The 112088-nt window shown below is 32.5% G+C and overlaps 1 protein-coding gene across 2 annotated transcripts; it reads left to right on the top strand.

Moving 5' to 3' along the window:
* Positions 1–51729: 51729 nt before the first annotated feature.
* Positions 51730–104047, top strand: LOC145283378 (uncharacterized). Of its 2 annotated transcripts, XM_080132277.1 has the most exons (5): positions 51730–52027; positions 66555–66601; positions 69636–69701; positions 81398–81792; positions 103814–104047. In XM_080132277.1, exons 2-4 carry the CDS (start codon positions 66562–66564, stop codon positions 81766–81768), a joined length of 477 nt encoding a protein of 158 aa, XP_079988403.1. In that variant the 5' UTR covers positions 51730–52027; positions 66555–66561; the 3' UTR covers positions 81769–81792; positions 103814–104047. The 2 variants fall into 2 exon arrangements, with proteins under 2 accessions (XP_079988403.1, XP_079988402.1); XM_080132276.1 differs by lacking the exon at positions 103814–104047 and having other exon boundaries at positions 81398–82451.
* The last annotated feature ends 8041 nt before the right edge of the window (positions 104048–112088 follow it).

The raw sequence follows: 112088 nt of genomic DNA, 5'->3' as shown, positions 1-112088 counted from the left end.
TTCACAATAAAATTCAGAAAACATCCCAAGTTAATACATTCCATAATTAGCCTTCTCTTAAAATTCAGAGTACATTTCAAAGTATTTGGTTTATTTTTAAAATTAATTTTCTTCGCGAAGGATCATAAAAATATCTCCAGTTCTTTTCCGTTTATGATTAAACCATTTAAAATTCAAGATATATTTTAAGTGATTTTATTTATAAAGATAATTTCCATCTTAAAGATCATTACAAAGGTCATTTCGAATTTACAAACCTTTCAAGTCAATTAACCCTTTTTTCAAAGCAATTAGCTTATTATTATTATTATTATTATTATTATTATTATTATTATTATTATTATTATTATTATTATTATTATTATTATTATTAAAAGGAACATCCCTCTTAAAAACCATTACAAGGATCATTTCAAATTGAATCAACTCTCACGACACCTGTAAATTTAGTCATTGATTAATGCTGTATAATTTGATTGCTTAAGAAAATTGAAGTTTCGACTATGTAGAACCTCTATTAAATTCAACTAGATCAATGTGTAAAATCTGTCTCTGTTCAATGAAGGAGAAATCCTACTAGGCTGAGGAAAGAGAATCAATATAATTTTTCGAAAATACTCTTCAATCAAGACTTCAGGAACATTAATAAATCAGTTTAATTTCAATTAATTAAACCTTCAATTAATGCACACAAAAAAATCTGCTTCCTTAAAAATTATTTTTTTAAATTTAGAAAAGTTTCAAGAGTGAGTACAAATAATTTTGTCTTCATAAATTATGAAAAGTTCGCGTATCATCGAGAGCATAATATATAATGAAATATTATATTTTTCCGTTAAAAACTCACAAACATTAAAAGCACTTTGATCGAATAAGTTCTCCCTTCAAGAAATCATTACAAATTCAGGTCACACTTCACGCATAATGTTCACAATCGATTATCTTCAAAATCATAAAAATTCACGAAGCATTCAAAGTAAAATCCCATAATCTTTCCCTAAACATTATTAAAAATTCAGAGAACATTTTATGTTTAGTTGCATTTCTTCTTTAAAAATTATTAAAAATTCATGTATCATTAAACGTTTAATCCCATAATATTTCGTTAAAAATTATTCAGAATTCAAAGAAAATTTTAAGGACCATGTTAAAATAATTTTTCCATCTAAACAGTATAAAAAGATCAGAAGCATTTTCGTTCGAATCAAAAATTCACGAATTCGAATAATGTTTCTTTAACAAAATTATTTAAAGAATTCAGGAAAACACTATGTTTGAATACTTAAACATCACTCTATAAGTAATTTTGTTCTTGGAAACTTTGTAAAAATTAAAAAACCCAAGTTTAACTCTATTTGTAACTCACCATGTTGCCACCATGGGGGTCAACCAACACGAACAGGAGAACACGAGAAAGAGAGAGAGAGAGAGAGAGAGGAGATGTGTAAGCGAGGTATTTACTATAACATTCCACCATAACTTCATAAAACATTACGCCATAATAATAAAAAATATCTTCGATAATTTTAAAAATCTCTCTTACCCTTAAAAACTTTCAAAGAGTAGAAGGAAGGTGGATAGTGAGAGAGAGAGACAGACAGAGACAGAGACAGAGAAGCAGGGTTCCATCACACCCCATCCACTACTCATAACCACAATTAAACAAAACTGTCGAACAAGAGTCCTATATTTTTTTTTCAAAATCTGAATTGAAGGGATAAAGTAACATATTAATTACAGAGTTTCCTAATGAATTCAAGATCTAAAAAGTCAAATGTTTTACAAAAAGAGTCCTACATTTTCTTCAGCCTGAAAAAAAGAGCAAATTAAAATGTTAAGAGGTTTTTTTTTTTTTTTTAGTTTATTTTTCGAGCAGGTGATGTGAGGGAATTTGGACCTTTTTTCTCTTTTCATGTAACATTACCCCGCTTATATATATATATATATATATATATATATATATATATATATATATATATAAAGGTATTTTCAGAAGGCTAGAACAATGCAGGGATGTACAGTCGTTGTGAGAAGATAAATAAATATATGAATAATAAATAATTCAATATTTTTTCTTTTATATATATATATATATATATATATATATATATATATATATATTACATAGGCGCCACCACTTATCAAGACCGATAGGCCATTAAGGATAAGGGTTAAAGAGTGTAGAGTAGTCAAAAGGACAATATAGTAATCGATAGTAATGGAAGTTCGGTAAATTTGTTAACTTAAGTGGAACGGCTCATCAGAAACTTGTTCACGTTGGACTTGAAGACAACCATATTATAGACAGCTGAAAAGCAGGAAAACGGAAGACAATTCCACAGGCGTGCAGTTCTAAGAAAGAAGCTTTGATCATGGAATATATGTTTAGGTTTAGGCACAGATAAAGAGTGTGGCAAATTATTGATGATGTTTTCAGGTAGTTTAGTGTTTCTTGTGAAAGTTTATATATATATATATATATATATATATATATATATATATATATATATATATATATATATATATATATATATATATATATTCATTTATCTACCTGAATTTTAACTGTGGGTGGTATTTACTTCCAATGGTCCTTTCGGGTAATTTTTCATTCTGAGAGTTGGATTATTTTCTTTGTTTTTGCAAACTCTGTCTCGCTCAGACTATATATATATATATATATATATATATATATATATATATATATATATATATATATATATATATATATATATATATATATATATATATGCATTTACTTAGAGATACTTTTTTGTTCATCTCCTTTTATTTCGGAGAGGGGCACATTTTTAATTTGTTTTTCAAACGAAGGTTTTTCTTTTCAATACACTATTTTTGTTATTAAGAAGTATTCTTTGTGGAATTTGATTCAGAAAGGGTACACATTTTCTTATGCATCGGTCTTTTGTTTGTATATCACATTTAGTTTAGCATAATTAAATCAGGTCTCCCTTCAACTCTCTTGAAGATTAAAGAAACGAATTTTGGCGATTAATCGAGCTCCTGCTGAATCATACCTAAATAAGTCGCAGTATCTCAAAAAAAAAGGTATTGACGATGAGGCCCCCAGATCTGTATAAGAACATTCCGTTTGGGTGGAGAAATCAATGGTATCTTTAACTATCTTGTCAATGATATCATTGGCATCTAGTGTTCTTTTACACCAAGAGTGCATGGTGTTATTTGCAATGATTCAACTTAAGTGATTAATCAAGAATAAAGGTTTCCCGGATAGGGGCCATTTCCAAAAAAATATTTATTTGCGCAATTTTCCAGGCTAGTCGCACAGTTTTTAAATCTAGACAAAAAATTATAGATAATCATTCGATCGTTTTCGATTTCTCTGCAATTGAACGTGGGTCTCTATTTATGGAAGATCGTACGTATAGGGAAGTAAATAACTACTGGCCTCCGGCGAATGAAAATGGATAACAAGATTTTCTAATTCTTTCCAGTAGATAACTTAACTAATCAGACTTGTTTTGTTCTCTTTCTATCATCCAAGACACAATATATCTGTAGTTTGCACATGGAATTCTCGATTTTGCTTATGTAGTCCAAAATCTGAAAATGTGTCAGAAATAATTTTCACATCATTGGACAATCGAGGCCTTGCCGTGATATTCGTCTGAAGAATGGAAATCCTAGTCAGGCTGGCACATTTGATGTATAAAAGGATTCCATGCATTATAAGGAAAATTGTACAAATTCCAATCACTTCTTTGTTGTTGAATATGCTGCTTGGCGTTACCTTAGGTATTTCTGTTCAACGTTAAGTGTATTTGTTGAAAATTATTTTAAGTAAATAAAAAAGCAGTTAACACCGTGCGTAGCTGCTCCGAAGCGAGGTTTCAAACAAATACTTCCTTCCTGACTCTCTTCACAGGTTTCTTAACCAAAAGTAATAATGAAGATAATAAATTGGTATTAGAAACGATGAAGGTTACAGAAAGAGGTTAGCAGAAAATGAGTTCCAAAAATTCGAATTTCTTAGAAAAAGGAATTAACCCTTTGTAAAATATAATACCGTAGTTTTGCTTCCCAGATGACTACAAAGTATTCATTTTTAAGTTCAATGTAAATGAATTCATGTTGAGCCGTCAGATTCTACTCTATTACAATTATTGTTATCAACGATTACCGTTTGATCTCACCGTCCACCTGACAAGCACAATAAGTATCGTCGAGTGTAATTTAGCCTTTGGTAAACTGCGACTCATTTGTAAAAGAATCAAACCAACTAAAACAATAGAAAAAGAGAATGAATCAAACAATTCTGTGCATTATCTGCCATACTAGTACTACGAATACTTTATTCTCAAGAAGATCTCTCTTTAAAATAATATATTCTTTCTATTGTTTATGTATAAACACAGCCATTCAAAACCTCTAAAAGCATACGTTATCAATATTTCCCTGTCTCAAATTACGTATAATTCGTACAATAGTAAGAGGTTAGGCCCACGTAAACATCTAGGTCATACTTACATTGTTAGGTAGAAGTATATATTCTGAATTATATTCCCCTGTGTAGTTATATAGGAATAATGTTTTCAACACACATTTTGCAGTTTTCAATTTTCGAATAAAATCAGATTTTTGTCGATTGGTATGTGTCCGTCATACAAACCAACAAAAGTAGAGAAATTACATTCAAAATATAAAGATTTTTCGATTATTGCATGGCTTATTTAAAATTGTTGAGTAGAATAAAAATCTTACAATAATTAATGAACAAATTAGGGTAATATATTGCATAAATCATCCGTATAGATAATTACAATTTTCTAAATAATTTCAATATTTTATTCTTATAATCTGTAAGTATCTGATTTTTTTTTAATGTTTGGAAACCAAGATTAAATGCCAAAGTGTACAAACATTTTCTCGCAGTATTTCAATATTTAATTGTTATTGTTAAAATATGTTTCTATTTTAATTTCAATAAGATCTTGGGTTTTATTGAAACTATATTTTTCCTCAATCTTCAAATATATTCTTACAGAAAATTGAGAGAAAAGCGAAAGGAAAATGAAAGTAAAAGATTCATGGAAATGACTGATAACAGAGGTATAGACATATGAAGTCAATCTTGATGATTATGCAAATTTTACGAATAATATTTGTTTTAATTACAGAACTACATTTGCTAAGTGAATACAAAATATATCCGTCATTTACTTACGTGTTAGAATACTTAATTTTCATGTAATTTTAAGACGCAAATATAATATGTTCGGCACTATCAGCCTAACTCTAATCTTTGTCTCATCGCCACAATGTCTGTTTTAAATATACGTTAATGAAATATGCTCTGATTAACTCACAACGTACATACTTCCGATTAACCTGAAAAGGAGCAAAATTCAACACATTCATTGTTGGGTTCCCTATATACCACACAGACATATAGTCTTATAGTTTCTTTCTCGGATTGCTAGACTTTTAAATACTCTCAATGATTTCTCCATAGACCCGAGTCAGACATAATCCCAAATTGTAGCTCCTTACATCCAAATCGTAACATGCTATATTTGAGGCAGAAAAAAAGTAAAAAGATCTTAAAATTAGTAATGTTATAAGACTTGAAAGCTGATCCTTCTTTTCTTTTTTTTTGTAATAATTTATGAAAATTTAATAAAGATATTTCCTTAAATTAGTTTTCAAGATATGAGGAACACGGTGCATTTCAAAAATACACACTACACATATGGATACACGCGCCCACACACACACACACACACACAGACACACACACACACACACAGATATATATATCTATATAAAGCCTGTGTTAAAGTCAACGAAAGAGAAATTATAATAATATATGTATACGTAGACAGGGATAAACTTTTTAATGCATCTTTGATTTGGATTCGACTCGTACTGGCATTATTACAAAGACAAAAAATCATCGCAAATTCACTCGTTCGTTTATTTGTCGTCCCAAAATCAGTTGGCGTGAATATGTGTAAGTAGCACTACTATTTGGGGGAAAATTTAAATAGAACAGAAGATGTTTATGTAGCTTAGGATTTCAAACATATTGATTTCCTACGCGGTTGTATGACTGCAAAAATTGTCGAATCAACTGAACAATAAACGTAAACCGAACTCTTATTGTCCACACGATTCAACACGAACAATTCCGTCGATGCGATCCGAAACGGTTCCGAACAATTCCGTCGACATGACTCGGCACGGTTGCAAATACTTCCCTTGAAACAACCCGGCACACTACAATTAGACACGATTCCAAACAACTACGCCGATGCGACCCGACACTATGCTTCGACAAGATGCAAAAATTTCCGTTGATACAACCTGACACACTACCAGAGCAATCTCGGAAGTTATTCCTTAAACGACTTTGGTGTCGTCTTTTTATAACCCGTGGATGGACTCATTTTCACCGTATATTGGCCAGACTAATGAGATAATAGCCGTGTAGAAGCATTTAAATGTCTATTATACGTTAATATATATATATATATATATATATATATATATATATATATATATATATATATATATCGTGGATTTAGATATAAAAATTGAGGATGGAATTTTTCTTTATAAAATATTTGATAAAAGAAACGCTTTCCCCTTTAAAATAGTACGTATGCCCCATAAGGATAGCACCTGCCCCGTTTTTGTGTTTTATGGAACCATTATGTCAGAGTTTTTGAGAATAGCTCGCGTTACTCTAAAATTAACAGATTTTATACCACCAGTTTCTAGTTAGTAATAAGGATGATAAAACAAGGTGGAGATAAAAATAAAATATTTAAACAGTTAAATAAAGCATTTGTTCGTTATCCTGATGCTTTTGAATCGTTTAAGATAAACCAGATTATATCGATAAAGGAAATCCAAAACTATATTAGCAATGTATAAATGTATTTATAATTACATATAATAAATTTATATAGATAAAAAAAAAAAAAAATGTATATATGTAAAAATAAAATATTTTTAACCTTTATATATCTAATTTTAAATAAATAAGAATGTAAATATACAAACTACTAACTATAGTGGGGATGATAAGTAGTTAAATGGATTAATCCAAATCTTATAAATACAAGACTGATAAATTAAAAAATTAAAAAATGTATCCATTTTAAATGTGGAAATTGATGAATCGCACAGGTAAGAAATTCATTTTTATACTATGAAAAGGTTAGTAATTACAATTAAGAATAGGAAATTGGGGGAAAAAAATTTTTGTAACTTGTCTTCTTCCTAAGATTAAGGGTGGTGGTGTTTGATCAACACTGCTGGGGAGCCATGATGTAATACACTGTTTTGTTTTTAAATCCCCGAAACAGTGTTTCATGGTAAACAACTGATGATCCCTTAAAAAATATAAAAATTGGTATTATAGTAAATTTGAGAGTTGATGCAGTGATTGCAGGTGATTAAATGACTTACTGACTAGATGTTTTTTTAATGAATGATAAAAAATAATTTTTTGTGTGGTTTCAAATGTTAAAAACTTCAAAGACTATATATATATATATATATATATATATATATATATATATATATATATATATATTGCAATATTTTTTACTTATAATGGAGCATGGTCCCTAAGAATTCAGATATTCTATTTTAAACGCTGCTGCTACGGTCTGACGAATTAAATTAATTCACGTTCCGCTATCAACCAATCAGAAACCAGAATTTTTCCATAAAAATTAAATCTATTTAGCAACCTTGCATATGTTTGTTTGTTTGTTTTTTTGTTTGTTTTTCGTGTCAACATGAGAAAAATATTTTGCTCTTTAGCTGCAAAATAATAAAGTCCGGAACCTGGACAGAACAACTGTCTACTGAGAATTCGTCATCTCCAGGACTTGAATATTTTTCTACGTTTTCACTGATCACAAACCTTACGACAATCAAAATTTTATTGCAAATCGCTAGCGCAATATAACCTTAACATCCATCAAATGGACGTAAAAAATTATGTGAAATAATAAAAATTGCGTGTGGGGGCTTAACAAATCAGCGCTCCGTGTTGGAAGACAGTATTTCATGATTATATGATTGAACAACAATTTAAACAATTCCCAGCTGATCCCTGTTTATATACCAAAAATAAAGACAATAAAATAATGATTTTATTTTATGGATCGATGACATTTTAATCGCATTAAATTGTGACGTAATGCTGACCGATGTTAACAGATTAAATAAAAAGAATTCAAAATATCATAGATTTGGGGTATAGAATTTACTCGTGAAATAGAGATTATTAAAATGAATCAATTGAGGTACATTGATAAAATCCTATTGAAATTTGAAATGTGAGAATGCAAGAAACGCTTTACACAGGTCGAAAATGATATTAATAAAAATATACACACAGAATCTGAAATAATCGACGATTATTTATGCCGTGAAATATAGGAAGCGTTATCCATTTAGTGACTGCTACAAGACCCGACATATGCTACACAGTAAAAAGAAAATCACAAAAGTTATCATAACCAACAATGAAGGATTTAAACAGAGCTAAACAAGTCCTTCGTAATTTAAAAGGAACTAAGGAACAGAATTTAGTATTTAGAAAATCAACAAGTCCCATAAAATTAGAAGGATTTTCAGATTTGGGGAAACGATGAAGATCGAAAAAGTATACCTGAATATTGTTTCAGACTATCAGAAAATGGACTTATTATTTCATGGAAATATAAAAAGCAACAGATTGTATCTTTTTGTACGTGTGAGGCAGAATTTATTGCGCTCACACATACAGCGAAAGAAGAACTTTATCTCGAAAATGTCCTAAAGATTGTTTTAACATATATATGCGTTTTTGGAACGGGATTGCATAATCAAAATAATAAAGAAATGGTTTTCTTTTTTAACATGTCATCCCTTTTTAAAATAAAAATAAATCTTTCTTCCATTTTTCTACAGACATATATGTTTTTACATTTAAATAAAATTAATAAATAGCTTCTTTTTACATTCTATAATTTTAAGATCCAAATGACTTCGGTCTTTTTATGTACAATAAGATATAAAAATATGTATTTATTTTTAAACAGAATTAAAAAAAATGAACCAAAATGGCTTCCCCATTATATAAAAAATGGAGGTGTTGCAATATTTTGACTAATAATTGTTTATGGTCCCTCACAGTGGTGAGATTGTATTTATAAACGCTGCAGCTACGGTCTGACGAATCAATTTTATTAACGTTCTGCTAGCTACCAATCAGAAACCAGAATTGCTCCACAAAAATTAAACCTATTTTGCAATCTTGGATATATATTTTTGTTTTTTGTCAACACGAGGAGCTTTTTCTCTTTAGCTGCAAAATCATAAAGTCCGGAACCTGTACAGAACAGCTATCCTCTGTGAATTCGTCATCCTCAGGACTTGTATAGAATAACTATCCACCGGAAACTCTTCTGAAACTAAACATGGCTTACAACTCAAGATAATTGTCTATCTATCTAGCGATGATTGGATACAGATATTTGAATGCTAACATGTTTTGATATGTGTCAAACATTATGACCGGTCAGTTTACACCGGAAATTATGCGAATAGGGACCGGACATGACGTTTCACGTGTTCCGGTAAGCGCAAGCATAGTTTGAGTTGGGTTCGAGTTGCCGAGAAAAATAGATAGACTAATCGGGTCTCCCCTCAGAACTGAAACATAGAAAACCTCACAAGCAAAGAGTTCATCTGTGACGAATACGTGGGAGTGAAAAAATATACAATCTTACAACGTCTTAGTCTACGTCCTATGAAGCATCCTTTTTTAAAACAGATCCGGCTCCCCAAGATGGTTGTAAGATCCCCCAGATGCGACCACCAGCGGAACAGTTATGTCGTCATATTACGTGTATTATATGTTCTGACACGCACGCACCAGCACTACTGGATTAGTAACAGGCAGTTAAGATAGGCGTTTAGGATGAGGACAACTGTCCGTTATACCACAACACAACGTACATCCATATGTCTCGTTAATTAATCAAGAAAATATAAGTATTATTTAGAGAAAAACAACACACCTATTCAACCCTAAGACACTGACACATTATTATTGAGCGATGGTAAGTGGACGAACCGAAATCGTATGCGCGCAACCTACACCATACAATCATAGTAAATCTTTCTCCGCAAATCGCCGAGCCATTGCAATTAAGCACCTCATTTACAATTTTAACAGAGCACAATTTCAACTGCTTGATGATGCTAGTATTGTCTTGTCGGTGCAAATGCTTCCAGATGGCAAAACAGCTAATCTTAGATATCAGTAGGGTTATTAGTTTGTAACGATTTATTCATCCGTCTATCTATCTATCTATCTATCTATCTATCTATCTATTTATCTATCCAGTGATATTGTTAAAATAGTTTATATTGGAAGTCATTTATTGTTTAGAGAATAAATGTGTATGGAATGTGTTATAAGAGACATAACTACGTATCGAACCGGATATATAAAAGAGCTACCATTTTAAGGTAGGGTGTCTTGTCTTGTTTGCAGCCTTGTGTCCTACCAGTCTCGCGTCTTACACTCTACAAGTGTACTTCGGTTAACCAAGCTTCCCAGGGACAAGTGTTTAGCTCTCACACGCTAAGTTATTTTTTTCTTTTTTACATTTATCTAACTTCAAAAGCAAGTAACCATTTTGTATTTGTATTATTGCGAAGTACTAATAAATCTTTTTGTTACGCATTCCACTCGGCGTATTTTGTCATATTATTATATACCGTTGAAAAGGATATAACAGAATGTAAAAATGGGTTCTAGCTGAAGATGTTTAATGAAATTAGCTAAGTTAAATATAAACAAAATAACCTTTAACAGTTGCGTATATGACAGAGGTCACTCGTTACGAGATGTGTGCTTTTGATAATGATGTAATGGAACTGAAAGGTTAAGAGGTCAAGAAGATTAGATGGAAGAGTTTGAGTTTGGTCCTCACAGGGTACAAACGAGCTCTTTACAGTCAAGGAAGTGGAGCAAGCAATGTCGACACGTACGCAGACTCCTGGTGAACGCATAGGCAGCCCAAAATAAATTTATATTTTAAAAAAATATAAAATCATTGTCTTGTGGTGCACAACAGAAAAAAAAATCAGGTGTCTATAATCGTTTATAGTGTTGGCTGTTGCATGTTTTATCACAGAACACAGCAGTGAAGACAGAAGCACTCCGAAGAAAGAAAAGGTATGAAGCATATTCTTCTAATATATCCTCCTTTTATAAAGCATAAACATTTGTGATACTCTATGTAAAATATAACACTTGTGATACCTCGCTATACAAGATTTACGTCTATTTGATGCCGTTTTGAGAACAATATATCATCCTTTCTTATGTAACATGATTCAATTTGGTTGCCTGTAGACCAAGTAGCATCGGAAAAAACAGGGTCCTAAGTGAAAGAAAGATTTGGTGTCGAGAAACAAAAAACACTGAAAAAAAGCGGTTATATTGTATGGTTGTTGAGTGTACGTGTTACTATTGTCTTCAGGTGCTCTTCACAATCTGAACCCTATTTTGTGTCCTATTTGAGTTCGTTCCGTGACTGTCTAAATGTTTTATGCGTGTGTGTGTGTGTGTGTCATACAATTATTAGATATACCTTATAAACTGCGTCGTTGGTCTTGTGCTCTTGGAGGAAAGCTGAAAACCTAGTTGAACGAATGTATGTTATTCCAAGACGATGGTTGATTTTATATATAGTTTTTATTCACGTTCTTTGTGTCAACCGCAGGACAATGGAAACTGAATATCAATTTGGAGACACAATATCAATTTGGAGACACATCATCTCCATCCCAAGGAGGGAAGACAACTGTTTACCCGTTCGCTTTTGTGTATGTCCAACTTCCGACTCGATTGTATATCTAGCCAACCTGAATACGTGATAACAACACGTCTTTCTAGTCCACTATTTTATAGCTTCCGGTGAACCGTTTACATTTTATACTTTTGACAAGTTTATCAAAACATAGCTTCATAGCTCCTCTCTTGTTTATCTCGGCAGTTAGATAGATAGATAGATAGATTGATAGATAGATAGATAGATAAATAGAGATAGTTAAATCGATAGATACACATAGATATATAGATACATCGACAGACCGATGAATAATAAGGTTAATGAGAATACAGTAGTCAATGGCATAATATCGTAGTAATCTTTAGTGGTGGAAATTTGATAATTGGATTACTTAAGGGGCGATTCATCAAGAATTTGTTTACGCTGGAGTTGAATACGACCAAATTGTAGTCAGCTGGAAAGCAGGTAAACGGAAGAAAGTTCCACATGCATTCAATTCTAAGAAAGAAGCTTTGTTCATCGGCATCTAGGTTAGGTTTAGGCACAGATAAAAAGTGGGGGAAATTATTGATAGTTGTTTCACCAGACGAGTGCTTTTCGTGAAAGTTAGGCAATTGAAGCTCAGACAAGCATTTGCCATGAAAATAACGATAAAACTCTCTTCTGTGGAAAAATATTGCAGGGAATAGAAAAGGGTATCTCATACTAAGCTAAGAAGTCTATTTTGAACTCTGTCATGGCATTGTAATGTCTTTCCAGCAGCTTTAGCCTAGATGTGACAATAGTACTTTATCCTTGGACGTACTTAGTTTTTTTTTATATAGGTAGAGAATTGCATCAGTAGTAAGATATCTGCTGGAGCGGAAGAAGACATCCACCATTTTTCCAACGACCTTGGCAACGGATTTGATGTACATGCTCCAAATCAGATTAAGAGTAAAGGTCAAGCGCAAAAGCTTGAAGCCTCTCTAAAACTAGGGACATTCATTTCACTAAGATGTCAGATGGGGTCAAAGCGTTGATGATGTAAAGGTAGATGCTTGATTTTAGATGCATTCAAATTAACCAGCCACCTCTTTCCCCATTCTGTCACGTGCTCAAGATCAGAGAAGAGAGATCCTTGCTTTATATTGATGGTTTTGGACTTATGCTGTCTTTATTGGGGATTCCGTTTTTCTGTTTAAGTTTCTTTTTCGTAGCCAGGTCCAAGTATTTTGGTCAGTCTTATATTTTGTCATACTTATGAATCATGTGTGTAGTTGTTTCCCTTCCCATTTTCCTTTTCTTGTCGTATCGCTCATTTCTTCTCTTTCTGTTTTGTTTTTTTTGTTTTTTGTGTGTCATTTGCTGCAGTAATGATTTTTTCGGTGTTCTGCAATCTGTATTTTTATTTATTTATGTATGTTTATTTATGTTTCTTGTGTCATTTACAAAGTCTTCTATACAGACCAGTCCTCTTTCGCTGTCTTTCCTTTTTACATAGAGTCGGTCAGTATCATACTTTGGGTGTAGTGCATTGTGCATTGTCAGGAGTTTCCTTGTCTTCTGGTCGAGATTCCTCAGTTCTTTATTGGTCCAACCTATCATTGACCCAGAGTATCTTACTTGTGACACATCCTATGTGTTTATACCTTTAATTAGGTTTCTACTATATGTTTTTGTTTCGAGGAGTTTTTTTGTTCTTCTGAAGTATTCCTTTTCAAGTCGGTCTTTCATTTATGTTACTTTGATGGTGTTTGCGTACAGAACGCCCAAATATTTGTAGCTATAATGCTACTTCCCTCATCTCTCTGTGGTTAGGTATTATTATACCTTCCATTGCTTTGCGTTTTTCTCTTCTCATGATCAGCAGTGCGCATTTTTCCATACCGAATCCATTCGGATAACCTGACTGAAGATAATGGTTGTGTTTATTAGCGTCTATAATTCCTCCTTGGTTTTTGCTAACAGCTTCAGATCATCCATGTACATTAGGTGGTTCATTCTTTCATCTGTATTAATGAACTTGTATCAAAGTTGGCATTTTCTTAGTATATTGTTAAAGAGCATCATGGCTATGATGATAGGGAATAATATTAGAAGATACTCTTTCGTATTTTAATCTCAGTTATGTATTGTCCATCAGCTGTCCGTTCAATTCTCCATGTTCTCCTAGTATTTTCTATTAAGTATATTATCTTACTTATTATTATTATTATTATTATTATTATTATTATTATTATTATTATTATCGTAATAGTAGTAATAATTATTTACAAGGAGTTTTGACAATAATTGATTACTCAAAGACATTACTAGTCGTATTCTCTGGAATCAGATTAATAAAAGCCTCCCTAAAATATTGTAAATCACTTTGCGTTATCGCCATATAGCTAACATTGCTGTCTCGATGAAAACCATCGCAAATATCCTTTCTGTCTAAATACTGTTGCGATTACTGGTCTCATCATCTTCCTTTTCTGTGTTTTGTGTGTTTTATAAACTTTTTAATAAGTAATAATATAAGAGAAAGCTAATACTTACATTCCGTGCATTATTATACAAAATAAAACAGCAAAATAAAATAAAACATAACACATTCATTTTTCGGATACAATGGTTGCTTGTATAATGAAATTACTTCTAATGGTTTAAATTTTTGACATTATTTACATAATAAAATGAAGCCGTGTTCTTCCTTATAGGTTTCAAATCAAAAACTTAATATTCTAATCTTTTTCGCTAACAGCTACATCACATTTTAATGCACGTTTTACTAAAGTATTATTTTCTTTTGTTTCCTTACACATATTATTAAATTTATTTTGTGTTATCTGCTTCTCTCAAGTATCTCCATCATATATAAAATAGCAAACACTCTTAAGTATTTTAATACAATTTAACTTTCCTGAAACACCGAAAGCGTTTCATTTCAACACTTAACTAACTTCTACGTAAAATAAAATCTGCCAAATCAGAATAATAATTGTCTCTTAATGAAGAATATATATGAATATAGTAATTCAAACGATCGGCTATTTCTTACAGCTTCTGCAACCGTTTAGCTTTATTCACCAAACACGTTATCGCTTTCAAATGCCATGGTCTACATGATTCGTTTATATATAAGCGATTTTCTTGCGTTCTAACAATTATTAATTTTTGATGAATAAATATTTTTATTACAAAATTGATTTTAAATACAAAAACATGTTTCGAGAAAACAATATAACCCTATCTTTTACTAACTGTATTTTACTGAATTTATTTTGAAATGAACAACTCAGTAACATTTTTTATGAAATATTTGAAGTTAATATATCTAATCTAACTGAAAGCAACGTAAACATATAACTTGAAAACACATTTAACAAACTACAATCATATATTTGATGTAAATCGATGTCAATTTTCATAGTCGGTAATCTAAGTAAACTATCGTATGAGGTAAAGTAAAATACATCTTGCTACTAGTAACTAGAGACCTTTTCAGGCGATACAACTTATACGAAAGCAAAAATTGCGATTAAAATATCAGACCATCTTCGTCACATAAAGTGAATATCAGAAGGCCCGTCAGATTTTGTAAAAAAACAACATCACAAAATCTGACGGAACCTCCCTGTGACGAAAAAGATTTGTTATACCCTGCTTTACTTCCGTATTAGCCAATCTTGTGTTAACCTTGTTACAATTCATTGGCTACTTAACCTCTGGAAAACAATAACCCCAATATATATATATATATATATATATATATATATATATATATATAATCAATCAATCGTCAGTATAGAAAGTAATAATTGCTGTTAGTCGGAGGATTCTAACCTGCACTTAGCTTAGTAGACTAGTACTTGTTTTCAAGGGTGCTGACTACTAAAACAGGAATAGAAGAAAATTGTGTAAATATAAATGCTATTTTAGCGGGGTTTCATCGTCAACAGTAAAAGTATTCAACAGCAGAAAGTCGAAAAGATGCATTTCCGTTGCCTCTTATCCCAAAGATTCCTTAAATATGACTCAACTTTAATTTAAATGGTTACAATATATACGAGTACACACACACACACACATACACACACATACATATATATACAAATACACAGACACAGACACACACACACACACACAGACACACACACACACACACACACACACACACACATATATATATATATATATATATATATATATATATATATGATGTTAGTTTTCTTTTTATTTATGGAGACGTAAGAAATCGAGTTCTAAATTATTACAACTGATTTTTTTTTCTGATATTATTAGGAATACAAAAAAGTAGTCCAGACAGAAAGGATTGGATATTGGATGCATTTGTATGTTTTTATGCGGTTATATATAAGGTCAATTAACAATGTCATTACGTGAGAATACTATAATACACTTGGGCGTTAATCGGTAATAAATCTCGTCTGAATCTATTTACTGCTTGCGCTAATTTGTGAGAAGTAATTACACAACGAATAATATATAAAGTCGGATTACGAGAATAATTAATTCATATCAATGTGAATCAGGTTAGGTGTCTGCGCGAAAGACGTGTGCTTTTCCCGTGAGAAGGGGCGGGTAAGTCAACTATCTTGTAATAGTTCAGTATTTACATGAGCGTTGATCTCTTTCTAGACAAACAGGTTTCAATCTAGATTTAACAGTTTGAAATTCTCTCAAAACTTCTTTTAAGTAGGCGTTTTATCTATAATGTATATATATATATATATATATATATATACTAGCATGGGTGCCCGGCGTTACCCGGGTGTTTGGAGGTGTGTGTTGAGCAAAAAAATATGGTAGTGGCAAGGCAGGCTCGAACCCGTACAGCGAAGGAGGAAAAGAACGGGAAAAACGTGACGTCTTTGCTGTTACGACCACCCCCAAACCGGAAGTGACGTAGTTTTAAATTAAGGCTAGACAATCGAAAAAAGGGGATGACTTTCGAAAATATCGGCGAAACAAGCGAGCCCTCCCTGTTGAAAAGTGCCCAGTTGAGGGTGAAGAAATTAATGCTTTTAACCAATTTTTTGGTATTTGTCGTCTGAAGGGTCGAATTTTAAAACTATACTGACCTTGTGAAAATCTGTCGCCTCTGTCGAAAGTTTTACGCAGACATGCAAACAGACATACATACGTATATATATATATATATATATTGGTAGCTCAAATTTTCGATCCAAACCGATTAAAAACTGAAAATTGACAGAGTCAATGCGGAAGGAAATGTACACAGACAGACACACAGACACACAGACACTTTCACTTATATATATATATATATATATATATATATATATATATATATATATATATATATATACTAGCATGGGTGCACGGCGTTGCCTGGGTGTTTGGAGGTGTATCCTTAGCAAAAAAATAAAAAAAACATCAATTTTTTTTAATTTGACCCCTATTATGACTCCTTAACGTTTATTGTTTTCGGCTTAAATCAAGTTATTAAGTTAAATCCATGTCCAACGAACCTATATTTAATAATTTCAAGTGCGTAGACCCAAAATTGTCGGAGGAGTTTAGTAGAGCTCTCAAAGGTCAAATCGTTTAACTTTGACCCCTTAATCGCCAAATTTCTGGCCAAAAACCGATCACATCGATTTTTCCAAATCTCAGTAACCTGTATATCAAATTTCGAGCCTGTAGACTAAAAATTGACAGAGTTATTGCGTAGGGAAATGTACACAGACACACAGACACACAGATACACTGATACACATGCAGACACTTTCACTTTTATATATATATATATATATATATATATATATATAGATAGATAGATAGATAGATAGATAGACTAGCATGTCAATTATTTTAACTTTGACCCCTTTTATAACCCCTTAACATTTATTGGGGGGGGGGCTCAAATCAAGTTATTAAGTTAGATCCATATCCAACGAACCTTTATCTAATATTTCAAGTGTTTAGTCCCAAAATTGTCGAAGGAATTTGGTAGAGTTCTCAGAGGTCAAATCGGTGAACTTTTACCTCTTAACAGTCAAATTTCTGGCTGAAAACGGATCACAAAGATTTTCCCAATTCTCAGTACTCTGTATATGAAATTTCGAGTCTGTAGACTAAAAATTGACAAAGTTATTGCGTAGGGAAATGTACACAGACACACAGATACACAGACATGTTCACTTATATATATATCAACATTGATTAGATCGTTTGTCGATAGTTGCGGTTTCATGAACCGTTGCAAATTCACTATGTTGAGCTAATATACTAAATGTCAGCGTTCTTTAGTCGATTCGATGTCGAACTAAATCATTTTCATAAATAAGTCTTCGCCGAAAAATACGGAATCAATCAGTGATTAGAAAGTATAACATGTAATAATGTAATGGTGTTAAATATACACCGCCCACGCACGTATGTATGTATTATGCATGTATGCATGTATGTATGTAAGTATGTATGTCAGGTCATGTCATATGCTACTGGTACCATGTAACCCAGTACTACCTGCCTCATGGTCGGGTCACCGGCGACTAAACTGGTTCCCCCACCAGACTTGTTTGGTGAGGAGGGCGGCTAGTCTCCCTGAAGGATTAAAAACAAGACCTCCCAAAGGGCGAATGAACTCTTTTTCTGGGTCAACGGCCAACTAGCACCGTGTATATTTGTGTGTGTGTATATGTGTATTGGGGTAGAGAGGGCTCCCGTAAGCCGTGGTGAAGGCAACCTTTCTAGGAGAAGCAAATCTCTGATTTAAAAAAACATAAAGCGGAAGACCAGTACTCGCATTAAGCTGGTCTGCAGTTTAATTTGTTGCTGGCTATCTTGCTCTTGCTTGTTGCTGGATCTCAACATTTTGAACCGAGAGAGAGAGAGAGACTAAGCTGTCGTACAAAGCTAAGCCTCTGTAACATCATATTTGTATAGATACTCCCTCAGACATTTGGGCTCATGGATTTTAAATGTCTGAGGGAGTGGCACTCGTCTGACAAGACGTTGCAATCATCATGTATGTATGTATGTATGAATGAATGAATGAATGAATACTAACAGTAGGCCCCGACGTTGCAATGGATTTGATAAGGATCAACAAATGTTTCGCTCTCCCTTAATTTTATTGTCATCGAAATGGATGAAATCGCCTATTTTTCAATCAAATCGATTGCTTGCTATCTCTAACTAGGGACGCGTTGGGGTGCATTAGGAGCTAGTTTCTTATTCTTAATGTAGTCTATAATACATTGCAGTGTAGAGAACCGACTGTTGATTTTATAAAATTATTTTTATCTATAATGGTAAAAATCCAAGTTTAAAATGCAAGTCAACCATCATGCTTCAGTTGTGCTCTAAACAGAAGCATTCATTCCGAACGCTCTCCTGTCACATAAAAAGACCTACTGTTAATTTTATACGCTGGATACCTTTGTTTGTGCGGCGATAAAAAATGTACGCATGATATTAGACTGTGCAAAACTTTGGTTAAAATTTGACTGTTCCGTCTTTAATGTTTTCTTTATTTATCGATTATCTAATTCTCTAAGAACACTCACGAACAAATATGGAAAATTGTGTGCAATTTCAGAAAATGGGCCCGGGTGTTTTTGGAGTTCAAAGGGAACAGATTCACAGAGACCCAGACAAAGCTCGTTTTATATAATAGTAGAGATATATATTAGAGAGCATCAATTACTCAGACATATATTCATAAAGATTGATACATTGAAATTTAAATCAGTTAAGTACGCACACACACACACACACACACACACACACACACACACATATATATATATATATATATATATATATATATAAAGATGAATGTCTGTGTGTGTGTGTGTGTCTGGTCACGGATAGGCTCCTATATGGTTGACTATTTTAAAAAAAAACTAATTACATATAATGATAGAAGATCTATCGAGGATTAGGGATGTTTGGCCTGGCAGAACGGTGTTTCATAAAAATTGTGGGGTCTGCGTTCGCGCCTGGCCCCCAAAGTATGGAAATAAAAAATGAAAAAAAAAACGTTTACAAGTGTTTTTGATATAGATGTACATAAGAATAATTTGATAAGTATGTTTCAACTTAAATAGGGATGATATAATAAAATTGTGCGCTCTGCGTTCAAGTCTGTACTCCATGGAAATATAGCACAAACTTTAACAAAGAATTTTCATATCTATTTGCGTAAGTATACTTTGATAATTATGTTTCAGTTTGAAGAATGTAAATATGTCACAAAGTTTAACAATGTTTTTTAAAAGGGGTGAGAGTGCACAATAATACCTTAACTTTAATCTTTATTAACGTTAGCTTTTATTTATTTATTTTTAGTTGAACTATATTGTGTCGAATAAATTCACCACATCAATTCGCGTTATTAAAGTGAAAGCCAAAAAAAAAAAAAAATATCGGAACTTTAGACAATTCTCGACACAAATTTTGCATAATTCTGTTTTTTTTTTCCTTCTCCGTTTGCACGTGGCACTCTTTCGAAAATAGATAATAGATAAATAATAAAAAAATAAGAACGTTACTTGTTATCGTGTCAAAAGAAGGAAAAAAATCCTGCTCATGTGATTACTTGTCTTTAAAAACATTTACATAACCTTTTTATTTTTATTTATATATCTGTTTAAGCTTTTTTGTCAGTGTACTAGAAGGAATTCAGTTGATTACAACCCTTTATGCGTGTTCTTTACATTACAATAGTTCAACCCTGAATTCGACGGCTCAATACTACACCATTCAATACTGTAAAACTGAAACGAAGCTGCTCTGCTTGAAAAGGGCGCCATTTTCTTCTTATTCATATTTATATCGATTATTTGCTTTAAAAAACTAAAATAATTACGGGTTTACTTTTTTAATATTCCATTTTGCTGTTTAGGATTATTTTACTAAAGTAACTAAAGCTTCATTATTTTTCAAAATTATTTTTGTTTCTTTGTTTTTCGATATTTCGTCGATATTATTTAGTAAGAGTGTTTAGCAGAAAAGCCAATAAACGACTACCCGAAAAATAAATATACTAGAAATAAATGTTACCATAGTCAATAAAAGTTCAGTTCATGTTTTTTTTTTACAAACTACTTAAAAATACAAACCAATGAACTTTTCTACCATAAAAGTAACTTTTATTGACTATGGTAACATTTATTTCTTGTGTATTTATATCATTATATATATAACATTTTCTCTTTGTAAGGAAACATCATTTTGTTGGTCACTCTTGGCTACGAATGGAAACAAAGTTGATATAAAAAAATTTATTTTCCGAAAATTATCTTTACTTTCATCATATTTTGCTTAGGGTAAAATTTTTGAGTATCAAAACCTATTAATTTATTTTTATTTCGGACGATTATTCTCATCTTTATTAGTTGTTGTTTTCATCTTTATTGGTTGTTGTTTTTCACGACGTTTCGGCCAACTATTCCTCTGGTCTTCGTCAGGTGGCAAGTCCGAAATAAAAATACATTAATATGTATAATGCTTATCTCAAAACCTATCTCTTTACAACCCCCTCCTTTTCATAACCTATCATACTTTCATGAATCCCAATCCCTTTTCTGTAGGCGGTTTTTGAACCCAGTCAACGACGGGTACTTCTGCTAGTATATTTATATGTATATCTGTACTTAACTAACTGATATGTATATATTGTTTTTAAAATATAATTATCACCTTACACCTGTTTCGTCCTCTACCACTCATCAGAGTGGCTGAATCTAGCGAGTTTCTAAATCTGGAACCCATAGTAAAACCTAATCTCCTATCGCTGGACCATCTTGCAAGACTGTTTGGATATATCGAGATTTGCGTAGATGTTATATATTTGTTTTTGTTTTTGCGCTACGTTTTCAATGAATTCAATTATTTACACGAAATGGGGTCCCGATTTCGAATCTCGCTAGATTCAGCAACTCTGATGACTCGTAGACGACGAAACACGCGTTAGTGGATAATTATATTTTTAAAATAATATATATGCCTTTCCCTATGTGGGGGGTACCAAATTGGTAAAAGGGACAATTATTCCCAACTCTCATTTAGGTAGAAATGCACTTTTTTATATATTAGTTTATATTTGGTAACACATATACGCATATACATATAAAATTACACTCGATTTGAAACACTTAATTAACATCCGCCTTGGAATGAAATGTAGAACAATTTCCTCTACAGGGAAAAACTATACAATTGTAACAGCTTGTTTTTAAATTGTTTATTGAAAAAAAGCAGTTCAGATAACTCAGATATGGGCCCAGAACTGAGAGCATGCCTTTGCCACAAGCGCCGGCAGAAGATAGGCGAATACTTGGCGGATAACGGCGATCAGGCTGGCTTTGGTGTTGTGGAAGGTCATTTTCGTAATGTTTTCGACGTGTGACCAATCGAAGTAGTCTAGCGTGTTCAGGTCGGGGGAGCAGGGGCAATGAGAGAAGGGCACAAAGTCATAGCACTCCATCTGAAACCATGCCTAGGTCTCTTCCACACCGAGGCTCTATCACCGGCCACCTTATTGCACAAAGGGATCACGACACTCTTCAGCACATCCAGGTATACTTTTGTGTAGACTCTTAAGCCGACTACAAAGATGTGACGTGGCATGATGTGGCCTTCACCTGAAACAACACTAAAACCCATACTCGTGGCCGGAAACGTTGTTTTCATCACCCAAGGTACGTCTTAAAGCATTGAACTATCCGGACTTGCATTTTGAGGATGCTGCTAATGGCTCTGTTTTCATAACTTGGATTGGTAGAGCGCATGAGTTTACAGTGGGGCATCTCCGCAGTTGTTCGTTAAACATTGTGCTACTTTCAGACATAATAGAAAGCTTATATTGCTCTTGGGATTTGTACAGAACTTGTCAACTACTAGATAGTTTACACCAAAAACCGATTTCATTTTACGGAAATAGAATCATGGCATCTTTTCTATGGCGACAATTTTATAGTTCCACCTTGAATTTTATGCTGTGTAGTTTATTTCCCATATCGATAATACACCTCCTAGTGTTCCTCATAATGTATAGGATATATTTCTCCCTTATTTTCTTTGGCTGTAACACTAGTCACATAAACTGAACTGTTCGGCAATGCTTTATCGTATCGTGCAACTAATAAAATAGCTGTATGTATGTGTAATCTAAAAATAAAAAAATGAGAGCACTGCAATGACATTCCTGTTATAAGCACAACTTCTTAACTTTGGCGTGGTCTTTTCACTGCCAAACACCTGGCCTGTTCTCTTTCACAATTATTGTAATTCCTCTTCGCATATGCAAATTACACTTTGAAACCACGCCCCACATGATCTTTAACCATCATATCACATCATATAGACCTTACATCTTTAATGTTTCATACAAGGTCAGACAAAATTAGCCATCGATACACAACTGGACTACACTAACCTTCGATACAGGGTCAATCTGCAGTAACCCTCGATGAAAAGACAAACTAAAAAGCTTTCGATACACGGCTAGAATAATCTTGGCTCTCCATGCACGGTCATACTAAACTAATTCAGCCCGACAAAACTATCATTCACTACACGGCCAAAATAAAAATGTAACGATCGGTAAACGGCCAGACAAAACACACGTTCGATCTACGGCTAGGAACATTTATCCCTACGTACCTGGGTAGACACGTCTAGACATAACTAATAGTCAATATAAGGTTACGTATAGTTAACCGCGATATACTTGTTGACTTGCAAACACGCAAAAATTTAAAAGATCCGACTTTAATCATAAATATCACTTCTCCATAACATTACGACGCCATTTCTTAAACGTTTAACTCGAATACTTGTTCTAAATTCTCTTTAGCACAACGACGACAATTTTGAAAAGTCCAATTCGAATCGTAATTTAAAACATGACGATTCTTCCTCTTAGATAGTTAGACGCTCGATATGATCGCATCACATTGCATTCAATGTCAGATAAGCTTGTAAATGAAAAAAGAAAAATTGTAACTGAGAGCATTTTCACCAAATTTGCGTTTAAAGCACAATTTTCTTTTTTACTTCGAAGGTTTTTGTACACTGCCATAACTCAACCCGTTCTCCTCCACAATATATCTTCTTTTCTCTCGCATGGAATTGTATTTCGAAACCACAATATAATATAATCACACTAACTATTCTTAATGCAGACACATGTACGCATGTGGCTATTAAAATATTTATATCAAAAGACAATATATATTATTCAAACACGGTAGTATGGTTTTATATGGTTGAGTGTTAGTTTTACTTATTCAACACTGCTTTAAAAACTTCACCGCTCACTAATTTTTTGACCAAATTTCAAACAATTTTTACAGTTATTAGGTGACCTTTGCAGCTATATTTAAAAAAATTAAATTTTCGGCCAGTAAAACAAAAGTTGTAATAAAATTACTGGTGTTCAAAAGTTCTCAGAATATGTAAGGAATGGAGAGATAGTTTTCTGATTGGCTGCCAAAACTGGTACGCTACCACAAATTGGCTGGTAACGGCGGAGGTGATGATGTAACAAGATATAAAAAAGAAAGTTTCCGCAGGTTTGTTGCAACGTGCTTACGTAGGGAAAATTGGTATACCCAATTCTTGAAGACAACAAATATATATATATATATATATATATATATATATATATATATATATATATATATATATATATATATATATATATATATATATATATATATGTATGTATGTATATATATAATTAGTTTTTTTTTCTTTTTTTTCTTTTGGAAAAAGAATTCCAGCAGAGTGCTCAATTAAAAGGAAAATCCAAATTTTAAGAGCGTACTTATATTTTGTGTACAGAAAGTTGTTAGTTGAGACAGATCATTGGTACCGTCGGTTTCAATCCCGATAATAAGGCCCGTTTAAGGTATCCTTATCAAGCTCTCTTCAGCCAATATTCGTCTCTTTTTCTGTCTCAACTAACAACTTTCTGTACACAAAATATAAGTACGCTATTAAAATTTGGATTTTCCTTTTAATTGAGCACTCTGCTGCAATTCTTTTTCCAAAAAAAAAAGAAAGAAAAAAAAACTAATCATATTCGCCCCCACCAGGAATTTACGGTAAATACCAATAGTCTAGTGGTTGAGCACTATCGGGAAAGAACACCACAAAACAGGAAGTAAAGACCACCCTCTTTAAAAACAAGAGACGAATATTGGCTGAAGAGAGCTTGATAAGGATACCTTAAACGGGCCTTATTATCGGGCTTGAAACCGACGGTACCAATGATCTGCCTCAACTAACAACTTTCTGTACACAATATATATATATATATATATATATATATATATATATATATATATATATATATATATATATACTAGCATAGGTGATTAGCGTTGTCCGGGTATCTGGAGGTATGTTGAGCAAAAAAAAGTGGTCATTTTTTTAACTTTGACCCCTATTATGACTCCTTAACATTTATTGTTTTGGGCTCAAATTAAGTTATTAAGTAAGATCTATGTCCAACGAACCTATATCTAAAATTCCAAGTGTTTAGACCGAAAATAATCGAAGGAGTTTGGTAGAGTTATCAAAGATAAAATCATTGAACTTTGACCCTTTAATCGCCAAATTTCTGGCTGAAAACCGATCACATCGATTTTTCCAAATCTCAGTACCCTGTATATCAAATTTCGAGTGTTTAGACTTAAAATTAACGGAGTTATTGCGTAGGGAAATGTACACACAGTCACACAGACACAGATAAACACACAGACAGAGACAGACACTTTCACTTTTATATATATACTAGCGAGGGGTACCCGGCGTTGTCCGGGTGTGTGTGAAAAAACCCGAAAATGTAAAAAAAAAACAGGTGCTCGTGAAAAAAACGAAGCCTTGACGACACGCAGTTGGAAAATAGTAAAGTGTGAAAAAAAACAGGTGCGCGTTTTTGATTGACGTGACGGCGATAGCTATTCAGCAGTTACGATTTTCTGCGGGACAGTTTTTAAATAAATAAATCGGTTTGTTTGTTTTTAACTAAGTTCGGGGAAAACCAGCTCCCTGTTTATTAGGGGGAGTGTCTCGTCTCGAAATGAAAGCTACCGTCTGATATGACGAAGTCGACATTGAACAAACGTTACTTAGCTCTCTAGAGACCACTGGCTCTGGGCCGGTGATGAGAGTCGAGTTTCGCTTTTTGTTTATACCGAAAACCGAATGTAACGCGTGCCGATGCGGGAAATGTGGAATAATTAACGTTTGAAAGTCAATAAAATTAAATAAACATGCGAGCTCCGTGGTTAAGTGTGAGATATTACAATTTATAGATGATATAAAAAGTTTTAAGAAGTTGTGACGCTAGCGCTTCTCTGAAAGAAGCCTTTTGTGGACATCGAAAAAAGCGTACATACATACATACATACATATATACATTTTCGCTTATATATATATATATATATATATATATATATATATATATATATATATATATATATATATATATACTAGCCGTACCCGGCCACCCGTTTCTGTGGCTCAGTTTGTTAAAATGGAACACATTCCTCATAAAAAATTGCATTTTGTATTGTTTATTTATTTTATCATTTTTGCAATTTTTTTTTATCAATAAAAGTAGTTTTTTCCCAAGAAAAGGTGAATTTTTTACCATAAATTGTTAGTTGAAAGTTTTTTTGTTTGTTTTTTTTTCAGGATTTTTTTAAAAGAAAGTTGGCAGTAAACATTTATTTTTGAAAACAAAATTTTTATTATAAAAAGAAAAGTTGAATGTTTTATATGAACACTGTAAATAGTTAGGTGAAAGTAGAGAAAAGTTAGATTTTTTTTTCAAGAGAATATACAATTTTTTTTTTTGTCAATAGATGTTAAGAAAATAAACGGAAAAACTACTCCCATCATTAATTAATTCTGCAAAAAAATAAACAAAATGTTGGTTTAGTGTTTCAACATTTGAACAACGCTCGGCTGAATCCGGTGATTGCCGGTTGAAACCTAAACTAATTGGAATCCGGTGCGGGGAGGGGGGGGGTTAATTCTGCATGAGTACCATTCTTTTTAATTTTGTCTTTTGTTCAATTTTTTTGTGTGGGCTTTTAGCGCTAGCAAACTAACAAATTTAACCAAAATGCAGAATATTCAACAATTAAATAATTTTAATAAGTGCCCAGCTCCTAATACAAATCCTAGTAAATCAATCCCCCTTATTGGAAACACTGAAAGGAAGGACGAAACCAAATTATTGCCAGTATGTTTGGGAGAGCTTCTATAGGTGTATCAGAAAGTGGCCATTAGAAATAATGATCCGAACCTTAATAATTCAACTTACTATTTTTTACTTGAAAATATAATTCAAACCCTAATTTTTTTTTCAATTAAAGAAGCAAATACCAAATTTTTAAAAAATAACAAGTTTAATAGCAAGTTTCTTTAAAGCGGTTTTCTTTTTAAAAAAATATAAAGAAAATCAATATATTTTGACTTGTTTATAAATATATGTATATATATGCCAAAAAAATCACTTACCTAAAAAAATATTATTAAATGAGTAGTTCCATTCTTCATTGTTAAGAATTATCCTTATTTATATTTTAAATTCCATGTATTTTTTAAATAAAAGGATTTTTTAAAGCGAGGGTCCTAGAAAATCGCATTTTTGTAATATGTTTTGCACGAAGCGTTAAATAGCTGCTGTTGCTAAAATGAAATTTATGAAGTATGGTATCGTCCAAGGGCATAAATAATGTCTCTTTCTTATTGCGTGTGTTAACCAAAATTGGTATTTTTCATCCCCCGTAGTTAAAAAAGAAACGCACATTCACTCATAAGTTTTTCCCCTAGAACAAAAAGTCCGCTTCATCGATTTAAAAAAAAAAATTTTTATGAAATACACAAGTTTTTGATTGATATATTTTAATCCTTCTTCATCAACTAATTTTCCTTTTTTTAATATCTAAAAAAAGAAAACATTCAATGAGGTAGAAAAATTTGCCGTCAGCATCTGGTATTTACTTGACGATAACATGAGCTTTCATTTAAAAAAATCAACGTGTTTTTAAGAAAAAAAAGGTTTTACACTTTGGATTTTACAGGTAAATTTCTAAAAAAAACTATTCTTTTTTTGTTTTGAATTGGAATATTTTCTTTATTGATCTTTTATCTTCAATTTGTGATATATAAACTTTGACACATAAATTAATTATTAAAATTTTAATAAACATTTCAAAATGGGGGTGTGAATTTGAAAAAAAAAAACGTTTGTCTAAAATATTATATTTGGTTTATTGGAAAGAGCATAAAATTTCACATTGACCCTGAAAATATCGTAAAAATTGAATCAATAAAAAAATTGATAGATTTTTAAAGTTTAAAAATTGAAAAATATTTAACTCGTAAAATTCTATTGATTTTATTACGTAAAAAATGGCTGCAAGAAGGCACGCCGGCATTTTGTAAACATTTTGTAAACACTGTTTTTTTAAAATAAAAAATATTTCTATTATTTTTAAACAACTTTAATAGTTTATTTTGAAAGTATATTCCATATAGAAAATAAACAACTCACTTTAAAAAGAGAAATTACGAGTTTTTTTATATTTTATTCGCAATTTTCTGTTAGAGGTGTCAAAAATTCCTCCAAATTTCTGATACATCTAGAGTTTCTATTCGTTTTCTTTCTTTCTTCTTTTCAATATTTTAAGCAGATTTGTCACTCAGCTAGCAGATTTGGTGTTTGTATACTTATTGCCGAAATTGGAGACGCCATTTTTTTCACGCACTTGCTATCCAAATCTAGGGAAGACATCATTATAAGGCCGAACGATTGCTTTCGGAAAGGGAAAGAATAAATTTACCAAAATTTACATTTATTACTTCCGGAAACGATAAATTAAACTAAATAAATTTACCAAAATTAACATTTATTACTCCCTTAAACTAAAATTATCATTTATTACTTCCAGAAACTTGGTAAAGAGATATTACTGGAGAAAATGAATCTTGACAATTCAAAAAATATTTAAAATTATTTATTTGTTCGAAAAGAAAACCCAAAAAACAAAACGCACAAACGAAAAAATAAAAAATAAATAAAAATAAAAAACTAATAAATGTTTTGGTTTTGTTTTGGTTTTCAAATGGCGCTCGCCCAGGTTAAACTATTATGAATATACCATTTCAATGTTCTGTTTTTAATAAAAAAAAATTGTTCCATGAAAAACTTTCCCGTTCTCATTTCCAATTAAACAATTACGGATATATGTTCTCTTTCACTTTCTTTATTTACTTTTAAAGCAACATTGGATTTTTATAAAATAGTTTTTTTTGTTTTGTTTTGTTTTGTTTTGTTTTTTGTTGTTTTTGGTCGTAGTAACTAAACGATTATTTGCTACATTTATTTTGTAAAAAAGTTTTACTCGTTATGAATATTAAAAGAAAAATTACTAAACATTTATTGATAATGCCTCACTTTTACAGACATTTGTTTTTAAATTTCTTTTTAAATGACGACTTTTATCGACTTTTTTTAAATAGCATTTACGGATGGGTATGCTGACATTTGCTTTTTTAATTTTTTTTTAAATGACTTTTATTTTAATAGCATTTTCGGATGGGTAAAAAAACGAAAAAAATAACTAAGCCATTTACTGACAATTTCTCGGTATCTTGACTTTGATAAAATTTATTTGTTAAAAATATTTGTAAAAGTGAGAATTATCAGTAAATGGTTTAGTTTTTTTTGTTTTGTTTTTCCCCCCATCCGCAAATGCTATTTAAAAAAAAGTCGATAAAAAGTCATTTAAAAAGAAATTAAAACAAATATCAGCATACCCATCCGCAAATGCTATTAAGAAAAAGTCGATAAAAGTCGTCATTTAAGAAATTTAAAAACAAATGTCTGTAAAAATGAGGCATTATTAATAAATGTTTAGTAATTTTTCTTTTAATATTCATAAAGAGTAAAAATTGAATGTAAATTTAAATTTCGCTCCGTTTTAATCTATTTTTTTAATTATGCTTCTCCCAAACAAATATAATCAAGAAAATAACATTTAGCAATTGTACTTTTTATATATAAAACACGAAATATTAAAATATATATATATTAACGAAAGAGAAATAATTCCATTTTGAAACGAAAAAAGTCAATTTGGTATATAAAAGTTCCGTTTAGTGATGTCACGTGATGACACGCGGTGTGAAATAATTGTCCCCAAATAAAAAATGGCCCATCCGTACAAAGAAAACAAAATATTTATTATAGAAAAATTACGCATAATGTTATAATTACAGAGAGATATATAGAAACACGTATGAGTAGCATAAACATATTATACCAAAATGTGGAAGCCATCCGCCCAGTAGTTATTTAGACTATTAATTACGAACGAACTAATTACGAATTAATTACGAACGAGCCAAGAGTTACATTTATATATATATATATATATATATATATATATATATGCCGCGTTGTTCCCCGCTACTGTCGCTAATAATTCACCGCTGTCCCGATCTGTCGCTCAGTTGTACTGTCGTTGATAATTCACCGTCATTGTAATCAATCGCTCACTATGGCTCGCCGGCCAAAACTGACTACTGACTGAACGCCACAATCCAAAGAGAGAGAGAGAGAGAGAGAGAGAATCAACCAAAAATGTATTGCTAAAAAAATTTAACAATGAATACTTGAAAAAATATATTATCTCATAATATTTTGAAAAATAAATTCTTTCATACAAAAATAATTTATTATTTATTATGCCTACCAATCAAATGAATATAAAAAAATGACTTTGAATCATCACCCCCCCCCCCAAAAAAAAGATCAAGGTTTTCGAAGTTCAGTGTCTAGAAATCGAACAAAGAAAAAAAAATGAAAATAATGATGTTGCACTGCAAGAAAATTCAAGAGAAAGAAAAGAGTAAAAAGATCAAGCAAAAAGATTAATAAAAACGTTGTGAGTATAAAAGAAAGTATAGACAAAATAGTAAATTTACAAAGTAATCAACATAAGAAGAAATTTAAAGAAAGAAATAAGAAATTTTTACTATAAAAAATTAAAGAATACTAAATACAATTTAGAGATAAAATAAAAACCCATTTAAAAATAATGAAAAAGAAGGAAAACTTTTTTTAAATATTATTGGATGGAATAAATGAAATAAAATTTAAAACTTTTTTAAAACATGCACGTTTTATTCATAGATTGACTAAATTTTATGTATTTTATGAAAACAAATAAAATAATGAAAAAGAAGGAAAATTTTTTTAAAAAATATTGATATGAAAATAAAATTAACTATGATACAATAAATTACAGAAAAAATATTAAATTTTTAACAAAATTACTGCAATGTACACTTCTGCTTTGTGCATTAGAAATTTTATGCTAAAACAATTGTTTAAATTGTGCAAAAACTGTTTATAATTTTGCTAACAAAGTTGATCACAAAATGCTTTTAAATACCTACGGGGTAGAAAATTTTCATCGCTCTCTTACTAAAAAATATTAAATATGTGCCATTAGAAGTTTTGAAAAAATAATTTTAATATCTTGAATCTGATGATAGTGAGTGTACAAAAACTACAAAAAAAACTTTGATCATATTATTGTGACAGAATATGAAAATAAAATGACCGAAAAAGAATATTTATCAGAATTAGCAAGACCTTGTGATGTTAATCGGGTATGTTCAAATAAAAGACAACTTCTTGAAACAAGACGAATAGAAATTATTTTAAAAATTACTCCAGATTTGACTGTTTTGGAAATTCACAAAATCATGGAAAAAATGGAAGAATAGAATGGTATTCAGAGTGACAATTCATCTTGCATGGGTCAATCTGATTGCACAAATATATTTGCACTTATTGGAAGAATGCGACCACACAGTCCAAACAGAACGTTTGTTACATACACAAAGATTCAAAGGTCCAACTTCAGATATGGTATAAAAGGAATTGCAACCCATTTGCCTATTCCAATAGAAAATACGATCAGTCATGCCATGAATCTTTTACCATCAAAAGCAAAGAATCCATTACAGATTATAATTAATTCATTACAGCACAAAAAGCATTTGGAAATCATTGGTATGCAAAATGTATTTCATGCTCTTAATTTATTTAAAACAAACAATCCATTTTATGAAAATATTTAACTTGACGGAACATGGAATTGTGATAATGTTGTTTTATGTATTGAAAAAATAGCTCAAATTAATATGATGATTTTATCTTGAACTATTTATCAAAAAAGATGATATTACATATTATGAACATCATTCAGTTCAAACAATGTATCTTACATAACCAAATAAAAATACATTGAAACTTACGAAAAGAAAAAATTAAAGATGATGTTATGAAAGATGAACATCCGAATTTATATTATTTGTGTTTTCCTATAATCTTTTGCAATGGAAGATTCTGTATGATTTATATCAGGCCATACGGAAAAGTCTCATCTTTAATGTATACTAGAAACAGATTACGACACTCTGATTCAAGCTTTAGAAAATACAGTCAACATTTATGTTATCTTCTTGACAAAGCTGATAAAAGATTTTTGGATTTTGGAATTTTTCCTATAATTTAATCTATCAAATCTAACAAAATAGCATTAGCTGAATTTAATCAACGACTTCAAAATAATAATACAAGACTGGAAGAAAATCTTTAAATGGTGATGACTACTGTTAGCGGATCAAAACAATTTTGGAGAAGAAAAACATCTGATCTGCATACAATGGATGTAAAATTTGGTTCAGCTTCTTTCTTTATAACTTAATCATGTGCTGAATATTTTTGTCCAGAATTAAGAGAATTTTTAGAACAATGAAATAAAAACTTTAATTTATGAAGACGAAATCTTGTGTGGGAATGATTTTGTTGCTGTCTGAATACTTTTATCACATTTGCAAACTAAAATAGGATAAAGTCATTTTGACTAAATATAATTCAGTTTTCGGAAAAGTGACACATTAATTTTGGAGAATTGATTATGAACAAAGCGGCGCTTCACATGTTCACATGAAAATATGGATAGAAGCAGCACTCATATATGACAAGGATTCTCTAGAAAAAATTGAACAATTAATAAAACTAACATGACTTGCCGACTGCATTGTTCAGTAGCAAGTTCTACACTTAAAAAATTGGTAAATCGATTTCAAATTCATTTATGCGGTAAAACACCTTGGAGAATATATGAAAAAGGAAAAAAATATTTCTAAAACGTGTCGATTTGGATTTCCTAAATCTGAAGGAAACTTAATTTTTTTTGCTGTAGCTAAAAGTGTGAAATCTAGAAGTGGCAAAAGAATAAAGAAGTTGTATCAATTAGAACGAAATGCTGCTGAAAAACATATAACCTATTATTGCTTCTGATTTGGCAAACAAATATATATGTCCAGTATAATGGACAAAATAGCATGATACTGAGAAGATATGTGATAGGTTATAGAATTAAAGCAGAAATAAATGAAAGCGAAGGTATTTAGAGAATCTGGATGAAAATAGATCCAAATATGGCAGATACAAATCAGCAGGACTTCGACTAATAGGAAAAAACGTTATTGGAGCATAGTAATGTGCTGATGAATTAGTGGGTCATAATTTAATTGGTGCACCTGATCAAGTCATTTAGGCTTGAGCTGGCATTCCTAGCAAAAAGGGACACAGATTAATATCAAAAGAAAATTTGGAAATGCTTTCTAACACATCTACAAATATATCTCTTGATAATATGATTGAAAATTACTATCCGAATAGATCAATAGTCTTAGAAAAATTCTCTTTATATTAAGTTGCTAGTAAATATGAAAAAGTGTCTAATAAACCTTTTAATCATGATAAAGCCAATATAATGAAAATGATTAACGACAAAGGTAATTTTAGGCGATAGAAGGAAAGAGTTATAAAATCTCCAAATGTCCCTTTTAATAAAGAAAATAAATGAGAAATGAAGGAATTACATTTATTAAATGGTTTTCATACATATGAAGAATGCTAATATTAGCTGTTCATCGTATTTACATGAAATGATTAAGTATAAAATTATCAAGAAAAGAATTATTCAAACTATAGAAATGACAAAGCAATTGGAACTTGAAGATGGAAAGAAGGTGCTGAAAAACTAGAAAAAATATCTAATGATGAAATACAAAAAAATTATAATACTTTCATTATAAATGATTTTGCTGACAAAAAAGTTACTCAAGAATTAGTCTCTGAAAAAAGAATTGAATTTAATTCTGAAAAAAATATGATAATGTTATTGATATCATAAAAAGAAGAAATTCATTGGAATAAAGAAACACCTTTTCCCAGATACAGTTGTTAAGACTGCCGACAACTGCTCAAGTTCATTTCTGGTATTGGAGAAACAGAAAAAAAGTTTCTTGATTTACACCACATCCGACAAAATTACTCTTATGACTAATGACACAATACTAATACAATAATAAGTTTTGGGTGAACTGGCATGTGTGCTTTTCAAATTAAACGCAAAACCTTGCATATTACTCTCATGATCAGTGTTCAACATGGTCAATTTCCTGTTAATAAAGAATTAAATAAAGATAGTGTCAAATTGTTGAGAAAAACTTTGGAAAATACAAGATTGATACTCATTAATGAAATTAGTATTGAAAGTTATTTAATGTTGGCTTTTTTACCATGGATAGATTCGACCTGAAGCTGATACCAGAGTTTGACGGGTCCCCGGTTGGTCCTTCGGTAGTTGAATGGCTGGAGAAGGACGAGCGCGTTTGCCGGTTGTACAAAATTAAGGATCCAGCTATGGTCATTCCATTGAGACTCACTAAAGGGGTTTATGCCGTATACCCACAGTTCGGGGATGAGGTGACAACGGAGCAGATAAAACAAGCGTGTTACGAAGCATTCGGTGTGGACCCTTTTATTGCTTAGAGGCAATTCTCTGAACGTCGGCTTGGGTCAGGGAAGACTGTTGACGTCTACCTGGCCGTACATGTGACACTAGTGCAGTCCTGTAAGAATCTCGCAGATAGCCTGACCAGAGTGCTACGCCGTTGGCTGGACCTGCCAAAAGAATTGGACGAACCGGCACTTGTGAATTGCGCCGCGGTAGGGCGTCGGCTTAGCCCGAACCATGTTGCTGATGTCCATTGCCAAAGCGGGTCCCCGGTGTAAACCGAACCCTTAACTTCGCCAGGCTGGTCGACCCCTATGTGTCAAAGAGGGACGTGAAATTTGCTGTGAGGAGCTGCGAAACCTGCCGCTCGATCGACCCAGCACACATCTGGTGGGAGAAGGTAAAACTGAGTGTGAGAGAAAATTGGAACAGGCTCGCAATGGACGTAACTCACCACAACGGCTGTTATTTTTTGGCGCTTATCGATTGCGGACCGTCTAGATTTGCATTGTGGACTCGGCCGCTATTTTCCGTGAGCTGGAAAGTGTCTTCCTCGAGCGTGGTCCCCCTTCTGAGATACTGACCGACAATGGCACCGCATTTGTTAGCGAGCAGTTCAAACAGTTCGCAGACGGCTGGGGTATATATCTGCGATTTCAGTGTGCCCATGTGCCTAGTGGGAACGGAATTATTGAGAGAAACCACGGGATCGTCAAGATCATCGCAGCTAGGAAGAGGTGTATGGTGCCTTAGACGGTCTATTGGAATAAGATCACCCCTAAGGACAACATTTTGCCTTTTATCTCGCCAGCCGAAGCACTGCACAGGTATCACGTCAGGGTAAGAGGCGTAGACTACCCCACTGCCCGAGCCAGAGGCGACGAGAGAGAGTATCAAAGATGGAGATGTCGTCTGGGTTAAGAACCCCCGCAGCAAGTGCACCACACGCTACGGAACCGGGCGTGTTACTGAGGTGATCAGCCCGCAATCAGTGCGGGTTGACGGGGTGCCCCGTCACACCAAGGATTTTCGATCGACATCACAAGCGCAGCCGCCACCCAGCGATGAAAGCGAGACTGGATGCGAGATCAGTGAACCATCATTCTGGGTTACGCCGACTTCGTCGGACAGCGACCCTGAGATTAGCAGCCTTAGGTTCATCGACCCTGAAATCGAGGACGAAAGCACAGGCGAGGACGAAGCCACCGGTCCCCCTATCCGAAGAAGCACCCGAAGAAAAAGGTCACCGCGTCCCTGTCCTCTCTGTGATGATGATATCAGGGGGGAGGGGGCGATAATTATGGGAACGCAGATGGGGACATACGGGAAAACGAGTCTACAGAAAATACTGACGGACGACGCTGCTACAGTGAGCTGAGGTTTTGTATACTCTTTTTTCTTTGCAACAACACAAGACAAAATCCCAAAATTAACTGTTAATTCAAACAACAATCTGTCGTAAAAAAGGAGCAAACACATCCATACATTATATTCTTTTTTCCGGCTTTACTATTAAAAAAGAAACAAAAAATTCCATCACCAACCGCAACACGCTACTATGAATCACCGTTTGATTGGGATTGAAACTAAAATTCTCACAGCGTATTTCGATTACGACTTTGCACTCAACTTTGACCCAAGAGCTCCGAATAACGTTTATACTCCTTTGATACTTAACAACTTTTTCTCATTGTAACTTCTTTATTCTCGTACTTATTTTTATTACTTGCCATTTTATACTTATTTTTATATTTTTTTTATTCTTTTTTATCTAGCAGGGATACGCGGTGTTGCCTGGGTCCACATGAAGTTCCGTTTGGACACACCTGCTATACTAAGCACATTTTCATTATAATATATTAACTCCAACGTGGACAATGTTGATACGCCCACAGCAATTTCAAAAACCAAGATACGGGTATCCTACTTCAAAACGGATAAAAATACGAAAATGTAATCGCTTAAAAAAGAAGTACGTTAAAAGGAATACGAAGAGAAAATGCTATTCTGCGGATATTGAGTACTTTTTGATGACTACATACCAGCGGATAGGTGCCCGGTTTTGCCTGTGCACTAGACCCCCCCCTCCATGCACCCAATTAAAAATAAAAAATAAATAAATGAATCAAAACAACATTTCTCACAATCAAAATAGGAAGTGCCCGTGCGCCCGAAAAACAATTAGCCACGGTTGCCGAGCTCGAACGTTAAACGCTAAAGGAAACAAAAGCTTACTGGCAAACGCTTTTGCTCACACGGCCACGAGTGCTGGGGCGTTAGAACGTTGTACAATAAGCGTGTTAAACATAGTTTTAGTTTAAAAGGCGTGCGTGACTTTCGAAATAAGAAACACAAAAAACGGAAACCCTTCCAAAAAGTGGTCCAGTAACTGCCACAAAATTATTCTTTTTTTTTTCTAATTTTCATATATACTGCATCCGGGGCATTGCCCTGTAAAATAGGTCAAGTTTCGACCCTGTCTGATGCGTATGAGAAATGATTTGGCAGAGATACAAACACACACACAAAAACACGCAGACAGGTCCCCTTTATATCATAAACTTACATGATTGCCCGCGTCGATATGAAGTTCGATTTGGGCTCACATGCTATACTAAGGATATTTAGCACTTTTATTGATACACCCACAACAATTTCATAAATAAAATAAAAGAACGGATAAAAACACGAAAAATAGAAGTACATGACAATAACGTCACTGAATATTTCGGTAGTAGGAATACGAGGAGAAAAGGCTATTCTCCGGATATTGAGCACTTTTTGTTAATCGTGCGCTGGAAAGCCTTTCCCCCTCCCCCAAAATTAAAGAAATGAATCAAAACAACTTTTGTTTCAATGAAAATAGCAGGCAGTGTCCGAGCGACCAAAAAAGTATGAGCCACGCTGGTCGCGTTCGAACATGAAACGCGAAAAACGAAGAGAAAGGAAAGAAATTACAGGTATATGCGATTGCCTACAAGGTCACGCGTGCATATAGCGTAACGAAGTTGAAAATAAGAATTTTAAACATATTTTTAATTAATTACGCGCGTCTGACTTGTGGAAGCCTCGCGAAAAAGGATGCCATTTTTTTAAAAAGTGGTCCAGTTGACCATCATAGAATAAGTCTTTTTTCCCCTAATTTTCACATATTATACATCCGAAGCATTGCTCTTTTAGATTGTACCAGTTTCGACCCCGTCAGATTAGGATGAGGAAGCTTTTTAGCATACATACCAACACACGCAAACACACACAAACACTAACATACAGAAAAATTTTATTTTATCTAATAGATAATTTTGTGCTTCTTATGCTTTAAAATTTTATGATTTTATACTATTTAATACTGTTTTACCTCTTATTCTTTTGTATTTGTTATTCTTAACTTAATCATTTATATTTTATCTTTTACCCTTTTATAATTTATTTCTTTACATTTTTACCTTTTATTCTTTTATTATATCAATTATTTCTAATAATTTACACTTCATTTAAATACTAAGTTGTAATTCCGATACCCCTATTAATATATACGAATTTAGTAAACTACCCTATTTAAAGTAACCCCTCCATATTTTTAACCCATAAATACATATAGTTAAATAAACATCCACTTTCAATCGTTTCTATATTCTTCCCGATATTACAGATTCGCATAGACACGCATATATTGAAACCACTCTATCATACGTGATATACACCTATCTTAAGTTTATAATAAAAGCTATATTCCTCCTTTATCACATAGATCAGTTTAGTTCTCTCATTCCCTCCCCTAATAGCTTCAATATATTACTATTCTCCTCTCACGCACAATTACTTCCCTCCTTATGTAGCTACCGCTTGACGCCGCATCCTTAACATGTTACTTAGCATCTTCTCTACTCTTCTGTTAAGAAGTATTAGGCTTCGAAATACCATGTTATAATGAGTTTTACTTATCCTACACCTTTAATCGATGTATCATCCTTATTGAATAGACTAAATCTATATGCATTAATATATATCTTTATGTTGTTCTTTTCTTAATTTATGGATATCTATTATATAAATTTCACCTGTTTGTTAAAATGTATGTATGTATGTATGTATGTATGAATGTATGTATGTATGCTTGTATGTCTGCCTAAAACTTTCGACAGAGGTAAAGATTTTCACGAGATTAGTGTCGTTTTGATGCTCGAAATTCCGGACGACAAATATCGAAAAATGGGCTTAAAATATTAATTCCGTCACCTTCAACTGGCCACTTTTCTACAAGGAGGGGTCGTTTTTTGCCGATATTTTCGAAAGTCATCGCCTCTTTTTGATTGACTAGCTTTAATTTAAAGCTTCTCCACTTCCGGTTTGGCGATGGACGCAACGGCAAAGACGTTACGTTTTTTTCACGTTCCCCCTTCGCAGTACGTGTTCGAGCCTGCCTCCCTACTACCACTAGTTTTTTTTGCTCAAGACACACCTCCAAACACCCATAAAACACCAGGCACCCAGACTAGATTTATATAAACCCCAAAGCACTTTGTTGAGCTTTGCATTATCCCGATAAAGCTCATTTAAAAAAAAAATCGTTCTCATGCTTTAAACTCTTATATATATATATATATATATATATATATATATATATATATATATATATATATATTAACTCTCTTATAACTATATATATATATATATATATATATATATATATATATATAGTTATGGTTAGAACATTCTAATAACACGAGTATATATAGATGCAGTTTTTAGAATACAGATGAGAACCATAATACGACGTGGATACTTGATCATGCAAATGTGGAAAGATATAAAATCAAAGTATTATCTAACGTTGAACATTCAGTCACAGGATTTTACTGCTACTTGTGTCTGGAAATTTCTAAACAAATAAATAATCAGAAATTAATATAGATTACTAAACTTCATTTGAATATACAAGAAAATATATTTTAACTCTTATTTGAATGTTATTTAAGAAAAATATATTAAGAAAGTAGTAGAAAGGAATGGCATTAAAACTTTCTGCAGAAGGAATTTCTCATATGAGGTGCACCAGCAATTTACTGACTTATTAGGTAGGTGTAACTGTATGTTACTTGTACGCCAAATGTGCACTCAAGTGTTATTTAAAGAAACAAATACTCACAAAGTTTAACGAATCAAGTAGGTCGACATGTTAGAATAAAAGAGAAGGCATGTTCTGTAAATATACATTCTCCATCTCCGAAACCGAATTCCTTATTCTTACTAATGAAAAACGCTACTAAATAAAGTAATAAATAACTTTATTTTTCAAATTTTCAAAATATGCGGATGAAATTGTTTGAGGAGATAAAAATATCCGTAAAAAAAAAGACAGTAGACGTATGTATGTGCGTGTGCCCGTGTGAGAATATTTAACCGATTAACTCTCAAACTACTCGGCACAGAACACTGAAATTAATAGAAATTAGTAACTAAAAACCAAGGATGATATATTGCAAGTAAAATCGTTTGGATTGATGAATAACGCGTACAGAACTGTTGGCAAGTGTAAATGCAAAATGATTATTTCAACTTGTCAACATATTTCAAATACTTTTGCGCATGCATAAATTCATGTATAACTTGAAGTAGTTTTATTTTATTTTATTTTATAAGCTGATGCACCCAAGTCATATAGATATATATTATTTTGGAAATCACAACTTTATAATATATAAAAATCGATAGAATATTAACTCTATAATAATATATACGAAATCTGCAAGAATTAAAATATCATATTTAAGCGTACTTTACGACCCAGGATCCTTGCTAGCTTAGATAAATAATTTTGCAGTTTTAACAAAAGAGCTACAATAATATCAGGGCGTCTCTATTTGCGCTGAAGATCTACAGAATACCAACATCAATATAGTACATATGAATGAGTTCGCTGCGGACTTTCCACAGGTCCCGCTAGTACGTATTGTTTGCATTAATTAAAAAAATATATAAACGTAGTTTGCGACTATGCATGGCCAGGTAACCCCCCCCAGGCTAAATTAAATTTTTAGATACCAATCAACATAATAAATTAGAAAACGTAATTGTTCTCTTGCGAAAGTGCCAGGACACAAAATGTTTCTATTCTGCTTATGTCTTAATCGAACTTGACTTTGCGAGGATATTATTGCCTGCTCTTAAATTTTTCTCGTTTTGTGAATGATTTCAATTTTTATCTCGATAATTCTTAGTATGTACTTAGTATTTGTTAAAGAAATCAATACACTTGAGATGAACTTTTTCTACTTGTAGAAATAGACTGAAATATATGACCACGGTGTTATTTGAACTTCTTATGCCCCCATCTTGGCAGAATGTGTTACGATTGATACTCATCATATATTCTGCCTTTGGTTCAATATATTTTACTTTTTTAACCTATATTCGTGTTCAATTTTTCTTTTGTGGCTCTTCCGGGGCCACAACACCTTGGCAACGAGAGATTCGAATTCACAACGGACGATTCACAACATGGCGATGAAGAAGAAGCATTTACAAAAGAGACATTCACAACAACTTGTCGAGGAAGAATTCGATAATTCACGATGAGAAAGCTGAATTTAAAATACAATTTGGCGATAAACACTCGAAATAAGATACTAGAATTTGTGACGAATTTGTGACAAATAAGATACTAGAATTTGTGACGAATTTGTGACAAATAGAGTACTAGAATTGTGACGAATAATATAAAAATGACATAAACACCACCAAAAAATAGCAACTTACGTATAATAGTAGTGGCGAAATTAAGCCAGTAATTAAGCATCACAACTATCGGATTATTGATATGTCACAAGTTTTTTCCATCGAGGAGAAAAGCAGTCATTTTGTTGGAGACCGCAATTGAAAGATATTTCCACAAGAAACTAAAGAGAATAAATCGGTAAGCACGTTTTTCTACAGTCAAATAAATAATTTTTCTCTTCTAAAAAAATAAATCCATTCAACGTACACGATTAAAACTGTAATTAGTAATTATTACAGCGTTTTCCACGAGTAAGTAAATTTCAATAAGACGAACAACTTTAAACTAATAATTTTAACGGTGTTTCAATTACAACAAAAATTCCAGAAGCAACAAAGACTATTGCAAAAAAAAAAAACGAAGATAAACTAATTCGGCAAAAACAGAAAATGCAAAAAAAAAATCAGGAGTTTTATTATCAAAGTGTAACCAATAAACCTAACACGGACAGTGACACAGCTTTTTCGCAAAAGATAATATGGAATATCATGATCACGTTTAACGTCCCGGATCAAGACTCGACGAATTTGTTAGGAGATATGAAAATAGCTTTAACGTCGATTTCGACATTTGGTCTGATGCAAAAAATGTTTGTTTTTACGAAAGCTAGAAACATCTGAACACAGTCGTTTCGTCGACTACATTTTATCTAAAAACACTATGGTCACTTTCTGAACATCTCAGTCCTAATTCTTCCGTTTCTTAAGCGATAGCGATGCTTGCGCTTAGCAATGTGGGGTGACAAAGGTTATTTAAGGTTCGAGTCCGTCGTAAAAACGCAGTGTAACGACTTAAGACTTGCGATATTTTGGCAAGATTATTTCAAATATCTCATTTCTATGCACGGGTAAGTGTTTGTAAAAAATGATGAGATTAGACAGAGAGTATTAGTAGAACTCGAAAACGAACCTACTGTAACTCTACAAAACCTTGCAGATGGTTACCGAAAAGTGATAAGAACTAGAGGCGACTCAAAAAAATAAAGAACAATTGGGCGTAGCTTACGTAGGACAGGTAAAGTGCACATAAAAATGACGACTCAACATGTCTCCACAAAATACGATATATATATATATATATATATATTCTCAAATATATATATATATATATATATATATATATATATATATATATATATATATATATATATACTGGTTGAGTAATTGATGATCAATGTGTAGGCTCAACGTTATCAGTATAAGCACTATAATGAAGTTTAACTTTCTAATTACATGCGATTCCCAATTAGAAGGGAATTAACCTGACGCACTTAGGCTAGGGGGTAAATTTACTTTGCTAGCAACGTTGATGAGACATTTATTCGTAATGATCGTCTGGCGACCTCTAACACGCTGGCCAAGCGATCACTTCACAATAATTTTTTATATATAAACTTAGTATATTCGATGGGAAAATGATGAAAACTAATTTAATTAAGACACCGTTATATTTTAAGGCAATTCAGCTTAGACAATAAACCGACAGATATTTACGAGTCGGAAGATAACAAACAACGAGACACAACTATCATAAGAAAAAATTATTATATTTCACATCATAAAAAGTTAACATTGATCTTTCACATCATAAAGTTACGCTGATTTTTATTATGAAATAATTTTAATATCTGAATTAAATGCCGTTTCTGCCGCTTATACTAGTTTTGCAAGTTTTCTTTGAATAGATTTGATTAGAAGCCATTCGTTAGTAGGCTTATAGTTTCTATAAATAGTTCCTTTTTTTTTTTACATGGGGGTCACCACTTATCAAGGCTCAAAGGCCACTCAGGGATAAGGGTTATTGCGTGTACAGTAATCAATGAGGTAGTATTGTAGTAATCACTAGTATTGGGGGGTTTGATAGTGTCTTACTTAAGGGGCGGTTTGTCAGGAGTTTGTTTATGTTGGATTTGAAGACGTCCAAGTTGTAGTCAGGTGGGAAACAGGCAAGCGGCAGAGAGTTCCACTGGCGTGCAGTTCTAAGAAAGAAGCTTTGCTCATGGAATCTATGTTTGGATTTAGGCACAGATAGAGAGTGAGGAAAATTATTGACAGTAGTTTCAGCCAAACGGGTGTTTCTCGTGAAAGATTGGCAAAGGGGGACGAGGGATTGGAACTCAGACGAGCACCTGCCATGGAAATAACGATAAAATAAAGACAGGCTCGCAATGTCTCTTCTGTGGGAGAAAGGTTGCAGGGAAGAGAAAAGGGCATCCCCCACTAAACCCCGAAGTCTATTTTGTACTCTGTCAAGGCAGGATAGGCTGTTTTTAGCAGCTCCTGCCAAGATGTGGCAGCAGTACTCCATCCTTGGACGTACTTGGCTTTTATACAGGTTTATTTGTTTTAGTTCTAACTATACTATAACGGATATTTTTCAATAAGATTAAGTATTACTTGAATTCATCGGACTACTCTTTTCATCTTAAGTGTGATTTTCACAACGTTTCGGTCGATGTAACCTCCGGCTTTATCAAGTGTATCTTGTCGAACTCGGGAATGTTTCTGCCGAACTAGGGAATTTGGATGAAATTTCGAGCAGAACCCTTTATTTACTTTTCGGGAGTAGCGTGCTCTTATTTCTTCAACCATGACTAGATAAAGGCCATAAGTAATTCGTAATTGTGTTTTTCGGTCGCCTACACTGAGGAAAATACAATTGCAAATTATTTAGGACCTCAGTCCAGTCACATGCACTAATACATTATAGTCCATGCATTCTGTTGATACATTTGGGGTATTGCATTTTTTTCTAAACAGTTGCAGTGGATTATATGAATCAGTTCATTTAAAGAAATACAGTTATCATCAACGGAATATTTGGGAGGAAACCATAGATATGGTATAAGGAATTGCCTAATATTACTGGCAACCATTTCTTGTGTAAAAATGAAAATATGGGTAAAAATGTAAGAGTTATCGGTTTCTCATCAAAGCGTGTTAGAGGTCGCCAGACGACCATTACGAATGAAGCGGAAAAGACGTGATGCTATAATATAACACACGTTTCTCCTCTTCTACCTACCATCACTACTCAGATGTTGCCATTTCATTATTACATTCTATCCTCTCTATAACCTGGTAGTAAGGACGCAGAGAAAAAATCTACAGGCAGAGGCGGTTTGAGGGAGTCGTTCTGGTGTGACGAATATCTTTGCCCTTACAACATTCTTGCAGAGCATATTATATCTAATCGATGGAAGTAAGTCATTCTGGACTCTATTGAACAGCACTATAAATGCCTTAGAATCACTGATTTCCAACACATCGATTTTTGACAGTCTTTCAACGTCTTTGGCCTTGTGCCTTATTTGCTCAGTGGGAAAGCAAATAAATACCCAGCCTTTCAACGTCTTTTCTTATTTGATGATTCACTGGAATTCTGACTTCTTTCCAATCCCGAACACCCTGGACACCGAATCATATCCTGTAAAGCATATGTTTCAGGACCTGGATATTATAGACGTAGTATTTCATCTTTTCAGAGCAGAATAAAGTGCAGTACATTTGACAACATCTGTATGAAACTGCAAGAGAACAAGAAGATATGTCTCTTTTTTCCAATAAGATTTGTCGGTATGAAAGCAGACATGTAGATGACTGCTTTTGCAATCTCAAAATCAGCATCTCCTTCTGTTTGAATGACATCACGTCTTTTCTGCTTCATTCGTTCTATGATCAGCTAGATCACTGCCTGCTTGTTTGACGAGAAGTACTTTTTACCAGAAAATATTGTCGCTCTGGCAATGTTCACTTTGTTTACATTCAATTGATGTGCACAGTCCTTTAAACAATCATATCCCACAGTCACTCTGACATTTTTACCGACAGTAAATTATGCATAAATATTTACAATCGAATGGTAGGTCCTCCCCTCTTTTCATTTTAGACGGCGAAGAGATCCTTTGTCTTGTTCGTTGTGCTCTGTAACTGGAGCAGTTTGTTGCACACCACTGCTGATTGTGTTCATAGTTTCTAATTGTTTCCACACGTTGCTGTTTGACTGCCTGACACAAGAGAACTTTTCTCCTGAAACAAAGACATTTGGAATAAACACAGTTCATAGGACCTTAGCATCTAACCGAAGAGTTCCTGTCTGAGAGACTACGTCAAACCTCTGAAACAGGAGCGCTAGGTCAATAATACTATCTGTAAACACTTTTATGTTCTTGCTTGATGCTAGCCGCTTGGCATTCAAACTCCGTCGGGGAAGAATTTGGGTTTCTGCTTGTTTTTGAGGCAGCGAGTGTCTGTCCATTTCTTGTTCAATGGCCTCTTCAATTTTGAAGAGATCCTGCTCATTGGTATCTTCGTTGTCGTTAATTAAGTTAAGTGATGATATAGCGTAACGATGCTTCAGTTGGAAATAATGTAACACTGTTTAATATTTCCGCGATGAAATGATCAATGTAAACATTAATGAATGACCAAAAATGTCTATGTTACCGCCTAACACATCTGAAGCAAGTGGACATACCACGTTCATTTCAAACATTTGTACCCTCGGATACCATGAAGAAAATCGCATAATTAAAGATTTTCTATAAAAGTGGTGCACTTGCATCACGACACCAAACTGTAGAGGTGCAATACCAGATCTTGCGTACACTCCCGTTTAGGTTGTACTCTCCCATTTTAGTGACTAGGTATGATATCGTTTGCTGTTGTTCCTTGTTTTCCTCGCAAAAACGTTTGAATACCTCATCCCTTTTTTAACTTTCCATTTTTACTCCAAACAAGGCACAGTGTCATTTTGATCCAGGGGGTTTCAATCGGGGACATAAGTTGCATGGATGTAAGGAGTTGAGCAGCAAGATGTGTGTTTACATTACATTTGAACTTCTGCATGTCAGTAAAGTTGGGGAAGTCTAGCAGTTCTGGGGAATCAACTATTAGAGTAGAAGGCCTTCTAACATCTAGGGATCTCTACTGTGTAGTGGCGGAATTTTTGTTGCTTGTGTGGGTATTTACGTCGAGAGGGTACACGGGCTTGTAATTCGTCGGAGCATTCCCATGAAAATATTTGGAGAACAGGCAAAGGGATGCAACAATTCGTCGATGGGACAGAGGCTGAAGCTTAGATGACAGTTCAGAACATATCAGGTTAGCGATTCTCTTTTTAACCCTCTCAAGGAGCGAGAGAATAGTAGCAGATTCACCAGCTAAATGTGACAACAATACTCTATATATGGGCGCATGGTGGTCATTATAGAGGTACAGGATACTTAACGTAAGCGTAACTAACTTTTTACTTACGTAGTCGTAACTAACTTTCTAGCACGGTATAGACAGTCCACTCTCCTCGCAGTGGTATTGGCAATGCTGTTAATGTATCTGTTCTAACTCATGTTCCCTGTGAACGTTAAGCCTAGGAGTTTGAAAGAAGTACTTTCAGGTAATGTATCTTTAACCATAGCTATTTGTAGTTGAGAAGGTTTCTTATTATTAAAGGAAACAAGCTTAGTCTTGACAGCACTGAAAGTGACCATCCATTTTTGTCCTCATTCCACTACAGACTGGAAGTCTTCTTCTAGTTTTACTGCATATTCCTTTGATGTGTTTATTCGTTTCCCCTCGCGCCTGTTATAGAGCGTGGTGTCATCAACAAATATACCCATCCCATAGACAATTTTATCAGGGACGTAATTTATGAATATTAAGAATGATAAAGGTCTATGGATAGACCCCTGAGGTACACCCGCATTTATATCATATTGTTTAGATGTACGACCGTCGAGAAAAATGTGGATTCTTCTCTTATTAAAGAATTGTTTTATTATGTTAAGTATTCGTTCAGTGATACAGTATCATCTGATTTTCCTGAGAAGATCACCGTGCAAACCCTGTCAAAAGCCTTAGATATATCTAGGGATACCGCTCTACCTTCTACTGCCTTGTCCAGTATATCGTATATACGTTCAAAGATTACAGTTAGGATATCCGCTGTAAAACGGACTTGCCTAAGTCCATATTGTTGGTCGGTCAGAAGTTTAGCAGCTGTAAGGTGATGGACTAGAACTTGGTTACTTATGGACTCAAATATTTGAGCAAAAAGTAGGAGGAGGCTAATGGGGCGATAATATAATGGGTCAGTTCTTTCACCAGAGTACTTGATAACTGGTACCACAGAAGCAGTTGTGCAGCAGTCAGGAAAGCAAGATTCGTTAAGACATTTGTTAAGTTTTAAGAGACATGGAGCAACCTCATTTTTTAATAGCACAGTTGGGATGAGATCAGGTCAACATGCTTTTGTAGGTGTCTTGGTTTTTTATATAATGCACCTGAGAAGGGGTGATTTTTCAGATCATTCATCGTGACGTCTGTCTGCAAAGGAAAGTCAGATAGGGAGTGGTTTGCTGGTTCCAGTGTGGAGTTTGAGGCAAACAGACTGGAAAGCATTTTAGCCTTCACTGTTGCCGTGCAAACAAGTTCATGATTGTTGGATAGTGGGGAGGGTGGGATTTTGATTGCCCATTATTTACTATACTATTGTAGATTTTCCAGAAATCTCGAGTTCCTAATTTCTGTGCATCGATACGTTTTCTTGTAGTTTCATTATATTCTCTCGTAGTTATCACTATTTCTCTCTTACAATTGCTTCTAGCTTCTCGGTTTAATCTGCTGTATGCATGCTGCCTTTGAACAATGGCAGCTGCACAAGCAGAAGTAACCCATTGGGGGAGAGTTGGGTTTGCTATAAAATTTTCACGTGGAAACATGTGCTTAAATTGCCGTTTCGAACCATTCAGTAGTCTCATTTGCGCACTGCTCAGTGGAAAAACGAAAGATATTTTCACATGGGGTGTCTTTGGTGAGATCCTTGATGGCTTCTCAGTCAGCCTTCTTATAATAGCTTGTTGTTTTAAACAATGGCTCTTCAGCTTTGTGTCAAGAATTTAGAGCGATTTCTATCATTTATTACAGCCTTGTCAGCATTCCCGAGTGAGCTATGGGTATTCCTTACACAAATATCGGGAACTGTGATCAGAAATAGGTCTAGAATTTGGGCATATTAATCTTGCTGATCTGGGAAACGTGTCGGAAACGTAACCGCTGTGATAAGGAATGAGATATAGCGAATCTATGTGTTATGCTACTAGCTGCGTCTGTGTAAGTAATAAACCTTAGTCAATTACTGTGGTGGACATTGAAGTCACCAAATACATATACTTGTAATTCAGTATTGAGATAGAGTGCTGTATCTATGCTATCAGAGACTTGGTTGATTAGGTTGAGAAAGAGAGAGAGAGAGAGAGAGAGAGAGAGAGACAGACAGAGAGGAAGAACGATAATTTCATATGAAAAACTAACGTTTTAACGTAAAATGCGAGATTTATTGGTTTATCACGAAAACTGACCGAGTTAGTGTTTTTAAACGTAATGGAAGATGATTTCTAATTCGAAAATTTCAAACTTTCTCATACTAAAATCTTTGTTAAATTTGAGTATGACGAAGAGTAAGATAAACCTAACATAAAACCGCAAAAGATGTTACAATTTTTGTAGTTAGGGTACATTTGTGTTATATCGACTTGCATAAACTGAGAAAATGTAGGGTTAACGTATAATTGTGTGTGATAAGACATAAGCACAAAATAATCAACAAAGCAGAACTGAGTTTTTAAATATAATTGCACACAAAAAATCAGCACCCCACACTGCACATGAAAACTCTCATTTATTTTTTCCACCAGGATAAACCCAGTCTTTTTATTAAGGTTACACTATCTACCTTAAGACATCACAACAGTTTAATAACAGCTGTTTTTCTATTAAAACATTTTACAAGACCATCTTACATCTTTGCAGAATCACAATTCGCCTATGCATGGAGAATTGTTACGACATCTCATCTACAAATAGTCTCTCACTCTTTACCAGAGTCTAAAAACATCTCCCCAATCTAACAGACAATGCATTATCAGTCAGGTGTTAACCCTTGTTTTATCATTTATTTACTCGTATTCCCTCTGTATTATTTTTTCAAAAGTGCTCCCTAAAACTATAGGAAACTTCCTCATTCTACGCAGTATTAAAACTACGGGAGATCGATTTTCTGCATCCTAGTACAGACCAATTAGTCTCCGGTGGTTCATGAGTACGTGGCTTGAAACTGTGATAAATCCAAACTTCTCAATCACCTCAGAAAATGAGTACAAATTCGCAAATAATAGATTTCATCCTACTAGTCATATATACTGATATAACATAATCTCACTGAATCTTTTAACAGGTGTTCGTTACTAAATCAATAGTTATTAACAAATCAAAAGCTTTCGATAAAGTTTGGCATAAAGGTTTACTTCGCAATATTTCAAGGTATAGAATGTCTTAACCAAAAAATCCCCCTGATATGTTTATAAAAAGTTGTATGGAGAAGAACATAGTGCCCACTAGATTTAGAAGTTGATTTTCTCCTCCGTCAAGACAGGAAGAATGCTCCCTAGACGGTACAATGATACTTCATCTAGGGACATATTTGACATTTCTCCAGAATTTCTTCAGAACTAAGAATACTTCTGCTGCGGAATGGACCGACACTTTTTTTTCAGTGACGTTGGCAACAGATTTAAGTATTCTATTTCAGATCCGTAGAAGAGATCATTCCGAATGCTAATCAAATCATGGGACTATTTCAAGGTGAGATCCATATATTTCAGGTGGAGCTAAGTAAGTAAGTGGTGAGAAAAGCAGAGGTTTTGTTTTAGATGTATTAAAAGCTACCCGCCACATTTCCCATTGTATTTTGTCATGAATGTCGGAAAAGAAAGAATCAGAAAGATTCTGATCATCAACACTCATCAAAACGTTGCGATAAATGAATAGGTTTTCTGCATAAATATCGTGCAATGGTCTTAGAATGTTTAATAAACATCAGAAAGAGAGTTTACCCAAAATGGACCCTTGAGGCACGCAGGCTTTGATAATTTCAGTTGGAATTCTACCATCAACAATTATAAACATATATTAGGTTCACAGGAAGGTTTTTGTGGAATTTTGATTTCAAATGAATTTTCAAAAACATTTTCGTTATCAAACATTTACTTTATATATCATTTTAAAGAGAGTTTCTCGAACAATATAATCGTTTAAATTACTATTGTTTTAAAACAAGTATGTCTTCTATTTAGAATGTTTACTAGTAGGTAGAAAAAAGCACATTTTTACAATTTTCTTATTTAAATTCAAGCTAAGCCGAAAAGCTATTGAAACAGCTCACGATATCAACGAAATGTTTAACCCAGGAACAATTACTGAACGCACACACAGTGGTATTTTAAGAAATTTAGTAGCAGCGACAAGATGATGAGTGTAGTGGTCGGCCATCAGATGCTGACAACGATCAATAAAAAGCCTTAGTCAAAGCTAATAAACGCACAACTGTTCGAGTACTTGCTTCTGAATTAGACGTAATGTGTACGATGATTTCGAACCACTTAAGGGAGATTGGATAGACAAAGAAATATATGTTAAATTGGTGCCTAACGAACGACAACCAAAAGAAACGTCGTTATGAAGTGTCATTTTCCCTTGTTTTACGCAACACGAACGACTTGTTTCTTGACCAGGTTGCGAATTGCCATTAATGATTTTTTGTTTGAGCCGAGATATGTTCATCTTAATTTAAAAGTTAAAAACCGCAAATAGCTTTCTTATCAACCTGGTAGGCTTTTTAGTTAATAAAGATTTGATTAAATAGAATACCGTATCAGTGTAGTCATAGGAGAAAACGTTTATGCACAGGTTTCAGATGACCGTTAGGATATCCACAAGAGTACAATATGACCTTCAGTGTAATGACTTCTGCTGAGCAATTTTCGATGTATATGCTGCGGTGATTTATTTGTTTTTCTGTAACTATTTTGTCAAATCCATAAGATTTAACTTCCTTATTTCATATCAATATAGAAGCATAAGAACAAATTTAGTAAACGTAATACAACATATTAAGATCTATTAATACATTTTGTATGTTTTCGTTACAAAATAAACTTTATTTATTATGTTTAATATGTTTCATTAATCGGATTTATTGGGCGTCAAATTCCCACAGTTATCCCTGAAAGTTTGACAATATGTTTATGATTGTGAAAATAATTCGCCAGAAGTTTCTCAGGACCGTATCGATTTAGCTTTTATTGTTCACGAGATAAAACAAATACGTGTTTTGATTTATATTAATTGGTTCTGCCAACAAACACAAAAGTGACTGCAATCAATCGGTCGGCAGTAATAGCTTTTTAAATGGGTTTATTTTCTCACTCTCATCGCATATTCACAAATAAATATATTTGTGCATGGGCGTGAAGTGTACGTGTTTTCACCAAGTCAAAAATAAACAAAAGTAATCAGTATTTCTTCATTCGATTGTTCTACTTATAGTTATTGTTGATGAATCGGCTTCTTTCCAACTCTGAGACATTTCTCCTCCGTTTAAAAGCCCACTATTAAAACCTCCGTGAGCGTTGCATTGGTCTCACACATTGAGAAATCATTTGTCGAGTTAAACAGTTCTCCAAAAAACGAACGGTAAGTTCATATTTTATAATACTATTTTGCATTATTCTTCCGCGTATATATATATATATATATATATATATATATATATATATATATATATATATATATATATATATTCTCTGGTTTTATATGAGAGTAGTTATGAAAGAAAAATAATATCTGTAAATTGTTTACCTGCACTTTTGCAGTGATTTTCGTCACACATAATTTCAGAATATTTAATCGACAAATCGTAAATAATGCAACGTTCAATTATTAATTTAATATTCAATATGTATTTTTTGCATGCTAAATATATCGAAATATTAATTTTTCATATGTTCTCAGGAAGTCAACATTCTTAATTTTATTATATTGTATTTCAATTAGTGGTAATCATTTATCTCTGTATTTGTTTATCTATCAATTTGGTCGATGTACTTATACTATATATCAACGTTTCTTAAAATGTTTGAAAGATAACTCCAGAATAACCTCGATTAAAATTATAGCCAGAGGAATATTAATAACACAAAATCGCAAACATACCTAAATTGTAATGTTGATATTAACAAATAAATGAACTGAATTCGTAAGGGATAAGTGTATTCTACAACCAAATGACCATACATGAAATATATTCTTATTTAAATTCCCCTTAAGTTTTAGGGTTACTCGCGGATTTTGTGAAAAGTATTGGTAAGTTACTCTCGCGAGATATTGTAGATATTAAAGGGTGAAAAGCGGTTACAATTTGATCGTAAATGAAACACAAGAACAAAACAAAACTAGAGTTGTGATGTACCGACAAAATAATAATGGTATCAGCAAAAACCTTCCAACGAAACATATCTCGAAATTTTCTTTCTAAACCAAATTTTTACATGTATCACAAGCTGAATTTTAGAGACCTTAAGATTAAAAATCTATAAAATGTATAAATACAAATAAGACTAATCAGTGTGCGGAACTGGTTGACACACGATATATATATCTTTATAAGGATTAAACTAAAGGACATAATTTTATAGCCAAATTATGCCTAGAATTCTCATTTCAATTTTGATTAAAATTCAATACATGATTTTGATTTTAGAAATTTGAATCTTAAGTAGTCTTAAATTACAATATGCGTAATCTTGCTTAATTGGAGATAATATATTTTAATGGCTATCGATCAAATTATCTGAAAATCGGAAATATTAAAATTTTAAGACTTGAAGATTAGGTCAATTTTTGCCTCTTTAAAAGACTTAAAAATACAACAAAAGTTGTAATATTTTTTGATATTTCTTAATTGGTTTAATATGTAGATTCGTACTAAGGTCTAACACGTAACTTGTACAGTTTTTCAATAAAAATGATCTAAATAAATTTGGATTACTTTACAATTCTTTATGATTAAAGGGTGTCTTATAATACTTTTTATTACCGGTTCAGTAGTTAAGCACTTTATCAAGTATGTATGGACATATAAACATACACATATAGATTTTTAGTATTTGAGAGGTTAAGGATAATTTTGATGGAATATTTGAATATCTATGCATCTCAAATAGAGATTAAGCTCCAGGAAGGGTTCCTTTAATTTCTGAGAACTTCAACTCAAGTAAAATGAAACCACAAGTGCATACATCTATATCTGGACATCTAGATATATCGAATTCCTTTATGTGTATTTATCTATAATTTTTAAAAAATTTCTTTATAATAATATTTTGTATTCCTGCATGTCACCAACAGAAAACGAATAAAAAAAAATTATAAACTTTTATACTTTTCGTATGCTTTTTATGCATAAATATATGCATATCTATGCATATTTATGCATATATATATATATATATATATATATATATATATATATATATATATATATATATAAAGGGAATTTCTGATTCTCTCTATCTTTTTCTCTGTGTGAGTTTGTGTGAGTGTTTTTTCTGTAAGGACTCAGACACGATTGCGTCTATTTTTGAGAAAATTTACGCGAATGGTATTTGGTTTGTCTAGGAGTGTGCTTACATGGGTTTCTGTGGAATGCGCCTGATTAGTATCGAAAACTGTTAATGTAAATAAAACGATAAAAGTTCAATTCCAGAATAAAATCAACACTTTCATACAACCCAACATCACAAGTGAAATTGTGAAGTTATATCTTTTATAAGATAGGGTCTTGATCGAAATTAATGTTATTTTTAGAGCACAATATAATCATAATGCATTGACTTTTTAACGTTTTATTTTAATTCAAATGATTATGTAAAATTTGTTTTAAAAAATCAACGGTTTATTCTGTGATAAGATATAGGTATCTAAGAAATTATTGTTTTATTTAAAGTATGTTTGAACTATGATACTTGAATTGTAAACTTTAAGTGGCGCAGTATTTACAGAACATTTTATGAAATGAATATATACTCTACAGTTCAATATAGAATAAAATTCGTAGTCGACTAAGTCACTACGAGTTGGAATGTGAAGTTTTCTCTGGACACTGTTAGGAGGCCCAATCTAGTATAGACAATCAATCGAGTTGATTGAAAATTGGAGATTTTACCAATTTCGATGGCAATAATATAATAATATAGGAGAGTGTAACATCTGTTTATTCTCATTCAATATGAAACAACGTCGGATCACACTGTGGCGCATATATACCGTATTTTGGGGTAATTACGCGAACTAAAAAAGTGTTATATATATATATATTTAAATATATATATATATATATATATATATTTAAATATATATATATATATATATATATATTTAAATAAGGGAGTAGTCACCAACAATGTGTATTTTTTAACATTATTTTATTATTCCGTGTCTTGGTTTTTCATTGAGAATTATGTTTGGATCATTGTAATAATGTTTTTAAGTAATTGAAATCGTTTACGCGCGTTTCAGACGGTCTGTGATGCGTCCTCGTCAGAAATTATTTTCTCTGGACACTGTTAGTAGGCCCAATCTAGTATAGACAATCAATCGAGTTGATTAAAAATGGGAGATTTTACCGATTTCGATGGCAATAATATAATAATTTGAAGAAGCTTTATATGCTTTCTTGCAATAATTTAGTTTATGATATATTATAGTCTACATTGAACTGTTAAGAATCTACTGTTGATTTTATTAAATTACTAGCAGTGTGATTCAATCTTGACCAGGATTAAATAATAAGCGAATGTTTCACAGTTCCATATATGTGTTGTTATCGAAATCGATGAAATAACTCATTTTTCAATTAAATCTATTGATTTCCTACTCTTATTGGGAACCACATGCCTCTCGCAATGACTAATTTCACGATACAGTGTAGCATTGCACTTCAGAGAACATACTGTTGATTTATAAAAAAATATTTTTATATATAAGGGATTGCATAAAATTTTATATATATATATATATATATTATTATTATTATTATTATTATTATTATTATTATTATTAGAAAGATGCGAGCATAAAAAGTAATAGCGTTAAGCTTAAACATGGAAAAGTAACGGACTAGTTGTTAAAACTGGAAAAGAAAAGGACACGATATTCTAGTAGAAAAATATAATAAATATATTAATCTCATAATAAATATAATAATCTTATAATATATATAATATAATCTTATAAATTGAATTTAAAAGAAAAATTCTTAATGCTGCAATATTTTAATTCATAAATTTATTATATTTTTAACTAGAATACCTTGTCCTTTTCTTTTCCAGTGTTAAAAACTAGTCCTTTACTTTTCCATATTTAAGCTTAACCATATTACTTTTCATGCACGCATTTTTCTAATAATCCATGATTTTTCAAGGTTTCCAATTAATTCACTTGTTCTTCGTTTAATTTCAGTTTTACTTTTTGTCCCCATAAACACATATGTAATAACAATGTACGGCACTCATCTGCTTTCAATAAAATACTACCAATTATCTCCCTTTTATGCTTTAATTCTGTGTTTCACGAGTTACTTCTCTTTTCGCGACAGTAGTCACTGAAGTGACGCTGTTGCTATGGAAAACAGTCATTAAAATTTCGCCTTCGGCCTTACAAATTTTTACGATTTTGAACACCACCAAATTCATCATTTGTTTTACTGAATGAACATTGAAAATTTTGTTTTCACAATATAGTTGAGAAGGTGATTTATAAACTGTAATAAGGGTTTGAAATTTGGTCGAAAAATGAGTGAGCGGTGAAGCTTTAAAACTGCCACTTATCTAAATTATATATATATATATATACATATATATATATATATATATATATATATATATATATTAGGTTTGGAACGATTAATCGGAATCGGAATCGGGAATAAAAAAATTGGAACTTTTTGTGGTGCCAGAATCGGTATCGGAATCGAACAAAATTATAGCCTAATTTCCGATTTCAAACCGATTATTTTAATTTTATTTTTGTACAACAAAAATGAAACTAGCACAAATTATTTACAACATAAGACTGCGAAGGGCCACCAAATGGCTTATAAATCTCATTTACAGATTTTACATTTATTCACAGAGTTTAATTTATTTTATGTATTGATCATATATTGAGAAATAATTTGCCTATTCCTTTTGTAAACTTTTCGCATTGATTCGTTGAATATCTATTTGTCCAGCACCGATGGAGTTGACTTGGTTATTAAAAGTTTTTAAATGCTCTGTGCGTTCTTTTTAATTTCGTTGTCGCTGTCTGTCATCGCCTGCTTCTGAAACAATTAAAGTTTTATGGCACTTCTCTTTGGGCGCAAGTGAAAAATATAGATGAAAATCTCCGATGAGTTCATCAAAATTTTGAATGAGATACATAAAGAGAAAACATTCTGGAGATTTTCTTAATTAAACAGGAAATTATATCTAAATTTAAATTTATATACATACCCCAAAAAGAAGAATGGGATTCGGACATTTATTACTGTAATTAATAGAAAAGGAAAGGAAATACACAACAAATAAATGTTACCTAAGGAAAGACTCTTCTACATACCTGAAAAAATTGTTTGGGTTTAAACTTATTTGAAAGTGTACTTTTGGTTCCAAACAAACTGAGTGTCTCCTCTTTGAGTTAGAATTTGAATACCCAATAACGCCTACAGAATGGCCATTGATAACCGCTCAAAATTTAAAATTAAACAAACGCTGGTAGAAACACATAAATAAATGTTAACAATCGATCGACAATATTATGGTCTAAGAGTATTTTGTTTAATTATCGATTTTTGAGCAATTAAGCAAGAATGAGCTGGAAATTAGTATTATTTTATGTTAATTTTATGTGCGAAGCAATTTTCCTACGCGAAATTTTAAAACAATTGTTTTTCTTTTTCTTTTCGTCACATATATAATTTAAAAATATAGAATCCCATTTTAGGGAAGTTATTTGGCTAAAGGGATTAATATATTTGCTGCTGCTATTATTATTATAATTATTATAATAATAATAATTATTATTATAATTATTATAATAATAATTATTATTATTATTAGTAGTAGTAGTAGTAGTAGTAGTATATCTAATTTGTTTTACTTTGACATTGAAAAAATCAATCTAATAATCGACCAAACGTATAAAATTGTGAGAAACATATGAACATTTTTTCAAAGATGAAAGCTACAGAATATTTGAACAGAAATCCCCCTAATGTCAAGAATTATTTTTTTTTTAATAATACGTTATTATGTAGAAACTCATTCAAGACATGTGACGGACTTTCTTAACTATTCTCTCCGTACACTGTTTTCTTATTTTGCAAGCTCATCGTCGGGTAATGTTTTGGGGGACGCCAACATGCCATCACGCTAAGACGTCAGTACGCCATATTTCAATCCGTCATTTTGGTTCGATGAAAAGTATGGCAATGCACCAAATTTTATTTCGTCATAAAAACAAATTTCTACAAACAAAAATTATTTTTACATTTTTATCTAGCGATTAAACATGCTCGTACATATGATAAACTACGTTTATTATATTAAAAAAATCGAACAACGGAGTTGAAGTCGATGTTTTGCCTCTAAAACAAAATTGAATTTGTTGATAAGTCTCTCTGTGGTATACGGGAAAATATTTTTCTAATGAATAAAAATGAATACAATTTATTATACAAGAATCTTTATTCATTTATCTAGCCAATAAATCTAAAATTACGTATGAACCACCACGTTTATTATTTTTTAATTCCAACTTACATTCTAATACATCTAATAAAGAAAACACGGTTCTCCACTTTTAGGCGATTATATGTAAACAACTTGAAAAGTTTTGTGGTAAAAATATAATAAAACCCCATACAATAGGTTTCCTTTATAAATATAACGCAAAATCGTCTCACTTTGTTTATCAGACAATTATTATTATTATTATTATTATTATTATTATTATTATTATTATTATTATTATTATTATCTATATATTAATACGATAGCGTGTGTGTTCTTTTGTGTGTCACGCTTTCCGGCAAATTTTATTGGTTGAGATTTAAGAACACACACTCTATCGTATTAATATATAGATTATACTAAATGTGAGTTAATGGATTTGGTAAGTGTTTAATGAGATCCCAGGCATAATCTCCTCCTTCTTTTCAAGTAGGGGGGGGGTGATAGTCCGATGTGTTTACTTATCAGATAAGTGCAAGTTAGAGGCTTATTTGTAACATTCCAAAAATCAGGAAAATTTATCAAGTACTCCTGAGTTCATATTTTCGTTCTTAATGTCCCCTTAAACTCTTCTTAAGGAGGATGCGGATTAAAGTCACTGGAATGCTGAGATTTATACTACACTCAGAAATTTATGTTGAAGTAATGGTTGCCTAATCCCTAACCGTGTTAATGTTTTATATGTTAATTTCGAAAAGCTGCTGAAACAGTTTATAATTTAAACATTGCTTTTATTTCAAGTATATTTTTAACAGTGAGGTGGGGGGATATGAAGTCAGTCCAGGAAATGGCTGAAACCGTTTACGATTTAAACATTACTTTATTTCATGTATATTTTTAACAGTGGGGCGGAGTATATGAAGTTAGTCCATGAAATGGCTGCAACCATTTACGTTTTACTTTAATTACTTTATTTAATGTATATTTTTAACAGTGGGGTTGGGGATAAGAAGTCAATCTTGGAAATGGCTAAAACAGTTTTCAATTTAAACATTACTTTATTTCATGTGTATTTCTAACAGTGGGGCGGGGGATATGAGGTCAGTTCCGGAAATGGCTGAAACAGTTTACGATTTAACCATTACATTATTTCATGTATATTTTTAACAGTGAGTTGGGGATATAAATCCCGGGACTGACATGAAGTCAGTCCTGGGATTGGATGAGATAAGTGCAGATATCTACTAGCAGAATACAAAGCGTCGCCCAGGATTGAATGAGATAGGTGGAAAACATATAGTAGCAGAATTCTCAGCGTTGACCGGGATCGAATGAGATGGGCTGAAGTTATATTGTGGCAGAATATACGGCGTCACCAAGGATTGGATAAGATAGGTGGAACATATATACTATGAGAATACCCGGAATTGATTGATGTGTTTGTAATGAAATAATCAACCGAGGCAATATATCAAATTTATTAGTTTAGTAAAGGGCGAGGCGAAAATATGGGTTAAAATTGTAAAAAAAATAATTGTCAAAATTAGTTAAATATCCTAGAATTATAAATAATTATGAAATGCGAGTTAAATGATTGGTGTGTTTGTAATGATATAATCAGCCCAGACAATATATCAAAGTTCTTATTTAAGTAAGAGTGAGAGCCCATAAAGTGGGTCAAAATTATGAAAAATGATTGTCAACATTAGTAACATATCCCAGAACTGTGAAAATAATGAAACGTGAGTAAATTTATTGGTGTGTTTGTAATGAAATAATAGGTGCAAATAATATATCAAAGTAATTGTTTTAGTAAGGGGGCGATGATGTGGGTTTAAATTATTAAAAAATAATGGATTATGAAAAATGATGAAATGTGAGTTAATTAATTAGTGTGTTTGTGCTGAAATAATCAGCCCAGAAAATATATAAAAATTATTATTTTAGTACGGACAGGGGCGATACTGTGGGTTAAAATTCGGAACAAATATTGCCGAAATGAGTACCATATCCAAGAATTATGAAAATGATGAAATGTACGTTAATTGATTGGTGTGTTTTTAATGAAATAATCAGCCCAGACAATATATCAAAGTTAATATTTTAGTAAGAAGGGGGGGGGCAATAATGTGGGTTAAAATCATGAAAAATTATTGTCGAAATTAGTAAATTATCCAAGAAGTATGAAAAATTTAAAAATGTGTATTAAAGTATTGATGCGTTCGTAATGCAAAAATAAGGCCCGGAAATATATCAAAGTTATTATTTTAATAAAGGAGGGGTGATAATGTGGGTTTAAATTGTTAAAAATGATTGTCGAAATTAGTAACATATCCAAGAATTATGAAAAATGATTAAATGCGAGTTAATGGATTGGTGTATTTGTAATGAAATTATCAGCTAAAATAATAGATGAAAGTTATTATTTAATAAATGGGTGGAGGCTATATTGTGGGTTAAAATATAAAAATGATTGTCTAAATTAGTAACATATCAAGAATTGTGAAAAATGATGAAATGCGAGTTAATTGATTGGTGTGTTTGTAATGAAATAATCAGCCCAGACAATATATCAAAGTTCTTACGTGAGTAAGGAGGGGGCGGTAATGTTGGTCAAAATTATAAACAGTGATGGTCGAAATTAGTAACATATACAAAAATTATGAAAAATGAAATGTGAGTTCATTGATTGGTGTGTTTGTAATAAAATAATCAGCCCAGTCAAAGTTATTATTTTTGTAAGGGGGGGGGGCGATAATGTGGGTTTAATTTAGGAAAAATAATTGTCGAAATTAGTTATATACTCATGAATTATGAAAAATAATGAAATTGATGTTAATTTATTTGTGTTTGCAATTAAATAATCAGCCCCGGAACTATATCTAAGTTATCATTTTTTAAGGAGTGAGCGATAACGTGGGTTAAAATTATTAATCATGATTGTCGGAATTATGAAAAATGATGAAATGTGAGTAAATTGTTTTATGTTTTTGTAATGAAATAATCAGCCCAGGAAATACATCAAAGTTATTATTTTAGTCAGGCGGAACGATAATGTGGGCTTGAATTTCAAAAAATTATTGTCGACATTAGAAACATATACGAGAATTATTAAAAATGATGAAATGTGAGTTAAAGGATTGGTGTGTCTGTAATGAAATAATAATCCCAGACAATATATCAAAGTTATCATTTAAGTAAAAGTAGGGAGGCTATAATGTGGGTTTAAATCAGGAAAATTGATTGTCGATATTAGTAACCTATCCAAGAATTGTGAAAAATGATTAAATGTAAGTTAATTGATTGATGCGTTTGTAATGAAATAAAAGCCCAGAAAATAAATCAAAGTTATTATTTTAAAATGGTTGGGTGATAATTTGGACCACAATTATGAAAAATGATTGTCATATTAGTAACATATACAAGAATTATGAAAAATGATGACAGGTGAGTTAATTGATTTGTGTGTTTATAATAAATTAATCAGCACAGACAATATATCAAAGTAATTATTTTAGTAAGGGGGCGATAATGTTGGTTTAAAATAATAAATATGGTTGTCGGAATGAGTATCATATCCAATATTATGAAAAACGATGTAATCTGAGTTAAATGAATGGTGTGTTTGTAATGAAATAATCAGCACAGACAATATATCAAAGTTATTATTTTAGTGAATGTTGGTTAAAACTGTGAAAATAATTGTCGAAATTAGTAATATATCCAAGAATTATGAGAAATGATGACATGCTAGTTTATTGATTAGTGTATTTGTATTTAAATCATCAGCCCAGACAATAAATCAAAGTTATCATTTTAGTAAATGGAAGGCGATAAGTTGAGTTTGAATTATGAAAAATGATTGTCGAAATAAGTAACATATCCAAGAATTATGAAAAATGATGAAATGTGATTTTATTGATTAGTGTGATTTTAATGAAATCATCATCCCAGACAGTATATCAAAGTTATTATTTTAGTAAAAGAGGTATTTTGGGTCAAAATTATGAAAAATGATTGTTGAAATAGTAACATATCTAAGAATTGTGAAAAATAATTAAATGTGAGTTAATTGATTGGTGTATATGTAATAAAATAATCAGCCAGACAATATTTCATACTTATTATTTTAATAGTGAGGGCGATACAGTTTTAACCGAAGCGCTAGAATAATATGACGGTGACTTTATTCGAACTGAACGCTCACAGAATGCCAGCAGCAATATATTACATATGAAAGATGCCGCTGTTGTTGTTGTTGTTATTATTATTATTATTATTATTATTATTATTATTATTATTATTATCTGCATCTCGTTTTTGCTTTTGTTTTTTTTACAGTAAAGGAAATAAATTTAATAACCCACCAAATTTTTATAATTAAATAAAATTTAAACTTCATTCATAGAAAGAAGGCCCATAATAGTTAACAAAGCCAACGTTCTATACATGTTAAAAATAGTATCCTCAATAGTGACATTATTATTTAAAAATTCGTCCCTAACCATGGGAGGTGGCGTTATTAATATTTTGTTTTTACTTCTTTTTCTCTTTTTGTCTACCAATCGTAGACTTTTTTAAACTGTTCAGAAAACTTTCAAGTAGAATTCTGTACACTAACGTGTTTTAAAACTAAAATGAATCTTTTGTTGTCTTAAAATTTTCAATAAATTACAAAGAAAAACATTTCGGGAAAATATATACGTGGAAATTCTCCTGGGAGTAATGTAATAATTTGAAAATTTGCAATACTACTAATTAAATATTTAGCAATTTTAAAAGAATCGGAATCGGAAATCGAATCGAAATCGGAATTCCAAAATTTTTCCCGATTCCGATCCAATTACCAATTCCGTTATAAAATTACGATTCTGATTCGATTCCCGAAGTTGATTCTTTTAATATTTATAAATATTTAATAAGATATTTGTTTTGTATTTTTTTCGTAAATTTTCAAATTATTATCTAAATCCCCGGGTTATTGCCGGGTATATTTTTTTCTCAAATGTTTTTCTTGTAATGTATTGCAACTTGAAAGAGAACACAACGTTTATTTTGATTTTAAACAAAGCCAAATTGTATCAGTTCGTCGTTAGTATACAACATGCTACTTGAAATTTTTCATAAACAGTTGAAAATAGTCGACGATTGATAGGTAAAATGAGAAAACGATCTAAGGACAAAATAGTAACAATGCTCCCCCATGGTTACGAACGAATTTCTAAATAATAATGTTACTATTTAGAAAACCATTTTTAACATGGAGAGGGCGTAGGGCTTCGTTTACTATCATGTGCCTTCCTTCTATGAATGTTCAAATTTATTTTAATTATATAAATTGATTTGCTTTGCTGTAAAAATCAAACAAAAAAAACGAGATGCAAATAATAAAAACTAACGAGATCTGTGGAAATTCCACAGAGGACACATTCATATGTAATATATTAATGTTGGTATTCATGACGTATATAGAGATGCTCCTATTTTATTATAACTCTTGTTAAAACTGCAAAATTATTTACCTGAGCTAGAAGGTCGCTTAAATATATTTTAATTCTTACAGATTTCATATATATTATTAAAGATATAATGTTCTATCGATTTGTATATACTATAAAGTTACGACTTCAAAAATAAAAAATATATCCATATGACTTTGGTTCATCAGCTTGAGCTTTTCCAGCTATAATCGAAACTGAAACCAAAATTTATGAAGAATTCTTGATAAAATTATTCATTTAAAAAAATGGATCACTGGAGTTTCATCAGCTATAATAGAAATCGAAACCAAAACTTATGATCGGCCTTAGAATTAATGGTAAAAATTACTTAACTGCTTAAAAAGTTATAATGTACCGAAATGCGATCAGTTTACATTATATTTATATTCACAACTACATTCCAAAATAGCGTTTCAGTGTGCTCACACATAATCGCCTAAAAAAGTGAAATCTCATATGTTTTGGGTATTTTGAATGTAAATACATGTTCTTTTTAAGTTTACAAACTTCTCAATGTTTGCTCACCCAAAATGTTTTTATACACTTGTGAGATTTTCATCTATATTTTCACTTGTGCTAAAGCCAAACAAAATATAAGAAACATAAAATATTTCAAAGGATACGTTTATCACACAAAACCAGCACCAGAAAAAAATCCCAAACATGTTAAATCTTTGATATTAAAATCCGAAATCTCTAATAAACACCATACGGCAATTTAGGCGCGGAAAGCTTTTTAAAATCTGGGATATTAAATAGGTAAGTGAACTCTAGAATATTTACTTTGCTTACAATAAAAACTAATCAACATAAATTAAATCAGGTTTGGAGATCCTGAGTATTTCCTTGTGTCCAAAAAGATACCATAAAACTTTAATTATTTCATAAGAAGCCGATGACAAACATCTCAATGTACAGCTGGCGCCAACGAAATTTACCCACCTCGTACAGAACATTTAAAACTTATTAATAATCATATGAACTCCCTCGGTTGATCGCATATAGACATTTTAGCGAATAGATGCTAAGCGATTAAAAAGGTAATAGGCAAGTTATAAATGACCAATACATAAAATAACTTAAACTTTGTTAATCAAGGTTAGATCTGTAAATGAGAATTATAACTCATTCTGTGGCCCTTCTCAGTCTTACGTTGTAAAGTAACAACTTCTTATAATAATAAAAAAAAACAATGTATAATTGTTTCATTTTTTACTTAAAGAATCGGTTTGGAATCGGAAATTAGACTATAATGTTTCCGATTCCGATACCTCAAAAGTTCCGGTTTTTTCGATTCCCGATTCTGATTCCAATTAATCGTCCCAACACTAATATATATATATATATATATATATATATATATATATATATAGAGAGAGAGAGAGAGAGAGAGAGAGAAAGAGAGAGAGAGGGAGAAGGGGAGAGAGATGTTATCTAATTATCCACTGACACTAAAATAATGCATATGCCGCTCCCTATCAGGGGATACCTAATTGGTCAATGGAAAATTATTCCCAACTCGCATTTAGGTAAGAATCCATTTTCGTATAAATTATTCAAAAAAGGATCGCAAAAACAAAAAATAGAATGACATCTACATAAAAAGCGGTACATTCAAGCAGTCATCCGGGATAGCCTAGCGGTAGAGGTTTACAAATCTTTCTATTAGGTCTTGATTTCTAATCTCGCTAGATTCAATGACTCTGATGAGGCCTAGAGGACGAAATACGTATCAGTGGATATATATATATATATATATATATATATATATATATATATATATATATATATATCACAAAATAAAATTGACTCTAGGATAGCGATACAAAATAGTTTTAAAACTAACAAAAAAAATAATAAAAAATAAACAAATAAATAAATTAAATAAACATGAATATACATAAACGATCACACATATATGTATGTATATACATATGTATATATATGTGCATATGTGTATGTACACATATATATATTTATATATAAACTAACATTAAAAAAACACAAAAAAACACACTAACCTAGATTTAAAACAGATTAAGAAAATAAATATCCAGGCTAAATAGAGCACACACAAAGAAACAGGTCAACCAGAGGTCAAATAGGCCTTTGTTCGATAAGTGCATGCTCATTGGCTGATAGGACGGGCGCGGTGGATACTAGAAAGTTGATTAGCTTACTAAAATCTCAATAGAAGATGACAATATTTTTTTTTACATGGGGGTCACCACTTATCAAGGTCCGAAGGCCACTCAGGGATAAGGGTTATTGCGTGTACAGTAATCAATGAGATAGTATTGTAGTAATCATTAGTATTGGGGGTTTTGATAGAGTTTCTTACTAAAGGGGGCGGTTTGTAAGGAGTTTGTTTATGTTGGACTTGAAGACGTCCAAGTTGTAGTCAGGTGGGAAACAGGCAAGCGGCAGAGAGTTCCACTGGCGTGCAGTTCTAAGAAAGAAGCTTTGCTCATGGAATCTATGTTTGGATTTAGGCACAGATAAAGAGTGGGGGAAATTATTGACAGTAGTTTCAGGCAGACGGGTGTTTCTCGTGAAAGATTGGCGAGGGGGACGAGGGATTGGAGCTCAGACAAGCACCTGCCATGGAAATAACGATAAAACAAAGACAGGCTCGCAACGTCTCTTCTGTGGGAGAGAGGTTGCAGGGAAGAGAAAAGGGCATCCTCCACTAAACCACGAAGTCTATTTTGTACTCTGTCAAGGCAGGATAGGCTGTTTTTAGCAGCTCCTGCCCAGATGTGGCAGCAGTTCGCGCATAAGCCTGAAGAGTCCTAGAGTGGATGAAACGCGGAATATTCAGTGTAGCTTAATCGCCATATACATTTTTTAACTTACTATATATATATATATATTTATATATATATATATATATATATATGCATGCATGTGTATTAATTTTGTCATACTTTATTATTATTATCTTTTCAGATCAACAATGGTGTCAATATCCAGTACAATTCTAGTATTGTTTTCAGGTATCTATATCTATTATATGTTTATTCTAGCAATACACTTACTCTCAATATTTTGCCACCGTTTTATCTTTAACTAACATTTCAGCCCGGTGTTTCCCGGGTATTTGGATGTGTCTGTTGAATAAAAAAAAGCAACAAAAAAATATGTGGTAGTAGGAATGCAGGCTCGAACCCGTACCGCGAAGGAGGAAAAGAACGGGGTAAAAACCTAAGGCCTATACTGTTACGACCACTGCTAAACCGGAAGCGGCATTTTTTAAAATTAAGGCTAGACAATCTAAAGGAGAGGATTACTTTTAAAAATATCGGCGAAAAAAGTGACCTCCCCCCCCCCTGTAGAAAAGTGCCTAGTTTAAGGGAAAGATATTAATGTTCTTAGCCAATTTTTCGATATTTGTCGTATGAAAAGTCGAACTTTAAAACGATACTGATCTTGGTAAAATCCGTCGGCTCTATTGAAAGTTTTAGGCAGACATGCAAACATACATACATGCATACATACATTTATATATTAGTAACTAAAAATTTCCGACCAAAAACCGATGAAAAAGCTTGCCCTATCTCTGAATACCCTTTATGTAAAATTTGAAATATTTAGACCAGAAACTGTCTGAGTAATTTGGAAGAGACCGCAGATGTTATTTTTTTTAAATTTGACCCCTTTTTGACCCCTTAACATTTATTGTTTTGCGCTCAACTCAAGTTATTAAGTTAGATCCATGTCCAAGGAACCTATATCTAAAATTTCAATTGTTTAGACCCAAAATTGTTGGAGGAGTTTGGTAGAGTTCTCAAAGGTCAAATCGCTGAAGTTTGACCTCTTAATCTCACAAATTTCTGGCCAAAAACCATTCACATCGATTTTCCCAAATCTCAGTAACCTGTATATCAAATTTCCAGTCTGTAGACTAGAAAATTGACAAAAGTTATCGCGTAGGGAAATTACAGACACAAACACATACAGACACTTTCACTTTTATAGATACACTAGCATTTCAGCCCGGCGTGTTTGGAGGTGTATGTTAAGCAAAAAGAAACAAAAAAAAACGGTCAATTTTTTTTTTACTTTGACCCCTATTATGACCTCTTAACATTTATTGTTTTGGGCTCAAATCAAGTTATAAAGTTAAATCCATGTTCAAGGGCCTATATCTAAAATTTCAAGTGTTTAGACCCAAAATTGTCGGAGGAGTTTGGTAGAGTTCTAAAAGGTCAAATCGTTGAACTTTGACCCCGTAACAGCCAAATTTCTGGCCGAAAACGGATCACATCGATTTTACCAAATCTCAGTAACCTGTATATCTAATTTCGAGTCTCTAGACTGAAAATGACAAAGTTATTGCGAAGGAAAATGTACAGACACACAGACACGTTCACATTTATGCATATACTAGCATGGGTGCCCGGCGTTGCCCGGGTGTTTGGAGGTGTATACTGAGCAAAAAAAAAGTCATTTTTTTTTTATTTAACTCCTATTATGCCCCCTTCAAATTTATTGTTTTGGGCTCAAATCAAGTTATTAAGTTAGATCCATATCCAAGGAACCTTTATCTAAAATTTCAAGTGTTTACACCCCAAAATTGTCGGAGGTATTTGGTAGAGTTCTCAAATGTCAAATCGTTGAACTTTGACCCCTTAAAAGCAAAATTTCTGGCCGAGACCGATCACATAGATTTTCCCTAATCTCAGTACCATGTATATCAAATTTCGAGTCTATAGACTGAAAATTGACAGTTATTGCGTAGGAAAATGTACACAGACTTACACGCACACACACAGAGACACGTTCATTTTATAGATATACAAGCATTTCAGCCCGGCGTTGCCCGGTGTTTGGATGTGTCTGTTGAAAAAAAAAAGCAACAAAAAAAAAGTGGTAGTAGGAAGGCAGGCTCTAACCCGTACTGCAAAAGAGGAAAAGAACGGGGTAAAACCTAACGTTTATACTGTTACGACCACCGCCAAATCGGAAGCGACATTTATTTAAACTTAAGGCTAGACAATCTAAAGGAGAGGATAACTTTCAAAATTATCGGCGAAAAAAATGACCGCCTCCTGTAGAAAAGTGCCTAGTTGAAGGGGAAGATATCAATGTTTTTAGCCAATTTTTCGATATTTGTCGTATGAACGGTCAAACTTTAAAACGATACTGATCTTGGTAAAATCTGTCGGCTCTATTGAAAGTATAAGGCAGACATGCAAACAGACATACGTACATTTATATATTGGTAACTAAAAAATTTTGACCCAACCATTTGACCTTTTAGAACTCTACCAAACTCCTCCAACAATTTGAGGTATAAACACTTGAAATTTAAGATCTTTTGTTAGTGAATGCAATTCCACAAGGCATATATAAGAAAATTGTATGTTTTTTTAAATAAATAGAAAAGGGCGTTTTAATATGAATATCAATACACACAAAAGACAAACGAATTTATAGGAGTATAGATAGATAGATTGTGTAATAGTTTAGTTTCTATATATTTTATACCTTTCCATAAACAAATTTATCTTACACAATTAGCCATTTCTACTTACGGATGGTCCTTTCAACTTGATTGTTTCCATTGGTTTCCTATATTGTATGTTTCTCCAGTATTAAATGTTAGATACGTCTTACATGAGTAAACCAAGCGTGGAATTGCCATATAACAATAGATTCAATTTCTCATACTAGTTTTTGCACTCATCATATATTGCCGTTTATCATCGCATTTTTATAGACTATTTCTCTACATTTTTTTGTCATATTTTCCAATCGACCGACTTTATAATAGCATGTCTTTCTGTTTCGTAAGTTATATTTTATGCCCTATGCTTACTGTCACTATCAAGCTTAACTTATGAAACTGACATAACATAATTAATTAAATGTATTCGGAACTTTCTCCGTTATTTAAATTTATATTTATAAATGCATGTATGTTGAGTTTATTTATGTTTGTTCTCTAATGTATTTTCTTTTCTTATGCATTTGTTAAATCAGTTTATTTTTCCATCAGTTTTAAAACGTTACATATTCTGTTTACAGCTTTTGGCCTAATCAATGCAGTTCCAACGAAAGCGAAAACAACGTCGACAAAAGTGACCCATCATGGTAAACGCACTGAAATAACCACTTTTTTTTCTAATTTTAATCCTAAATACATCCACGGTCTTAACACTGCACAAAGATGATATTTATGGTTTCCTTTCTTTTTTTAAATGTTTTGTATAGTTATTTTATTTTTGTGATAAATATGGTCACTATGAGCTTTGAGAATAATCGAAAGTGTTTTGATACGACATGTTGTGATGTGTATATGTGTGAGTATTTCATGAGTAATTATCTTAATTTATCACTGTACTCAAACGTTTCTGAAACTATTTAACATAACACCGTTTTAGTATAAATGATTATGAGCATTTTAAAATATTCAATGTCTTCGATATTTTATTTAAAATTGATGTAGGATATTTTACATTGTTATACGTATTATTGAAAAGTTTTACATGATCGAATTCTTGCTAAGAAATAATTGTGTAACAATTTGGTGTAAACATATTCTTTATTTGAAGCAGCAGACATTTTCTTTCAAAAATTTTCTGTTATATTTTTCTTTCAAAAATTTTCTGCTATATTTTTCTTTCAAACATTTTCTGATATATTTTTTTATTTCAATAGAAATTAAAAATATTTATTATTAAAATGGCAGCTACAAATAAAAGCTAGCTCATACAGAAATTTGTTTACAAATTTATAAAAATTATTATGGTTATGTAAACGACATTTTAAAAAATTATTTGAAAAAAAAACATGGGCTTAATAGTTGGTTTTAATCACCAATATTGTTTTCCTGGTTTCATTTTTTTTTTTACAATTTCTTCGAGTTTCTGTGTAAATTTTTTTATTATTATTATTAAAGAGAAATTCACAGAAAAAGAGAGCAAAAAGATGGCGAAGGAGATCGACAGAGATAAAGAGAAAAGAGATAAATAAAGATACGGAATAGAAACATGAAGATGCAAAATAAGATAGAGATGATGCTTTTGTTTTGATTTAATCAAAACTTGTAACTTTATTTGAATTTTCAGTTCGGGTGAAATATTTGTTACTTCGTCCTCGAAATTACGATATATAGAGATTCCCCAAATAAAAATATCAATTAATTCTAAAAAAATATAATAGAATTTTGAAAAGGAATGATAACTTATATAAAGATAGGCGTAGAATATATTACATTTAAAATGGGTGAATTCATAAATAACTAATATTGAATCCAAATTTTCAATTCTCTAAACGATTAGAAAAATACATGTTTAAAATTCTTTACTCAAATTATTCAATTCAAACGTTTTATAAAATCATTCATACTGTTATTGGTTATAAAACTATTACTATTTATTCAAACCCGAGACAATAATTAAAGTAAATAGATAGAGAAAAAAATTAGGAGATATGTTCGTAGCTTTTCTCCAATAGATTTTTCATTCATAAGCTTTAACAAGGTGTATTTAGAGGATATTAGGCCGATTTGAGTAGTAAAATTAGATTAATATCTAAGGTGTAGAAGCAAAATAAAAGGGCATATTTCAGAATAGGGAAGATGATAAAATATAACTTACAGACTGTTTTATATCCTAAGCCAAGTATATAACTAACGACGCCCTCCAGCATATAATTAAAGCGTGTATGTATATATATATATATATATATATATATATATATATATATATATATATATATATATATATATATATATATATATAAAGATTTTTATTTTATATTATACTAGCAGGGAGACCCGAAGTTGCCCAGGGTTGAATGATGATCAACAAATATTTCACACTCCTATATTTTTATTGTCATTGACATCCGTGAAATCGCTCGGGAGGGAGCTTCACATGGTTCAATGTAGTAACTTAGTAAAAAAATATATGTTATTTTACATTGCACTCTAGAGAACCTACTGTTTCTTTTATAAAATTATATATATATATATAAGGCAAAATTGGCGCACGCGTTTTGTATGTCCAAGAAAGACTTCTTGGGGGGGGGGTCCCTAGAGGGTTACTAAGTTTTACAACTGTTTATATACTCCCTAGATCATAATATATGCCTTACCTTTCTGTTGAAGTGTTCTTTCAACTTAGATGGCTTCAGATTTATTTGAAAAAACGACATTATCAAATATGTATTCGTGTTTTGCGGACCGTCTGCTGTTTCAGCGCTAATAAAGCCAAACTGCACATAATTATCATTCTATTTCCTTTTCATTGAAATAATTACAGGTAAATTGCTAAATTGAAAATTAGATATATAGGTTACGAGTGATATTTTGCAATTGTTCAAAATTTATCAACAGTACAAAGAATTTATGAACAAAAAATGTAATTTCCAAATAAATCAGCAATCAAAATGCTAAACCAACTCACAGAGAAAAATGTGCATATTTTGTATATTTTTATGTTTTTATACACAAGAAAAAAAATAACAAATTAAAATTTAAAAGCTAAATAAAATAAACATTACACTTAAAGTATAAACCTGGATGGTATATTTATTTTCTTTGTCGAATTATTTAAGAATCAATATATGCTTTATATTTTTCTACTCCTGGTATTTGATATACAGAAATTTGATTCAGACATAATAAAAACACGAAAGATTATTTTATTAAAAAAAAAAAAAAAAAAAAAATTCTTCGTTTCTTTTTCTCTCTTAGTTTCCCCTCTCTGTCCTGCTCTAAGTAAATCTGACGACCTAGTCCACAAATTCCAAAATTTCATCATGACAAGTTTCAAGAAAAAATACACGATTAAAACCCGGTTCTCCAACTTCCAACGTAGACCCCTACTACCATGTCTCCTTCTCTAACATCAGGGGTCTTCGTTCTAACCTTCCAGAGGTTGAAACCCAATTACAGGAGACAAAACCAGACCTTTTATTTTTAAGTGAAACTGGCATTGGACAGGCTATTTCCCTAGATGAGTTTGCAATTACAGGATACTCTAACTTAACTTCTAAATCTGACCCCCAAGATCGCCATGGGCATGGAATATGTGCCTATATTAAAGATAGCTTCCCATGTGGGAGGGACATCTCCAGGGAAGATCCTAACTTACCCTATATGTGCTTCCGGGTTGCTTTAGCTCACACTACTGCATTTATATTTACTCTCTATCGCCCCAACAACAGCGGAGTTACTATCATTCAAAGCATATCTGAGAAAATTGACCAAGTCCTTTCTACTTATCCTTCAGCTAACATTCACGTATGTGGAGACTTCAATGTTCACAACGTCAAATGATTTACCCACTCAAACAAGACCGATGATGAGGGGAGGTTCTGTCATGATTTCTCCATTGCCTATGACCTCATCAGATTGTTTAGGAACCTACCCGTGTGCCCGATAATGACGGCCAGTATGCGAGCCTACTAGACCTTTTTCTCACAACTTGCCCAGAACTATGTTCAGTTTCTGTTCTGTCGCCTCTTGGATCTTCCGACCACTCTGTTGTATCAATTAAGATAAAAATGAAATGTAATAAGTCCCCAGACGTACCTCTTCATCGTACAGTATATCGATACACTAAGGCTGACTGGGATAGCTTCCGTACATTTATATCTGATCTACCTCTGCATTCCATGTCTAAAAAGGATGTGTCCTCTATAGTATTAGACCTGACGGAATGGTTAATTGTAGGTATTGACCATTTCATACCCTCTAAAAAGTTTCAGCAAAAACCTAACAGCCAGCCATGGTTCTCTCCAGAATGTGCTGCTGCCATTGCGCACAGAAATCACTTTTTCCACTGCTTCAAACGTAATAGATGTATGGAAACTAAAGCCGTTTTCAGGACTGCTAGCAACCATTGTAAGAAAGTAATAAGGAACGCAAGAGAGTTGTATGCTCAATCTGTTAAGTCCAAAGTAGCTGAGCAGCGGCTTGGTTCCCACCAGTTTTGACAAATAGCAAACAGAATCCTGAACAGAAGCGTGTGCTCCATCCCAACTATTATCAATGGACCTGAGGTAATCTCGTCAGCATCAGACAAAGCCAAACTCTTTGTCAAGAACTTTGCAGCTAATTCTACCCTTTGCGACCAAGACCGCCAACCCCCAATATTTCCTCCTGTATCAGAAAACACGCTATGTGATATACGTATATCTGAACGTGATGTTGCGAAGCTAATCAAAAACCTTGATTCGAGTAAAGCAACTGGACCTGATGGTATTCCAATTATAGTACTCAAAAAACTTCAACCTGAACTAGCGCCCATACTTACAAAACTGTTTAAACGTTGTCTTAAGGAGAATAGTTTCCCATCTCCCTGGAAAATCTCATCAGTATGCCCTGTATTTAAGAATTCAGGTGATTGCTCATCCCCCTCTCAGTACAGGCCAATAATCTCCTGTGCGTCATGAGTAAGTTGCTAGAATCTGTGTTAAATACAGAAGTAATCAACCATCTCAACAAAAATAGCCTTCTTAGTGACACTCAATATGGTTTCCGTTCTGCTAGATCTACAGCAGATGTCCTTACAGTTATATCGCATAGGATTAGCAAATCTCTTGACGGTGGCAATCTTTCTAGGGCAATTGCTCTTGACATATCTAAAGCCTTTGATAGGGTATGGCATAAAGGTTTACTTCATAAGATCGCTAGCTATGGTATAGCTGGAAAAGTCTTCTCAATTCTTAAATCATTTCTTTCTGATAGGTTCATAAGAGTAGTAGTTGAGGGGCAAAAATCAGAAGCTCACAGTATTAATGCCGGTGTCCCTCAGGGATCCATCCTGGGCCCAACTCTTTTCCTGATCTACATTAATGATCTTCCAAATCATATCCTTACATCATTTGTAGACATTTATGCTGACGACACTACCATTTATGGTATAACATCTAAGACATTAAACGACCAAGTTCTCTCCAATTCTCTCTCCTCTGATCTTGAGCACGTAGTACAATGGGGAAAGGAGTGGCTGGTTACTTTTAATGCATCTAAAACCAAGCTTCTCTCTTTACATCATCAACATTCTAATCCACATTTGTCATCAATTGAAATGAATGGCTCTCGTCTTCAGGGGGCCTCAAGTTTTGACAAGCTTCTGGGCTTGACCATTACTCCTGATCTTAAATGGAACACGTATATCAAATCTGTTGCCAAGGCCGCTGGAAAAATGGTGGGATCTTTCTATCGATCCGGTAGATATCTCACTGCTGATGCTATTCTCTATCTAAGAGCCAGGTACGTCCAAGGATGGAATACTGTTGCCACATCTGGGCAGGAGCTGCTAGAAAGGACTTGTCCTGCCTTGATAGAGTTCAAAATAGACTTCGTAGCCTCGTCGGAGATGTCCTTTTCTCCTCCTTGCAACCTCTATCTCACAGAAGAGATGTTGCGAGTTTGTCTCTGATGTATCGTTATTTTCATGGAAAGTGTTCAACTGAGCTTCAATCTATGGTCCCCCCTCGCCAAACTTTCACAAGAAACACTCGTCTAGCTGTAAACACTATCAATAATTTCCCCCACTCTTTATCCGTGCCTAAACCTAAACGTAGATTCCATGAACAAAGCTTCTTTCTTAGAACTGCACGCCTGTGGAATTGTCTTCCGTTTTCCTGCTTTCCGGCTGACTACAATATGGTTGTGTTCAAGTCTAAAGTAAATAAGTTCTTGATGAGCCGTTTCATATAAGTTATCAAATTTACCAAATTTTCATTACTAATGATTACTATATTGACCAATTTCTACTGTACACTCTTTAACCCTTATCCTTGAGTGGCCTCTGGGCCTTGATAATGTGGTGATGCCTTTGTAAAAAAAAAAAGATTAAATTCGAATTATTAAATAAATATAATAATTACAAATAAATACAGTGTGAGAGAGGTCTATTTATTATTTTTTTATTTTATTACTTTGTTTTCTTTTTTCCTTTCGAAGGCAAATAACGCTTTCGCTTGTTCTTTTTTTCTTTTCAAATGTTATAAACGATTTTTACATTTATCATTAACACGTACATTTTTGCTGCGACCGTAAAGAATAAAAAAAATTGTTTGGACAAACCTTTGCTGGATTTTGATGTCCCTTTTTACACACACACACACACAAACACACACACACAAACACACACACACAAACACGCGCGTGTGCACGCACACACACACACACACACACACACACACACATATATATATATATATATATATATATATATATATATATATATTTAACCCCTCCCTGATGAAGCTGGTTAGGACCCCTGTTCATCTGGAAATCTTGGCTCGTGTCGTCTAGTCTTCTCTAAGGGTTGTTACATTGAATCATGTATGCTGAAAGCGAATATCGAACCGCAGGCAGGAAGAAAAAAAAATTGTGTACCCTAGTCTACAGAGTTAATTTTCACAAATGGTTTTACAAATATCATTCAGTTCTTAGTAAGTTTTTCAAAGTCTCAAATCTCTTCACAGGCAGTGTCAGACGGGTGGATGAGGAAGTAGAGGGGTCACGTCTCTATACGGTCTGTTCTCCCCGAAATCAACAAGCAAGCTCTCGAAAAATTTTCGCGCGACAGTTGTATATATAGTAAGGTATGTGGATGGGGTGGAAATTTACTCAGCCAATAAGATTTCGCCACGAAATCGAAAAGCTTCAGACTTTTGCATATGTGCAAATCCCGAATCTGGGATCTGAATTCTACAGACATACTAATTCACACGACCCGCTATGGTCAGATGTCAGTTCTTACATCCGACTTTGAGTTCACCAAGGCCAGACAATGTTATGCTTTAAGTTTCCTGTCATCAACTTTAGCTGCAAAATATATTTCTCTGGTTTCAAACAATATCTATTTTGGCATTTTTTTTAATAATTGATTTCTTTGATAATACGTGTTTTCTTTCTTTATTTTTGTTTCGTAATGACACAAAAAGTGTTAAAACTAGAGTATTTTTTTAAATAAATATTTGGTTACGTTTCTCATATCTTGACTCCGTGATCAAGTTTATATTTTTAAAGAAAGAGTTAAAAATATTTTTTTTAAATATTAGCAGCAGGACAAGTAGAAGTAAGCCATTGGGGAGAGTGGGGTTTGCTATAAAATTTCCGCGTTTTGAACCATTCAGTGGTCTCAATTGCACACTATTCTGCAGGAAGAGAAAAAATATTTCCCCATGGGGCATCTCTGATGAGATCCCTGATGGCGTCCCAGTCTGCCTTTTTATAATATCTCGTTTTAAGCAGTGGCTCTTCAGTTTTGGCTCTAGATTTTAGGAAGATTTCTACCATTATCACTGCATGATCAGCGTTCCCAAGTGGGCTGTGGGCATTCGTTATACAATCATCGGGAACCGTGGTCAGAAACAGATCTAGAAGTGATGCATGTTGATCTTGCCTGTCTTGAAAACGAGTTGGAAACGTAACCGTCTGTGATAGGGAATAAGATAATGAGAAGTTATATGTTGTGCTACCAGCTGCGTCTGTGTAAGTAGAGAATCCAAGCCAGTGGCTGTGGTGGACATTTAAGTCACCAAATACATGCACTTGTGCGCTAGTATCGAGGGAGAGTGTTGTATCTATGCTGTCAGAGACTTTGTTTGTTAGGGTGTAGTCTTGGGTTGAGGGAGAGCGGTAGAGAAAATAAAAGTAACTAATGTTATGTTGCATGTTAAGTCTAAAGCAAATAAAGGCTTGATCGTCCGATTCTAGTTTTGTTTCTCTAGTCAAGGGGAGGATGTTTCGAATATAAACTCCAAGTCCATGCATATGAACTGTCAGAGTTCTTACGGCAGTGTGGGAGATATTCAGGCATGTTAAAGCAGTAATGGGGGATGGAGGAGTGTAGGTTAGTTTCATGTAATGCTAAGATATCCGGGTAGTTTGCTAGGAGAAATGCTTCAACATCATCTAAATTAGTTCTAAGCCCACGGATGTTCGTAAATGCAACCCTCAAGGGAGGAGGTAAGTTGGTTTTGTTTGAGTTTAAGCCTGGTTTAAACGTGATTTTTTATGGTACTGTCATCATTTATAAGAGTTTCAGTTTAGGTAGGGCTGTTAAACAAGTGGTTACCAGACATGCAATACAAGTAGACCATCAGCTGACCTTTCATCTACTAGGTTTGTGGCCTCAGGAAAGCCCGTCGGGGATGAGTGAAGGGTCCCTTTCCATGCGCGACATGGCACTACAAACATCCCAATATTATACAACTGTTGATGGAGCAGCCGCTCGAAGCGCTACCAAAGAATAAGGACTCCTGTAGTACCAGTCGGAAACAGCAGCCAGGAACTTTCAATCCGGTTCCCTCACCCCATCATAGGAAGGTCAACCCAATCTAATTGCACTGGCATATATGACACTCAAGTACTTCGAAGCGCCCAGTTTAGAAGGATGGAATGTGTCGGGAGCGGGGAAAATGGCGTTCATTGCCCTAGTTGGAAACAAGATCGACCACTGAGTATTCTGTCGAATCCCTGTAATAGTACCTCTGTGTCTGCCTAATAGGCAAAGAAGGAGTATGGAAGCCGGGCGATAAACATAGCCTATCTACCCCTTAAGCAGTTAGGTTTGTAAACCGGTAATTTGTTTGAGTCACCAGCTCTAGGAAGGTTGTCATCCTTAGGTTTAGCTTCAGAGTTTTCCTTCTCTAGACGGATGACCTGGGAAGATCTACGGGTCCATCAGCACCGAGAAGTTTTGCCTCGCGCCTGGGTCTTAATCTCGGTATTTCTGCGACGCCGCGTGGTTAGTTAATTTACTGGGTTAATTTGTAAAGGTTTTATATCTACTGAAAAGTTACACTCCTCAAAGTGATTAAGGGACATTGCTATTTCATTTTTACACCAAGTGGTCTTATCTTTACTTTCTTCATTTTCCAAATCACTTTGGGCTCTTTGGTTAGTTCCGTGTATTTGCTTCGCTTTCAGTTTCTTTGATCTTCACTCTGTGGGGTGCTAGAACGGCAAAATCTACAATATGGCAGGACCTTTTTTCCTTCCCGTTGTATATTCATGCCCCATAGGATCGTGTGACATTCATTTTCCAAGACTGCAGCCGGTTTGTGTTTGTACCGTTTGTCTGTGTGTTCAAGATGCAATTGTTTGCATAATTGCCAATATACTGCCTTCCTCACTTGATCGTGTCTATTTTTATATTCTTTTTGGGCTAATTTGCTGCATTCACTTATGTGGTTTATTATTTCGTCTCTTTGTCCACAGAGTCTGTTTTCTTGTGTCTTGACGATCATTGCTTTGATGTGGTTGGTTATATTGCGTTATCTTGTGCAGCTGTTACTGATGATTCAGTTTCCTTGTGAAGGTTTCCTTTTTGTAGCCATTTCTAAGTGTTTTCCTTAGTCTCTTCTTTTGTAATCCTTTTGAATCACCCACGTAGATGTATCTTTTCCCATTTTTCTTTGTCTTATTCCTCGCTTCTTTGTCTATCCTCTTTGTTTCTTCCTTGTCTCTTGTGCAATAATTATTCTTTCAATTGCATCGTTATGAGCCTTCTGGTCGAGATTCCTTAGTTCTTCTTTGGTCCGGCTTATAAACGGTCTAGAGTATTTTATTAGTGACACTACCCGCTTGCTTATTCCTTTAGTTAGGTTTCGATTATAAAGGTTCGTTTCGAGGAGTTTTCTTCTTCTTCCTATTATTATTATTATTATTATTATTATTATTATTATTATTATTTAACTGTTAATGAAAAATTTCAATTAGCAGTTTGTACACTAACAATGAACTGATACATTCTGACTTAGTTTTAAAATAAAAATTAATCTTTTGTTGTCTTAAAATTTGGAGTCAGTTACAAGAAATATATTTGAGCAAAAATATACGCGGAAATTACCCTAGGGGTTATGTAATAATTTTAAAATTTACAAAAAACAAAAGACATTAAAAAAGAACACGTCTCTAATTGAATATTTATAAATTTTAAAAGAATCGGCATCGGAATCGGGAATCGTATAGGAATCGGAAATTTAGAACGGAATCGGTAATTGGATCGGAATCGGGGAAAATTTTGGAATCGTCCCATCACTATATATAGCTGGTGCAAAAATAATGTCATTTTTACGTGAATTGAAACGTCAAAAACGGTACTATTTTACAGCAATCCAATATATATATATATATATATATATATATATATATATATATATATATATATATATAAAGAGAGAGAGAGAGAAAGAGCGAGGGAAGAATGAGAGGGTATAGAGATTATGAACGCATTCATATATGTATAACGAATGTATTTCGCCGTCTGAAGAGTAGATATTGTGGAATATTTTTAAATGTTACAATATTTTAAATTTATCCAAATAGTCACGAAACAATTGTAACGCATAAGGAAATAAACCATATGATGTTATGATTTTATATTTGGTTATCTTGATCTTGCGAAAATATTATATATATATATATACATACAAAGGAGTCGTCACTTATTAAGGCCCGAATGCCACTTGAATTTCAGAGTTAATGAGTGTACAGTAGTCAATGGGACAGTGTCGTAGTAATTGTTAGTAGCGGAAATTTGGTAAATTGGACTACTTAAAGGTGTGGCTTATTAAGAACTTGTTTACGTTGACTTGAAAACGACCATATTGTAGTCAGTTAGAAAGCAGGCAACGAAAGAGTGTTCCACAGGCATGCAGTTCTAAGAAATAAGTAATGTTCATGGAATCTGCATTTAGGTATATGAACAGATAAAGAGTGAGGGAAATTATTGATAGTGGTTTCAGTTAGAGGAATGTTTTCCTGAAAGTTTGGCGAGGGAAGGCATACATTGCAGCTCAGCTGAGCACTTGCGATGAAAATAATGATAAAGAAGAGATAGGCTCGCAACGTATCTTATGTGGGAAAGAGGTTGCAGGAAAGAGAACAGGGCATCAACAGTTGATATAGTTCAAAATAGACTTCGTAGCCACTAGGCTACGAAGTCTATTTTGAACTATATCAAGGTAGGATAAGACTTTCTAGCAGCTCCTACCCAGATGTGGCAACAGTACTCCATTCTTGGGCGTATTTGGATCTTATCCAGGTAAATAATTGCATCATCAGTGAGATATCTACTGGAGCGGTTAAATGATCACACAATTTTTTCATCGACCTTGGCAACGGATTATATATATATATATCAAAAAGTAACCATTACAATAATGTTTTCATTGCGACTAAGTCTGCAAAATTATGTCGATAATGCATTTTTAGTCACGTACTCCTCATCAGATAATTTTACAGACGCAAAGGCAACACTATTTTAATAGTGATAAATATTAAAATAGTGTTGCCTTAGCGTCTGGAAAATTATATGTATACTAGTAATAAATAATCAACTGAGAAAACATATTTGTAACTTGGAGAAATATTATATTGCACTATATATGCTCCGAAATCCCCCCAAAAAGCATTCATTTCACAATTTATATATTTTATACTACAAAAACGTTTTATTTGTGATTATTTTAATACGTTACGATTGGTATATAAAGCTGATTAATATCTCAAGTAAATGATTAAAACACACACACACGCACGCATATATATATATATATATATATATATATATATATATTTAAATTTTGATAACTGATTTGCTGAAAATAGAATTTGATTAAATATTGTATATTTGTTAAATTAGATATTAATACTTAAAGCACTGAAGCAATGTATTAATCAGGATACGCCACAAAAGAAATACATTCGCTTTAACCATAACATAAAAATAATACGGGAGCATATTTATGTACGGTGACATGTTAAACCATGTACATTCAAATTAATTGTCATTATGTTTCTTTCTTTGCAGCTGTTCACAGTCCACCAGTTGTGATGTACCCTTACGTTTACAATGCGCCGGTACCGTCATACAACCCTCATGCAGGTTTAACTAGTATGACTCACTCTCATTACCCTTACATTTATGGGACGACGGGAACGTCCCATCAGGTTTCCCATCACATGGCCTCTCCGATATCTACGCACCATGATATTTCCTATCCTTATATATACGGATGGAGACCATCTACTTCTCATATGTCGAACTACCACCTCGCTGCTCCGTATCCATACACCTACGGGTGGTCGTCTCCTTCCTTCTCTCATGTGATGCCCAACTACGGTTTAACATATTCTTATCCACCTGCACTTTATAAAACTGGTTATTCAGGATATTACTAATATAATAAGGTGTTTATCATGTTGGTAAGTATTAAATAACATAAAAAACATTATCATAATCAAAAATGAGCATGAGAACTGTCGTCTATGTTTTTATGTCTGTCTCAAAAATAATAATTAAAAAATAAACCCTCGTGCAAACATTTATACAAACATTCAACATCATGTTTTACACACACACACACACAATCAGACACACACATACACACACACACACACACACACACACACACATATATATATATGTGTGTGTGTGTGTGTGTGTGTGTATTAATTTATGACTGTGTATACGTTTATATATATAAATATACAAAATTAATACATAACATAAGGAATTAATAATTACGGATTATGAACATAAAAACTCCCAGGCCTAAGTTGTTTTAATGTGAACTATATTTAGTTTGAATTACATATGTTGAAAGCAAGTAAGGAAATACACGTACCGATTTTAGTATCTGCACATGCGTGAACCGCTTCACGTTAATTACATATATTTGTAACGGCATGATTTCATGGTCGTCATAGCTCAATTCGTCGGAACGTTGATTAAAAATATTTGTTTGAACGGTCGCACACACCTTACAACGGATGTTTCGTTTTTGTTTTTTTAATGTTTTTGAAACCGTTTATTTCAGTAAGCTTTTGCATTTAAACAGAATTAAAAGATTTTTTTTATTTTTTGTTGTGTAATTTGTGTTATTTATTTGGCTAAAACAAATAATTAAAGTGTTTTTTCCGGCGGTTTATTAAGCTGAGGGTTGATTTAAATACAGATTTCTATTATTACTGTAAATGACATATTTTTAAATTGTCACCGCTTAAAACTTTCTTTTTCCAGTCATACGCCCTTATTCCGAATTTGTGGCAGTGGGCTGACATCAGTGTTTAAAAAAAAATTTTTTTTTGTCCAAAATGGTGCCCGGAAAACTCGTCCCCGGAAATCTCGTCCCCGGAAAACTCGTCTCCGGAAAACTCGTAACCCCCCCGGCCTTTTTACTAGGTAGGAAAACTGGTCCATTATTAAAACAATATCGATTGAACACACATTATATTACCGTTCTTGAAGGAGATATTGTTTTTAAAAGAGACTATGCACCCCCATAATATTTTAAAAACATATTTTTAACTCTTGCTAAAAAAAATAAAGTTGATCACGGAGTCAAGATACGAAAAACGAAACCAAATATTTATTAAAAAAATACTCTAGTTTTAACACTGTTTGTGTCATTACGAAACAAGAATAAAGAAAGAAAACACGTATTATCAAAGAAAGCAATCATTTTATTTAGAAGAATTAATTCAATTTTAATAATTCTTGTGTTATTACAAAACAAAAAAGAAAAACGGTCTTATGTAATTTTGGTACCGCGCTGAAATAATAACGTTATTATTTCGAAAGCCATTCTTAACATCTTAAAAATATACAAATTTATTTTCTTTTGGAGGTGGGGGGGCTCGTTTTAAAACTATATCTACCTCAGTATTTTCTTTAATTTTCGGACATTTTTTGTTAAAAATTATTTACTAAGTAATGTCGAGTCTGACATGTTATTTCTTTTTAATTAAATAAACTCTTTAAGCATCAAAAACTTACAAAGCTAGGTAGAAAACAAAAACTTAGAAAAATCAATTTAATTTTTTTAAAACAATAAACGTGTAAAAATATGTTTTTTTAATATTATGGGATGTGCATTATTACCTAAAAATATTAAAAAATTTTTTTTTTTTTTTTTGGTCGGGGCTCGTTTTAAAACTATATCTACCTTAATATTTTCTTTAATTTTCTATTTTTGAGCAATTATCCTCCTAAGACGTGAGGTTATCCTCTTATGTCGGACATTTTTTGTAAGTAACACTCGACATTACTTTTTTTAACTAAACTCTTTAAAATAAATTGAAAGACCAAAAACTTTCAAAGCTAGGTAGAAAACTAAAACTTAAAAAAATTAATCAATTTTTTTTTAAACAACAGTAAACAAGTAAATATATTTTTAAAAAATATTATGGTATGTGTATTCTCTTTTAAAGACAATATCTTCTTCAAGAACGGTCATAAAATGTGTCTCAATCGATATTTATTCAATAAGAAACCAGTTTTTCTACCTAGCAAAAGGGGACGAGTTTTCTCGGGTCGAGTTTTCCGGGTACGAGTTTTCCGGAGACGTGTTTTCCGGAGACGTGTATTCCAGGGTCGAGTTTTCCTAAATTCATATATATATATATATATATATATATATATATATATATATATATATATATATATATCAAAAAGTAAACATTTAATTTACAAGTCAAAAGATTTTGTTAATATAAATAGAATATATTATAAAGAATATTTATATAACAAGCCTAACCAAAATAAAAGGCACACTACAACCTTAATAAGAAATAGAGCTTGTCATAAAAGAACACAATTAAAGACTGTAAATAATAATTTACAAGATTTTCTTGTTAGATAAGTTACTCCAAACAAATATTAAGAATACCTTAATCTGCAGGTTTTCAAAGCATGCGTTCTTTTCGGTGCCCGGAAAACTGGCCCTCGGAAAACCCGTACCCGGAAAACTCGTACCCGGAAAACTCGTATCCGGAAAACTCGTTCCTTTTTGCTAGGTAGGAAAACTGGTCCCTTATTAAATAAATCTCGATTGAAAACACATTTTATGCCTGTTTTTGAAGAAGATATCGTCTTTAAAAGATAATACACATCCCATAATATTTTTTAAAATTATTTTTAACTCTTGTTTTAAAAAAATAAACTTGATCACGGAGTCAATACACGATAAACAAAACCATGTATTTATTTTATAAAATACTTTAGTTTTAACACTTTTTGTGTTGTTTTTACGAAACAAAAATAAAAGAAAGAAAACATTTACACATTATCAAAGAAAGCAATTATTTTATTTGGAAGAATTTAGTTTAAACAATTCTTGTGTTATTACGAAACAATAAAAAAGAAAACACGGTACTTATGTATTTTTGGTACCGCGCTGAAATAATAACGTTATTTCGAAGACCATTCTTAACATAGAGAGGGGAGGGTATCGTTTAAAAGTAATTTCGGGGTCACTTATGCAGTATGCAGACAGCGGCTATTGTAAGGGGCTAATATCTCAGATTCCTTCTTGGTCAAATAACGGGGCATATAAATAACAAACAAGATTTTTTTCCGAACAGAAAAAATATTTGGATTTTTGTAAAGTAAAATAGTTTTTTTTATCGAAGAAATAAATAATTTAAATAAAACATTTTTTTTTTTAATACAAAGCGACTTTGAAGGGTCAACAACAAATTAATAATTTACAAGTTTTTTGACCGAGAAGCGCCATCTGGCGACAGTTTAGTGAAATGCGCTAAGAAAAGATGGCCGCCGTCCTCATACTGCACAAGTGCCTTTTGTTGTTTCGTGTGCACAAAACGTGTGTAAAAGTTCGGTACTTTACGCGGAACGTGGACCCTGCGTAAACGGTGTTTATATTTAATGATTCATACTTTTATTTCGTGCTTGTTTTTATTTTATTTCATTTTATTTTTTTTATTATTTTCTCCTCTAAATATTGTTTTTAGTTAAATTATTTTTTTCATACATATACAAATAATGCTTTTCCCCTGTCCCATTTTTGGCCTCAAATAGTAGATTCGAAAATTTTTCGTGATTAAATAAACCAAAGAAAACCTTCTGCACATGCGCTTTGAGGGAGCAATCATTAAATAAAAACACCGTTCCCCGTGAAGTACCAAAATTTCAAAATAAAATATTTGTTTGATTATTTAATAATACAAGAAGTGTTTTCTATTTTTATTTGATTCGTAATAACACAAGAAATGTTAAAAACTAAAGTAATTTTTCTATATATATGGTTCCATTTTTCGTGTCTTCCGTTCGGTTTCGTTACATAATCAACCGTATCCACTTCCGGTAAGCAGTGATCTTGGACATTACCTAAAAATATACAAATTTATTTTCTTTTGAAGGTGGGGGGGGCTCGTTTTAAAACTGTATCTACCTCAGTATTTTCTTTAATTTTCTATTTTGGGGCGATTGTCGAGACTACTAAGACGTGATTATCTCATATCGGACATTTTTTGTTCAAAAGTAACACTCGATATTACTTGTTATTCTTTTAACTAAATAAATACTTTAAAATAAGTTTAACCACCAAAACTTTCGAAGCTAGGTAGAAAACGAACACTTAGACAAATCAATTTAATTTTTTTAAAACAACAGTAACCAAGTAAAAATATTGTTTTTAATATTATGGTATATGTATTCTCTTTTAAAGGCAATATCTTCTTCAAGAGCGGTCATAAAACATGTTTTCAATCGATATTTATTCAATAAGAGACCAGTTTTCCTACTGTAATGAAATCGAACAGAGGACACGAAAAATGGAACCATAGAAAAAATGACTTTAGTTTTTAACATTTCTTGTGTTATTACGAAACAAACAAAAATAGAAATACTTCGCTCATCACAAAATAGCAACTATTTTGCTCATCACCTTCAAGACTCTCGTCGCCGTCACGAAATTTCTAAAACCACCATTAGGCTGTGTGTTCAGTAGTGGTTCCTGGCCCAATCGCTTCGTTGACATCGCGAGCTATTTCAGCAGCTTTTCGGCCTAGCTTAAATTGGAATTAGAAAACTGAGCGAATTTGATTTTTTCCATCTTGTATTCAACGATCTGAAAAGAAGACAATGGTTTTAAAACGATTGTAATTTTAACGATTAGATAGAAGGAAAACCGCTCTTTAAAATAATATATAAAGTCATTGTATTATAACAAAAACTACATCATTTGTAATCAAAACAAAATCTTATCCTGCATTGACGGAGTTGTAAATAGACTTCGCAGACTAGTGGAGGAAGTCCTTTTCACATCCTATCTACCTCTTTCCCATAGAAGAGACGTTGTGAACCTGTCTCTGCTTTATAGTTATTTTCATGGCAATTGTTCGTCTGAGCTCCAATCTATGGACCCTCCCTCGCCAAACGTTCACGAAAAACACTCGTCTAGTTGAAACCATTAGCTATAATTTCCCACACTCTTTATCTGTGTCTATATCTAAACGTAGATTCATTGAACAATGTTTCATTTTTAGAAATGCGCCGCCGTGAAATTCTCTTTTGTTTTCCTGCTTTCTAGCTGACTACACTTTGGTCGTTTTCAGTCCAACGTAAAAAAATTCTTGTTGAAGAATCCACTTAATTCATCCAATTTACCAAATTTTCCTTGCTGCCAATTACTATGATATTATCCCATTTACTACTGTACACTCATTGGACAAATTACGCTAGTTTGAAAATCAAACACATGCCTAAGGTAGCGATTTACTTTCGGAAATGTTGAAACACGATGGCCTACCGAAACGCAGGATGAAATTAAGAACATTATAAATGTGAAATATCATAAAAAAATTATGTATATACGCGTATGAATTTTTATACATAAAAGTGCAATTGTCTGTATATGTGTGTGTGTGTGTGTGTACATTTCCTTTCCAAACTACTCTGTCAATTTTTAGTGTACAGACTCGCAATTTGACACGGGGTATTGAGATTTGGGAAGTTTTTCAATCGGTTTTCGGTCAGAAATTCGGCTGTCAAGGGTTAAAGTTCAATAATTTAACTTTTGTAAACTCTACCAAACTCATCCGCAAATATTGGTTCTAAACACTTGAAATTTTAATTTTTTTAATTCGATTTAAGCCCAAAACAATAGATGTTAAGGGGGTCAAAATTGAGACAAAAGTTTTTTTTACAAAATTGTCCTTTGCGGTCTCTAAAAATTACTCAGCCAATTGTTGGTCTAAAGATTTGAAATTTTACATAAAGTGTATTTAAACATAGAACAAGGTTTTTAAGTTGATTTTTGGCCTTAAATTAAACTGCCAAGGGGTCAAAGTTCAAAAGAGTTTACCTTTCGGTCTCTACCAAACTATTCAGCCAATTTTGGGTGTAAACATTTGAAATTTTACATAAAGAGTACTCAGATATGCAGCAAGCTTTTTCATGAATTTTTGGCTGCCAAAAGCTCAAAGTTGAAAAAGTTGACTTTTGCAAACTCTACCAAAATCCTCTGCCAATGTTGAGTCTAAACACTTGAAATTTTAAATGTAGGTTACCTAGGCGTAAGTTAAACTTTTGACTATATATATATGTAAATATACAAACTACTAATTATAGTGGGGGTGATAAGTAGTTAAATGGATTAATCCAAATCTTATAAATACAAGACTGATAAATTAAATGTATCCATTTTAAATATGGAAATTGATGAATCGCACAGGTAAGAAATTCATTTTTATACTATGAAAAGGTTAGTAATTGCAATTAAGAATAGGAAATTGGATAAAATGTTTGTAACATGTCTTCTTCCTAAGATTAAGGGTGGTGGTGTTTGATCAACACTGCTGGGGAGCCATGATGTAATATACTGTTTTGTTTTTAAATCCCCAAAACAGTGTTTCATGGTAAACAACTGATGATCCCTTGAAAAAAAAATTGGTATTATAGTAAATTCGAGAGTTGATGCAGTGATTGCAGGTGATTAAATGACTTACTGATTAGATGGGTTTTTTTTAACGAATGATAAAAAGTAATTTTTGTATAGTTTTAAAGGTTAAAAACTTCAAAGACTATATATTGAGTATTTGAATATGTATGGCTAGGTTCCCTTCCTCTTATTTGGATACTTTTCTGGTACCAAAGGTACTAAAGTTTTTTTTCTGATAAAATACAAAAATAATTGTCAAATAACTTTTTAAATATGGTCACTAAAACTAGATTGCAAGCTAGGTCTGGGCAGTCCTCAGAACTAGTGAGTTCCCCTAGGGCTTAGCACCCAAGGAGGTCGGAGATGTCTCGACATGGTCAAGCCGTTGTCATTAGTAATATAGAAGTAGGAACTCCTTCTTTAGAAGTGGCAAATGGGACTTGTTCGGCCGATAATAATTGTAAGGTTGCTCCTTGTGGAGTACCCTTATGTAAAACTTGTAATATTCTTATAACATCTAAAGAATATAAGTCAAATGTGACTAATAAAATTTATTATGTTATAAATCATTCTAAAGAAGATTTGTCATGTAGGTCCCAAAATTTGGTCTACCTGTTGTCCTGTAAAAACTGTAATTTACAATACGTAGGAGAAACTGTAACGCCTCTAAATAAACGCATGAATTTTCATAGAACTAGCACTAAGGGATGTATTCATGTTGTTAAACATTTTAAAGAAACCTGTAGTCAATCGTCTTTTTTCCGTACAAATAATTGAAAAATTTAAATGTAATGGATATAATAGTCTAGGTAATGTAGATAACGATATCCTAAGGATGCGTCAGGATAAGGAAGACGATATAATTAAAAAAAATGCGAGTAATTTACCCATATGGGTTGAATATTAAAGTTAAAAAAAATAACCTACAAGATTCTGAAATTATAGGTAGATTATATCCAGCGCTCCTGACGCTTTTTTTTTCAGGCCTTACTTAAAAAATATTTACTTTTCAAGGAGGGAGAGGTAGAAACTTGGTTTTAGTAGTAATTTCAGTAGGGTCTCCTTAATTTTATATAGTGCTTGCAGTAGGGTTCTGGAAGTTTCTTTAGTTTTATTTTTACCCATCACATAAAAAAAAACGTTTTCTTAAGACAATAAAAGATAATCCAACCCTAAAATCACTTTTTATTTTGAACAGTTTTCATCTTACCCTTTACGGGCCAACAAATTGCTCGGGTCCTTAAATATAAAACCACCTTTTAAAAAGCCGTAAATAAATAAATAAAAAATGACGGGGCGGTGCAGACCTAACTTTCCCAAAGTGAGAAGTCGCAAAAATAGAAAACAACAACAACAAAATAATAATAATAATAATAATAATAATAATAATAATAATAATAATAATAATAATAATAATAATAATAATAATAACCGATGGAGAGAGGTCTGAACGAGCTAACGTAAAATCGAGGCTGTAAATCGGTTCTGAAAATGGGGATCTATATATTTATATATTGATCTTTTTTCACTTTTTTATAATCTGGATGCTTAGTGTCCAACATCCAGCAAAAATAGTTGAAAACAGACAAAAAGGAAAAATTATAAAAGGGGTGCCAATTGTTGAGGTGCATCTACATTTTTGTTTTATATTTTTTTTACTTAAGTTGTGTGTGATTAAAACTAGAACTTGATTTTAAAACAACTAGGTTTTTTGTTTCCAAAATTATTAATTTCCAATTATTGCATTTGTACTGTTCATTGCAAGTTAAAATTGTTTTCAAACAAACAAAAAAAATATTTTTTTCCAATGTAAAAAAACTACTTGATCAACTTACATATTTAAAAAAAAATATTTGTGTTTTTACGACCTAACCCAACGTAGTTTACCTTCTTAAAAGAAATCGAAATCTACTTTTTTTTTTTGCTAATACGCTTGTAGTTCGTCAGAGCATCCACCATAAAAATACTTGTAGAACAGGAGAGATGCAACATTTCATCGATGGGACAGAGGCTGAAGGCAATACTCCATACATGGGTGAATGGTGGCTTTGTAGATGTACAGGATACTTTGAGGCGTAAGTAGTTTTCTGGCACGGTATAGAGAGCCTATCTTCCTCGCAGCAGCCTTGGCAATGATCTCGATATACCTATTCCAACTCATATTCACTGTGAATGTTAAGCCAAGGAGCTTGAACGAAATACTTTCAGGTAATGTATATGTAGCCATAGCTATTGGTGGTTGGTAAGGTTTAATGTAAGTTCTAAAGGAAACGAGCTTTGTTTTGTGCAGTGTTGAACGTTACCATCCATTTTCTTACACCATTCCACTACAGACTGAAGGTCTATCTCTGGGGTTTCAGCCATTCTTAGATATATGCTCATTAGTTTTCCTCGCGTGCCTGCTATAGAGCGTAGTACTGTCGGCAAATATACCCACCTCAGAGACAATTTTATCAGGTAAGTCATTTATGAATATCAGAAGTGATAAAGATCCAAGGATCGATCCCTGAGGTACACCCGCATTTATATCATATTTTTGGATGTACGCCCATCGATGACAACTTCGATTCTTCCCTCATTTTAAAAGGATTTAATTTTGCTAAACATTCGTCCAGTAATACCATAGGATTTTTTTTTAATGAGAAGACAATGGTGTTTTACCCTGTCAAAAGCCTTAGATATATCTAGGGCCACTGCCCTCTCCTTCCTTGCCTTATCCATGCTTGATATAAATTTTCAGAGATTACACTTAGGATATCTGCAATGAAACGGGCTTGCCATATTGGTGGTCAGACATAAGTTTAACAACTTTAAGGTGGTGGACTAGAGCTTGATTAAATAAGAACTCAAATATTTTGGCGAAAAGTGGGAGGAGGTTAATTGGGCGATAATTTAATGGGTCAGTTCTTTTTGTAAACTAGTACCATCGAAGCAGTTTTCCAGCAGTCAGGAAAGCAAGATTCGTTAAGGCATTTATTACAGAGTTTAGAGAGAACTGGAGCAACCTCAACGGAGCATTTTTTAAATAGCACAGCCGGGACGATATAAAGGTCCAAATGATTTTGAGGTGTGTAGGTTTTTTTTTATGATACTTGAGAAGGAGGAAAATCAGGAAGGGAATGGTTTGCTGGGTCCAAGGTAGAGGCTGAGGCAAACTGACGGGCAACGATGATCGCTTTCTCAGATGCTGTACAAGCAACCTTATGATGTTTGCATAGAGGTGAGTATTGTTGATTGCCCATTATTTACTACACTATTGTAGATTTTCCCAAAATTACGAGTTCCTAATTTCTGCGCTTTAATACGTTTCCTGGTTGTTTCAGTATATTAACTCTTAGCTGTTGCTACTTCTTTCTTACAAATATATTTTTCTTACAAATACATACACACACACATACATATATATATATATATATATATATATATATATATATCTTGAACCAATAAAGGTTAAGCTACATAACTTTTTTATGTCTATCCGTTAAACCCTACATTGATCTGCCTCCTACAATCTTATATTTCTTTTATATACACATTAAGCATTGCTTAAATCACGCTTTACTAACGTCTTATATATATATATATATATATATATATATATGTGTGTGTGTCTTTGTATGCATATATATATATATATATATATATATATATATATATATATATATATATCCAAGTACAAGGTTGATATTTTTTAAATAAATAATTATCTAAAATAACCTATAACTTTAGGCCGATTTTATCTTGTACATGTAAATATTAAGATATACATATATAACGGGGTGGAACGATAATTTTTTCGCTCTAAAGAAAACAATACTTTATTTCCAAAGATTTTATTGAAAAAATAAATCCATGTGACTTGATTATGTAGTAGAGCTGACATCGATTCAATGACTTCAGCCTTAATTACGCTCTCAAAAGCTCCGAAACTGGGAGCATGCCTTTTCCACTCGACACATACTCCGCGCATGGCTGTGATGAAACTGGATTTGGTATTTTTTTTTTTTTTTTACATAGGCATCACCACATTATCAAGGCCAAGAGGCCACTCAAGGATAAGGGTTAAAGAGTGTACAGTAGAAATTGGACATTATAGTAATCATTAGTAATGAATATTTGGTAAAGTTGATAACTTATATGGAACGGCTCATCAAGAACTTATTTACGTTAGACTTGAAGACAACCATATTGTAGTCAGCCGGAAAGCAGGAAAACGGAAGACAATTCCACAGGCGTGCAGTTCTAAGAAAAAAGCTTTGTTCATGGAATCTACGTTTAACAAAAATGCAGTAGGCAAAAAAAAATAAATGTTCTGTCAGCAACAGTACAACTTCAAAATAGTCAATATCGCCCACCTTCAGAAGAGAGGGAATTCCTGTCCGTGATAACCGTGGTAAAAGAAGACACACTCCAATCGCCAGAAACACCCACACACACAATTTGCAGGACACTCCGACTCGTCTCTAGCCTCCTGCTTTTATAGTGGCCGGGAATTATCCATTTGCATAATCACATGAGAAAGAAACGTGATTTTCCGAGAGTTGCATGGGGTAAATGCTAATAAAAAAACCCGGACGCCATCTTGGAATTCTCTTTTTCCCCCCAACCGGTGACATAACAGACGTACCCGAGGTAAGCTCTTTTTCCCTCATTTTAGTTATTGCTACTACTGCTACAGGTTAGGCACAGATAAAGAGTGGGGAGAATTATTGATAGTGTTTACTGCTAGACGAGTGTTTCTTGTGAAAGTTTGACGAGGGATGACCATAGATTGAAGCTCATTCGAACACTTTCCATGAAAATAACGATACATCAGAGACAAACTCGCAACATCTCTTCTGTGAGATAAAGGTTGCAAGGAAGAGAAAAGGACATCTCCGACGAGGCTACGAAGTCTATTTTGAACTCTATCAAGGCAGGCCAAGTCCTTTCTAGCAGCTCCTCCCCAGATGTGGCAACAGTATTCCATCCTTGGACGTACCTGGCTCTTATATAGATAGAGAATAGCATCAGCAGTGAGATATTTACCGGATCGATAGAAAGATCCCACCATTTTTCCAGCGGCCTTGGCAACAGATTTGATGTACGTGTTCCATTTAAGATCAGGAGTAATGGTCAAGCCAAGAAGTTTGTCAAAACTTGAGGCCTCCTGAAGACGAGAGCCATTCATTTCAATTGATGTCAGATGTGGATCAGAATGTTGATGATGTAAAGAGAGAAGCTTGGTTTTAGATGCATTAAAAGTAACCAGCCATTCTTTACCCCATTGTACTACGTGCTCAAGATCAGAGGAGAGAGAATTGGAGAGAACTTAGTCGTTTACTGTCTTAGATGTGCTACCATAAATGGTAGTGTCGTCAGCATAGATATCTACAAATGATGTAAGGATGTGATTTGGAAGATCATTAATGTAGATCAGGAAAAGAGTTGGGCCCAGGATGGACCCCTGAGGGACACCGGCATTAATACTGTGAGCTTCTGATTTTTGCCCCTCAACTACTACTCTTATGAATCTATCAGAAAGAAATGATTTAATAATTGAGAAGACATTTCCAGCAGTATCATAGCTAGAGATCTTATGAAGTAAACCTTTATGCCATACCCTATCAAAGGCCTTAGATATGTCAAGAGCAATTGCCCTAAAAAGGTTGCCTCCGTCGAGAGATTTGCTAATCTTATGAGATATAACTGTAAGCACATCTGCTGTAGATCTAGCAGAACGGAAACCATATTGAGTGTCACTAAGAAGGTTATTTTTGTTGAGATGGTTGATTACTTCTGTATTTAACACATTGTATTGTGGGAGGTCATGTTGGTGATGTTCTCGACGGATGTTCAAACGAAGTAGTTTAGCTGGATCAGATTAGGGGGAGAAGAGGAGCAGTGAGAGAAGAGTAAAAAATCGTAGCACTCCTTTTGAAGCCAAGCTGGCGTCGAGTCCTACTGCCACACCCAGGGTCTGCCAACGGCCACCTGATTACATTATGGAATTACCACAATCGTCTTCACATTGAAGTATACTTTGGTGTTGACTTTCAAGCCGAATCGAAAATGTGAAGTGGCATGATGTGGCCTACACCAAAGCCCAAAATCCGTGGCTGAAAACGTCATTGAGTTGTGCCCTCAAGCGTTGAACTGTCTGGATTTGCATTTTGAGGATGCTGACAAACGTCCTGTAGTCAGAAGTTGGGTCGGTAGATAGCATTAATTCTACAGCAGCGCATCTCCTATCTCGCTCGTTGAATATTGTGTAACTTTCAGCAACAATAGAAGGGCTACTTTCGCACCTGTGATTTGTAGACACTAGCCAAGTAGTTGATGGTCTGCAAAAAAATATATATATATAGAAAACCGGGTTTTATCAAATGGAAATGGAATCATGTTGCTTTTCTTGAGCGACAATTTTATAATTTTTTTTCTGTAAAAAATTTATACTTCATTAAATCATATGTGTATCGACCATTATAAATTATGGAATATATATTCCTAAAAACAAGGCGAGAGAAATTTTACAGTCATCAAGGCGGAACCAATTTTTAATCTCCTAAATTTAGGAACATTTCATAATGGATATTCGAAAATATATTAGAAAATTTACATAGATGCACATATGTACATTACTTTTATTTTAAAACGTGTTAACAGTTTTTACTTTTTTTCTATTTTAGCAACCGATATATACGAATTAATGATATTTTTAATTTTTTCTCATTATTTACTACAAGCTGGGAATATTACATTCAAACAGATACCAACCATTCATCCTTTATTTTTGATACCCCAACTGACAGATCTATTTAAGATTCTTCCCGTCTTTTAAAGAGTAATTGTTTGAATGTCTCTTGCACTTGGCTCATCGGAGATATTAGACAAGTAGCTTTTGAAATTATTTTTAGTGAGGCCAGTTGCTCCTATAATTATCTGAATGATTATGTGTATCTTACTTTATAGATAAAATATTTTTAATTTAAATAGAGAATCTCATGCTTTATATGAATTTAGTTCTGGATTTAGATGAAAATTTGACTACTTACCACAGATAAATTCGTCAGTTTAATTTTGCTATCGAAAATTCTGGAAAACGGTTCTTAATGCCGTATCCGGTAGTGAAGGTAAAACTCAGAAGCTTGTCAAGTCATGACGCTACCGTAAGACGAAAGTCATTAATTTCAATTATGGTTAAATGGGCATCAGAGCGTAGATGATAGTAAGAGAGAAGCTTGGTTTCATACGAATTAAAATTAACCAGTTACCCTTTTCCCTATTGCTTCATGTGCTCAAAAATCAGAAGAAATAAAATCAGAGAGATCTTGGCCATTATCCGCTTTTGAAGTATTGCCGTAGATGGTACCGTTGTATGCATAAATATTTACAAATGATCTAAGAATGTGATTTGGGAAATCCTTGATGAAGATCAGGAAGAGAATTGGACCCAAAATGGAACTCTGGTGGACGCCAGCGTTGATACTATAAGCTTAAGATTTCTGTCCATCAACTTCTACTTTTATAAACCTATCAAATAGAAACAACTTAATAAGTGAGAGGACATATGCAGTAATTTAGTAGCTGACAAGGTTGTGAACTAAACCTTTATGACATTGATATGTCAGAAGAGCTATTGCTCTAGAAATTAAGCCTCCATCAAGAGACTAACTAATACTGTTTGAAATTACAGTAATACATAAGCAGTAGATCTAGCAGAACGATTAGAATGTGGAATGATACTGAGTAGGTTATTTTTGTTGAAGACTACTTCAGCAACTTACTCATGATACACATGAGTCGATTGATCTGTACTGCGAGGGAGATCACCGATCTGAATTTCACGCACAAGTATCTGTGTGTCGCATAGCGTGTCTTCAGTCACTGGAGGGAATATAGAGGGTAGACACCATGATAGCAAATTTTTATCAAAGAGTTGTTATTTGTCAGAGGTTGGCAAGATTACCGTAGGTTCATGTGATTTGTATCTTAATCAAATAATTATATATATACACATATATATATATATATATATATATATATATATATATATATATATATAAGTGAAAGTATATGTGTGTGTGTGATCTGTGTACATTTCCCTACACAATAACTCTGTCAATTTTTAGTCTAAAGACTTGAAATTTGATATACAGGGTACTGAGATTTTGGAAAATCGATTTGACCGTATTTCGGTCAGAAATTTGGCGGTTAAGGGGTAAAGTTCAACAATTTGACTTTTGAGAACACTACCAAACTCCTCCGAAAATTTTTGGTCTAAACACTTGAAATTTTAGATATAGGTTACTTGGACATGGATCTAACTTAACTTGATTTGAGCCCAAAACAATAAATTTTAAGGGGTCAAAGTTTAAAAAATTGACTGCTTTTTTTTTTTTTTGCTCAACATACACATCCAAACACCCGGGCAACGCCGGGCTGAAATGCTAGTATATCTATAAAAGTGAACGTGTCTGTGTGTGCGTGTGTGTCTGTGTACATTTCCCTACGCAATAACTCTGTCAATTTTCAGTCTACAGACTAAAAATTTGATATACATGGTACTGAGATTTGGGAAAACCTCCGTACTCCATTTTTGGCCAGAAATTTGGCTGTTAAGGGGTAAAAGTTCAACGATTGGACTTTTGAGAACACTACCAAACTTCTCCGCCAATTTTGGGTCCAAACAATTTATATTTAACATATAGGTTCTTTGGATATGGATCTAACCTAATAACTTGATTTGAGCCCAAAACAATAAATGTTACGGGAGGGGGCATAATAGGGGTCAAAGTTAAAAAAAAAATTGACCTTTTTTTTTTTTTGCTCAACATACACCTCCAAACACTCGGGCCACGCCGGGCTGAAATGCTAGTATATATATATATATAAGTGAACGTGTCTGTCTGTGTGTGTGGCTGTGTACATTTCCCTACGCATTAACTCCGTCAATTTTAAGTCTACAGACTCAAAATTTGATATACCGGGTATTGAGATTTGGGAAAAGTTTTGTAATACGTTTTCGGCCAGAAATTTGGCTGTTAAGGGGTAAAATTTCAACGATTTGACATTTGAGAACTCTACCAAACTCCTCCGCCAATTTTGGGAATAAACTATTGAAATTTTAGATATACGTTCCTTGTACATGGATCTAAATTAATAACTTGATTTGAGCCCAAAACAATAAATGTTAAGCGGTCATAATAGGGGTACAAAGTTTTAAAAAATTGACCTCTGTGGTCTCTACCAATCTAAACATTTGAAATTTGACATAAAGGGTATTCAGAGATAGGGCAAGCTTTTTAATCGGTTGGGTCGAACTTTTGGGCTATCAATATATAAATCTATGTATATATGTTTGCATGTCTGCCTAAAACTTTTGATAGAGGCGACGGATTTTTACAAGATCAGTATCGTTTTAAAGTTCGACCCTTCAGACGACAAATATCGAAAAATTGGCTAAAAAATAATTTTTCTTCACCCTCAACTGGACACTTTTCTACAGGTAGGGGGTCGGTTTTTTCGCCGAAATTTTCGAAAGTCATACCCTCTTTACGATTGACAGAGTTCAAAATAGACTTCGTGGCTTAGTGGGGGATGCCCTTTTCTCTTTCTAGCAACCTTTTTCCCACAGAACAGACGTATCGAGCCTGTCCATGCTTTATCGTTATTTTCATGGCAGGTGCTCATCTGAACTCAATCTGTGGTCCCCCCTCGCCAAACTTTCACGAAAAACACGTGTCTAGCCAGAACCACTATCAACAATTCCCTACACTCTTTCTCTGTACCTACACCTAAACGTAGATTCCATGAACAGTGCTTCTTTCTTAGAACTACTCGCCTGCGGAACTCTCTACCGTTTACCTGCTTTTCAGATGACTACAATCTGATTGTCTTCAAGACCAATGTGAACAAGTTCTTATTAAACCGTCCCCCTAAGTAATTCAAGTTATAAAATTCCCACTAATGTTTACTACGCTAAAATTACAATGACTGATGTATACCCATTAACCCTTATCCTCTAGTGGCCTCTGGACCTTGATAAATGGTGACCCCCATGTAAAAAACAAATCTCAAACTAAATATTATCTTCTATTTATTTACTATATTCCCAACTCCAAACGTATTTACTAATAATTCACTATTAATTAATTTTTTCTTAACTTCACACTTATTTACTTATAATTCACTATTAATCTTAAACCCAAAATTATTTGCTACTTATTTACTATTACTCTAAACTCTAAACTTAATTACTCTTTATTCACTATTAATCTCAAACCCAAAATTACTTTCTCTTTATTTACTACTATTCTCAAAACCAACTCTATTCACTACTTGCAGTTCTGCCTGGTTTTGTTCGAGCCCTTTGTACTGTTCATAACTTGTCCTATGTGTGAATATACTTTTATGTCAAATTTCAAATGTTTAGACCAAAAATTGTCTGAGTAATTTTGTAGAGATAGCAGAGTTAATTTTTTTAACTTTGGCCCCAATTTTGATCCCTTAACATTTATTGTTTTGGTTTCAAATCAAGATAAAATGTTTGACCCATGTCCAATTTACCTACATTTAAAATTTCAAGTGTTTAGACCCAAAATTGGTGGAGGAGTTTTGTAGAATCTGCAAAGGTCTTTAAACTTTTGGTACCCAAATCTTTTCCCCAAAACATATTAAAATGTTTTCCGCATGTCTGAATACCCGTTATATACAATTTTAAATATTTAGACCCAAAATTTGCTGAGTAGTTTGCTGGATACCACAAAGGTAAAATCTTTGGAACTTTGACCCCTTGGTAGCTCAAATTTTTTACTCAAACCGCTTGAAAACCTTGCCCTATCCCTGAATAACCTTTATGTAAGATTTCAAATGTTTAGACCAGAAATTTGCTGAGTAATTTGGTAGACACCGGAAAAGTCAAATTTTATTTTAATTTTGACCTCAATTTTGATCCCGTTACATTTATTTTTTGGGTCTCAAATCAAATTATAAAGTGAGATCCATGTCAAAGTAACCAACATTTAACATTTCAAGTCTTTAGACACAAAATTGACGGAGGAGTTTGGTTGAGTTTTCAAAGGTCAAATTGTTTAACTTTGACTCCTTGATATCCAAATTTCTGGCCGAAAATGAATAAAAACAATTTTCCCAAATCTTAATACCCGTTATGTCAAATCTTGAGTCCGTAGACCTAAAATTGACAGAGTTATTTGGTAACGGAAATGTGCACAAACAGACAGACAGACAGACAGACATATTCAGTTTTATAGATACTAGCCTTTCAGCCCGGCGTTGCCCGGGTGTTTGGAGGTGTGTGTTGAGAAAAAAAAATGGTAGTAGGAAGGCAGGCTCGAACCCGTATCGCGCAAGAGGAATAGAACGGGAAAAAAACCTTACGTATTTGCTGTTACGACTACCGCCAAACCGGAAGTGACGTAGGTTTTAATTAAGGCTATACAATCGAAAAGAGGGTATGACTTTCGAAAAAATCGGCGAAAAAACCGATCCCTCCCTGTAGAAAAGTGCCCAGTTGAGGTTGAAGATATTAATGTTTTTAGCCAATTGTTTGGTATTTGTCGTCTGAAGTGTCGAGCTTAACGATACTGATCTTGTAAAAATCCGTCGCCTCTGTCGAAAGTTTAGGCAGACATGCAAACATATATACATAGATTTATATATTGATAGCCCAAATGTTCGACCCAAACCGATTAAAATGCTTGCCTTATCTCTGAATACCCTTTATGTAGAATGTCAAATGTTTAGGCCAGAAATGGTCTGATTAATTTTTAGAGACCGCAGAGATCAATTTGGCGGTTAAGGGGTCAAAGTTCAAGGATTTTACCTTTGAGAACTCTACCAAACTCCTCCGCCAATTTTGGGTATAAAAATGTAAATTATTGATATAGCGTACTTGGACATGGATCTAACTTAATAACTTGATTTGAGCCCAAAACAATAAATGTTAAGGGGTCATAATAGGGGTCAAAGTTTTTTTAAAATTCTGTTTGCAATATTTAGATATGTTGGATATTAATGAAAATAATAAAATTTCAATTTATAAATAAAACAAATAAGACAAGAGGGTGAGAGAAGATGAATATTATACTATTAATAATCATAATATAATAAAAGGGTAACTAGAATTGATTCTTTAAATATTAATTTATATACGCCTTTAATTAATTAAAATTAGAGATTATTATAAGATTACTAAATTTTAAAAATGAATATAAGTTGGAATGTGATTTGTTTAAATGAAGAAAAATGTACTAATTAAGTTGGGAAAAATTAATAAAATTTGATTGAGAATATCTGTATATCATAATTACAGGTTGAAAATTTTAAAAGAATTGTAGAGTAAAGATTCAAAAATAATTAATTCATAAAAAAAATAGTAAGTAAAAAATTAAATTAAATTTTGCATAGATACATTTATAAATATACGTATAATGGTTCACATTAAATTAAAAATAAAGATTCGTTTTGAAAATTATAATTGTAATAAATTAAAAACACAAAATGAATATAGAATTAAATAAAATATACAAATTCATTAATGGATATATGATGGGGGAATGTTAATATGTGTTAAAAGTAACAAAACTAGTTAAGTTCTTATACAAAGGTATAGCTAAAATGATATTGATTACTTTGTTATCACCGTACAATTTTACAAAGAAATTTAAAATAAATAATTTTTATGCATTAAGAATACATTAAAAACCATTAAAAATTTCATTAATTGAGATAGGAAGTAATATAATTATTAATATAATAAATATTAATATATTTATGTAAGTCTAATAGACATAAAAGATATTCATTGAACTGTGTATAATTAAGTCAGAACATTAATGGAAAAACATATAAATATACATTAATTTACATTAGAAATTGTTTTACATATTAAATTAAAACAAATAATTTTATCAATAAAATACAAATTGAATGTATAAATAAATAATATACATAAAATAAAACATTTAGTTTAGTTAATTCTTAATTTATTAGTACAATTAAAACACATAAATTCTTAAAAAAAAAACGATATTGGCTTAGATAAAAGTAAATATTTATCTTTAATTGTGAACTAGGTTATCTCCCTTGAACGGATTATAAACACATGGTAGAAAAAATTAAAGAGTTCTTTCCTCAAGTGGTTAATTATAACTAATAAAATGGAAATAAAATAATTCTGTTTTAAGTAAAAAATATATTTAATAAAAAATATGTATATATGTAATAAACTACGATGTAAAATTATGCAAAATTTAGGTCTAATAATCAATAGTTATTAACCTAAACAAAAGAATAGATAAGGTAATTAGTTTGGGATAAAATAAATATAAATACATACATTATAGATTAAATAGTTTTCAATATTATCGAAGTAAATAAATATAGACTAATTATAAAGTATAAATTAAAAAATATTAAATAAAATATGTTTATGTTTATATAGATAACAATGAATACAATATATTAATAATGGAATGTAAAGATGCTGATTTTACATGAAAATTAAAAATATAATTGCAACTTCTCCCATAATGCCTCGATTTTGTAACTGCCTTTATATGACTTTATTTTCTTCTAAACTTTATAAGTGCTTTTCCTTCGTATGAGTTAAGAGAGAAATAATTTCAATAATTAGAAAATTATTTAGATAGATGATTTTGTGCTGCGAAATAGATTCTGTCAAGAATTGTGCATGCCAAAGTACTTAAAGAAAATAAACGGTAAGCTGGTCAACATTTTCAAATTTCGAATATAGGATTTTGTAATATATCTGTTATATATAAATACATAGTGAGAGAAAGAGAGATAGATAGAGAGAGAGAAAGAGAGATGGATATATATAAATAAATATGCATATCGTAAGCCATCATTCCAAAACAAGAGAATGTATTTAATTTACTCTCATAGTATTTTATTCATATTTATTAGTACGTTTTATGCGTGTCCCGTTTAATAGTCCACCAAATAACTCATCTGATACAGATGTTTATTTCCTGAAGAAAAGAAAACAGTTCAAGAGTTTGTTTATTTCTATGTATATAATTAGAATATGGTGAAAGAAAATATGGAGATATTTAAAGTTCCCAAAATCATAAGAAAAACTTCCTATTTATTGTAGTGTTTATAGGCATTTTGTAAAAAAAAAAAAACAATTGAATTGAAAGCCAACGACTCGACGTAATTTTAGGCCGCCATATTCGATTTTTAAGATTTGATGTACAGTTCTAGGATTCAGTATTTAGGTTCAAATTAAAATTAGAAGATAAGATTCCCAAAATATTAATTATAAAATACAATATAGAAATAATCATATTCATTAACCCAATCTATTTTTCTAACGTTATGAAACTAAAACAACCCGCATAGCATGATTAACTGTCAGTAATACACATTTCATCTCTCATAAATAAATTTCGCATAAAAATGATGCAGTCATTAATTCTCCTGCTTATTATGATATTTATCATTTATTAAAGTAGCACAAAATTAATTTAGTATTCTTGGTTGACTTACTGTACATAATATGTTAAATTAAAATAAGAGACAAGTTCGATGATTTCAGTTTTTTAGAATTATCGTCTTTCATTTGTATTCTACTTCCAAACAATTATATAAGATATACAACTAACTGATTTCAAAATTTAAATTGTTTTTACATGTCTGTTACTCAAACTTCTGCATTAACTGTATAATTATATCACAAATATTATAAAAAAAATAATCCATATTCGAAATCAAGAAATTAATAATTATTAATGCCTAAAATTTCCCTACATTAATCCCCTCCTGACGGTGATACATTGTATATTTGTACTTACACAATCGCTATGTCAAACATATAATTATTTACTCTTAATTTCCAAGTTTATATTTTATAATTGTTTGTTATTTATTCATTTATTTTTTATTTATGTTATTTTATTGCATCTTTTAATCTCTCCCTAATATATTAATACATTATTTATTTTAAAATCTTTATAGCTTCGTTTCTGCAATACTCATTATTAGAAATAGTCTGCCTAATAAAAACAACAAAAAAGAAATTATGTAATTTCTTTCTCTTTGCTTCCGAGTAACTTTTGCACCTGACCACATTAGTTATATAAAAATTTCAGTTCTATGGAGACGCATGTCTAGGGTAAGAATCGCGCGAATAGCTAGATATTTATCTCCACTTGTGATTTCGCAAAAATAAAACATAGTTCTTCTAAATAATAAAACTAAAAATATTGATTATTAAACGTGTATATGTGTATTTATATATACTTAACTTTGTGCTTCTTGCATATAATTGTACTATAATACTGAACACCAACACATGCATATATATATACATATATATATATATATATATATATATATATATATATATATATATATATATACATATAAATATATGTGTGTGTCTTCCTGAATAATGTTTAGTTTTCGTAAGATTTAATGCATGAACAAATAACTTCCATTTATGTACTAGATGTTTTCAATACTAGAACTCCAAATGCTTATACATTTATATAATTAATTTTTTTTTTCTATTTTAGAACGACATTATAGAATTGCCTGATGCCACGGTTTGACTCCTCTGATCTATCCCTTTGAATTAATACAATCAAATTTATTTAAATTCGATGTTAAATATAAGTTCAATTTTTTCTGGCAACTTTTACATGATTTTTTCAAATGTAATCTTATTTGATATCGAGTTTCTGCTCTTTATGAAAAAATGAAAGAAAAACTGTTGAAACAAATAAAATAGATTATTCGTCTCATGAAACAGAGTTCTTTGTAATTAAAACTGACACTTACTGAACCAAATACGATATTTATGTTTTGCAAAGTAAGATGTTTCAAATATATTTACGTGAATAATAAATGATTAGTACATATACATGTTGTTTACGTAAAATGCATATGCTTCAAAAATAATTTATATATATATATATATATATACACACACATACACACACACACACACATATATATATATATATATATATATATATATATATATATATATATATATATATATAAGCGAGATAAGACACAGATTAAAAATCAGGTGAAATATCCTGAGATATTACTTGAGGTAATATTTTCAGGGTTATCCTAGCCAAAAAGGAGAAGCTCAATATTTAAGAATAGAGCAATATATAAGTTTAGTGGTTAAAGTTAAATTCTGAAAATCAAAATATATACACATATTCGAGTTAAGAATTTATTATTTGACAAAAGGAATATAAAGAAGGGGGTTATGTTAATTTCCTTAATCCATGGATTTTCAATAATGGCTGATATCATCAGAGGAAATGAAACTCGGTTAGCAAAATGTTCAGCTCTGAATAGACATGTATTTTGCTTTTCAGCACAAATATTAAAAAAGTTTTTTTGGGTGGTGAATAATAATTATATGAAAATAATTATAGGAAAAGGAGTTTCATATAACCTGGGCAGTCCATTATCGGAAGGAGTACGATATCTTCCGTGGTAATATTGCCAGGTGGCAAAATATTGGTCCAGGGGGGGGAAGCCAGATAACATAATATAGCAGAATATAACAGAATATAACAAAATATTGGTCCAGGGGAGAAGCCATATAGCAAGAATGCATAGTTGCTCTATACTGATTTTCCGAAGGATATACGCATGCGGCCGTATTCGTTGGTGAGTTGAATATGTTTTAGTAGATGTGATCCAAAGTCTTTTTAGGTGTAAAAAACAGTTTATCAGATATTAGATGAATGTTCCATTCCATTGCATATATTCCCGTCGGTGATGTAATTTGAATGTTGAATTATATATGCATATCTATCGTGCGATAGACCTCGAAAATCAATGGCCTGAGTTGAAAAGTATTCGAAGAGGTGTTTATTCGATCCGATGTGTTAGACGATTAGCTTCTGATATGGGCTGAATTCCTGGTACTCTGCTGGTCAGCTTTCTTATTGAGAAGGGGTGAAGGAAGCCATTTAGGTGAGGGGTGAGGAGGAAGAGGGTAAGGTAGAGAAGGTAAGAAGAGAAGGGGGAAGATTAGGTTTGGGCGAACAGGTATGTGCGTAATAGAATTTCTTCGGGTGGAGGGGGAAAGGAATTGTGTGTTAGGTCTCGATCAATGTGCTGACCTCTTAAATTTAGGTTCAAATGGGAAATATATATTCTTGTGATTTTTTTATGGGAGTGTGTATGAGATGGGGTGGATATGCTGTTTATGCTGTGCGGGTGGGTGAGTAGGTGAGGTAGCAAATGGAGACGAGTAAGATCTAAAGTTTTTAAATGCTTGGGGTATTACTTATTTAAGTGAGTTGAAAGTTGGGTGCTTTTAATTATGAGTGTTTATTTAAAAGTAACTTGATTTGCTGAGATACAGTTCGTTACGCTTGTTATCGCAAAGTAGACTGGTTTAATTAAATTAATTTAAAACGTATATATTTCTGTTTGGAGGCGATCTATGGATAAATAGGTTTTGATGTATGTTGGGTTGGAATCAATGTTGGATTGACTGCTTTATATACTTGGGTTTAATTAGCTATTCTTATAATGGGGGGGACTTGGTGCACATTTAGGGCTGAGTCTAAGGTTGTCTAAACGTGGTTAAATCTGACTATTTATATGATAATCTATATATCAATACATACATTATTCGCAGATATATATATATATATCAATACATACATTATTCGCAGATAAACGCATACAGACACATATATATATATATATGTGTGTATGTATATATATATGTATATATATATATACATAACATACACACACATATACATTCATTCATACCCATGCATCCATACATATGTACATATATACACACATATCCAACATATTATGGAATTGTATACACACATACACACATACACATCACAAAAACATACACGCCTGAACACGTGTGAATAAATGCGCACACATAGGGAACCAGACATATATCTACACTTGCCAACATGCGTGCGTTCCTGTGTGTACACCTGCACAAATGTATACGGCCGATCATCCTTATACTCATGTGTGTACATACATGACACATTTGCACATACTTACTGTCGTATACATACAACAAATAATCATGTTCACATACATAATAGATCTATACGGAGATACAAGCACGCATGTCGATATGTATACATATACAACGCGCATGCATCCACACAGTTAAACATATGCATATATTAACAAATTGATCGGGTTTATCTAATAGTTCTCTTCTAGAGGTGGAGAGTACTTCCCATTTATCTATGTATACAGATGGTCCAGTGAGATGCAGACAGTAAGATCGTGCTAATTCACGGCAAATGTGTGTACTCTGAAAATTGTCCATACGCATATGCATATATATATATATATATATATATATGTATAGATACATATACATATATACACATATGCATGTACATACACACATACATACTATATAACGCATACTCACATGCACATGCGTATACACACACATACATAAAGAAATGAAATTACATAGAAACACATTCATATATATATACACATACACATACACACATATATACATACACATGTATACATACATGTATACACATACATATACATACACACACATACAAACATGCATATACACATATATTATATACCCACACATGCATACATATATACACACACATACATAAGTAAACCCATATGCATACATATAGGTGCAAATTGCCTTAGCCAGTTTAGGTATGGTGACTTAAGTGATTGTGAACTGGCTATACTTGAATTTTGTCCTGTGTTTGCATAACGAAATTAGCTCATTTTTGGCGTTTATTGTGGCTTTAGGGTATGTTATTATTGCAACAGCTTCTGAAGTGCAAGGGTTGTAGAGTTTGGATTTAGGGGTGTATGAATTGGATTTTTTCAATACATTCCATTTTAGCGAGTACGGAGTATTCCTATGCTGGAGTTCTTTAATCAGAGTTGTTAGGGGGTGCCTTTGTTGCTATTTGCATTTACATTATTAAAGGAGCTTACATGGTTGGAAATTCTAAGTTTAATTAGATTTGCCGTTGCGCCGATATACATGTGGCATTTTACATTTGCGTTAATGGTGCTAAAATTGTTAAAGTTTCTACTATGGGTATGCGATACATTTCTATAGGGGGAAGGGATAATTGGGACTGAGCTGTTTTCAGGAGGGGATTCGTGTGTAGCTTGGATGTTATCTTGTGTCTCATTTATGGGGGTAGGGTAGTGGGGGTCATTGGAGTTCTCTAGTGTTGTCGGTTCTGTAGTTAATGTATTTTGAGTGCGATTGTTGGGTGTTCTATCACTTACATTTACTGTTGTTGTTGGGAGTTCGAATATATATATATATATATATATATATATATATATATATATATATATATATATATATATATATATATAAGTATTACAGTTAAGTTTATCAAAATAATCCAAGATGGCAAAACTAAAGTATATTATAAATATTGAAAAATTAATATTTATAAAGTAATCCCAACCAGATGTAAAAGCTCGATAAAACACAATAGGAAAATAGCTTTTAATAAGAACAAGTAGTTAATAAAACATGTTAAAAACACTTTAAAAAAGAGTTAAAAACATATTTAATTTTAAAAAGGAAGCACAAAATAAATCCACTTATTTTGTGCTTCTTTTTTAAAATTAAATATGTTTAACTCTTTTTTTCAAGGTGTTTTTTTTAATATGTTGCATTAACTACATGTTCTTTATATATATATATATATATATATATATATATATATATATGTGTGTGTGTGTGTGTGTGTGTGTGGATGCGTGTACATGCCTGTGTTCGTATGCGCGCGTAACATTATCTTCAAGATCGGTTACGGACTACTCAATTAGAACTTATATACATTTTCCCGCGCTTTTCCACAGGATATTTGTCATGTGGCATATTCTAGGCGTCTTGATGAAAATTAATGATTCACTTGTATCTTTAATCATAAAAATAGAGTTATGATTTCAAACCCAATGTAAAAAGCCACGTTCCAGCTTTAAAAAATCAATATTGCACCGATATCCTTTTTTATTGAATTTTTAATGAATTCTCCTAAGTGTAGTTAACCAAAGAACATGCCGAACATTATCATTTTTAGCTTTGGAAATTTAATAACTGATTGCAAATAAACGACCTACTTCACTTGACATTCATGCCCATAAGTAGCGTTTAATTAAAAGACACAATTAGACAATTGGTTCAATTAACGTTGATAAAGCCGGCTAGGAGAATCCCACCCGAACCGATCTCCATGTTTAACTATTCTATGTTTGAATATATAGCATGTATGCATCACAAACTAAACCAGTAAACATGCTTCAGGTGAATTATTGGCATATAGATAATTTTACAAAATAAAACATTGTGGATAATATGTAATATTTAGTTGCTCATTTAATATGCATGTTGTATGCATTGGAGTATTATGAAACTATGATGAAAAATGTAATCGACTCTTACGATGTTTTACAAACCGGAGAATAATTCTTAAAGAACATGTTCTAATAATTAAAGACGTTATGTTCATTCTCTGGTATCAAAGGTAAACATATTGTCGATATTACTAAACAAACAACAACGGAGATCCGATTGCAAATAATAGTCTTTAGTGAAATATTCAAAAGAAAACGTTTGCTTCTCTCGACCTCTGCGTGTCTTTTTATTCTGTACTAGTTTAAATATCATAATTTCCATTCATGGACAACATATTTGAAAATAATTATTTTAGAAGTAGGAACCAAAAAGAAAATAACTTATTATCTAAACCATAAAAGTATATTAATCTGATATAATATAAAACAAAAATCGTTTTCCTTGAGCGTTCCAACTATCCATTTGGTTCCAGTTTACGAGTTCCGGTTTCAAAAAAAAAAAAAAACTTTAAAACCCTTCTCATAATTGACAATTTATGGATCGGCATTTTTCTTATTGTATTTATTTTAAATAGATGTATACATTGTATTTTTGTACACTCTTAACATAAACAAAACAAATATTAATATATAAAACCGAAAATATTTTTTTAAACTGGTTTGCGTTACGAACAAATAAAATCTGAACGTTTTTTTTTCTTACTTTTCATTTCATTTATAATAATAAAATACACAAATAAGTATTTCATAATTTGCCGGTAAAGATTTTGAAATAAAAATATGAAGTCTATTTTATATTCATGTATTAAAAAACAATAGAATAAATAAATAAAATCATCTAGGGCAAAAGTCGGATAGTGCGAGTAAATGTGTGTTACGTTTTTGTGGCGCTTAAAATATACAAATAAAAAAAACTGTGAATGCCTTTTAGTTTTTTACATCGGCATTTTACGAATCGTTCTTTTCCGTATTTCATTTTTCATTACATTTCTGTACATTACTTCATAAGAATTCTAATATGAACGAAACGATATAAAGCTGAAGATAATAAAACAATGTACTTTTCTGCATCCCAAATTGTTTAAAATGATTATTTCGAATACATTTTCATTGAAAGTTGAAATCGTTTTCAAGCAAAAAATAAAACAAATATGTTTTTCTAGTGAAACGAAAACAAAAAACAACTAATTGATAATTTACATATTTTATAAAATATTTTCTTGACCCAAGTTGTGCGTGATAGAAATTTAGAACTTGATAAAAAAATAACATTGTACGTTTTTCGCGTCCCAAAATATTTGATTTATTAATATTTTTATTGTAAGTTTAAATAGTTTTCAAACACAAACAAAACAAATATATTCACGATTTAAACTATTATGTAATTGAAAGTTTAAAGACGTTACAATTACGTGTAAAAAAAGACTAAATTGGTTTGCGTCACACACACACACACACACACACACATATATATATATATATATATATATATATATATATATATATATATATATTAGTACACGTTGTCTATTTATAAATTCTTAGGTGAAAGTACCGAGGAGTTAACAAAATTGTCCTCTTTCAAGAGGACCTTTTAAATAATTCCTCAGTAGTTTTGCAAGCTGCAAAGACGCTATTACGCTTAAGTCGTTAAGATTTTGATAGAAAAAAATATACAGCTGTGATCGTTTCAACTTTTTATTGCATTAAAATATGCAAACATTTTAACACAAGATAAAGGGACACTGCAGCAGAGAGCAGATAGACTGAGCAGTCAGAAAATTAGAGATGAGCAAACACTAGGTGACGAGGCAGCACAACAAAGAGAAGAGAGACTAAGTAGTCAAAAAACAAGAGATGAACAATGATGAGGCGATGAAAAGAAAGAAATCCACAAAACGGATGATAGTTATTAAAGGGCAGATTCTTCGCTATTTTGTATGATTATTACTCGAACCAGGCAATCAAACTCAGTTTATTCAGATATACTTACTAGAAAGAGAATAGAGTATTGATGTACGGTGGAATTTGTACCGGAACAATGAGTTAGGTCGGAACATCATAGAAAATATGAGGTAGATGTGCAGACGTGATAATAAGCATGTTACCGCATCTCCACAAACTATATGAACATGATTTACAACATCCCTAATCTCTACAAGAAAATCGACTAATGATTACGAAAGGCGATACAATAATCAAATGTCTAATGAATTAGGATCAATTATTCAAAATAACACCGAACAGCAAACGGCATCACACAGTATAGCGTTAAGAGAAAGAGGTGGACAGCTACAAACAATACCGGAATATCATCGTTCATACGATCCACTATAGTATGTACTGTTTTTCCTGATGGCGAAGAAGGCTGACATCCCGAGAGGACAATGGCAAATTACCCAAAATTAACTGCTATGCGTGATCTAGAAGTGAAAGCCATTTTTAGTTTCAGAACAGTTTCAGATGGTTCGTGTTAGACACAAGTCCTGGGAGGTGACTTGCTTGTTGTAGACAGTTCCACAGAACAAAATATTCTTACCGTGTCGAAACCCGGGAAAAGAACGTGTGAAATTGCTCCAGAAAAGGTTTAATATTTATGAAGCAATTCTGGTTTCTGATTGGTTGGTAGCAGAACGTTAATTAATTTGATTCGTCAGTTCTTAGCAGCATCCTTTATAAATAGAATCGTCCGACTGTGTGGGATCATACCTCCATTATAAACCCAAAATATTGCAACACGTGATTATGCCTACCGCATTATGATCGATGATGATGTATTTAACCAAATAGGAGGAGGTGAGATATTATTTCAGGAGTAGGTTGTAGACATGGCAGGAAAAATTGAAGTAGATCCTTTGAACTATATTACATTGATATTGTTGACCAACGCCTTGAATACATTTATCCTTCGTTTGACAAATTAAAAATGTTTGCTAAAAACTGCATATTAGCCCCATTTGATTATACAATTAAAACTATGAAGCAAAAGTTTACTGAAAAATTTCCCAGACAAGTCTAAGAATATTTGACATTTACTTATGTTATTGAAGGAACAGAAGCTACACATTACTCAACAAAATTTCTCAATTCGATAGAGTTATCAGAATTATGTACTCATATTGATTCATCACGTTTATGTAATGGTACAAAACTAATAATAGAGGAGCTGTATATAAATTAGATTGTTGTTAAAATTATTGCATCACAATTTGAAAGAGATATCATCTTAATTCCAGCAATGAAAATTGTTGTATTTGAAGGAGACAATGTTCCGTTTTCCAGAGTTCAGTTCTATAAAAATAGCATTTGCTATTACTATTCATAAGTCCGAGAACAGATTTACAGAAAGTTTTAGTATATCTAGTCAAACCTGTCTTTCAACATAAACAACTATGTTGCAATTAGTAGAGTTAAGCGAAAAGATAACATAAAGGTGTTTTTAAAAACATAAAC

The sequence above is a fragment of the Euprymna scolopes genome, chromosome 1 (assembly GCF_053919585.1).
Source record: "Euprymna scolopes isolate OS-2025 chromosome 1, ASM5391958v1, whole genome shotgun sequence".
In the NCBI taxonomy this organism is placed as follows: domain Eukaryota; kingdom Metazoa; phylum Mollusca; class Cephalopoda; order Sepiida; family Sepiolidae; genus Euprymna; species Euprymna scolopes.
The sequence above is the reverse complement of the archived record's forward strand: the minus strand, read 5'-3'. Positions and strand labels throughout refer to the sequence as shown.

Coding starts and splice junctions, on each gene's coding strand:
- LOC145283378 (XM_080132277.1), top strand. CDS start 66,562: ATGGTGTCAATATCCAGTACAATTCTAGTATTGTTTTCAG. Junction 66,602..69,635: donor AATTCTAGTATTGTTTTCAG/GTATCTATATCT, acceptor TTCTGTTTACAG/CTTTTGGCCTAATCAATGCA. Junction 69,702..81,397: donor GACAAAAGTGACCCATCATG/GTAAACGCACTG, acceptor CTTTCTTTGCAG/CTGTTCACAGTCCACCAGTT.